The following is a 144,179-nucleotide window of genomic DNA, read 5'->3' on the forward strand; positions in this document are numbered from 1 at the left end:
AACTCAGGTTTCCAAACTGATCAGAATTTCATGTTTGGAATAAATTGTAAGAAAATCAAAACATCCAACCGCTCAACCCTCCCCAAGGTATCAAGCCTGTAATTAGGATGTTGCTTATGCAAGGCACAGATGCACATAACATAATAGCCTGTGAAAAACATGATCATGAAACTCATCTTGTACAATGGAAAATAAATAATGAAGAAAATCAATGCCCAACTTCATCCTTTCACATAAAAACGACCCATGGGTGTCGATTCAGCACAGTCTTTGGACTTCGCAATCGCGATGCTGACGAGTTCCACAACATCTCTAGCACCTTTCTTGTGCCTTTTCAAGGCGGTCAGAAGCCAGGCATCCAAAGAGAACAAAAAAACATTCCATGGTGAGACTGTTGTACCGCTGCGACTTTCACGACAGTTCAATTCTTAAATTGTTTCCAAACTTTCGCATCAGTTTCTGGTGGTTGTGGTCGACTGACCACCGCTGGGGTAGGTGCTTGGGCTGCATTGTGTCCAAGAAGTGCTGGCGCCATCGCTTCTCCAGCTCCATGAGGGCAGGCAGGGCACCCTTGGCACAGACCTGCACCACTTTCAGTCCATGTGGCACATAGCTTTCATTACAGATTCTATAAAAGAGGAAACAGAACATCATTAGCAACACAAGAAACAATGATGGCGTTATGTTCTATAATAATCAGAAATAAAGGTGTAATGACTAGCAAGGCATAACATGCAATTACTCATCTCAAGGAGAGACAAGAAAAGCTCTTAACAGTCAAGGACAGCCTCGATGGGTTCCAATGACTGAGAGAAAGACGCCTTGGCCAAGTTCCTTCACGCTCGGCCACATCATGGACAAATGTGAGGGCTGCAGATTGGGACCACCCCAGGATCTATAGGATGAAGAAAATAGCTTGCTGGGCGATGCATTAAACCGAATTATGACAAAATTAGCGGTCATCAGAGGAGATGGGGAACTGGATGTAAAGATGGCTGTGCCCAACTGCAGAGCGAAGAAGAAGTTCAAAAAGTGTTGTCCTCAAACTCACATACGTAAAAAAATTGATCCAATTTTGGGATGTCACAGAACAGTATTTAGAATAAATTACTCAAAATGTCAGAATACTTGCGGGCAGTTCTGATGGGGCTTTTATGAGCTACTGCAGTACCTTTATGGTGTGCCAATCAGCCACTGCGCCCCTAGGAAACCTTTGAAAACTAGGAGCAACTGTGCATTTCCATTGTAATTGTTCTAAAAAATTGCTAAACATCATATGTTTGTGGAAGCTCGAACAATATGGACGCAGAACTACAGAAATCCCGTTATTTTCCAAACTGCTTCTTCCTGTAAGAACTGTTACCAAAAGTAATGCCAATACTGCCACTTAAATTCACAGTCCTAAACTCTGCACAAGATCCAAACTCTGCATCAAGGAATCCAATCACAGCCTTAATCCATTTCAATTTGCATTTTATTTGCAATATTCTTCTTTTTGTATTTTTTCAAAACATTTTTCTGTTTTCTCAAAATCTTTTTTGAAGCACACAAGGAATTACACAATACAAACAATAAACATGTCTCTATTTGCTTTTATACACCATTCATACCGAAAGACATTGCAATCACACTATACACACAATCACACTGCTAACAATCTGAAAAGGGGTACATTTTTATACAAATATATACATTTCATGAGGGAGAAACCATAGATATACGTTTTTTAAATCAGAATAAATTTGATCACACAGATAGTTCAATTCTCTTATGGTTTCCACGTAAGAAACGTTATATACACAAGGGTCTACGCGTTTCAAACTCCTCAAATTTGGAGTTCTCGTCAGGACCGAAAGCTCTCTAAGTAGAGTTAGATGTGCCTCAAACAATTCAACAAGTTCATGGAGCGGGACCACTGCTTGCGTGTTCTATTTCACTCCAGTTCATTTGTTATGGTGGAGGGCGCCGTAATAGCGGTCTGTTCTGAGTCGTGCTCACAGGGCATCGGTGTCAGTTTGTAGAACGCCGGAGATTATGGTCAATCAGGCGGGGGCTTCAGGACGCGTCATTAGTTCGCGTGTTGCTCCATTGCGGTCCCGGCTGCAATGGAGCAACAAATTTATTTTTAAAAAAACGTATATCTATGATTTAAAAAAACGTATATCTATGGTTTCTCCCTCATGAAATGTATATATTTGTATAAAAATGTACCCCTTTTCAGATTGTTAGCAGTGTGATTGTGTGTATAGTGTGATTGCAATGTCTTTCGGTATGAATGGTGTATAAAAGCAAATAGAGACATGTTTATTGTTTGTATTGTGTAATTCCTTGTGTGCTTCAAAAAAGATTTTGAGAAAACAGAAAAAAAAATTGAAAAAATACAAAAAGAAGAATATTGCAAATAAAATGCAAATTGAAATGGATTAAGGCTGTGATTAGATTCCTTGATGCAGAGTTTGGATCTTGTGCAGAGTTTAGGACTGTGAATTTAAGTGGCAGTATTGGCATTACTTTTGGTAACAGTTTAGGCAGGGTTTGGCCTTACTGCCTGGAAACCCATACCCAGTGTTGATCTTCCTGTAAGAAAGCAACCTTGCATTTGCCTTCATTTTGTTCAACATGCCCCTCAAAATAGATCCAGTAACAAGATTTAAAATGTAGCCAAGGGACACAGAATTTGAATATTCTTGTTTAACAGATCTAGCAGTCTCAGGTCGTAGACATAAAAGTTGCCTTTCAAGTTAGACACGTTTTGCAAGCTCAGACAGCAGAGCTACCCCACAAAATACAGAGGCCTTACATGCTCAGAAGCATGCATAGCCTTGAGCTACATCATGTTACAGACTTAAATCTCAGATACCAGTATGGATAATGGTGCCTTAAAGAGTTAACTATCTGAAGGATGAAATGCTACCACCTGAATTTTGCAGTAACAGCCAAAGTATCAAATGCCCAATGACACTAAAAACATATCACCAATAGCAGTTTCCATCTAGATAAAAATTAGGGCTACCATATCTGAGTTAAATATTTAGAGAATATTTTTGACCCCCATAACTGGCATATCGTTTTCGGAAAATGCGATGTGCTTGTCCTTAAACACCAGTTTTTCATTCATGGAAAATAAAGTAATTCTCAAGACATTAGGCTGTAATTTTCTGAACACGCAGAAACTGTCCTCAATTACTAGCTTATTTCTAAACATGGACTCATTTTGCTCACTTTAATTTCTTAGCAAATATATTAATTTGATTCTGAAAATGTCAGCGACATCAATTTCTCACATGTACTACTGTCCCATATGCCAGTTTGTAGCCACTACATGCTAAGGGCCCATCTTACGCCAGAGGTGCAACCAGAAGTCCACACATACCCAGACACAATTCTCCTTGTATCACCTCTGGCAGGCACAGGAAGAGTGGGAGGAAAAAACATAGGAGCAGGGATGGCCTCTTGCAGTGCTCATGTATATATTTGTTTTCCCATGGGAGGCCTCCCCACTATGAAGTGGACTTGCCATGGCGTCAAGGTCAGACTCAAAGCACTAGAATGAACAACCAGCACATTGTAAAGCACCAGGACACGCCCACTCTGACCGCCTCACCTGGGTCAGGTACAGGTTTGCGGAGCAAAATGTTTGCACAACATTTCAAAGTGAAAGCTTTGCAGCAGGACATAGGTCCTTCCAGCCTGTTCCAAGACCCATGTTTCATTGGAAACAAAAGAAAGGCATTCTTTCTAAATATTACATTTTGAGTAAGGTGGCAGCATAAATTATGAAAATCAAATCCAATGGTTTAACTGGAAACAAAAGATGTATTTGTTTATAGGTTTTATATAGCGCTAGCTAGACCCGAAAGTATCAGCAAACCTGTAATCTGATTTAAGTTAACATTTTCGTTCTGGTACTTCAGGAATAGTTCTGGTACTTAAAGAATGTGGAATATTGTGTGCGAGTCGGCTTAAGTGAACTAAAAGTATTCACACTAGTGTGGAGGACAGCAAAGCTCCTAAACCTGCCCAAGCCACCTGCCAGACCAGGGCTTCAAAGGGAGAATACAAAATATACTCAGGAGGGAGTAGGGAGTAGGGCGGACTGATCCATCTTTCTACCATGGTGGGACCGGACTAGACCAGCTTCCTGCCGTGGTAGCGCCGGACTGACCCAGCTTCCTGCCATGGTGGGTACGGACTGACCAGACTTCCTGCCATGGTAGGGCCAGACTGACCAGACTTCCTGCCATGTCATTTTCTAGTGACTGGGTCCATTCCAGACCCTGTCTCCTCTGCCCAGTGGGGAATCCTGGGGAAAGTGCCAGCAAAAGGCGCTGGAACATGCATAAAGTGAAATGGGCAGTGGTGGGTGCACCTGGAGGGCGGAAGATGGCTGCCAAGCTACATAGATGCCCTTAGAGTGGAACTACATAAAACCATATAAGTGGGAATGTGCATTTTGGGCAATATTTAGGGAATGGGCTTGTACTACCAACCAGTGCCATGGCAGATCTCCTATTAGAATTTGCAGTCCATGCTTGGTCCACTTGCCATTTAGAACCAGCCTGTAAGATGAAGAAGAAAGACTGTTGTGCCATTTGTGATGGAAGAATCCATGCCAGGAACAGGAGTCTGCTGCCTGAATCCTGCTCTTCTAGGAACAGAGTCCAACAAGAAACAGGTTTCTGTTAGTTAAATAGAGATAGCTTATGTTTGTTAAACAGAGATAGTCCATTTTTTTTCTGCAGGGTGACCTTAATCAGCGCAGATAGGGCGTCCAAACCTACTTATTATGGCTTGACTTCAGTCTTAGTTGAGCGAGGTGGTTGTCCCTCTGATTACTTCACACCTTCATTAACTGATGGGGAAGACTACATCTGCATGGGCGTCCGCAGGGGGGGGGGGCAAGGAGGGGCACTTGCCCCCCCCCTGGAGCACTCCTCCTTGCCCCCCCCTGCGGATGCCCATGGTGCCGAAGTCTGGAGGCCTGCACCTGGGAGCTGGCGCCATGATCCTGGGACCCCCTTACTTCTTTTAGTACCTTACTCCTTTCTCAATACCTCTACTCCTTTTCCTCTTCAGTAACATCTCTCTGACACATCTCTGCACTTCCTTTATATCAACGCACCCCTCTACCTCACCTGTCTACCTCAGTCTTTATTATTCCCTCTTCCTCAGCTGTCTCGGACACACCTCACCCTCTCTCTACCTGGCCCTCTCACGTTCTACGACTGCGTTATTCTCTCCTCTCCATCTTTGATTTACCTGTGTCTGCTCCGGTCTTTTTCTTCTACACCTCACTTCTTTGTCTACCCTTCACCCCTCGCTACCTTCTGTTTGCCTCACTACGGTCTTTTACTCGACCGACATTTCAGTACCTCTTCCCATTTTGCCTCCCTCCCTCACCACGCTCTCCTAGCATGCATCGGTTTCTCCCCTCACCACAATGCCTGCCTCCACCCCTCCTTAACTTTCTAACCAGCCTAACTTTCTACCTTCCTGTTATTCCTGGTAGTGAACCTTTCAATTCACGCCTCCGGTTGTATTACCTACGCATTCAAATTGAGTAGGTCATTGCTGTGCTCCCAACCCGACATCGAGACCCAATCCCCTAGCCTCTCAACATGCCCAGATATAACAACAAGCATTGGCATAGCCAATAGATCTCGCCCTTGGGACCTGCTGCATAACTAAATACTTATAAGGTCCCAAAGCCGAGACCTATTGGCTATGCCAATGCTTGTTTTTCTCAGCTTGGCCTGAGCATTACCCGAACCAAATTGTCTGCCATTTTATCCCCGCCCCTATTGATTAACATTAGCCACGCCCCTTCATTTGCCAGGTTAGCCCCCCCTAGAAAGATTTCTGCGGACGCCCATGTACACCTGCAGGAGGCCATCAAACAACGCCTTTACTTAAATAAGCAGTGGGCATAATAAAACCTATACAATACTGATTTCCCAAAATATAGAAAGTGGTAGGTGAGGAAAAATATAAGTGGGCACAGATGGAAAGAAAAGGTTGGATATTGGGGGACAAACAGGCAATTTCATGGACTGTCTTTCCAGGTAGAATCAGGGATCTGGAAGAGTGACCCACTGCAAACAGGACCCACTTCCTATACAAGTACAATCACAGGGAAATTAATGTCATCAAGTCAGCCTTCAGGGAAGAGGGCAGCTAAAACTGCACAATAAACGTGGTGTGTTATGACTTTTCCCTACTCATAACATTGTCACTTTCCCTATTAAGTAACATACCGTGTTTCCAAGGCAGATGCTTCCTGCAGTAACTCCGTTGTCACCTCCTCTGTGTTGTAAAACTCCTTGACCCCCGCAAGCAGCTCTTCTTTCCTCTGCTCGGGCAGGCCCTCGGCATGCAGCAGGGCCCTGGCCCCCGAGCGCACCTGCCGGCGTGCCACGTCCTCGAAAAGGCGCACGCCTTCCTCGCAGCCAATGGGAGCATTAAACTCCTTAGCCAATAGCTGCTTCAGGATGTTGTCATAATAGTTAGAAACAGCATGGCACGCGGTGCAGAGGAGCAGCACGTCATGGGAATTGTGGTCCTTCATCTGGATAGGGAAGTGCTTCCTGTACTCGTGGGGGACAATATTCTTCCTGTAAAATAAAAAAGAAACTTCTAGTAATGTTCATTCACAAACGTTCACGTGAAAACCACAGATGTCGTCAGGATACCCTTGAAGGCGATAGGGCGCTTAACAAATACACACAAGACAAGTAGAGGCTTCCAGTCCTAGGCTTTTTCTGTTAGAAATCATTGTTCATTAGGTCTATTACTTGAATTGGTTTAAGAGAAGCAAAGCAAGAAGTGATCCCTTCTTTCCCTTTCAAATAGAGTCACAATTCGAAATCATAGCACACTGGCAGCTACGAAAAGTTTCAAAATGCAGCTATCAAAATTATTCACACAAATTACAGTCCTTGTGTAATATTATGAAGAAAGTGCGCATGAAAGAGCGAATAACCAACTAAACCAGGAGACACAGAGGACACCTTAGAGAATCGCAAAGACAACTACAAGTTATTTGCAGCATAAACGCCTGTCTGCAGTATGCACCAAAACCTGCTGATATATCTTGAAGGATGGCTGTGGTATCTTCCTTTTCATACCCCCCGGCGCCTTCGCGTGTGTTGGTGCTGCTCGCGGTGACATCATTTAGAATGTCACCGCGACCAGCGTTCGAAGGCGAGCGCCGCGGGCCTGTGTGAAGAGGCTCCTTAAACGGCAGGCTGTGGCTGAGGTCGCTGTATCTAAGTCTTGTGAATAAAGACTCTTGTTCATTCGTCATCTTGTCTTTTGGTCTACTTTGGTGAATTCCACACTGGCGACGAGGGACCTTCTGCGACCTCAACACGCCCAGAACATTAAGAGGTGAACAGCTGGTTTATTGTAATGGAAGCGGACATCTGTTGACAGCACCCGGCAGCACCGCGGAAAGGAACAGTCACGGTCCTGAAGTGTAGTGAGTAACGGCGCAGCTGTGGAAAAAAAAAACTTTATGATGGTGACTGAGTGTCAGGGAGAGCTCGCCATCGTCTGTTTCTGATTTTAAGTAAGGTGATCCTTGCCGGTAACTACTGTGCGCATTACAGTAGTGCCTTGAACCTTTTGTCCTACGCCAGCGCTGTCATTTGTAAATCGTTAGTGGTGTGAGAGGCTGGGCTGTCCCTCAGCTTGGCAAGCAGAAGAAGCCGTCCACCGAACAAATTGATTTGAAGGCGCAAGCTCATCTCAGGCACAACGCGGAAGTTGGTGACAGGCAGTCACGAGTGAAGTAATTGCAGCTTTTGCCGCGGCGTCTAATAACGCGCACCAGGGCAGCATTGAGAGTAACATCACAGGAGCGTGTGATTCATGGCCCGCCCACCCTCTCCATAGACGTTTGCTCCGTGCGTGACAGTAATTCCGAATATTTTCAGGGAGGTGCGCACAGGGCAGCTTGTGGGAAATGCACGCCTGGCACTAAAACTTGAGCAATTCGCCCTCATCTTGGCCGATGTCTGTGGTACATGTGTGATGTGGACATCTCAGCTGGAGTGAAGCGCGAGTGGCGCAGGCAGTAGCCTTCTTGACTCGTCAGAGTGTGTTCTACGCATAACTTTACCGTCACCCAGTCCATCTCGGAGGAGTACAAGTGTTGCCAGCATGTGGAAATCGTATTTGCCAGTGTTCTACCTATGACTTATGCACAGAAGGGCCAGTGATTTTTTTTTTGTTTTGTTTTTCTCTGCCTCTCCGCCACAGTCGTGGTTAAAGTCAGACTTGACTGGCACTAATAATAGTGGTGTGTGGTGTAGTATATCAGGAGAACTCATCAGTGGCATTCTGAAGGAGGAAGGCCCATTACCTATGTGTCAGCGCTGTTCTATATTCAAAGTTTTATATACTGAATCCTCTTCTAAAAGGAGGGTGGACCGTGCAATCATATCCCTTTTTCATTGTTCCTTTTTTGTTATTGAAGTTGGTTTGGGAACTTGTATTGAATGAATGTATGCTCCTTCTAGTATATGCTACTGACTTCTCTTTTCAAGTGTCACTGGGACTAGTGGGTGTGTGCATTCCTCGGGGTGCAAGTACAGGTATATATATATAGCATCCAAATATGCAAAGTGTGACTCCTCCACCTTTTTTCTTAACCACCCCAGGTGACCCGAATATCCAGTGGAAAAAATGGAAAAAAGTGTTTTTAAATTACGCCACTGTTTGTGGGCCAAACCTGGGTTTAGAAAGTTGCATTATTGGCCTATTATCTAGGTGCAGAAGGTGAAGAAGTTCTGGATCACCTCCCAGATTTAGGGGCACAGGAGGCAAGGGGTCTGAACGAGTTCGAAGTAAGCCTAAAGAAATTAGATTTACACTATCTCCCCAAGACTAGCACAATTATGGAGAGGTACCACTTTGGGAAAAGAACACAAAAAGAGGGAGAATCGATAGAAGATTTCGTGTCCGACTTGAGGAAATTGGCCGCCACTTGCAAGTTTGGTGGTGCAAGCGAGGAAAGAATTAGGGACCAATTTGTTTTGGCTTGTAGGATGGAGCGAGTGTGTGAGGAGTTATGGCTCAAGGACGACCCGCCGCTGAGGGAGGTGCTCATTATAGCCAAGCAGGTGGAGCATATGCTTCAGTGTGTCAAAGAAATAAAGCAAGACGCAGGGGAAAAGAAAATTGATGAAAAGGCTAATGTCAGTGAAGTGGTGACAGAGTGTGAGGCAGTGTCTGTAGTAAAAGTCCAGAAGTTTGCGGGCAAAGAACAGAAAGAGGGCAGGTTGGGGGGATCGTTCAAAGGCACCTGCTATAGGTGTGGCAAGCAGGGGCACCTAGCCAACGACAGAGAAAGCCCCGCTCTCAGATTCACGTGTAACAAGTGTGGGAAGAAAGGACATTTCAAGCAATACTGCAAGAGTGGACAGGGAGTCAGTTAAATTCACTGGCAATAAACAGACAGTAAAAACGCAAAATCACAGAAGTGGATGCCTGCTTGTACCCCAGGGGAACTGCAGGACAGCTGATCTGAATAAAAACAGAGAAGTGGATGCCTGCTTGTGCCCCGGGGGAACTGACATTAAAAAAAAACAAAGCACACGAAAAGCGGCATTTTTGTTGCTATGGCAACAAAATGGCGCTGGACTGTCCACAGTCCCTACGGACACGCGCATGCTGTCTGCTATGGACAAATGGCAAGAGCCATGTTTGTCCATGCAGGCGCGTGCATGACGGCAGAATCGATTACAAATGGTACTCGCAATAGCGAGAGCCGCGCATGCGCTGCGTTCGCCTGGCGAGACCTAAAAAGTGTTAATGGACTGGAAAAAGCTCCTGTCAGCTGAAATAAAAATACTATCCAGGTGGGTGAAAAAGTAATCTGTAAATGAGAAGATAACATTTGCCTGTTCTGGTCAGAGGGCAAAGCATTCATTGATCATACTTTAAACGCAAAGGTAGCATTTTTTCATGTATTATGGTATGACTGGTTGCGTGAATGGGTAATACTACTTACCTTTTTTTTTTTAAACTCCCAAATAAGTCTGCTTCCAAAGTTATTGATTCCGGGTTGCATGGCTTGGGTCCTGCAACTGAAAGGCTTGTCACTTTCGTTGTTGCTTTCTCTTGTTATGGTGTGTGTCTTGTTGTCTTTTGATTGCACATATGTATGCGTGGTTTTATTCTCTTGTATGCAAAAAGGTGCACGATTCTCTGTATGATCGTAGCCTTCCTAAATATTGCGCATGTTGTTCACTAGAGGCGCTGTCCCTGTACTGTGTTTTTTAAAATTTTATATCGTTCCTGTATCAGCACATCACGGTCGTGATAAGTAGTCTTGTTACTCCCGAGTAAACAGGAAGCTGGTTACTTCCTGGCTAGGTTGGTGTTCTGAATGAGTCCCCTTTGTCTAAGCCATTGAGTCTTTAAAGATTAAAACTTTTTGTGTTATGATTTGTTGAGGCTGTGCGGAAACTATTGTATTCGAGGATATCTAAGATGGCCCAAAAAGATGAACACTTTGTGTGCACTTTATAAATCTGTTGAAATGTCTTGAATTTTAATTGAAAGCGCTAGATTTAGGTACTGGCGATAGTGGGCAGTTTTAGTTCACTGCATTTGTGAGCTACGTTTGAGTTGGAATCTTTTTAGGCATTTAGAACTTTTCATATATCAATCACTTCACATTTTCCCTAAATGTAGTGTAGTTCTCTTCCTTGAGACCATTTTAAAACGTACTGCGTCCAATGTATCTCATATGTTTTGTTGAGGCATCTGAACAAGTGAGGGTTGCTTATAAAACAAGCATTTGCACTGCAGTAGGTCTCGTATTTGCGAGAGTTTGAGCAATTGGCATTGTAAATGACAACCATCACTTTGACGCGCCGGCGGTGCAAGAGGTCTGTAAATAATCCCCTATAAGTACAAGTTGTGTGCTTATGCACCTTTTGTAGGTTTTCAAAACACATAAATAAAAGGCATTGTCATTTACAATGCCAATAGCTCAAACCCTCGCAAATGTGAGACCTATTGCATTGCAAATGCTTGTTAATATTTACCAATGCTTGCCACATAAAGTCCCCAGGCATAAATAAATCACCAAGTAACGATCTGAGAAGGCATTTACACATGGCCTAAAGGTCCCTTCTACCCATCTTCAACTCTCCACTCTTAAGCACAACAAAGGACCCGTGTCCATGTACAGAACACAAAATGATTTTATTCAAATAGATGTAACAACCACAATAGACTGTTATCAAAGGAGCTCCATGATTTTGAGAACTAGAAAAAAAAGGGATCCACTTGTCTTTTTGGAGTAAAAATTAGATTTTTTTTTTAATTAGACTTATCCGTACATCTTAATTGATTATTTTGGTACAGGAAAGAGTAGATTACAGAGATCTTTTTTTAACTATTAAATGTGGCCGAGACACAACTTTTGTAGGGATATTACTTATATGTCAATACGGTTTCAAGAATTAATAATACGTCCAGTTCGTACTCAGGCCATTTCCAGGAACACTGTAAAGAACATGTTTTAATCATACAGCAGCCAATGAGGCCTCAAAAGCTCAGCTCTTAGAAAATAATGGTTCTCCAAAACCACATGACTGCGGATGACATCCTCCATGTCCAGAGCACTGAGGCCAAAAGTCTCAATCAATGGGCAGCCGTATATTTGAGGACTAGGGAAGGGGTGTGAGGACGGGAGGGTTTTTTGGGTGACAATGGCTTGTTATTGGAAATATTGTTTTCAAACAAACAAACCTTCAATATTTTAATAATTGCACTTAGTGCAAATGTTACTAACAAGTACAAGTAAACCACAAGTTCATGAGCACCACAGCCAGGCCAACATTTCTGACCATATGATATTATTAATATTTTATGTTGTTATCGGGGCAAAAGACCCGAAAGGAGCTGGTGGAAAGTGATTTTTTTTTAAGTGATCACCAGATTCTCAAAGGTAAGGCACCACTAGAAAAGAAAGCCCAAATGACACTTGTGAGCAAATACCTGCTTGGGGGGTTGGGGGAGGGAGTATAACATGGACTTCCCTTACTGAGCCCCACTATTCCTGCTCAAACAATTCACAAGGGGAATGCAGTAAGGGAATGGAAACCACATTGGTCCAATACTACTTAGCAGCATGTCTCAGACAAGGAAAGTGGTCGCTAAACTACATAAGATGAGACCGGGCAAGCCTGTTTGTGAATGGATGCTAGAAGGCGTGACACTGGGACGGAATCATTCTTTAGAATGCCAGCCAAAGACTCCTGAACATCAAACAAACCTCTCCTGCAACAGCTAACTTGCCCATCTAAATAAAACTGCAAACTTAAATAGTCTGTAGCCCATAGAGCGAAATGCCCATCCCCCTCCTCCACTCACACTAGTCCAAAGTTAATGCCCTCCAAACCACATGTAAACAAAGGAGTAAAACATATCGGGAACCCTACTTTTCTTATACAAAAAAATACTACGTGCCAATTATCCACTCTCTGAACTGTTTTTACTCACTCTATGCTATATAACTTTAGCTTATATTTGAATACTCTGTCTTACTGTTTCTCTTATCTACAATAATCGAGACATTTTCTAAAGTATTATTATATTCAGACGGATCATGAAAAAACAGGTTTTATGGGTAACACCCAACAATGGCTCTGGGTCCCACCCATGACTCTGGTGTGGAGATTAGTGTTATTGTTGCAGGAGGCTGGATATCTGAGATTCTTTGCTCGTCACACAAACTGCTTGATTGGAGGACCAACCTAAGACAGACCCAGCCCTTGCAGGGACTAGTACTTATGCTCACGCCTGGAAACGCCAACCTTTGCCTCCGGTACTGGTTGTCAGCGACGGCCAACTTGCGATCAGGGCATCTAGTGGCATCACAAGGTGGCCTCGAGGACATACTGGATTATTTCACAGCCAATACGGACACGTTTAACCATAAAAATAATATTGCTTTATTTTTTGAGTGTTGTTCTCCCTTATTTGAGCCAGGCTGCGGCCTCTGCCATTTCAAAGTCTAGGTAGTATTTAGTATCTTGTCTGGCTCTCAGCCATCACCAACAGGTGCTGGAACAAGGAATCCGTGCACTTGGATAGTCAGTGGCTAAAGCAGCCACCAGTAGCCCTGTGATGGACTGCTATACACCAGGCAAAGGCACAGAGCGTTTTGGAAGGGAGAAAGTATGCAAGTTGTTGTAATGCTCGGAACCTTGTGCTCCAACTCAAGACTAACAAGTCTACATAAATAGTTGAACCTGCAACTCAGGTTTCCAAACGGATCAGAATTTCATGTTTGGAATAAATTGTAAGAAAATCAAAACATCCAACCGCTCAACCCTCCCCAAGGTATCAAGCCTGTAATTAGGATGTTGCTTCTGCAAAGGCACAGATGCACATAACAGAATAGCCTGTGAAAAACATGATCATGAAACTCATCTTGTACAATGGAAAATAAATAATGAAGAAAATCAATGCCCAACTTCATCCTTTCACATAAAAACGACCCATGGGTGTCGATTCAGCACAGTCTTTGGACTTCGCAATCGCAATGCTGACGAGTTCCACAACATCTCTAGCACCTTTCTTGTGCCTTTTCAAGGCGGTCAGAAGCCAGGCATCCAAAGAGAACAAAAAAACATTCCATGGTGAGACTGTTGTACCGCTGCGACTTTCACGACAGTTCAATTCTTAAATTGTTTCCAAACTTTCGCATCAGTTTCTGGTGGTTGTGGTCGACTGACCACCGCTGGGGTAGGTGCTTGGGCTGCATTGTGTCCAAGAAGTGCTGGCGCCATCGCTTCTCCAGCTCCATGAGGGCAGGCAGGGCACCCTTGGCACAGACCTGCACCACTTTCAGTCCATGGGGCACATAGCTTTCATTACAGATTCTATAAAAGAGGAAACGGAACACCATTAGCAACACAAGTATCAATGATTGCGTTATGTTCTATAATATTCAGAAATAAAGGTGTAATGACTAGCAAGGCATAACATGCCATTACTCATCTCAAGGAGAGACAAGAAAAGAACAGCCAAGGACAGCCTCAAAGGGTTCCAATGACTGAGAGAAAGACGCCTTGGCCAAGTTCCTTCACGCTCGGCCACATCATGGACAAATGTGAGGGCTGCAGATTGGGACCACCCCAGGCTCTATAGGATGAATAAAAGAGCTTGCTGGACGATGCATTAAACCGCATTATGACAAAATTAGCGGTCATCAGAGGAGATGGGGAACTGGAGGTAAAGATGGCTGTGCCCAACTGCAGAGCGAAGAAGAAGTTCAAAAAGGGTTGTCCTCAAACTCACATATGTAAAAAAATTGATCCAATTTTGGGATGTCACAGAACAGTATTTACAATAAATTACTCAAAATGTCAGAATACTTGCAGGCAGTACTGATGGGGCTTTTGTGAGCTACTGCAGTACCTTTATGGTGTACCAATCGGCCACTGCGCCCCTAGGAAACCTTTGAAAACTAGGAGCAACTGTGCATGTCCATTGTAATTTTCCTAAAAAATTGCGAAACATCATACGTATTTGGAAGGTCAAACAATATGGACGTACAACTACAGAGTCCCCTTTTTTTCCAAACTGCGTCTTCCTTTAAGAAAGCAACCTTGCATTTCCTTTCATTTTTTTCAACATGCCCCTCAAAATAGATCCAGTAACAAGATTTAAAATGTAGCCAAGGGACACAGATTTTGAATATTCTTGTTAAACAGATCTAGCAGTCTCAGGTTGTAGACATAAACGTTGCCTTTCAAGTTAGACAAGTTTTGCAAGCTCAGACAGCAGAGCTACCGCGCGGGATACAGAGGCCTTCCATGCTCAGAAGCAGGCATAGCCTTGAGCTACATCATGTTAGAGACTTAAATCTCAGATACCAGTATGAATAATGGTGCCTTAAAAAGTTAACTATCTGGAGTATGAAATGCTGCCACCTGAATTTTGAAATAACAGACAAAGTATCAAATGCCCAATGACACTAAAAACATTATATCACCAATAGCAGTTTCCATCTAGGTAAACATTAGGGCTACCATATCTGAGTTAAATATTTAGAGAATATTTTGTCCCCCATAACTGGCATATCGTTTTCGGAAAATGCGATGTGCTTGTCCTTAAACACCAGTTTTTCATTCATGGAAAATAAAGTAATTCTCAAGACATTAGGCTGCAATTTTCTGAACACGCACAAACTGTTTGTCTTCAATTACTAGCTTATTTCTAAACATGGACTCATTTTGCTCACTTTAATTTCATAGCAAATATATTAATTTGATTCTGAAAATGTCAGCGACATCAAGTTCTCACATGTACTACTGTCCCATATGCCAGTTTGTCGCCACCACATGCTAAGGGCCCATCTTACACCAGAGGTGTCACCAGAAGTCCACACATAGCCCCACACACTTCTTCTTGTATCGCAGGCACAGGAAGAGTGGGAGGAAGAACATAGGAGCAGGGATGGCCTCTTGCAGTGCTCATGTATATATTTGTTTTCCCATGGGAGGCCTCCCCACTATGAAGTGGACTTGCCACTGACCCGACTTCCTGCCATGGGGAGGGGGGGGGGGGTTGGGGGGGTTGGGGTCCAGGCTGACCCGACTTACTGCCATGGTAGGGCCGGACTGACCCAGCTTCCTGCCATGTCATTTTCTAGTGACTGGGTCCATTCCAGACCCTGTCGCCTCTGCCCAGTGGGGAATCCTGGGGAAAGTGCCAGCAAAAGGCGCTGGAACACGCATAAAGTGAAATGGGCAGTGGGGGGTGCACCTGGAGGGCGGAAGATGGCTGCCAAGCCACATAGATGCCCTTAGAGTGAAACTACATAAAACCATATAAGTGGGAATGTGCATTGTGGGGAATATTTAGCGAATGGGCTTGTACTACCAACAAGTGCCATGGCAGATCTCCTATTAGAGTTTGCAGTCCATGCTTGGTCCACTTGCCATTTAGAACCAGCCTGTAAGATGAAGAAGGAAGCCTGTTGTGCCATTTGTGATGGAAGAATCCATGCCAGGAAAAGGAGTTACTGGTGCTGCCTGAATCCTGCTCTTGTAGGGACAGAGTCCAACAAGAAACAGGTTTCCGTTCGTTAAATAGAGATAGCTTCTGTTTGTTGTTAAACAGAGATAGTACATTTATTTTCTGCAGGGTGACCTTAATCAGCGCAGATAGGGCGTCCAAACCTACTTATTATGGTTTGACTTCAGTCTTAGTTGAGCGAGGCGGTTGTCCCTCTGATTACTTCACAACATCATTAACTGATGGGGAAGACTACACCTGCATGGGCGTCCTCGGGGGGGGGGGTCAAGGAGGGGCACTTGCCCCCCCCCCTCCATACCCCCTCCGGAGACCTCCTTCTTGCCCCCCATGCGGATGCCCATGGTGCAGAAGTCTGGAGGCCTGCGCCTGGGAGCTGGCGCCATGATCCTGAGACCCACTGGAGCACGGTGACCGGGACAGCGCTGCAGGATTACAATGGAGGTTAGAACCAGGAGGGGGACTCACCAATGGTGTGGTGAGCTCACTGACTGGAGCATATGGCTCTACGGCACCAGAGTACTAGGGCTGGAGCTGAACCTGGAGGTGTGCAGCCTGTTCTGTGCCTATCGTGGTTTGGGTCGCACCGAGAGCAGACTGTTGGCGATAAAGAATGAAAGCTAAAGCTTAATATAAATTACCCACACCAACGTCTCCATTGCTAACTAGCACACAGGGCTGCACCCAGTTTTGAATCTGTGCTTTCCCTTTCCACCGTGGGTGTTGTGGTGGATGCCTCCTGGCTTATACTGGTCCCTTATTGAAACGGACTTGCACATGTGAGAGACCTGATGCAAGGGGCAGAGGCATAAGCTGTGCAGCGTTTTAACCCCCACAATACCATTATCGGAGTGGATGGCCATCACTGCGATATTTCGTGAAGTTGCATGCCGGAGGAAATTCAGCAGAAATATTGTGCTGTACCATTTACAGATGCCTTTTGTCTGTAATTCTGGGCCCTGCAGGGAGCAGAGCTGTTCCCTGCCAGAGGCCTCAACTCCCTGATGGGGCACCTTGCACGCCTCCATGCAGCCCCTCCCGCCCATTGTCATTCTGTCTGTGGCTGATTATCACATGATTATCGCATACAGAATGACAATGGCCAGTTTGAGCTGCTAAAGCATACATCCCACCCTGAACCAATGAGGCAGCTCAGCGGATTGGGTATGTGCTGCAGAGACCAGCGGACACAGAGCAGTGTTCTGTGTGCCATGATCGGGTTTTTCTCCCTAAGGCCATGAAACGGAACAGGCTCTGCCTCGAGTGCCACTTGACATCACCACTGCTAGAGGTGGTGTGGAAATACACCCACCCCTTTAACACTCTTGCTCAATTGCATTCTGGCTCGTGCAGTCCTTTCCTTAATCAGCCATCAGTGAAAGTGCAGGCTGCATCCTAAGGGGAAGTGGCAAACTAGGTCTGGATGGCAGGACCTCCTATTAACACTGTGTGTGTGTGTGTGTGGGGGGGGTCGATGCAGTATCCTCCGAAGTCAACATTTGAGGTTGCAGCAAAGCCCGGATTTCAGATCCCACTAAAACGTACACAGTCTCATGTCAATAACATATCTATCTGCCAGTACGCACCCTATCATGTCTGGCAGGACATCCCTGTGTTTCACTGCCTTATATTACTCCGTATCCCACTCCCCGCGCTCACTGCCTAAAATCCCCTGTACCCAGCACCTCTCGCTCACTGCCTTATATACCTCTATATCCCTCTGTACCCTACACCTTGCACTCACTGCCTTATATCCCTCTGTACCCCACACCTTGCGCTCACTGCCTTATATCCCTCTGTACTCCATACCTCGTACTCACTGCCACAACATATCCCTCTGTACCCCACTCCCCGCACTCACTGCCTAAAATCCCTCTGTACCCCACACCTCTTGCTCACTGCCTTATATCCCTCTGTACCCCACACCTTGCGCTCACTGCCATGTATCCCTCTGTACCCCACACCTCGCGCTCACTGCCACAACATATCCCTCTATACCCCACTCCCCGCACTCACTGCCTAAAATACCTCTGTACCCCACACCTCTCGCTCACTGCCTTATATCGCTCTGTACCCCACACCTTACGCTCACTGCCATATGAACAAGTTACTTACCTTTGGTAACGATATATCTGTAAGAAACAGTAGTTAGTATTAGATTCCTTACCTTAGAATATCCCCAGGCGTTAGACTGGATCCGGAAATTTTTGCGTAGCAGTACCCTTGCGCGTCGGCAGGCGTCGTCTGCGGCTCCGCGTCAGTCGTCGGCGCCGTGATGACGTCGGAGTACTTAGACGCCGCCTCCGCGCGCTGACGTCAGTTCTTAGACACAGCTTTTTCACGCCAGAAACGCAGAGCCATGTTAAAAACCAACACTGGTACCATTGAAACTAGGGCCCTGAAAGGGGATGACCTTAACCCTAGATATCGGTTCGCAGAATGGGGAGGATGGGTGGGGCGGTAAGGAATCTAATACTAACTACTGTTTCTTACAGATATATCGTTACCGAAGGTAAGTAACTTGTTCATCTGAAAGAAACAGGTTAGTATTAGATTCCTTACCTTAGAATAGATACCCCAGCAATACCAACCCCGGAGGTGGGTCTGCGAACCAATAATCACACCAGAAAGTCTTGGAGGACGGAACGGCCAAAGAAGCCATCCCTCCGGACTCGACTGTCCAGGCAGCAGTGTCTTGCGAACGTGTGCAGCGAGGCCCACGTAGCTGCCTGACAAATGTCCTGCAAGGGGACTCCCCAACCCAGGGCAGTAGTATCTGCTGTGGCCCGAGTGGAATGGGCCCTCAGCCCAACAGGAGGTTCCTTCTTAGCCAAGGAGTAGCATGCCTTGATACACAACACGACCCACCGAGAGATGGTCCACTTGTGTACCGCCCGTCCCTTCTTAGCGCCCACGTAACCAACAAAGAGTTGATCATCCACCCGGAACTGGCGTGTGCGATCCAGATAGAATGAAAGCGCATGTTTTGAGTCCAAACTGTGGAGCCGCTCTTCCTCTTTATAGGAATGCGGAGGCGGAAAGAAGGTGGGCAAGGTGATGGACTGCCCGATGTGGAAGGCCGTGACAACCTTGGGCAGGAAAGAGGGTCTAGTCCGCAACACAACCTTGTCGGGATGGACAGAAAGGAAAGGAGTTTTGGAGGAAAGAGACTGGAGCTCACTCACTCTCCTGGCAGAGGGGATGGCAACCAAGAAAGCAGTCTTCAGAGTAAGAAGGCGGAGAGGACAGTTGTGAAGTGGCTCAAAGGGTGCGCACATCAGATAAGTAAGAACCATGTTCAAGTCCCACTGAGGCATAACGAATGGAACAGGTGGAAACGTGTGTGTGATGCCCTTCAGAAAACGAGTTACAATAGGGGACTTGAACAAAGATGGTTGATCAGGCAGCCTTAGAAAGGCTGAAAGGGCAGAAAGGTAGCCCTTGATAGTGCCCAGAGCAGAGCCCTGCTGGGCATGAGAAAGAAGGAAGAGAAGAACCTCAGAAAGAGAGGCAGAGAGAGGACCCACAGCCTTTGCTGTGCACCAGGCCTCAAATCTGTTCCACCTGCAGGTGTATACTGACTTTGTGGAGGGCCGCCTGGCTGCCAGAATGATATTACAGACTTCAGGAGGCAAGTCAAATGGCCTCAACTGTCGCCGCTCAATCTCCAAGCATGGAGGTGGAGACTGGACAGGTTCGGGTGGAGGACCGTTCCCTGCTGCTGCGACAGAAGGTCCTCCTGAAGAGGCAGACAAACCGGGGGATCGACTGGCATACTGAGTAGCTCGGGATACCAGTACCTTTGTGCCCAGTCCTGAACCACAAGGATGACTTCGGCCCGGTCGCGTTTGATCTTCTTCAGCACTCTGGGCAGAAGTGGTATAGGCGGAAAGGCGTACAACAGACAACAACTTCACTTGCGGCGAAAAGCGTCTCCGAGCGAGTGCCGCCTTGGAAATTCCAACGCGCAGAACTGATGACCTTGCGCGTTCTCTTCGGAGACGAATAGATCTAACCAAGGCTCTCCCCACTGCAGAAAGAGACCTTGCACCACGTCAGAGTTCAGATGCCATTCGTGATCCATCATGCACCAGCGGCTGAGTTAGTCCGCCCTGGCGTTCAGAGAACCTGCCAGGTGTTGAACCACCAGGGTCACGCCCTGATGTTCCAGCCACTGCCAGAGGCGCAGAGCCTCCTGGCAGAGGGTCCACGACCCCACCCGCCCTGTTTGTTGCAGTACCACATGGCGGTGGTGTTGTCCGTGAACACCTACACTACACTCCCCCGGACAGAGGGGAGGAATGCCTTCAGTGCAAGACTAATCGCCCGCAGCTCCAAAAGGTTGATATGGAGCCGGGACTCCGCCGGAGACCAGAGGCCTCTGATCTCCGCCTCTCACATGTGGCCTCCCCAGCCCTGGAGGGACGCGTCCGTCACAACTACGTGCTCCGGTTGGGGAAGGGAGAGGGATCTGCCGCTGGCCCAATCGCGGTCCGTGAGCCACCACTGCAGCTGTCTCTCAGTGTCCTCCGAGATCAGGACATGGTCGGACAGGTTGCCCTGATGCTGGGCCCACTGAAACTTCAGGTCCCACTGCAGAGCCCGCATCCGCCAACGGGCGTGATGCACCAGAAGGATGCAGGAAGCCATCAGACCCAGAAGCCGCAGCGTCAGCCTGACCTAGACTCGGGATAAAGGCTGAAAGATCTGCTCCCAGCAGAAGCGTCCTGCTCCCAGCAGAAGCGGTCGCTCCACAAGCTGTTCCATGCCATCACCTGGTACAGTAGCGATCTCGCACTGCACTGCTTGAGCCTGCACAATTTATTTAATGTAAATCGATTGCCTGCATAATTATCGGATCTTAATTGATAGCCTGCATAATTATTTACTTTTCGCTAAGGTAGACCTGATAGCAGCGCTTATTGCCAAGGTGCGCTAGTCCAACTTTTAATTGTGCTGCCTGCTGATTTAATCTGCCTGATTGTGCCGACGCCACTGCCATTTGCCTCGTGCATTTGACTATCGTGCCCCAGTCCTGTTTCATTATTGGCTTGCAGCCATCTTGTTTGTTGTTGTTTGAGCCTCCCTGCCCTGGTCTCCACCCCGCTCCCGCCTCCCAGCTGACCCTCCCTCGCCCCTCCCCTCCAACCAACCAACCACTTATGACAGATGCATTTGCGTGCAGCGGTCACGCGCAGCGGTTGCGCCCCATGCGCGCCGAAGGTGCGCCAAAGGTAAGCCCGTCTACGCCCGTCCACGCCTGGACCGCGCCCAGCGCCAGACCCCCGCAAAACCCTCTCCTCCCGCTTATTGTACGACGCCACTTCCCTCCTTGCCCTCAACCCCGGACGCACTGCACAATGCTTCACAGCTACCCCAGGAAACACCCACGGACCATTCGCCTGCCACTACTGCAAGTACACCTGCATCAGAACCCACACCAAAGCCACTCCCTCTAAACACAGATCCAACCCCAACCATCTGAAGTGCATCCTGCGGAACACCCGCTCGGTGCATAGACACGCCACTGAACTCTGGGATCTACTCGACACTACATCGCCGGACGTCGCCTTCCTTACTGAAACATGGATGATCGCCATAGCCATCCCGGACAATTACAAGATCATCCGAAAAGGCCGCACCATCCAAACAGGAGGAGGCATCGCTATCGTGCATAAGAACACCATCCGAATCACGACCAGCTCCGACGACAACCTCCCGACCACCGAACACCTTCACTTCCAGATTCACACCGACCCCAGGACCACTCTTAGAGGCACCCTCATCTACAGACTAACAGGATCCCGCACACAATTTAATGAAGACATCACTGACTTCATCAGCCCACATGCCCTCACCTCTGAGAACTACATTCTACTGGGAGACCTCAACTTCCACCTGGAAAAGAATAACGATAACAACACCACCACCCTTCTGGACAACCTGGCTAATCTCGGACTCAAACAACTTGTTGACACCCCCACCCACCTTGCCGGACACACGCTCGACCCTATCTTCACCTCCAGCAAACATCTCCTTCGATCACACCACAGCTCTCCATTGGACGGACCACAGCTGCGTTCACTTAAGCTACAAAAAGACCACGACCCACATCCCACCACAACCTATTCCTCGAAGAAACTGGAACAAAATCACCACCGACCAACTCTTCACTTCGCTTAACCAAAACCCCCCCACCATATCATCGGACCCAAACCAAGCTGCCACCAAACTCACACAATGGATCACCCACAGCGCTACGAATTTGCACCCTTGAAAAACCACCAAAACAAACAAGGTAGCAAAAAGGCCCCTTGGTTCAACGATGACCTTAAGAAATCCAAGAAGCAATGTCGTACCCTCGAGAAAACCTGGAGAAAAAACCCAACCCCTAACAACCTGACCACCTTCAAGGACGCCACCCGCAAACAACACCAACTGATCCGATCCACCAAGAAATCAGCATTCAAGGATCGCCTCGACAACAACACCCACAACAGCAAAGAATTATTCAACATCGTCAGAGAATTTACCAACCCCACCGCCGACACCAACGACATCACTCCCTCCCAAGACCTCTGCGACTCCCTATCCTCCTTCTTCCACAACAAAATCGCCGACATTCATAACAGCTTTGGAAACCTGTCCGAAGAACAACCCACTCCACCCACCGCCGAACCAAAACAACACTCTCACAACCTTTGCGCCTGGAACCCAATCACGACTGAAGACACCATCCGCCTGATGAACTCCATCCACTCAGGATCGCCAACCGACCCATGTCCCCACCACATTTTCAACAAAGCAGACTCCATCATCGCACCCCATCTCCGCGATGTCATCAACTGCTCCTTCAACTCCGCTACCTTCCCAGAAAGCTGGAAACATGCCGAACTCAGCGCCCTTCTGAAGAAATCCACAGCGGACCCCTCCGAACTTAAGAACTACCGCCCCATCTCACTCCTCCCCTTCCCGGCCAAAGTCATCGAGAAAGCCGTCAATAGTCAGCTCGCCGCATTCCTTGAATCCAACAATTCACTTGACCCCTCACAGTCCGGCTTCCAAACCAAACAGCACCGAAACCGCCCTCATCGCTGCTACAGACGACATACGAACGCTACTGGACAACAGAGAAACAGTTGCCCAAATCCTACTTGACCTCTCCGCGGCCTTCAAGACAGTCTGTCACAACACCCTCATAGAACGCCTCAGCAACATCGGAATACAAGGAAAAGCGTTGGACTGGATCATCTCGTTCCTCGCCGGAAGAACCCAGAGAATCCGCCTCCCCCATTCAAATCAGAGGCAACCGAAGTCATCTGCGGCGTACCACAAGGATCATCACTCAGTCCCACCCTCTTCAATGTGTACATGAGTCCTCTCGCACCCATCGCGCGTCAACACAACCTCAACATCATCTCCTACGCTGACGACACCCAGCTAATCCTCTCCCTCACCAAAGATCCTAACACCGCCAAAACCAATCTACACGAAGGAATGAAAGAAGTAGCTGAATGGATGAAGAACAGTCGTTTAAAACTGAACTCGGACAAAATGGAAGTCCTCATCTTAGGATCTTCCCCCTCTGCATGGGACGACTCATGGTGGCCACCGGCTCTAGGCACAGCACCCACACCTACAGATCACGCACGTAACCTAGGCTTCATCCTAGACTCCTCCCTATCGATGAGCAGACAAGTCAACGCCGTCTCTTCATCATGTTTCAACATCCTACGCATGCTCAAAAAAGTCTTCCGCTGGATCCCCACCGAAACAAGAAAGACAGTCACCCAAGCACTAGTCACCAGCCGACTAGATTATGGAAACACCCTCTACGCCGGAACCACAGCCAAACTACAGAAAAAACTACAGCGCATCCAAAACGCCTCAGCCAGACTCATACTGGACATCCCCCGTCAAGCTCACATCTCCGGTCATCTGAAAGATCTCCACTGGCTTCCTGTCAACAAAAGAATAACGTTTCGCCTGCTCACCCACGCACACAAGGCCCTCTACGTCCTAGGACCCGAATGCCTCAACAAACGACTATCCTTCTACACACCCACCCGCCAACTACGTTCATCCAATCAAGCCCTCGCCACTATCCCGCGCATCAATAGATCCACCATGGGAGGAAGATCTTTCTCCTATTTAGCGGCCAAAACCTGGAATTCCCTCCCCACCCACCTCCGCTTCACACAGAACCACCCCTCCTTCAAAAAGCAGCTACAAACCTGGCTATTCGATAAATGATGCACTAAAAGCACCCACTCTCACTCAAGCGCCTTGAGACCCTCTGGGTGAGTAGCGCGCTATAAAAATTACTGAACTTGAACTTGAATATCCCCAACCCGCTGCTCGGGGGATAAACCCGAAACTGCGCCGAGTCGAGAACCGCTCCGATGAAGAGGAGCTTTTGAGAGTGACACAGGTGTGACTTCGGCACGTTGATGGAGAACCCCAGCAGGTGCAGGAGGTCCGCCGTCGTCTGGAGGTGGCCGACGACTGTCTGGGGCGAGCCCGCCTTCAAAACCAGTCGTCGAGGTAGGGGAAGACTGAAACCCCTACCCTGCGCAGATGAGCTGCGACCACCGCCATCACTTTCGTGAACACCCGTGGGGCGCTGGTAAGGCCGAAGGGGAGCACGTGCTCATGGCCTACCGTGAACCGCAGGTAGCGCCGGTGGGCCGGCAAGATGGGGATGTGGAAATAAGCGTCCTGCAAGTCCAACGCTACCATCCAGTCTCCTGGGTCCAGGGCAGCCAAGACCTGAGCCAGTGTCAGCATTTTGAACTTCTCCTTCCGGAGGAAGCCGTTGACGTTTCGTAGGTCCAAGATAGGGCGTAGGCCCCTTTGCCCTTCTTGGGTACCAGGAAGTAGTGGGAGTAGCAACCACGCCCTACTTCTGGCCCAGGAACGCGCTTGATGGCCCCCTTGGCCAAGAGGGCCGTAACTTCATCCTGCAGAAGCCGCAAATGATCCCCCGATACACGGTGGTATTTTGGTGGCATGGCTGGAGGGGTCGTCTCGAAGGGGAGGGAGTAGCCCCTTCGGACGATTTGCAGCACCCACCTGTCCGATGTGACAGTGTGCCAGTGGGAGTGGTGATGGCGAACCCTGCCCCCCACTGGCGTCACTTGGGCCTGAAAGCACGGACTAGGAAGGTTTTGAGGCGGATGCTGCGGGGGAAGGTGTAGACTGGCCTCGCCGTTGTCCCCGACTGCCTCCACGGCGGTTTCCACGGCCGCCACCGCGTTGGATGTTAGTCTGCGGTGCGTGGCTAGCAGCACGTGTGGGAGCGCCCCTTCCTTGGCCACGAAAGGAGCTAAAGGCACCCATTTGCTGGCACGGGGCCGAGAGGCCCAAGGACTTGGCCGTAGCCCTGGAGTCCTTAAAGCGCTCAAGCGCATGGTCTGCCTTGTCGCTGAAAAGGCGACGGCCATCAAACGGCATGTCCATGAGTGTATTCTGGACATCCGCAGAAAAGTTGGCAGACCTCAACCAGGTGTGGCGACGAGTCGCCACAGTTGTTGCCATCGCTCTGCCCAGTGAGTCGGTGGTATCCAGTCCACAACGGATGGAAAAACGTGCCGCATCTTGACCTCCGCCGGGCATTGTGGCAGCACGTCCGCGACAGTGTCCCACAGGGAGTGGGTGTAGCGGCCCAAGAGGCATAGCCGCTTGCGGGACCGCTCCCGCCTAGCTTTCGAAGTCAGGGCCTGGCAGTCGGAGCAGGTCTTGTCGTCGTGATCGACGCCGAGACAGTGGAGGCACCTGCGGTGAGGGTCGGTGATCAACATCAGTGGGTCGCAGTCCCCACAGGGCTTGAAACCTGGCATCCCTACCGGCACCGTTCAGAGTCGAAGACTCGAAAAAGGATCAAAAGAGATCACAAAAAAATTTAGTCAAAAAGTGACTAAGGTACCACTGTTTCCGGATCGGCGCTGCTGGCGCGGAAAAAAGAAGAACTGACGTCAGCGCGCGGAGGCGGCGTCTAAGTACTCCGACGATGTCATCATGGCACCCACGACGGACGCGGAGCCGCAGACGACGCGCAAGGGTACTGCTACGCAAAAATTTCCGGATCCAGTCTGACGCCTGGGGATATTCGAAGGTAAGGAATCTAATACTAACCTGTTTCTGTCAGATATCCCTCTGTACTCCACACCTCACGCCACAACATATCCCTTTGTACCCCACACCTCGTGCTCACTGCCTTATATCCTTCTGTACCCCACACCTTGCGGTCACTGCCTTATATCCCTCTGTACCCCACACCTCCCGCTCACTGCCACAACATATCCCTCTGTACCCCACTCCGCACTCACTGCCTAAAATCCCTCTGTACCCCACACCTCGCGCTCACTGCCACATATCCCTCTGTATCACACTCCTCACACTCACTGCCTGATCGCTCACTTTATTCTGCCATTCATTTTCAACGTGTTCTCTTCCCTTCCACTCGTTCTACCTCTGTTCACCCCCTTACTTCTTTTAGTACCTTACTCCTTTCAAAATACCTCTACTTCTTTTCCTCTTCAGTAACATCTCTCTGACACATCTCTGCACTTCCTTTATATCAACGCACCCCTCTACCTCAGTCTTTATTATTCCCTCTTCCTCAGCTGTCTCGACCTGTCTCCGACACACCTCACCCTCTCTCTACCTGGCCTTCTCACGTTCTACGACTGCGTTATTCTCCCCTCTCCATCTTTGATTTACATGTCTCTGCTCCAGAATCTTTTTCTTCTACAACTCACTTCTTGGTCTACCCTTCACCCCCGCTACCCTTTTGTTTGCCTCACTACGGTCTTTACCTGACCCACCTTTCAGTGCCTCTTCCCATTTCGCCTCCCTCCCTGACAGCGCTCTCCTAACATGCATCTGTTTCTCCCCTCACCACCATGCCTGCCTCTACCCCCCTTACCTTTCTAACTAGCCTAACTTTCTACCTTCCTGTTATTCCTGGTAGTGAACCTTTCAATTCACGCCTCCGGTTGTATTACCTACGCATTCAAATTGAGTAGGTCATTGCTGTGCTCCCAACCAGACATCGAGACCCAATCCCCTAGCCTCTCAACATGCCCAGATATAACAACAAGCATTGGCATAGCCAATAGATCTCGCCTTTGGGACCTGCTGCATAACTAAATACTTATAAGGTCCCAAAGCCGAGACCTATTGGCTATGCCAATGCTTGTTTTTCTCAGCTTGGCCTGAGCATTACCCGATCCTGATTGTCTGCCATTTTAGCCCCGCCCCTATTGATTAACATTAGCCACGCCCCTTCATTTGCCAGGTTAGCCCCCCTGGAAAAATTTCTGCGGACGCCCATGTACACCTGCGGGAGGCCATCAAACAACGCCTTTACTTAAATAAGCACGGGGCATAATAAAACCTATACAATACTGATTTTCCAAAATATAGAAAGTGGCAGGTCAGGAAAAATATTAGCGGGCACAGACGGAAAGAAAAGGTTGGATATTAGGAGACAAACTGGCAATTTCATGCACTGTCTTTCCAGATAAAATCAGAGATCTGGAAGAGTGACCCACTGCAAACATGACCCACTTCCTATACAAGTACAATCACAGGGAAATTAATGTCATCAAGTCAGCCTTCAGGGGAGAGGGCAGATAAAACGGCACAATAAATGTGGTGTTTTAAGACTTTTCCCTTCTCATAACATTGTCACTTTGCCTATTAAGTAACATACCGTGTTTCCAAGGCAGATGCTTCCTGCAGTAACTCCGTTGTCACCTCCTCTGTCTTGTAAAACTCCTTGACCCCCGCCAGCAGCTCCACTTTCCTCTGCTCGGGCAGGCCCTCGGCATGCAGCAGGGCCCTGGCCCCCGATCGCACCTGCCGGCGTGCCACGTCCTCGAAAAGGCGCACGCCTTCCTCGCAGCCAATGGGAGCATTAAACTCCTTAGCCAATAGCTGCTTTAGAATGTTGTCGTAATAGTTAGAAACAGCGTGGCACGCAGTGCAGAGTAGCAGCACGTCATGGGAATTGTGGTCCTTCATCTGGATAGGGAAGTGCTTCCTGTACTCATGGGGCACAATATTCTTCCTGTACAATACAAAAGAAACTTCTAGCAATGTTCATTCACTAATGTTCACGTGAAAACCACAGATTAACATTTCTCCTTCACCTAGTTTGCTACCTCACTCCAGGTCGTCAGGATACCCTTGAAGGCGATGGGGCACTACACAACTACACACAACATAACAACTAGAGGCTTCCAGTCCGAGGCTTTTTCTGTTACAAATCATTGTTCGTTAGGTCTATTACTCAAATTGGTTTAAAAGAAGCAAAGCAAATAGTGATCAAAATTAATAACACAAAATTAATCACACAAATTACAGTCCTTGTGTAATATTATATTGTGTAATATTAAGAAACGGCGCAGGAAATACAGTGGATAACCAACTAAACCAGGAGACACAGAGGACACCTTATAGGATCGCAAAGACAACTACAAGTTATTTGCAGCATAAAAGTCTGTCTGCAGTATGCACCAAAAGGAGTCGATTCTTACCTGTAACTCAGGTTCTGTAGTAGTGGTATCTCTGGGAGTCATAATCTATGAACAGTCCCGCCCATGTGCGGGGACCCCGAACCAATCAAAATAGTCTCTTAAGTCGTCTTCTTCTGCAGTTCTGCTTAGACACTTAAGAGAAAATGAAAGACAAATAATGCAGCCTGACATTAACAAGGCTACATTGGCCAGCACTTCATCCTGAAGTGAAAAGGATAGCCAAATAATAATATTACATTTTACAGAGTTTCACCACACATAGAGAAACTCCCCTTCACAAAAATCCTTTGCATGATAGAGAGGAAAGGTTGGACAGACAAGTCTCATAGGCTGCCATTGTGTGTCTGGAAAAGGGATACCGTGCCTTTAAGGAACCCTCCAGAGACCCTCGGTATCCCATGATGCACAGCCAAAGGCAAGTTACTTTCACTTCTTTTTGAAGGTCTCGTAAAGCCAGGCCTGTAGCATCCAGTAAAAAACATTTACTTCCACCGGGGAGGAGGGCGGGTCGCTTATGACTTTCACAGAGATACCCCTACTACAGAACTGGAGTTACAGGTAAGAAACTACTCCTTCTGTAGTAGGGGATCTCTGTGTATAGTCATAATCTGTGAATAGAATGGCAAGCCCATCCCAATAACCAAATCCAGCGGTGGAAGCAAACTAGAAGAAAAATCCTTACTGAGCAAATAAATTCCTCAGCGATGCCTGCCCAACTAGTGCATCTGTCCTGGCATCAGAATCCAGGCAGTAATGTTTAGCAAAGGTGTGGACAGACTTCCACGTAGCCGCCCTACAGATGTCTGCAATGGGAACGTTACGTAGCAAAACCGCTGTAGCCGCTTTGCCTCTCATGGAATGAGCCATAGGCTTACCCCCTAGAGTCTTGTTAGCCTTCTGGTAACACAGTTGCATACAGGCAGACCCCCCAGCATTTCGCGATTTCGTGATTTGCAAAAAAATCGCGAAATCGGCAGTTTTGTAAAAATGCCGCGATTTTTACAAAACTGCCCGCGAAATTTAGAAAATGTGCCCAAAACACTGAAGGCATGCATATTTTACCCACCGTGGCAGTCTCAAAGGGCTTCAGCCCCCCTCCCTCCCCCGGAGTGTTTGTCAGCCCGAGACAGCCCCGGGCTGGCAGCCGTCTTGTCTTAAAGCAGCTGCACCTGAGTACTTAACAAGTGAATGGTCTTTTAAAGACCTGTTAACTAGGCTTTGTTCTGTTATCTGTTTTCACCCCTTCAAGCCCCCTGCCCCTCCACTCTGCCTATGCTGTAGGAATTTGACACCCCCTCCTCCCCCCCCTGCAGATGCCTTAAGACAAGAGGCCCCCAGCCCGGGGCTGTCTCAGCCCGGGCTGACAAACACTCGGGGGAGGGAGGGGGTCTGAAGCCCTTTGAGCCTGCCACTGTTTTGAATATGCCATAAATAATAGTGGCAAATGCACGCACCAATTATTTATCTGACATGTGGAAAGGGGGTAATGGCAAATAAATAACCATGCCTATTGTGCCAGCAGCCTTCACCTGCCGCAAAGGTTGATGAAAGCGAGAGATTCCCACCGTTGACAAATCATTTGAGAAATGCCCGGATAGTTTTCCTGATAAGCTATTTGACTCATTATTTTTTTACATTTTTTTTTATTGAGATTATATAAGTCATTCCATTTAGAGAAAGTACTTTTAGGCAAAAGAAACGTTTGTATTTTGTTTCTAATTAATGACTTCACTGTAGTCAGTAATCTGTATGAAAGATCTGTAATAGACCTACAAGCCGTGTAGGTTGCCTTACGCTGCCATTATTGTGCTTTAAATATTGCCAACTGAGCCACTCTTTCTGTTATCAGCCTCAGAAGGTTGAAAGTCAGAGTCAACAATGTATTTTTTTTTCAACAATGTATTTTAACTTCTTGACCCCTCTGGTTACTTAGAGATCTTGTTCTCAGGTACATTAACCCAATGAGATGATGCTTTGTCACACTCTGAACAATTCCATGTTTTTACTCTAAATTATCGTTGTAACACAAGTACAAAGACAGTGTAATATGCTGTCAATGTAATCCTGTTTCAGCAGGCATATCACTTCTGGAAGCATGAATGCAGTGTTGTGAGGACTAGCCTTGAAATCCAAAAATACAGTTCCATCACACAGACGAATGGGCAGTACAACCTGAGAAGAAGGGGTTCATTTTGTGTAGTAAAATGAAGTCTTGTTGCATAAAAGAGTTTGAAGGCGCTGCCAGCCTCCGGGGACAGGAGATGTACATGCATATGGTATGCACATCTCCTGTACACTCGTGCCTTCTCTTGTCTCCCTTCGGGACAGAAAGCAGCAGCAATAGAGTCTTATAGCTTCATGTTGCTAAATAACTCAAAAACAAAGATATCTGTGTTTGTTGTAGGAAAAATGGCCAAAAAAATGCCGCAAAATTGCCGCTAAATTTCCATATTTGTGCCGCTAAATTTCCTTTTTTGTGCCGCTAAATTTGCTAATCCATGCCGCTATATCCTGGGGGGTCTGTACAGGACACAATCCACCTAGAAATGGACTGTTTGGAGGTGGTAAGGCCAGTCCTGACTGAACCATAATTCACAAACAACTGATCTGACCTACGAATGCCCTTGGTCTTATCTAAGTAAAACTTCAACACCCTCCTCACATCAAGTGAATGAAGGGCCCTCTCTGCCGGAGAGGAGGGATGTTGAAAAAATGTAGGTAACGTGATCGTTTGGTTGACATGGAAATCAGATATCACCTTAGGGAGAAATTTAGGGCGAGTCCTCACAACAACCTTGGAAGCATGAAATACCGTATAGGGCTCTTGACAACACAGAGCCTGAATCTCACTCACCCTGCGAGCCGATGTTATAGCCACAAGGAAAGCCGCCTTCCAGGACAAATGATGTAGAGAAGCCTTATGAATAGGCTCAAAAGGCTCCTTCATCAACCTGGACAGCACCACATTCAGCTCCTATGAAGGCGAAGGACGCCTAATGGGGGGGGAAACACCTTCTTCAAACCCTCCAAAAAATCTTTAATTACAGGTATCTGTAAAAAAGATGTTTGTGAAGGGCATTTCCTATACGCAGTTAATGCTGAATGGAATGGAAATTAAGGCCAAATTGAGCCAAATGCAAGAGGTATGGAAGGATGACATCTTCCTTGCAGGAGGTAGGATCAGCATTCTTGGACGTGCACCAGATGCAGAACCTTTTTCACTTGTAGGCATAGGAAATCCTGGTGAATGGTCTTTTAGCCTCCTTAAGTATTTCCGTGCAGTTGTCAGGTAAGTTCAAGTGTCCATATTGTACTATATCAGGAGCCATGCCGCCAAACTCAACGAGAGGTTGGGGTGCACCATCTGACCCCGGAACTTTGTTAGAAGGTCCAGCCGACATGGAAGCCGCATATGAGGTTGGAGAGACCCGTGGAGCAGGTCCGTGAACCACCACTGTCAAGGCCACTCCAGAGCAATTAGGATCATTCGCGCTCTGGACTGAAACAGCTTGATGAGCACTGCCGGAATCAGGGGAATGGGTGGAAAAGCGTACAGAAAGCTGTTCGGCGGTGGCGAACAGATCTATTTCTGGAGTGCCCCATCTTTCAAAAATGTTTCCTAGCACCTCGTCGTTAAGACCCACTCGTTGTACCTGGTATGCCTGGACCGCGACCTCTCTCTACGATGACGATGTCGTGATCTGGTTGAAGATCTATGCTCACTGAGAGAGCGACGTCTCCCCCGTGATCGGGACCTGAGTTTCCTGGGTCTCGCCGGAACCACCGGCACAGGCGGCTGCGGAAGAGAAGGCGGCTAAGCCAGAATCAAAGGCCTTGGTTGTAGAGGCTGAGGTGGTGGTGGAGGAGGAGGAGGAGGAGGCGGCGGCGGCAGCGGAGGAGGTAGTTGCGGAAGAGTAGGAGGAGGAGGAGGCATAGGCGTCCTAGGCCTTAAGGGTGAGTAGGTCCTGGAGCATTCAGAGTCCGGAGACCGAAGTACTCTCCTCTTCTTACGAGCAGGCCTCGGGGAGGATGCTCTGGAGGTAGACTTTTCTGAGGAAGAGCACGGGCGCCAACGCGACCGGGGACTCGCTGATGAGGAGACGCTAACCACAGAGGCACTAAACACTGTTCGGGGCGTCGACTTCCTCTTCAACGTCGACTTTTCCTTCCTGGCCGTCGACCTTCTCCTAGACGTCGCTCTCCTCGACGTCGCTCTCCTCGAAGTAGCTCTCCTGGACGTCAACGATCTCCTTGACGTCGACGATCTCCTTGACGTCGATTTCCTTCTCCTCGACGTCGATCTCCCTCTCTATTCGATGTCGACCTTCGTGTTGATGGCGAACGGCGGTGTCGCCTCGACGGAGAGTGCCTGCCTCTTCGGGACTCAGCACAACGACGATGGTGTGTCGACGCCGGTGAAGTCCTCGACGTCGACCTCGTCCGAGGTCTCGACGTCCTACCCCTCGACGCACAGCGTCGACGTCGCTTCAACCCAGAGCCCTGGGTCGACGGGAACATATAGTAGTCATGCCTCTTGACACCGAAGCCATCGACAAGGACCGGTGCAGTTTCCGGGCCTGTTCTTGATTGGGGAGCCCCCCAGAGGCCGATGCACGGGCAGAGGACATTAAAAGAGTCCCTCCATGCCCAGAGGTCCCACCTGTTTCTTGAGGTCTCCTCTGCTCCAGGCCTTGGAGACGAATCTTCTCCCTGTCACGCAGGGTCCTCCTGGAGAAAGAATGGCAAATATCACAGGAGTCAGGTACATGGGGAGAAGGAAGACAGAGTATGCATACTCTGTGGGGGTCTGACTTGGCCTTCTTCCTTCCTACCACACTCAGGGCACTTGTCGAATAAAGCTGGCATTTCGACAAGATAGAGGTGGCAAAACTGGTCAAAAAAGACAGCAACTCAAAGAGGAAGACCCCAGACGTCGAGTGAACCACTAATATCAGTGAAAAAGCTCCAAAAATTGAAGATATACCAAAAAAGGTAGAGCTCAATGCTCCAGGGTCCTGTTAGCAGGAGCCGGAAAAAGAACTGAAAGTAACTTGCCTTTGGCTGTGCATCATGGGATACAGAGAGTCTCTGGAGGATTCCTTAAAGGCACAGTATCCCTTTTCCAGACACATATTGGCAGCCTATGAGGCTTGTCTGTCCAACCCTTCCTCTCTATCATGCAAAGGATTTTTGTGAAGGGGAGTTTCTCTATGTGTGGTGAAACTCTGTAAAATGTGTAAAATTGAATAATATTATTTGGCTATCCTTTTCACTTCAGGATGAAGTGCTGGCCAATGTAGCCTTGTTCATGTCAGGCTGCATTATTGGTCTTTCATTTTCTCTTAAGTGTCTAGGGAGGACTGCAGGAGAACACAACTTAAGAGACTATTTTGATTGCTCCGGGGTCCCCGCACATGGGCGGGACTATTCGCAGATTAGGACTATACACAGAGATCCCCTACTACAGAACCTGCTGATCTAGCTAGAAGGATGGTTCACAGTGCTCCAACACCCATCGCAGGCATACACATCTAGGGTGTTATAGAGATGATCAAACACACAAGGTGCATCAAAAGTGTCTACTTTAAAAGTAAAGGGACACTCGCACCACTAGAGTGAACAAAAACCTCTTGTTGGGCTATATTAGGTTAGTCCAAATTAATAACAACTAGTAAAGACATAAATGAGCCACCCTGGCATGAAGCAAAGTGAAATGTTCCATGTTGGAAATCTTCATTTCACACCATGAGCTCGTGCCTTCAGTCTGGGATGGAATCTCACCCCAGATACCTGCGCGGTTGCTGAAGGGTGTTTAGATCACTATAGTGACATGATATGTGTCTAGTACTGTGGGTATTTTCCTACTGAAAGTAAAGACTTGAGATTTTCTGGTACATGCACTATTTCAAAACTTACATTTAATTTCAAAAATTTGTTTTACAATATGGTATTCACCTGGAGTAGTCCTAGGCCTCTCGGATGACACACAAGCTCCGTAACTCAATCAGCTCAACAGGTTCTTAACTCTTGGGAACAAAGTTCCCATATTCAATGCTGGTGAAATTGCCTAAAATGTAATCGTGCAAAGACCAGAAATGGGAACTGCCTCCGCTGTTAACATTGTCCACAAAGATGACAATGCTGATAGATCAAAATTGATTCAAAGGGACATTGGAAGGTAGAAGAATGCCAGAGGGTGTTAGGTGTTGGACTGACAGGTGTTCACCCTTATGATATAAACCCATACCGTTGCGCACATCACTCTCACCCAAAAGAGCATCTCAGTTCTTTTTAAGTCTGGAAGAGGGAGGAACTGAAACCAGCCATGACCTTATTATATTATATTCAATGGTTAGATAACACTTCCTATATCTGAACTACCTAAAAGGCTCAACATTGCTCGACTTCAACTGGATGGAACTGTTCACCATATGTACCCACCTGATGTAGGACTCTCTCGCGCCGCACACCACGCAGAGGTTCTCCTTGACTGTCAGGTAATAGTCTATCTGGGACTCCGGCCGCCCAGACGGCTCGAAGCGCAGTTTCACGATGAACGGCTCGCTGCTAATCAGCTCTGTAGGGTGCAAATGAAGAAAGAAGTCATGTATTTGATCATTTACCGCTTGGCTCTTTTCCTTCGGATTTTCCAATTATCAACAACTAGAATAGATTGAAAATCCGTAACAAATTAAATGAAAAAAAAGACACAAAATGGAATGACACTGAAACACAATTTTTACGTTTCTGAGGAAATGTCATGAAATTTGGTGGACAAGAGGCGCACTCGGAACAGTGCAAGACTGAGATTCAAACAGAAGTAGGTACACATCACTATGAGCAGAGAGAAGGGGAGGCGGAAAGCATAAGACAACCACCAGAAAAGCACCAATCAAAGGCAGAGGAAGGAGAATAAGCCAGAAGATACCAAAGACAACCAAGAGACAGGCCACAGGCAACCCAGAGGCTGGCCGGATGCATCACAATGGGAGCTAATGGTTTGCGAAATAGCAAATAAGGGTTGTAGAGGGGCAGAACCCCACTGAAGGGGGGGGCTGCAGGGGGGCACTGACAGGACATGCACTGGATGCTAAAGGCACACGTGTGGGCTGCAGACACAAAACAAGGTGGAACACTACACACAGAGGCTGCAAAGAGTTCAGAGAGGCACAAAGAGGAACACCAGGGGAAGGAAAGGCCAGAGCACTGGGGTTGCAGAGGAGGGGGTACACAGAGGTAGTAGAGAGGAAGAGGAAATGGGGGATGTAGGATAGGAGGTGGGTACACAGAGGAGGTATGGTATCACAGAGAGGCTGCAAGGGACAGGCAAGGCAGGCAACCGGAAACCAGGCATAAAGGCAGGGCGCACACCCGAACCATAGCCTACCCATCCAACATCATACACCAACACACCTACCATCATATTCCACACAAACTACAACATATTACAAAACACGCACAAACATACATTGAAAAAACAGTATCACACATCCACTCACATACTTCATTTATGCACACAGCCACCATCATAGGTCAATACACCCACCACCATGCAAACATCAGCACCACCACACCAACCATCATAAATCCCTAAAAGCTACATCCTATACTAGCACACACACACTGTCCTGTGCCAGCAAACCCACTGTCCTATGCCAACCCACATAATGTCCTATGTCCACACATCCATCATACACAAACACATCCACCATCAGGTGTCAAAACAAGAATTGTACTATATAGTACCACACACCCACCTCATATCAAACAACCGCCATCATTGGCCACTACACATACCACCATACACCTACAAAGCGATAATCATATGCCAACACACCAACCATTGCACATCCACCCAGTATACAGCACATGACAGCACACCCATCACCATACTCCAATACACCAGCTTTCATAAGCTTATAAAGTCAATGTCACAAATACTGGCTTACAGCAAAATACCCACCATCAGACGTCAAAACAATCGACATCCACCATCATATGCAAATTATCTGCTTGGCCTCCAGACCTAACTGATTGTCAACTGACTGACAATCAACATTCAAAACACTACACTCGCAAATCACCACTTAAGCAAGCGGATCAGTAACATGTAGAATAGGGAGTAGACAGAAGACAAATCTTCCCTAGTTTTTTTTTTTTTTTTTTTTTTAGATGAAGTGACAGATCTTTGGCAGAACAAAGCACTTTATGCTGACAACCAGTAATCTCTTTCAAAGGAAATTAAAAGAGGCTGACAATGATGCAAGTAAAAATATGTTAATATAATTAAATGCAATTTTTGTTTCCCCGAAACCTAGTAGCTTTTCTTGCATAGGCTGCTTAGATGCAGACGAAGCCTGAATTCATGATACATGCAACCAAGAAAGGATGAAGTGGACGGACATTTTCTACCTGGCAAGTAAAGGGAATGTTTCAAGCCAAATACATTATGTGTATTGATCATAATATTGGTAAGCAACTGAGGTGGGTGGTTTTAATGGAGCAGAAATGTCCATCTAGTTTAATAAACCAACGAAACTGATATTTGACTCATTGATACCAAATAATATTTGCATTGCATAGTATTTACCCATTTGCTTTGGCTACCACTGAAGCTGAACGCACTAAACTATGCCTATGATGATGAGGATATTCAACCCAAGTGCCGCAACAGAAGAAAGAAAGAAAACTGCTGGGCTAATTTAACACAAGAGAACACTTGTGATCATTAGAACTCTAAAACAAGAAGATTCATTCCAGAAACCAGAAAATACCCTAGAAAGAGAGAGACCTTACACATAAACTGCTGCTTCACTTCCCGGTGAATAGCACTTGAGGGTGAATGAGCAATGGTCCAGATGTACGAAGCCATTTCATTTCTTAATGGGCCAAATCATTATTCAGACAGTTAAAAAATGCTAAAGGCCTTTTCAGATGGCCAAAAACTATTGCTATTTACGATTTCTATACAGCAGAAATAGCAAATTGCAACCGAGATTTAGGAACCGCAAATAGGGATTACCTATTTGCGATTCCTAAAGCACATGTACAAAGCATTTCCTAAATGCAAATTGGGCATTTAGGAAATACAAAAATGCATTTTTTTTATTGTGACATGAAGCGCACATGTGCACTGGGAAATTCTGAGTTCCTCCAGGGGGGCCTTAAGCCCAGAGGCACCCTGGGTTTTGCATTTCTCAATTTGCTATTTCCTGTTAGGAATTCGCAATTTAGGAAATGCAAACCATTTCCTATTTCGCCCATAGGTGGGAATGCCCTGGTATTTTCTATTCGCGATTCCCTAATAGCGATTCCTAATCTGTGAATTTTGTTCATATCGTTTTGCATTTCTTATATACTGATTCCTACTGAGTCGCTATTTAAGATATGTAAACAGGAAACTTAGTACATCGCGCTCAATATCCCTAGACTCACTGGACATCCAAGACTATGAAGGGCTAAGAAGCCAGGTGAAAGGAGGGAGAGGGCAGCAATGAACCTGGACTTCCTGCCTAGAAGAAGAACCCTAAGGCTATGGGCTGACTCTATTTAGACCTCAGCCCTTAATGAATTTTGCAGATGTTTGGGGGAAAAGTACGAGAAAGTGTCACTGGGCACCAGAGTAAAGATCTCAGATAGTTTTTACCGAAGATACTTCATGGTTAACTCCAGGGCTTTAAGTGGGATGAAAAAACTGGGGGGTCTCTCAAAGGGGCGTGGTCAGTGTACTTGGGGGCGTGGCTTTAAATCACTTACGCAAAAAATCTGTGCTTAGCATAGTGTGCCGCCCGACTTTTATTTTGCTGTTTCCGTCTTTGCATCCAGATATTTGATACAAGTAACATCATACCTACAATAAGTAAGTAATATTGGTTTTGTCAATGGTTATTACTTGCAGAAGATAAATAAGCTGCAACTATATCTTGTATATAATATTGACAAAGCTTCCAATTAAATCCTTGGTGTCCCTACCACAATGTTACTGCTCCTCAGTTTCAGAAAGAGAAGGGAAATCCAGAAAGAAAATGACTCTTAAAGGATTTCCCTTCCCCCACAACGCTCCCCTGGCATGACGTCATGCTGTAACTTCTCTACTACTGAGAAGTGAGCAGTGTGAGCAGAGCACATCCATGTGCCTGGTGCTGTCTCCAAACGGGTCTCTATCGGGCTTTGTTTTGAGCCATGGCACTTTTTTCCGGATTGCAGTGACAGCAAACAGCGGTCAATGCAGTCCGGGAAAAAAAACGGGCTGCCTGTGTCAGGGCTCAAAACAGAGCCCGATAGAGACCCGTTTCGAGGCCCCCTGAAAAAAACTGCCGGTGCTCAGACCCCTTGAGACCCGGCCCACTTAAAGCCCTGGTTAACTCAGAAGTTCCAGCGAAATTGTCCGATGCAAATTCACAGAAACGGTCCACATATATTTTCTCAGCAACCCGGCACTCCAAAAATCATTCAGAGGGAAGAAAAACTGGTAAGTGCCATTTTTGGAAGGGGCCACCATGTCTCCAAAGTCACGCGGCAGCAAGAGGATGGGAAGGGGGGTAAAAGCTATTAATGGGATAGATTCAACAACCGCACTAGTGAGTGAGTTAGCTAATCAGGCCCCGAAACCTTGTTATGGCATGATGTGAAAAGGGGGTAGGAAGAAGAGAGGTATGGTGCCAAAATATTGCCTGAAAATATACTGCGTCCTAAACATTGTTTTCAAAAACATCACCTCGCTGAAGGTAGCAGCAAATCTATATTTTTGTAAACATTATTTATACAGTGATATTTTTGGTAATGATATTCTAACACACAACGAAATCCTATAAAAGGAGGACGCTGAGGAGCTGCTGAGATACTCACAGGATCCTTCTTTCTTTTTCACAGGCAACTGCGGCTGTTCAGATACCTGGGAAGGAGAAGCTAAGGAGCAGGCTGGCAGGCTGCTCACAGGATTTCCCATTCTCACTAAGTGGACGGCAGGAAACCCTAGGGCAGAACTGAGTGCATCAGGCGCGCAACACCCATTGGACTCACCGGGCTTCAGCCCTCCCCTCCTCCTCCCCCCCCCCCCCCCCCCCCCCTCGTGTGTGGCAGCCCGGGGTGACAGATCCCGGGCACACACACAGCCGCACCCGAACGTTTCACAGGTCTTTAAAAAAACATATGAATGTTAATTAGGCCCAGCTGTTGTTTCACCCCTTGTTGGAGGCCCTGCAGCTCCACTCTGATTAAAGGTTCAGCCCCCCCCCCCGAAATTTTTTCTTAGCCCCCCCCCTCGCCCCCCCCCCCCCCCCCCCCCCGAAATTTGGCTCTAGTTGCGCCTCTGTTGTGCATATACCGCTCTCCCTCCTCTCCATGGACGTCTTGAAGACTCAAGCAAAATTAAGAATTTAGAGAGTGGGAATTACTATTGTGCAATTTAGAGCCTTAAGTGATGCTGAAATGCTGCAATGAAAAAGGAATAAAATTATCAGCAGAAACCCAACAAAAAGTCCGTCCTCCTTTGCAATCACCAATGAAAAGTGTCGCAGGAGGTAATGGAAATAGTGTGGGGGGGGGGGAGAGAGGGGGGGGGGGGAAGTATCACCAGATAATAGCAGGGGTATCCAGCATAGGTCTAGGAGGACCAGAGCCATCCGCACTCTCAGGATATTCAAAAGAGATCAAACTGTATGCCCTGAAATAACGGGAACCTTACATATTAATTTGTTAACCTGAAAATCTGACATGGGTCCAGCCCTAGTGGGCCTGCCCTGGAAAAAAAAAAAACTTGATTTACAGATTAAATGTGGGTTCATTAACATTAAAGTAATACCAGCTGAAGAAAACTGATCAAGAAACCCCACCCTGATCTGTGCCAAGTCCATACTTTAAATCTGAAACTTGGACTTGAAGCTACAACCCAGAAAACAAATGAACCCCGATTCGTGCACCCCTTTCTAGGTTTTACCAACTGTATTCTAGAGCACAAGTACCCATTCTCGCCGTCTTGGACAGTCACATCGACCTAATGGAAAGAAAACCAAGGAATGCGCAGGTACTTACCTCCAATGCCCTTGTCCACGTACCACTGGGCTTTCTTGCGATCGCAGGTGCACAAGGGCTCCCCATCCGGAGCATGCAGGAAACAGTTGTCATACAAGGGGGCTTTTCTGTGGGAGACAGTGCAGCATTAGACTCAGGACAGAGGGTAACATTATTCAGAAGACTTGCATCAAAATAAATACAAAAATAATGATGACATTGAACAAAGCAGGATGGGGTGCAGGGCAGAGGGACACAAAACAGATTAAAATCCTTACAGAGGGAATGAGACGTTAGGTCTCCGGCGATCACCTAATTGCACCAGACAGGGCTGCCAGCAGTAATGTAAACAATACATTTGGAATGCCTCTATCAGGGAAAAACATAACATCCAGAGCTGAAATGTACCAGGGGAATAACAAGTCCCCCACCACCACATGATTTTATATAACAGAACATTATGTGTATTTCTAAAGTGCTTGTTCACTCGAAAGAAATAACATAGGTTTATTGTTACCCAGCTCAGTGGAATGGTTGAGTTGGAAATTAAACTGGAAATTCAACCATTTTTCTCCAAACAGCAGCATCGGAGTTCTGAAAATACACACATTTTCGTCTCGAATACACGCTTCCAGCTTTAGTATACATATATTAATTTAAATAGGCAAAACCTCATGAACATCTTCCACATACTCACAAATTCACACACTTTCACCCGCAGGAATGCATACAACATACATTTAACAGTATTTTTTACTTACCTTAGCTTCCAGATAGTGTCCTATTCCAGCTAATGTGCTCCATTTTTTAATTACACTAGTAGTGAATAATATTCACTATTTGTATGATGGAAAATTGACAGAACACAGGCAAGTGGAGCTCCAACCAGCGTCCATTAGAAGAGCCACCCCTGTGTTTCAGGCACAGATTTTGTGACCTCTGAGGCCAGGGGTCATAAAAGTTGTGCTAGGGGTAGCAAGGGGCAAGCCAGGGGTCACAGCTGCGACCCGTGGCAATCCCTAAATGGCGTCGATGCAACATAGTAATCTGATATACCTATTGCTCTGTCCTTGCGGACTTGGATATGTTGGAGAGACAGGCAGAAAAATCAGATTGAGACTTCTCGAACATAGGTCGGCACTGAAGACCAGAAAAGTCAATGCTCCACTAGTCGATCATTTTGTAAAATTAAACCACACTCGCACTGAATTTTCTTGGTACGTGATTGAAAAAATTATGTATCCAAGAAGAGGTGGCAATGTTGAAATCAAAGAGAAAGAATAGAGAGCAGTGGTATATTTCAACATTAGATACAGTTAATAAGGGTCTAAACACGAAGGAGGATTGGATGAGAATCGTGCCCCAATAATGTGTGAATAGATTAGACTGAGTATTATCATATGGACAAATATATTTTTTTAGAAGCGATAATCAATCTAATCTGTTCAACAACAAGAGCTGTAATTCATGTATAGAGGTTATATTTGACCTACTATATATATATATATATATATATATATATATATACACACTTTTTAATTACATGTGCATGAATATTTTCATCCCTTCACTATTCAACCACACTTATGTTCTATATGTAGAAACTTGTCACACTAACATATTGGTTTGATTCACTAACTAAATGAAAAACCAAAACATTTTTTCACCATCTATGCATAGAAATTTGTGCGCCTATTTTTGGCACCAGAGGTGTGGTGTTGTAGTCTCCATCTCACAATTTTATTAAGACTGATCGGTATTATTTTTTTACATAAATAATCACGATCGTACACAGCACACTGAGTTGGGACCGTAATCCTTAGTAAAACTATATGAACCCATTACGTGAACCACCGACAACGCTGTTATGGAAATCTTTATGTGGATAATAACGGCATTTTGAAAGCCTGGTCTCACGCTTAGTTCGGCGTGGTGGCGGGTATGACATCACACATGACGCGGATAAAAGGAGACTCTAGGTGCGGGCGCGTTCTCTTTGATCGCACTGCTACGAGAGCTCCCGGGCAGCCGATAAGTTTGATATAAAGTATGTCGCTTCAGCAATAGGTCTACATAGAGAGTAACGATCCTTCTTCTCTCTCTTTTTGTTTTGTTTTTTTCTTATGCACCGGTCATGATGGATGTAGCCATAACCATATCTCACTTCGGGCCCAGAATCAAAAAATAAACCGCGATAAAACCAGTGTGATTTTTATAAGGCGAGATAGCGTCTGCATGTCTGACACTAACAGGTTCTAACGTTGTGATGTTAGTTTAGTTAATTTAGGAAATTGAAATTAATTCTAAAAATGGCGTTAATATGTCGATCTATATAGGTGAACTCCCAGAAAATATCGGAGACACAAATATCCCTTCCGGTGGACAACAATATATAACCACCAGATATCCAAAAAGAAGGTAATGAGAGATTTCAGTGAAGTCAGTTTCTGAACTCATTTGATCAAAATGTATAACTAAGTTAGCGAGCCCGATATCACAATTCTGTGTACCTGTGCTTTATTTGACAGAACCAACCCCTAAGTGGCCTGATAAACCGCCCAAGGGAATCGATTTAAGGAATAACTATTTTATTCAAAGAACAACTATTTTACTAAGTAAAGGTAATGCCCTTTTTTACAATTTGTTAAAGCATATTTGCTGATTGGCAGACTAACATTTTCATAGTAGGAGTATTAATATTGAATTCACTATACTCCACAGATTTTATATATTTAATATCCCAGTGTCCTACCTCTTTTTACCAACCCGAGGTGGAGTCCTTCACTTATGTGCGTCTGCACGGGTGAGTCTCAAGATCTTTGGAATACAAATGATTGGTGTGGAAGGATGAAGGAATGTGGTATGATATCAAGAAATAGAGCACTTACAAAGATCAATGAATAGTATTGTTCTCAGTGTTACAAGTATTGGATTGTAAAGTGTAGGAAACTACTTTTGATCAAATTTGTGGTTAAGAGCATGTCAGCCTTACTGTTAATACAGTGAATGTATACTGAATGAACATATTTGATCATATTGGTATGTTTTTACAAAATACTTTCTTACTATTGTGGATATGTTTTTGTCTGTATGTAGTTAAGATAAATGAATGTTTTGTTTTACTTTGAAATAGGTGACACCAATCAAAAGGAGATATATTATATTTGTCCTGAAGAAGGTGGCACAATTGATTTAATACCACCGAAACACGTTGACGCCTTAGCTTTTGTTTAATTCGGAAAGACCAACATTGTCACGGTGACAGGGAATTAGAACCCTTGCTCTCTGTTGTCCGCAGTGTATCCGAAGTAACACTATCAAGACAAAGCAAATTGTCTGAATGTCTCCTGTCTTTTTATGAAGTGATACTCTTTTAGTTTGAGGTTTTTACCTAATGTCTTTTGTGTAGGTTTTATGAATTTGTGGAGTAGAGATTATTGTGTATCAATGATTAATACATGCTGTGACATTTTTTAATATAGGTATAATTTTCTTTGTAAGTGCTTTACTGAACCATCTGTTTGATTTGTGATATGAGGTTTACGTGAGTTGAATGGTGTGGTGTGACTGGCTTTTAAGTTAAACAATCCTAAAGGGAAACCTTTCTGTTTTACTACTTAGTCCATGCAAAAGTGTCTAATGTACTAGGGTGGCCTGCACACACGCAAGTTACTTGAAGATGGCTGAAGAGCTACTAGTAGCGCACAAGTTATGCGTTGGAGATGCCAAACTGTTTACCTAATCTAAAATTAGGAGAGGAGTGGGATGGCGGCCCGGTGAGATGCCTTGGCAAGGAGCTTCCGGACAGGGATTGCCGTTTTGACCTAAATCCCCCTTTTCCCCCGCTATTCTGCCTGTACCTTGACTACGGACATCCAGACGACATGTGCCGATGCCCAGTGGAGCCGCTTGGTTTGGCTATAGAGGAGTCTGACCTGGGTTTCTCCAGTGGCCGTCTCCTACCCAGCCGGACTTCAGGCATGGCATTCCTCGTCCCGCTGCTGTGCTTTCCTCCCCCTTCTGCCTCCTTCGGAACGATTCACTGCGGATTGCTGTGAATTGGACCTACCTTGGCGCAGCTCTGTTTTCATCGGAAAACCCTGGATGGCGGCAAATTGATCTGAGACATGATTACTCTCTTCCTGAACGTCCCCATGGCCTCCGAGCAGGGAGCAGCTGTCTGCCCAGACGAAGGATCACCTGCAGCGATGAACTCTAAATGAGGGCGAGTACCACAGCGCTGTTGGTCCGGGAGACCCAAATTTCCCGCCTGCAATTCTACCATTCTAAGAACGGCTCACTCTCCCAGTCCCCGCTGCTGCCTCGCTGCCGCTACCTCCAACATACTGGCTTTTTGCTCAGATGTGTGCCTTCCAGGTAGGGGGGTGCAGGAGCTACGTCCTGCGGTCTCTTCATCATCGATGCCTCCGAATTCCAGAGCCTCTACACGCCTTCTACAGCCAGCCTTCCACCTTTGGTTTTGTTGTTTCGTACCCCCTCTGACTCTCGGCACTTAATCCTGCGCTCTTATTCTTCCTTATGGAATTTTGAGTTTTGGACATCCCACCTTTTCGCTGTTGGACTCAGTTGATACCCACGACTCAGACCCACCATCTTGCCTGACCTCAATAATTTCTCCCTTCCCTCCGGTCTCGCCCTGATGATACTCTATTATTTTTCTCCTTCTTTCTAGTTTGCTAAACCCCATCCCACCTCTGGTTCCCTCCTCCCTCCTCACCCTCTCTCACAACAATACTCTCGTCCCCCTCTACCTTCTCCCCCCCACCATTTTCCCACTCACTCTGTTATGATTGTGCAACTAATTGTTTAATGTATCGTACCTATAACTCGCTACTTGTTCTTCTTATGTAAAACGCTCTGATACCCTGACTCTTGTGACTTATGTTCATCCCTCCATTTCTTTGTGGAGATGGTCTCCGTCGATTCCCATGATCTGGACCCGCCATCTTGTATGACCCCTGTCCCGCCCTTCCTATCTCCCTCCTGACTCCTTCTGATGACTCTCAAACGTTTTTCTCTTTTTTGCTGGTTGCCCTTACCCCATCTCCCCTCAGGTGCCTTTCTCCCCTCTTAGCTATCCCCTGACTACTATTCTTGTCCCCCTTTTCCTTCTTCTGCCTTTTATTACTTGTCTTTTCTTTGTAAATTGCTGTGAAAAATGTTTAAATTATTGTACCTTGTAACTCGCTGTGTTGGTTCCTTATGTAAAGCACTCGGATACCTCTGGGTCTAGCCAGCGCTATATAAAACTCAATAAATAAATAAAAGCTGCGTTCAGGGGTGTTTGGATACTGCATTTCGTACAACCATGTGTGGAGTGCACTACAGGCCATACATGTAATTCTAGTCTTACACACTCATTTATATGGTATTTTTTCATGTTTACTCTGTGTTGAAAGGTGCTGTAGTGAATGAGCCACTTTAGTGGTCTGATGATCTGTGATGACCCTCGATCACCACCATTGTGTACTGACTTTAGTGTGCTATGTTACCTTAGCCTTAATGTAGGATGGTCTTGCATTACAATAATCTTGCCAAAGAATAGAAGGTATGGGATGTCGCGGTGCAGTGTTGTGGATGATGGTGCACACATGTGCTCCATAGTGGATACTGAGGGATTAAGTGCATAGTGTTATTTGAGTTAGGTGAATTATGACTTTAGCCTATTGGCTTTGACGTGGTCTAATATCATTCTGCTTTCCAAGTATTAAAGGCCTATGCTTGAGCAACTCCATATTCTAAACTGCAGCCATCTTCTGAGCCTCTGTAGATGAGAGGTTATATTTGAGATTACATGTGTTGTTCACCGGCAGTGAACCAGAGCAGACCAGTTCTTATCAGGAGGAATGTGCCTTCTTCACATTGGCGTCATAACAAAACGCTTGGCCAGCTGCTGTTGGGTGCCTGGTGTGGAAAGGTACAGGAATCTTGTGAGAAAGGTAGGCGGGTTCTCCCAGAAGCTTCGATAGAGGATAGAGTTCTATATGAGAGAAAGGGGGTCCGAGAGAGGGAGAGATGCTGAGATGCTTGTCTGGCGGTCTGGTGATACATCACGGTGCAGACGTGCAGTCGTGTTTGTGCAACAGACAGTCCTGACCCAACCAAAGAGGGAAAGAGAGACGGACCCTTCTTCACATGACAAGACGCCTAAGATCATGGTGAGGTGTTCCATGTGTACTTATTGTATCTAACTATGTCTTTTATTTTCAGGCTCTATGTATATGTATGTGTTGGTGATTGCTACAAATGTCTATTGTGATGTCTAGTTATTTCTTTCTTTTGTCATCCTATTATCATGTAATAAAGTACCCTTGGAGAATATAATTTGTCTTTATTCCTTGTGAGGGAAGCTCGGGACCCTTTTTTACCAAGTACTTACAGAGGGATGGGCGATTCCCCTCTAATGGGTAATTGTTGATACAGGAGGGAAATCGGCTCCCATCAGGGATGTCTAAATTCTTATTATTATATCCAATACATTGCAAGGAGGAGCATGCGTTGTGTACCCTCTCAGATGGGGAGGTGTTGTGAATTGCTGCATACCCTCTCGGATGGGGAGGTGTTGTGAATTGCTATTTGCAAGTTCCTCTGCAATGGTCTTATATGTTGTCAGTGTTTATTCCTTTCTTGGGTAAGTATTGTGAAATGTGGTGTCTTTCTGGATCCTGAGAAAGGATGTGGTAAGTAATGGCCTGGTGACTGACAGAAGCACCAAAACATACAGAGACGTAGGTCATTACAGGTGCTTGTGTACTGAACAACTCGTGCTACCTTTCCTGTTACCTAGTTTGCCAGTAAAAGAAATATTTTCAATACATATTTGTTTATGCCCCAATTAGGTCATCAACCTCTGCATAAATAACTGTGTGTGAGGGGGTGATTGACAGCTCTGTGAAAGATAACATGTAGTCTAACAGACCATGACATTCAAAGGAGGAGAAATAGTGTTCACTAGTCAAAACATTCAGAAGGAAACCACATCAATAGAAATTTCTTTGAACAAAGTCACATAACTAGATATTGAGATCTTTGGATTCACAGACAGACACCTCACACAGATTACCTGGCTGAGTAGCCCACGCCCAGTGGCTTTCGCTTTTGTTTCCTTGGGTCCTTGCTTTGTTGTCCCGGAGCATCCTGGCTGCTTGTCCCACACTTTTTAGACCGCCCTTTTTGCTGGTGGTCGGTTTCAACACTGGGGTCCCTAGTGGATCTGCAACCTTTGAAAGGCACATCCACCAAGCCTTGGCACTTCTGCAACAACCTAGCCCTGGGTGATTCTTTGCCGTCGGGGGATGCTGACGTGGGCAAAGGTGGCAGCAGGTGGAGGAACAGGGCCAGGGAGATCTGGGCATCTTTGGCAGCATAAGAGATCTGCAGAAATGGGGGTGATTAAGAAACTATTATTGAAAAACAGGCTACATCACCATCCCCCGCCCCCTTTAAGTGTCCGTCAACATCCTGAAGAGCAAGTCTGCCGCTGGAGAAGCAAAGCTGCATACCAAGGAACGCCAATGATTCAGCATCACTCTGGTTAATGGAATACACACATGGTCAGCTGTAAACCAAATTCACCCATTGGTACTTATGGAAATCCAAACCTATGGGCTTCAGTTAGATCCCTACCCCCTAGTCTGATGTATCCTCTATTCAATTCCCCGAGGACCACTGCAGCAGAATGACTCTGCTAGATACATAGCAAATCTACACTCTAGAGGTAATCCAGATGCATACTCAAACCGATAACTCGAAAGGCACCCATGAAACTTATCGTTCGGCTCTCTGATTCACCACACTGACTTCCTGTCAAACTACACCACTTCAAGACCCTCTGCTAAACCCACAATCATCTTCAACTTTATCCATGATTACTCTGAGCTACTCTTCTAGTCTGTGCATCTACACAGTAGTGTAATAAATTTGAGCACTATATTATCACTACGTATTTACCATAATGCAAGCTCTGCTCAGTCAAAGCGGTTAGAAATTGTTTCTAAGGCAGCGACACTCGGAAAGCTGCTTATTCATTTTTTCGAAACTAGTAAGACCTTCTTTCTTAGTCTACCATAGAATTCCTTAGTGGACTGTAACGCCAACACCTCTTCAGTGTTAATCTGGGTGTATCAGATTTAGCTGTTAGAATTGATAAGTGCTATCAAACGTTTGGTGACGGAAGAGAGATATTAAAACTGGTCTTGCTGCTACTCAAAGTCAAAAGGGACAATGAGTGCACATACTCAAGAATTTGTTTTATTCCTTCGACAGAAAGTCTCACCCTCCTTTAACATTAGCAGATGGAGGCAGTGGCGCAACAAGATCAAGTGGCACCCATTAAAAATGTAATCAGTGACCTCTCTTTGTCACCATCTCACAGATATACGAAGGCTGTAAACTTGGGTGTGGGCAGATTCTCCACACCAGAGTCTTTAAATGCCTACAGTGCACCCTCACTTCGGAAATGTTAAAGAATTTGTGAAATTTCATTTGAATCTCCTACAGTCTGAGCAGCAGAGAGGGTTCGGAAGCATTGATTTTTAGGAACAGATAGGACATCTCACGTAAGAGTGGAGTGGTTCCAGTAGTGTTGGGAACAAGAAGAAGGTTCACCCTAACATACATAGCATTTAGTTGTAGGGGTTTTCATGTTTTCTAGTTTCAGTAATTTTTATAGGTCCATTCCTTGAGAATCCCTTTGCTGTTGCTCTGGTTTTTCCTCTCCCGTGCTCTCATTGAAGAACCCCTTTGGAAAACTGCTTGTATTCGGACCATGACACTTCAGGGAAGCCTAATGAACAAGTTACTTACCTTCGGTAACGCTTTTTCTGGTAGATACAATATCTGCCTGTGGATTCCTCACCTTGTGAATATCCCCCTTGCGTCAGCAACATTCGGAAAATTCTTTTGTAGCCTCGCGCCGACGTGGACTCGGACGTCACAGAGACACGACATCGCTCGCGACTCCGCTGACGTCACCGACGCCTACAATAGGCCCACGCCGGCGTGATGACATCAGTTCCGCCCTTTTTTCCGTGCCATCGAGGCACACGGACGGACCAATGACAGTAGATATATACAAAGTATACACAGTATACAATAGTCAAGGCAAAACACACAGTGTAAAGCAAATGCAGGAAAGCAATACATTTCCTTGACAACAAAATAAATATACATTACAGTACAATTACTCTGGCATAGAAGAGTGGACAACGGGGAGGCGGGTGGGTCAGTGAGGAATCCACAGGCAGATATTGTATCTACCAGAAAAAGCGTTACCGAAGGTAAGTAACTTGTTCTTCTGATAGATACATCTGCTGTGTGGATTCCTCACCTTGTGAATAGAGTCCCACAGCAGTCCCCACTCCCGGAGGAGGGTGTCCACTCTTCTAAACCAGGAAATCCTGAAGGACAGAGCGCGCAAAATGGCCGTCCCTCCTGACTTCGGTATCCAAGCAGTAATGCTTCGCGAAAGTGTGGAGGGAAGACCAAGTTGCCGCTCTACAAATATCTTCAACAGGCACACCTCTAGCCAACGCAGAGGTCGAAGACTTAGCTCTTATAGAATGAGCCCTTATACCCTCTGGAGGTTCCTTACCGGCCAAAGAGTAGCAGATCTTAATGCAGAGAACGATCCATCTTGATAAGGTTCTTTTATGGACCTCTCTTCCCTTCTTGCAACCAGCAAACCCAACGAAGAGCTGGTCCTCCAAACGAAAATCCTTGGATCTGTCCAAGTAAAAGGAAACCGCCCTCTTAGGGTCCAGGCGGTGCAGTCTCTCTTCCTCCTTAGAAGGGTGAGGGGGAGGATAAAAGGAAGGTAGGGGAGGATAAAAGGAAGGTAGGGTAATGGACTGACTCAAATGAAAGGGAGTCACCACCTTAGGCAGAAAAGCAGCCCTGGTCCTGAGAACCATTCGATCAGCATGAATGGCCAGGAAAGGGGGCTTAGAGCTCAGAGCTTGAAGCTCACTTACCCTCCTTGCCGAGGTTATTGCAACGAGGAAGACTGTTTTAAAGGTAAGAAGCCTCATGGGACATTTGTGAAGAGGCTCAAAGGGAGCACCCATCAGAAAGGTTAAAACAAGATTTAAATCCCACTGAGGCACAATAAAAGGTGAAGGAGGGAACTTATACGTGAGGCCCTTCAAAAATCTCAAGACCACGGGAGACTTAAAAAGAGAGGGCTGGTCAGGCAAGCAGAGAAAAGCTGACAGCGCCGAAAGGTAGCCCTTCACAGTAGCAACAGCAAGCCCCTGTTGCGCCAGAGAAAGAGCAAACTGTAGTATATCAGATAAATGGGCTCTCACAGGGTCAATAGACTTCCCCCTACACCACTCAACAAATTCCGACCATCTATAAGAATAGATGGACTTAGTGGAGTCACGCCTGGCGGATAAGATGACATCCACAACGTCAGGCGGGAGGGAAAAGGAATTCAGGTTGCCCCGCTCAATCTCCAGGCATGAAGGTGTAATGTCTGGAGGTGGGGGTGTAGAACCTGCCCCTCCATCTGAGAGAGGAGGTCTGCCCTGAAAGGGAGACGGAGCGGCCGGTGAGAGGAGAGGTGGAGAAGATCTGAATACCACACCCTTCTTGGCCAATCCGGGGCGACCAATATAACTTGGGCCCGGTCTTGGCGAATCTTCCTCAGAACCCGAGGAATCAAGGGTATGGGAGGGAACGCGTAAAGGAGCTGACCTCCCCAGCTCAACTGAAACGCATCCCCCAAGGCTCCTTGCATCGGATACTGGAGACTTTAGAATGACGGGCAGTGAGCATTCTCGCGAGTGGCAAACAGGTCCACCCGAGGAGTCCCCCACATCTGAAAGATGCTGTGAACCACCTCCGGGTGAAGCCTCCACTCGTGGTCGGCAGAGAACTGCCGACTGAGACCGTCTGCCCGAACGTTCAGAACCCCGGCCAGATGATTTGCCATCAGACAAATCTGATGGTCCTGAACCCAGGACCAGAGACGCAGTGCCTCTCTGCAGAGACACTGCGACCCTACTCCTCCCTGTTTGCTGATGTACCACATCGCGGTCGTGTTGTCCGTCAGGACTTGAACTGACTGACCGCGAAGGGAAGGGAGGAATGCCTTGAGCGCTAAACGAATCGCCCGCAATTCTAGAAGGTTGATGTGAAGCAACCTTTCCTCTGGAGACCAAAGACCCTTGACCTCCAGATCCCCCAGATGAGCACCCCACCCTAGAGTAGATGCATCCGAAATTACCGTGGCCACCGGAGGAGGCAGATGAAAAGGCTTCCCATGAGACAGGTTGCCTTCCACGCCCCACCAAGACAGATCCGCTGCAGCTTCTCTGGAGATCCTCACCGACTCCCTGAGATCTCCGTTGTGCTGATACCACTGCCTGCGGAGGAACCACTGGAGTGCCCTCATGTGCCAGCGTGTATGGTTGACCAGGAGAATGCAAGAAGCCATCAGACCGAGCAGGCGAAGGACCTTCAGGACCGGAACAACCGCTCCATTGTAGAATAAAGGAATCATATCCTGTATGTCGCGAATCCTTTGAGGCGGAGGGAATGCACGACATACAGTTGTGTCCAGTACAGCACCTATGAACAGGTTGCGCTGGGAGGGCACCAGGTGAGATTTGGGTACATTTATCGAGAAACCTAATCTGTACAACAACTGGGTTGTCTCCTGCAGATGATGAAGCACAATCTCCGACGACTCCGCCTTGATCAGCCAGTCGTCCAGATAGGGGAATACAGGAATCCCCGATCTTCTGAGATGCGCCGCCACCACTGCCATCACCTTGGTGAAGACCCGAGGTGCAGTAGTAAGTCCAAACGGAAGGACCGCAAACTGATAGTGCTGCGATCCCACCGTAAAACGGAGATACTTCCTGTGCGACTTCAGGATGGGGATGTGGAAATACGCATCCTGCAAGTCGAGCGACACCATCCAGTCCTCTTCAGCAGAGCCTGAAGAACCTGTGCAAGGTTGAGCATCTTGAATTTCTCCTGCTTCAGGTAAAAATTCAAGATCCTGAGATCCAGGATAGGACGAAGCCTGCCATCCTTCTTGGGAATCAGGAAATACCGGGAGTAGCATCCCTGACCCCTTTCCCGCTCTGGGACCACCTCTATCGCACCTTTCTTCAATAAAGTTTGGACTTCCTCCTGAAGGAGAAACAGATGTTCCTCTGAGCAATACCCTTGGCAAGGAGGGTAATTGGGAGGGAATTCCCGAAAGGGAAGGGCATACCCATTTTCCACGAGATTGAGAACCCAAAGATCTGATGTAACCGATTCCCAATCTCGTAGAAAGTGGGTAAGCCGGCCCCCCACCGGGCCTACATGATCCTGAATGGCGGATCTAGGGCTGCTTATCTGTGGCTGGGGGGTTGGTGGAGGTAGAGGAGGAATTGGGCTGACGCCCCCGAGGACGTGCTCTCTGCTTCCCCCTGTATGATCTATACCGGGTATTCTGCTGCTGCTGCTGCTGTTGTTGCTGCTGCTGCTGCTGCCCTTGTCTATATGTACGAAAGGAACGGCCAAAACCTCTAAATTTCCTGGTCATAGAGCCTCTGACCTGAAGACCAAGAGATCTAGCCGTCGCCCTGCTGTCCTTGAATCTTTCCAAGGCCGCATCTGCTTTCCTTCCAAAGAGCCCCTCACCATCGAAAGGCAAATCCAATAAAGCAGACTGCACATCAGTTGAAAAATCGGATGACTTCAACCAAGCCGAACGCCTAGTGGCAACCGCTGTGCCCATGATCCTCGCCACAGAATCCGCAGAATCAAGCTCGCTTTGGATGACTTGACGGGCAGCAGCTTGAGAATCAGACAATGCTTCCTCAAAGTCTTTTCTGCTATCCTCTGGAACCTTAGGGATCAATGTGCGCATAGAGTCCATTAGAGCATGAATGTATCTACCCATAAGGCAAGTGGCATTCGTAGATTTCAGTGCCATACTAGCCGAAGAAAAGTTCTTTTTAGCTATTTGGTCCTGTTTCTTGGCCTCTTTGTCGCCAGGCACCTGCGGAAAAGCCCCAATCGATTTTTTAGAACATGCAGCCTGAATCACCAAGCTCTCAGGAGAAGGGTGTGATGACAAGAATGCAGGGTCCTCAGGAGCCACCCTATACCTCTGAGCCACGTTCTTGGAAACTGCAGGAGCAGAGAAAGGCTTTTTCCAAACCTCCATAATGGGTTCCTTTAAGGCTTCATTAAATGGAAGCAAAGGCTCCACAGCCTGACTAGGAGAATGAAGAACTTCAGTCAGCAAATTCGACAGTAGGCAAAGACAAACCCAAAAGTCCAGCTGCCTTCCTCATGACAACATGATACGGTTGAATATCCCTGGAGGGAGTATCAGATCCCGAAGGCAAAGACCACTCCGGGGAAAACTCGAGACCACTTTCCTCTGCCAGGTCGTCGAAACTGCCAGCATCCAGCTCGCCTTCCTCCATATCTGAAGAAGACTCATCAACCCTCTGTTGTTCAAGCAGATGTTGAGCTTCTCTTCGAGACCTGAATTTGACTCGAAGTGCAGCCGAATCCAAAGTCGAATCCGACGGCGCCGGAGCCGACTTCGGAACCGAATCCGAGGGCTTGGAAGGAGGATCCATGGACTTGCTTGGAGCCGGTGACGTCGGAGCCGGAGTCGTCGACTTCGGGCGAGCCGGCGTCGATACCGGCGTCGACCCTGGTGGAACTTGGTACTGCCACAGCGGAGTCGGGGTTGGCATAAACGGCATGAATGGTGCCGGAGCATATGAGTGAGGAACACCCAAATTAAAGGCCATAGGACCCATGGGGCCCGAAGGCGCACCAGAGGGGAACCATGATCTTGAGAAAACACCATACATCGCGTTTAAAAACGCGGAAGGGTCCTGACCTGGAGTCGGGAATGGTGGATGCTCAGGATGACTTTGAGGAAGGTTTGAATCTGCCTCTTCAACAGGATTCGAGGATTCCCCCTCAACAGGAACTCCATCAGCGTCATCCGGAGTCGGAGAATGAGCCGGAGACGGAGCCGGAGCCGGAACCGGAGTCGGAGAATGGGCCACCGACTCCGAAAGCGAAGCCTCACCTTCATGATCCGACACATGTGGAGGAATCACCTTCGACTTCACCCTCCTGGGAGACCTTGATCTTGAACCAGACTTATCCCCTGAATGATGACGGGATTCATGCCTCCTCTTCTTATGTTTTTTCCGAGAACCGGAAGCACGGTCAGACGAGGACTTCGAGGCCGACGCCTCACGAGACCTCGACCTGGATCTCGACTTCGATCTCTTCGAGCGCTTCGAAGACTTCCTAACCTTACTTGCTTTAAGCTTGGCCACCAGGAGCTTCGATTCCCGCTCTCGAAGAGCCTTCGGATTCATCTTCTGGCACGATGAACAACCTTCAACGTCGTGATCCGAGCTCAAGCACCATATGCAGTCTTGGTGAGGGTCCGTAACGGACATCATCTTCCCACATTCTCCACAAGGCTTAAACCCAGTCTTCTTTGTCGACATGACAAACGAGCAACAAGGTCAGAGAAAGGAGAATCGAGGAAACAAAGTAATAGGATACTAGAAGCTACAGAGTAACCCGTTAAACCGTTAGCGTCGATGACGCGGAAAAAAGGGAACTGATGTCATCACGCCGGCGTGGGCCTATTGTAGGCGTCGGTGACGTCAGCGGAGTCGCGAGCGATGTCGTGTCTCTGTGACGTCCGAGTCCACGTCGGCGCGAGGCTACAAAAGAATTTTCCGAATGTTGCTGACGCAAGGGGGATATTCACAAGGTGAGGAATCCACACGGCAGATGTATCTATCAGAACTGCTGCCTCTCTGCTGGAAACATGGTACTACTTACATTGCCCATAGAAGTTCGGCATACTCCCCTGGATGTTTTATTTGTGTTCACATTAGTCTTTTTCTGGCTTGTCGAGGCACCAGTGTTTCATTGTTCCCTCTCTACCCCTTTCCTTATTTTTCTCTGACCCTGCACATTGGTACAGACGGATCACTCAGGTGGGTTTGGTGTTACGGTCTTCGGAGATATTTGGTGAGTACTGCACCATTTAGGAGTCAAACCTGTGCAGCCCTTGCCTTCACTATGCTATTTGGATGGAAACAAGCACAGGAAGAGGTCTTAGGAGTTAAAGCCCTGATTTCAAATGTCAGTGCTAGAGGTCTTGTGCAGTGAATAATCATGCTGTTTAGCAGCTCTTGTAGAGACCCATAAACTTTTTAAGAGGTCATGTTGCATGATCACGCCAACCAACATCTTGGATACAACCGCTCTCCACAGTCCATCAGTCTGAGGCTTCCTTGAAGATTATAGTCAGTGCATTGTAAACCCTTCAAGAAAAGAACGTCATAATGAGAAATCAGACGCCAGATACCCCAGGTTCTCGGCACTCTGCTACAATGTGTTTGCAACACGTCCCTGTGACGTGATCACGACCTGCATATGCTGAAGCCCATTTGCCGGCTCTTAATGGTATAACTGCACTAGGTCACATGGATTGGCATGGGTCCATAAAACACATATGGAACAGACCAAGCTGGGTGTTTTCTCTGGGTTGTCCCTGCTGAACATGACCTGCTCCTAATCTTCAACAGTCTCTTTGTGTTTAAGAGTTTATTGAATGGTCCCACTGTTCTTAGTTAATGACCAAGTAAACACGAAAAGGTGCCTGTCTTTATTTCACAACATTAACTGTGGAAGAATAGGACTGAATCTTGACAGATGAGCAAAACACTTGTGTTCCCATGGATCCTTCTCTATACATAACTAGACTGTGGTGTTGTTCGGTCTTCAGATGGGAGGTATACGCTTGCGGAGCTTCCATCGATAACCCTCAACATGTTTGACAAAGGAAGAAAAAGTGCTAGCTCTCCAGGATGTTTACAAAGTGTTGTAGCCAACAGGTGCCACACTGTGCCTAAGCAGTAACAATGGGTTTCAAGCTGAGTTACCCTGGAGGTCATGTGTGACGGCATTAAGACCAGGTTGCAAGGACAAATTCTACTTCATCGAGCTTGTGTTAAGAGCATGCCTGTGTGTTCAGTGTGACGCTGCCTTTAACAATGTACTAGGACTTGGGCAGAAGACTGGCACATGATGCCACATATGCCTATACTTCAAACTATGGGTAGTAAGCACCCTCCCCTATTTATGCAGTAGAGTGCGGACCACCGACATAAAGGCCTTGCCTCATGGCACTAACCACCCCCACAAACAGGGCTCCAAGATGAACTTTCCATTTAAATGCACTGGACTGCAAAATGCTTTGAAGGGTGAAAGTAAACTTGTTCCGATAAACTGTGCTCATGTAAGAACTAGGACGCCCTCTGAAAAGGCCTGCCCACCAACATAATCACCAAAAAAAGGAAGGATAAGGATACAGTTGGCCCTTGAGGAGGCACCATTTGCCTCCATCGCACCACACACTCAGGATTTGATGCACGTGTCGCAACCTGATCAATGAGCAGGCTGACTGGAAATCACTGCCCGACTGGAAACCGAAGCTAACAGTGCTCAAACTAGCACCTCTCCTTCACTCCTCTTATCTATTTCTCTCTTCGCTTCCACCCATCCATTCTCTCTCCATCCTTCGGTCTCGTTCCCCACTCAGATCACTCGCTCACTCTCCCGCCCCTGTGCCTGCTGCAGTTAATCCTGGGAGATGAAGAAAGAGGCACATTAAAAGGAAAAGCCCTTGGCTTTCACAACCGGCCCCCACTGGCTACAGCCCACCAGGGAAAGGACCAACTGAACAAAAGACCAGTTTGGCTCTGTTGCAAATGCTTACTTGCTCCCTGGTTAGCTCTTCTGCCTCCCAGTCACTGCATCGCAGCCAGACAGACTTGTCAAGCGTATAGTTCAGGATACACTCCGACAGGGACTTCAGACTGAGTCCGTTGTGAAACATGTCCTTCCTTTGAATAAAAACAAATATTATTAATTATTCCCATCACAAGGCGGCAAATCAAATGGAACGGAGTGGGAGAATTTCGTTTTTTTTTCACGTTTTAAGTTGTTTTAGAATGAAAGGGTCAATAGTAAAAGGTGTTGTAAATGGGCAACTTGGCCAGACAAAAACATTCGTGGCAATATTAAAATACTCTGCCGGTCTATTCACTTTTTTACAAGAAAATGTGTAAAAAACGCATTTCGAAAAACAAAAACATCTGAATCGCATGACATTAGGGGTGATCCAAAATTCAAAGTAGCACAAATAACCTTCATTAAAACTCAAGACTCTTAGGTACATTTAAAAATAAGTATCTTTCTTTCATACGATTTCTCTCGAAAGGTCTTCTCTCCCAGGCAATAATATCCCACTGCAAAAAAGAGCTCAAAGCAGAATCCCTGAAGAAATATTTTACTTATGAAATTTAACAAACTAAATATATTGCCAAGATAAGCTTTTCCGTCATAGCCATTGCTTTACGTGCATCTCACATAGGTGGCTTCACTGGAGAGAAACATTTGCCCCTCACAGGTTTCTGATTATCTGCCCTTTTTTCACATGATCGAGCCAGTAATGCTTGTGGTAAACAATTGATAACTATCTCATTTAGTTAATGTGCAAAGTGCATATATGATTCCCAGTAGAAAGACAAACACATAACGTATACATTAGATAAATCATTTTTACTCAACGAACAGTACGAATATTTCTATTAGCTGGCTACTATTTAACTCTTAACAATACAAATCAACAAGAAACGTCACACAAACATATCCTACAAAATGACATTAGACAGAACACTTCCCATACATCCGACATATCTTCCATATGCGATATAGCTGGCACACCATTACAATCAACCCCACTACAAACCTACAGTAAAGGCAGATTACACAAATACAGAACAAAACAACTGAGCAGATATATAATGTGAACAGGCTCCCACTAAAAAGAGAACATTACATTTCCAAATGTGCATGCTTCCTCATCACTGTAGACAGCATTTCTAAAAAGATTAGAAAACCTACCAATGGCAGCTCCCATATGTATGCAGGTGATAAGTTTAACTCCGCCATTGGTTCAGAGAATGATCCGCCAGCAGGTACAGCTCTCAAGTTTCCAAGGTCTGCCTGCGAGTAGCTCAACCCGTCTATGCTTTTGCTTTGTATTCTGAGACTTGTAGCCCTGGTTTATCCCACAGGACTATCAAAACATTAAGTCCCAGAATGCAAACCAAAATCCTGGACTAGATGATGAGCTTCTACAGCGTGCACCATGGAAAATTAAGAGCTCTGCGCAAGCACCACCTCACATGAGGGATTCCTCACTTAACAAGCACTGTATGCCAATGGACTGGTGCTGAGACATACAGAAGGACCACTGTGGGAATTCTTTGTTTCAGCCACACAAATGGCACTGTTTGACCTATGAGAGTGGTATATCAAAATATCAGCCACAGTATACGATCCAAAAGAAAGTCTTGCACAATATTGCCAAAGTGATTCTACATAGGCGAGTGCAGCTTCCCTCTTCTCATTTCACATTTACGGACCTTCGCGATAATGCTGTGGGCAGGTACTTTGGGCATCAAAGATGATGGAGGGGGATGCCACCCCAAGCGATTACCAATGGCCGAGATTAATTTGAGCATTCCGTCCATCCCCTTATTGTTCTTCCTGTGGCCTCCCCATGTGCGATAGGTATGCCCAGACATGGGTCCTATGCTCACTGTGCCACTGCAATCAAGCTAGACCTGGCGATGAGTCGTAATCAGAGTGAAACCTCTCCTAGATGGCTTGTATTCCAGTTCAGGGAGGACCTGGCCTGGCAGTTTGGGCTGGACTGTTCCTACTGGAACAGGGGCAAGACAGGTTTGCATATGGCTAGGTGCAAACCGAGATGGAATGTTGGATGAAAAATACAAACGCTGCAAAGCTTTCTCATCCCTCTAAGATTCAAAAACAGCATCTCATGAAGCATGAACCTGTTTAGAACAGTGACTGAAACATAGCCTACAACTACATCAGGCTATAAGACCTTCCTGTAGCTCTGGAGGGACAATAGGGAGCAGGAAGAGTTGGATACCTATAGGTAGTTCTCAATGCCATGAGGATCCCTCTCTCTCTGATGGCAATATCACACCAGTGATCCATCTGTTGCCTCTTCACCCCACACTCTTTTACCCCAAAAGGTTGAAAAAATTAGGAGTGTAGCAGTGGTACAGAGGAGAAACACCCTCCCTAACTAACAACAACAACAAAAGACAACAAAGAGAGAAGGGCCGAAATATGGATCCAGGTCTCAGAACCTAAACCTGGTTTTGTTTCTGCATGGAAGTCAGCCTTTTTACCTACACAAGACTACCTCCCAACCCATGTCCATGTTGCCTGCTGTCATTGCCACAAACATATAAGATTCACCCGAAGGACAGCGGAGGGTTTAAAAACAATGTGAAACAAAGCATAAGCACTGATAGGGATTACACTGCGGGAAATGCATACATGTACTTCATGCATGTTGGATTTTTGCCCTTTCTGCAGGGGCACCCCATTTTGTTTTTGTCTTTTCGCTGAATCCCATTTTGCTGGCTATAAAACTCTGCGCTATACCCTGCTACCCAGTAGTCAAGTGCTTGTGCTCCTCCTTTCAACATGGTAAAATTTGTATTCGCCTGATTGGCATATTTACCTTTTTAACAAGTCCCTCGCATATGGTGCCAAGGTGTATAAGGGCCTGTAAGTTAAATGTCACAAGTGGAGTGCAGCACCTTTTGTGCCATCAACAACAGTGACAAATGCAAGCATGACTGCAGGCCTGCCAACGGTAGCCTGGCTGGGCAGGTTTTGACTGCTAATGCGACCTATCAAAATAATCCCTTTTGACAGGCCTAATCCTTCCTTTTCAGTATTTATTATTAACCCCTAAGAAGGCCTTACAGCTCATACAGCAGGGTGTATGGCATTTAAAAGTAGGGCACGTAAAAATATATGTTAAACATGTACTTACGGTGAAAAAGCCCTTAAAGGTAATTTCACTGTAGCAGGGCTGGCTGTTCCATGGCAAAGCACTAGGACACAATATTAAGTTTAATAAATGTTATCTTTGCAGGTAAACAGCAGCAGTTTGGATTTTCTGATATTTTTATTATAAGCCCAATATAATGGTGAAGTTAGATTTGTAAGAACTATTTTGGAAAGATGAACTTTAAAAAATTACCTTTTCTCTGCCCGAGATCCCCGGAAGCTAAATATGCATTTTGTTCTCCTACTTCTGCCAGCCAGTAATTAGCATTTCACTATTTGAGAATGAGGTGTGGAATTGCTCGCAGGAGAGGGACAAAAGGCTGTGGGTGTGAGAATGTGTTGTTGTGCCCTTGACAGGATGGCCTATAGGCCAGGCCCAAGGACTTAACTTCAGAGTTCTACCCTGTCACAAGCAGATGTAGCTAACACCCAGGCTAGTACCCTTGTTGGGTCTTCCCTGCCAGACTGGCCTCCATCACTATGAGCCTCTTGCGGAGATCATTGTGTGGCATCTCCAACCACCAACGTCAGAATACTTCTAGACCTATGTAAGGGGACCGAATCTGCTGCCTGAGACAAGCCTAGATTACTAGACCTGCTCTTCCTCTTGTACCCAGGATAAAGAAGTGAACTCAAAGGGTCATAAGGCTGACGTCTTGTTAAAGTCACCACGACAAAACAAGCTACAAGAAGCCATTTCTTGCAATTGCCTAGCTGGCAAGTGGTAACTGGACCTTGACTGGACCCTCGCATTGGCCTCTGCCTGCCATCCTGCGAGTCTCTAAGTGCCTCCCCTGAGATCCTGGTTTTGATCTAGAAACATACACCTGTGGTGGATTGGGACTTAGAGGACGAAAGTAAAAAAAGTTGTAAATAACTTTGATCTGGATGAACTTCGTTAGTGTATCTGACCCGCTCCATTGCGGTCAGCGTCAAATTGCACCTAGGTCCTGTTCTACCTCGATCGTGGACTATCATTAGTACTTTGTGTTTCTTGCCACTGTTTCATTCAATTTTTCCAATTTGTTTTGGGATTTTCATTGTTTTGCATTTCAACTTTAATTATTGTTTCAGTACTGCATGAATACTCTACACATTACCTCTAAGTTTACCCCGCTGCACTGGTCCAAAGCTACCACAGAGTTGTACTCAAGTTAATTTATTGACTTTAAGGGTTCACCCTGACAAGGTTTGTGATTACTTGATTTGAGTATTTACCCCCTCAACCTTTCTGAGTTGTTCCCTCTCATGTGTTTCTTACAAACTAGCCTGTTTCTAGCTATTAGCATGTATCGGACAATATATTGATCTTATCGACCCACCATCCAGTTTAAATTTATGCTTGGTCACAGTTTCATATTCACTCCATTTGATTCCACTATGCTAAACCCGAGCACTGAAAAGTTGAAACCAGTTTCCCGGCCTTGCACTTTGTGACTGTTTCTGTAGATGGTACAAACACAAACCTGTGCCTCATAGCCAGATACCGAAGGTCTACTGTCCCATTGACTGAGAGGCCATAGTCGTGAAGCAGTTTACACGCATCCTCACGGCATCCAACTCCGACTTTCAAGACACTGCCATCTGCCAAAAGATTCAATAAAGTTTTTGGGATGGGTGCGGTGCCGGAGGTCAGTTGGGGCAAGCGAATAAGGACACAGCGCCCACTATGGGAGGCCATTTGGAGTAGCGAGACGGGGCTTGATCTTCCTTCAGCAGACACCTACAAGCAAAGCAAAGATTAGATTAATAAAGGGGTTAAACAAGGTTAATCTTTTAGCTTTCAATTAATCACCAACTGAGACAAGGAATATGCAATTCAAACGCAATTGCAGGGCATCACATCAAAAATGTAGTTAAGGTCAACACAACCTTAACTGGGAAATGAACCTCTGGACAAGTACAAGTATATGACAATTTGTAGCAGGGCCATGGTGGACCAGTTATAGCTTCCAGAGAACTACTGTGCGAAGTACTCTCGGCGTAACTAAAGCACCTGTGAGCTTGCCTGGCATTGCAGACTGAAGATAGTCAAACATCAGGAGTTTGATTTCCTTTTACAGTGATAAGATTTGAATATTAATGTTCAAATACTAATGCCAGCAAATCGTCTGTTCACGAGTTCCCTTTGCATGCCTCCACCCACGTAGATTACAGACATACAGCATAAGCCATCCTCACCCCCATGCAACATGCTACTGTCTCTTAATCCTTACCAATCAATAAGTTTGCCATCCAATTAATTTATCACTCCAACCCCACACAGCTCTCCCACTCGGGTGTTGGATCCCTTAATAATAGGGACTTCTGCCCCAGGAACGTAAATTGCAATAAAGGTGAGAGAGGTGCTGAAGTGCAAGGACTGTCACATATCTGCATTACCCCAAACATCCCAACACCTCAGGCACAATTAGCATTTTCATTGTTGTAACATCACGTTTTACTCAAAGCGATAGGTGAAGATTGTGGAGCACCCATGTAGAAGTGAGATGCCGGTAAGAGGAAGCATACCATCCCTACCAATATACAACCCTAAGTTCTCCAGCTTACAAACTGATCTCTCCACAGGAAATGGATTACCTAGATGGACAGCACTGCTAATAAATCTAAAATACATAAATAGGGTTGGTTATTGAAGACATCCTTGCAGCTCCAACTGTTTTATAACGGTGAACAATTTACAAAATGAGTCGTCGCATACCTTGGAAACAGTCGTTTTTATGTTTTTGTAATGCCAATTGATTGCGTTGTTGGATGATTTTCTAACGGTCGGCTGCCTTTGTTTTTTATATTATAAAACCTAAACATAGTAACTCACCCATTAATACGAACTTTGAAACAGTTATTTAAAATAACGTTCCTATAACTGATTTCTAGGCCTCACGTACCTTATCGGACCTCACTTGTGTCGCTCCAGTCTTGGTATTAGTTTTACACTAATACATTGTTTTAAGGTTTTTTTGCTCAGCTTTTTCCTGTGCATAGGTACAATATATGCTTTGATGATATATAATAGGTTGTTATGAATTGTTAATTTTATGTCTATACTTTTTAACAGCAAACACTACAAAACTTTTTTTTTTTAAATAAAAATATTTTTCAACATTACATTTTATATTTAGTCTGGTTATATTTAGAATTAGGTAGATTTCAACGTATGGGCTGATATTTTATGATATTTCTCACTGTTGATAATTTTACAATTCAGGATTTGCATTAACTGTCCACCAAGGGAAAATCTTATCTCTACCTGCAAGTAGTACTCTACTCCCCTGGTTGGTGAAAGGGGTCTCTCTCATCTTCTTCAAATATAAGCACTTGCAAAGCCAATATGCCTTGCCTTATGGACATCTTAGCTTCGTCAATGCAGTCTGCCAATGCTGTGCAGCACAAGCAAAACAAAAATGAAGAAAGAAAAAGCTGCGTCCATCCATGGTCATGCCTACAGCATGGTGTGGGGTGCCATTTTCCATTTACCCATCCAAGATCATGGACGCCACTTCAATCAAAAAAACAAAAAAGAAAATTACACCTTTCAAAATAAACATAAAAAAAGAACCACAGTGGTGGAGGTGCAAAGGAGGAGAAGGTGGGGAGAGCAGATCAGAGGAGAAGGGGAAAAATATCACATGAGATAGCAACAAGGCTCTGGGGAGAAGCGCACAAGAGAGAACAAAACGGACCATGATGGAGTTTGGGAGGAGAAGCACGCAAGAGAGAAAGTGAGCTGCACGTGAATATAAGAGCAGGGCGGGTATTTGGCAGAGGGAGGAGCACACGAGAGAGAGAGAGAGAGAGAGAGAGAGAGAGAGAGAGAGAGACTGACAACAAATGCGCTCTTATGGCTTGCTTAACCAAAAAGAAAATAGCTTCCTAAAATTGAGCAGTGGATTGATCTATATTAACCAATCAAAACAATGGTAAGGAGGCTATGCTCCATGAGAGGATCAAACACAAGAAGAAGAATGTAAGCCATCGAATAAGAAGTAAGCTAATGAGAGTGACAATAACGCCAACCAATGGTAAGCAACCAAGTTTTGTAAGACCACTATAAGTTCACATTAGATCTTTCGCAACCAAAAAGCTAGCGCCGTCTGGTAGGCAAGACCAAAAAATCATCTATGCTCAATTCCAGGATCACTTAATGGTAACCATCTCCTGCTTGACGACCAATCTGACATCCGATCGCACTGCCAGCAAGGAGACAGCTATCTTACTCATCTTAGAATATACCCTTCTGACCACAAATGAAGATGACCCTGACAGGTAATATTGCTGGACTTCAATACAGAACCATTCAACGTTTTCTTTCCCCAAACTGTGTTCTCAAATGAGATTCACCAGCATTGTCCTTGACTGGTTCTCTTCCTACCTTTCCAATAGAAAGTTTGTTCACATGGACACCAATCACCTGCGGAGTCTAAAGGGTTCCATATGGTCTTCTGTCATCTTTAACCTTTACGTGAGCTTCTTGGGGCTCTACTCACAGATTATAGCATCAAAAGTCCCCAATATTTCAATGATACACAATATATTTGAATATTTTAAGGTCTCCTCTGGTCCAGACATACAATGCCTCAAATACTACCTGCACTTTATCTAGAACTGCATATCCAGCACCACCAAGACAGAATCCCTGTTATTTACTAAGAACAAAAGCAAGAAACAGTACACACAGGCTCAATGACCTGAACCTTGACGACTTGGAACCCCAATGTTTACTGAATGCCAAGTTACTTTAAATGACCATGGACACCAACTTCCCCTTCAAGGAACACAGTGCCAATAAAACAACAAAGCCTGCTACCAGCTTTCTTAAAAAAAAAAGAAAGAAAGAAAATGAAATAATTTCTTCCAGACAGATTTCAAAACTTTTGTTCAGGCCCTCCCCTACTCTATCAGGACAGTGGTAACGCCCTGCTCTCTGGTCTCCCAGACTTCACACGGGCATTCTACAGGCTACAGCAGATCTCATCCTGGACCGGAAGAAATAAGATCACATTACTCCCAGGCTGATGAAACTCCATTGGCTCCACATGCCTTTTTAGCGCCGTATTCCCTGCTGCTGCTCTATTTCCTCAGCTGTCAATTTTCCAGCCGCAACCCGCGTACGCGCACTTATATACCAGTGCAGGAATGGGTCTACACTGACCACACATCGTTGTCCGTTTAGTGTATGCCTGCTTGGAAATTCTTCAGGCTGAGGACGACACGACACTGATGAAACTAAGGTCTTTCTTTGTACCCTGAGGACCTTGAAATATTGATCTGTGGGAAGATTCTAATAGAGAATCTAAATGAATTTTGTCTATAGAATACAGAAATAGATCCACACACACAGTATTACTGAAAAGGGATATGATTTCACTGTTGTCGTAAGAGGATAGGAGACTTGGTGGAACAAATACATGGAGTGAGGAGCCCTGAAGAAGTCCTTAAAAAAGACGTAACGCGTTGGCTACTGCGAAGTGTAATAAGAAAATAAAGATTGAAGGAATATACATCAATGTGAATCATCATTGAATGAACAGGCTGTCTTTAATTGTGTGTGCGGGCCACATATACTTTTACAATTGTCTGTTGTGGAAGGTTCTTTCACAACAAAGAGAATCAAAAGGGTCTGGTTCCCTGTTGGTCGACGCACAAATGTAAATATTTTTCCCATTAGTTAGATAAGTGCGGTATCGTATCCTAGATCCTTTTGTGCTAATCCTTTACATCCTACTCGGAGACTTGAATTTCCACCTCGACAATCACAGCGACCCAGACTACACCGCCCTCCTTCACAACCTCTCCAACCTTGGACTGAAGCAGCTAGTCACCACCCCCACTCTCAGATCAGGACACACCCTTGACCCCTTCTTCGCAGGATGAAAAGACATCCGCTTCAGCTATACCATCTCTGGTCAGACCACCACTGCGTTCACTTCACCTTCAACACCACCACCACACTCAAACCCCCGTGCCCGCCACAAAGGAACTGGAGCAAGATCACAGAGGAACACCTCAACACCACCCTCCTCCTAGACCCCCTCAGCGCCACGACCGATGCCAACTCTGCAGTCAAAGAACTCCACCGCTGGTTCTCCAGCTGCGCTGACAAACCTGCATCCTTCCGCCACCCCGCCAAACAACGCCCCTGAAGGCCGCCTGGTTCACCACTGAACTCCAATAAGCCAGGCACTCCTGCAGACACCTCGAGAAAAGCATGGCAAAACCGTAAAACCACAGAACACTTGAACAACCACAAAAACGCCCAGAAGGAATACCACCGGAAAATAAGGGACAACAAGCGGACTTTCATCAAGAACAAGATCAACACCAACACAACTAACGCCAAAGAACTTTTCAACGTTATACAGCAATTCACCAAACCCCCCAGCCAAGCCACAGACGTCACTCCCTCCCAGGAACTCTGCAACAAGCTCAGCTCCTACTTCCATCTGAAAATCAAGGCCCTCTATGACAATTTCAGCAAACAGATGCCGGGTACCACCCCCCTCCCCACCACAGACAACAAGCCGACCGGCACTCCCTGGAATCCTGCCACTGTGGAAACATCACCGCGACCATGAACAACACCCACTCTGGAGTCCCCACGGACCCCTGCCCTCCGCACATCTACCACAGGGTCACCGCAGCTTTCGCACCCGAACGAGGAAGGACCATCCACACCTCCCTCGAATCCAGCATCTTCCCAGATGACTGGAAGCGGGCGGAAGTCAAGCCCCTCCTCAAGAAACACACGGCTGACCCGACGGACCTGAAAGACTACCGGCCCATCTCCCTGCTCCCCTTCGCTGCCAAGGTGACTGAGAGGCTTGTAAACACACAGATGACCGCCTTCATCGAGGAGAACTCCAACCTAGACTCCTCCAAGTCCAGATTCGGTAGCAACCACAGCACAGACACTGCCCTCCTCACCGCCACGGATGACATCCGCATGCTACTCGACCAGGGACACACTGCGGCCTTCATCCTACTAGACCTCTCCGCAGCCTTCGACACAGTCTCGCTTCGCACGCTCGCAGCCAGACTTCACGACGCTGGTATACGAGGACCCGCCCTCAACTGGATCCGATCCTTCCTCTCCAGCAGAACCTAGAGGATCAGACTCCCTCCCTTCCTCTCCGAACCAAAAGATATCAACTGCGGAGTACCCCAAGGATCATCGTTCAGCCCCAGGCTCTTCAACATCTACATGGCCCCAGTCGCCGCCATTGTCAGACAGCATTGGCTCAGCATAGTCTCATATGCCGACGACACCCAGCTCATCCTCTCCCTCACGAAGAACCCCGAAGACATCAGACTCAGCTTCCAGGAAGGAATGAAGGACGTTGTGTCATGGATGAAAGATAGCTGCCTGAAGCTCAACTCGGAGAAGACTGAGGTCCTCATCCTAGGACCCTCCAACTCTGCCTGGGACAACACCAGGTGGCGCTCCGCCCTCTGGAGTCCACCCACCCCTACAGACCATACAAGGAACCTCAGCATCACCCTGGACTCCTCCCTCAACATGGCCCGCCAGATCAACTCCGTCGCCTCCACCAACTGCCTTCGCATCCTCCGAAAGACCTTCAATGGATACCCCCCGAATGCAGAAAGAGCATCACCCATACACTCATAACCAGCAGATTAGACTACGGCAACACCCTCTACGCTGGAATCAACAGAACTCTGCTACACAAACTCCACACCATCCAGAACGCCGCAGCCAGACTCGTCCTTGGGACACCATGACACGAACACATGACCCAACACCTACGAGACCTCCACTGGCTCCACGTCGAGAAAGGAGTAACCTTTAAACTTCTCACCCATGCCTACAAATCCCTCCAAAACATCGGACCCAAATACCTCAACAAGAGAGTCTCCTTCCACATACCCAATAGGAACCTCCACTACACCGAACTCGCCCGGGCAGAGACCCCTCCGCATCCACAGAAACAGAGCTGATGGACGTCCCTTCACCTACAATGCAGCCAAGACGTGGAACGAGCTCCCAGCAAACATCAGACGATCCCCGAACCTGCACACCTTCAGGAAGAACCTCAAGACCTGGCTCTTCGACTGAGCTGGAGCTGCACCCCCCCCCCCCCTCTATCCCCAGCACCTTGAAACCCTCACGGGTGAGTAGCGCCCTTTATAAACCCCTGATTGATAGATTGATGCCTGCCCCCACCACCATCTTCAAAATTATCTGCATCGTTTACAAAGTCACCATCACCAGCACCCACGATTATCTCGAGTACAATCTCAGTCTAGAGGAAGAAATTACTTAGGGTAATAATTGAGATCGTAAAGACACAGTTATAAGTTACAAGTGTGAAAATTCTTGGCCTCAACATACTCCAGATGGATTAACAAGCATTTACAATGCAATGGTCTCGTCTTTGTTAAAGTTAGAGCTATTGGCATTGCAAATGGCATTCTTTTCATTTTTTTTTTTTAAACATAAATAAATGGTATTGTCATTTACAATGGCAATAGGTGAGCATTAGAGAGTAGTCGAGTGTATTAGCAGACACAGAGCCCCACACACACAGAGCCCACACACACACAGAGCCCAACACACACACACACACACACATAGCCCCACACACACACAGAGCCCCCCACACACAGAGCCCCACACACACATAGCCCCACACACACAGAGCCCCACACACACAGAGCCCCACACACACAGAGCCATACACACACACACACACACAGAGCCCCCCACACACACACACACACACACAGAGACACACACACACACACACAGAGACACACACACACAGAGCCACACACACACAGAGCCACACACACACAGAGCCACACACACACAGAGCCACACACACACACAGAGCCACAAACACACACAGAGCCACACACACACACAGAGACACAGACACACACAGAGACACATACACACACACAGAGCCACACACAGAGCCACACACACAGAGCCACACACACACAGAGCCACACACACACAGAGCCACACACACACACAGAGCCACATACACACAGAGCCACACACACACACACAGACACACACACACAGAGCCACACACACACACACACAGAGCCACAGGTCAGCCGGTGCCCTGGCGTCCGTGCCCTCGGCACCCACTGCCCCTCACCACACGCCCACCTCTGCCCAGTAAACCGAGGCAAGAAAAAACGATCACAACCAGGGAAGAGAGGCAAGAAAAACGATCACAACCAGGGAAGAGAGGCAAGAAAAAACGATCACAACCAGGGAAGAGAGGCTAGAAAAGCAAGCACAACCAGGGAACATAGGCAAGAAAAACTATCACAACCAGGGAACATAGGCAAGAAAATACGTAGGCCATGTATACAGCAAATGTCAAATATATGCTAGCCAGGAAGAACGTGCAGCACAAGGTAGATATACACTAGCCAGGCAGAATGTGCAGCGGGAAGTAAAAATACACTAGCCAGGCAGAATGTGCAGCAGGAAGTAAAAATACAATAGCGAGACAGACTGTGCAGCAAGAGGTATAATTACACTAGCCAAGCAAAATGTGAAGCAAATTATAGATATACACTAGATAGACAGGATGTGCAGCAGGAGGTAAACATACACTGACCAGGCTGAATGTTCAGAAAATGGAAGCTATGCACTAACCAGGCAGGATGTGCAGCAAGGGATACAATTACACTAGCCAGGCGGAATAGGCAGCAAATGGCAATATACACTAACCAGGAAGAATACACATCAAATGATACATATACATTAGCCAGGCAGAATGTGCAGCAGGAGGTAAAAACACACTAGCCAGGAAGACTGTGTAGCAAGGTTAATAATACAATAGGTGTGTAGACAGTGAAGCATAGAGAAAAAATACAGTAGCCAAGCAAAATAAGCAGGTAGTGGTAAAAATACACTCGCCGGGCACATTAGGGAACAAGAGGTAAAAATACACATCAGGCAGAACGTAGTGCAAATGATAAATACACACTGGCCAGGCAGACTGCAACAAGAGTTAAACTAGGCGCACAGACTGTGCAACAAAGAGAAAGAAGTTTCAGGTTACAGCTTAATAAAACACATATAGCCATCCTCTGCAATTCTCGAAGATGGTGGCTACAACAAGGGTGGGGGCACATATAAAAAGGAGCGAGAACTTCAGCACTGGTGTTGAATAGCCTCGTGTTATCTAACTTCGAAAGACAGACAAATAGGGCAGACTCAACGAATCTCCTTACCTTGGCGCCACCGCTCCGAATGAGAAGCCCCCTCCACCTGTGGAGGTGCCTCCTGTGGTCGCCCCCAGGGTGGCGGTGGCGGTACCGGCCCCGAACAAGAAGCCGGTGGCCATTCTCCTGACTCAGCCAATGTACCACGCGGGGCAATCCAGGCTCATGCGGGCCACGAAAAGACAGGGGCAGCTGATGACTAGTCGCAGTGCCAGGGCGCGTTTACATCCTAGCCTCGTAAGCTAGAGAGGTGAGGACTCTAAGAACAGTGCACAGCTTCGCAGCGAATAGGCGAGAGAGAGCAACGCTAGTCAAAGAAAGTGAAAGTAAAAACACAAGTTTTCATAGGCGTGGCGTCCTCGCTGTCACTGGCCCGACTTGAGACCGGCATGCATTGCGCGAAGCTGTGCACTATTCTTAAACAAGGAGAGCAATCCTGTTCATTATTCAGTACAGGTGTTCCGAGGAGCGCTGTACCCCCATAGAGCTCTGTACCCCCTACTGGTATTTTTTTTTTATTTTCACTATGCAAAGTTTCTTGTTAAGTGTACTAGCTATTGGAAAATATATTCACAAATGTATTTTTGAAAGGGATCTATTATTTATATACTTCACTACCTCTGTGAGGAGGTGCAACATAACTATTTATTATGGTCAGTGCTTCTAAAAAAATTGTGATTCCACTCAGTGCTTAGTTTATAAATGAATGAGTGCACATGTCTAAAGCTCGCCTTGGAAGCCCAAGTCCAGCCCTATTAAACGTTGGCCTTTCAAATACCAAGGCTGCATTGTCTGGAATCCACCTCAGGCCTCTTTAATCCACCACCAGACACCATCTGCCTCTTTATCTCACTCATGCAGGTTAATGCTTTCTCCATTGTTGACGTTTTTTTGACTTTTTCTTCCTCCTTCCTTTACTTTTGTGCGTTTTTTTCTTTTTTACGGTCAGTAAATGTTTGATGAGTGAACATACGTGCTTGGTCCCCAAAAATGGGTGCCTGGTGGGGCCCATCAACTAAAATGATGCACTGATTCCACTGTCATTGCAATTTCTCCGTAAATGTGAACTCGCTGCGTCTGTCACATAATCTACAATCTGCTGCACAATTTGCAGAGTTTAATCACAGGTGCTTGTTGCTTACACAAGTTATTAAAATTGCTACGTGTGAGACACAAATCCACCTCCTGTCGTTTTATAACTGTAATATATCATGCTTACTAGCGCTGACGAGGCATTGAAGCACTTTACGCCAGGCAGCACACTGCTCCGGAACCCAAGGTTGGAGGTCAGTCTAGTATGATTGGTTATTGTTAACTGGTCATCTTTCTGCCATTTGGTCTAGTCATCTTCTGTCTGCTATTGAAGAATTTGTACGAGAATAATTTTGTCTTGGTAGTGTTAATACCCCCAAAGCATTGACTGGCGGAAGAACTTTTGTCTGCTGCACAAAAGATGAGTGTGTAAACGGTTAGTCAAACAGGACGGAATCACTACTTAATTGAAAATGTTTGTTTACTTGTCACAGAAATGTACGTTTACATTACAGACACTGTGCTCAAACTAGCAGTAATGCTAAGAGGACTTAGACTGTGCAATAACGACAGACCAAGTGATAATTGTGCTACGCCTTTTGTTGTAAGAACTGTGCACACATAGGCTTGCTTTCTACTGAGCGCACAGTTGTAGAACAGTTGGTTTACACTTCCAGTATGTTTATCTTGGGAGGTAAAATAGAAACGACAACGCAACAACATTAACAGATCGTATGTGCTGGGAGAACGTGCTCTTGCTGTCTAGCATTTACATCTACTCTGCTGAGGTTGCAGCTTGCTTTCTTGCTTATGCAGCCATCGCGCGCAGTAAATACTGTACTCCCAAGGAGCTGCCTCTGAAACGAAGCAGGTCACATGCCGGTGCTGGAGTCGGGCGCTGCCCAACGAGGCCTGAGGTTGTCTAGTGCTTGAGGGGGACGAGGGTGATAATGGTTGGTGAGCATGAACGATACTGCCATGCGAGCCTCTATGCTGCTGGGTGTCTGTCTGTCTGTCTGAGCCCTCCTGAAAGCAGCAGCAACAGAGCAGGCAGCAGCGACGAGGACCGCCAGAGCGTCCCCAGGGCAGCCGCTGCCGCACTGCATATTGGGCGACACTGGAGCCTTCTCCCCGGAGGACAAATTGTATAAAAAGAGGATAGGGACTGGCGTCACCGCCGCCCCAGGCCACGCACTGCCCCTGGTGATTCGCTCTCTTGGCTCGGTTCGCGAAGCCCCTTCCTTCCTGCTCGTCCACGCCCTCCGCCTCAAGCGCCACTTTCCATCGGGCACGAGGCGAGCTCTGCAGAACTGCGGCGCAGCAGCACCCGCAGCGCACAATGCCAGGGCATGGTACACGAAATGATGGTGGGCGTGGTGCTACGTCATATCGTAATGTGCGCATGCGCACCATTCTTGCGCATGCGCAAAACAGGGGGGGGGGGTACAGCGCTCCATAGGGTACAGTGCTCGATAGCACACCGGCAGCTCGAGTGTCCCTACTTCCAGGAACAAATGGTGTCTTTGTTGTAGAGGAGGGAGACGTAGTTTCGATCCACCTGGAGGTGGTGGATTCGCCGAACATCAGAGTCGGAGGGCTCTAGCCTGCTGAAGAACGGAGAGGCAGTCGAGGTAATGGACGTCGGAACTTAGGAGTTTGATTCCGGCCGGTAAGACACTAGGAAATAGACTTTAGTGGTTTGGGGGTGGATGTTGGGGTAAATAGGGGGATATCCCCAACCCGGGAGCTCCTCACTCGGCAGCCGCCAGTGCGACTACTTAGTTGTAGGGGGGTGTGTGTGCATGCGCGTGTATGTGTGTGTGTGTGCATGCATGAGTGTGGCTGTATGAGTGTGCGCACGATTGCGAGAAGCTGACTTGTTGTGAATGTGTTTAGGAGATGTGCACGGCGCCGGGCTGGACGTGCGCGTCCTCAGACCCCAATCGCCGCGCGTGCCCCGATCTGTCTCCCTTGAGAGGCATTTCAACGACAATAGGTCTCAAGGAAGAGACCTAAAAAAGAAATTGTCAATAATTAAGCCATTAGATGACATGTTTTGAGAGGGTGCTGTCAGCAGACTTAGGAACTGACACACTAGCAACGATTCAAAAACAGGGCCTACAGACGTATGCATACCTTAATCACTCAACATCACTGCTGAAATCCTGGTGAAAATAATAACCAATTATGTCAAGTAAAGAAATAACAGAGCGAGGAGCAGAATACTGTGGCGTCATTGGACACCAATAAAGCATTTGTTCCATAGAATGGCCATTCCTGATCCTGAATGAAATTCCAGGCCTGAGGTATATTGCTCTACAAAACAAACTATGGCTAGGGTATGGATCAATGGGACTCAGGCGAGGAACATACCAATATCCTGAGGGAATCATCAAAGATGCCCTATTATCCCTGAAACGGTTCGCCATCACCACAGAACTCCTAGCCAAAGCGATACGAAAAAGACCCTCATGGGTCTGCGATGAAAGAAATTCATTATATGAAGATGACATTGTATATATCTAGCAGACCCAGAATGGTGGTATATAGCCACAGCCTGGGACACTATGTTTATCCAATTCAAGGAATTAGCTGAAGAGAACTCCCCACCCTCACCATCCCAAACTTCACGGCTCCTAGGTTCCGGATACCTCCGGGGACCTACAGCCACACTAGCCATTGTCTTCATACTGAACTATACCTTCTTGGCTGCTAACTCAACCTCACTCCTAATACCCTGACATTACCCTCTTCCCCCTTGTTGCATTGAAATATGCCAGAGGTCATACTGCTCCCCTACCAGTGGCTGTTCCCATGCCCGGGGCCCGCCCCCCGTGACATTCTCCGTGCCATAAAAACCCCAATTGTGTTTAGCATCATTCTACCACCATCCCTCATGTCCACCCACACCCTCCCTCCTTCCTGCCCCCGCTTACTCCTTCCCCATTTTATAACGCAATCCCATTCTCAGCCTTCCACGTTTGTTGCAGACACTCTGTACGTTACCACCTATTGGGCTTCTCTTATCCTACTGAGACAAGCAGGGAGACAGTAAGCCGCAGGGACACTGTAAGCAGCAGCAGATAACAGAATGATTGTGACAACTTAATATGAGCTAGTACACACCCCTTTGCAGCCTACAGAACGAAGCACAAGCCGAAACCGACAATCTTAGGGTACCAGTTAGTTCCCTTTCAAATGGATGGTAAGCTACAGTATCTTGTATACTTGTGCTTCATGTACCAAAATTGCAATGTATCAGAGAGATATGCTGCTTGTTCTTGTCGCCAGCCTGCTATGTCTACTAATGTCAAAGCTTAAAAAATATAGCAGACCAAGAAAACGTTTTGGCCAGGCTAAAGCAATTATTCGATATAAGAACTACTCAGAAGAAATCATTAATATTCCAAAAGGGAGGATGGATCCCAGAGAACTAGGGGCCAGATGTATGCCCCTTTTTTGCGGCTGCAAATGGGAGAACCTCCCGTTTGCGGCCACCAAAACGGGTAATAGCATGTACAAATGCTATTTTGCAAGTCAGTGACACGCAAAATAGCATGCTATGTACTAGTATTTTGCAACCACATTTGACTTCAAGTACTACTTCAAGTAGGTGGTAAACCACTCGCAAAGGGGAAGGGATCCCCAGGGGACCCCTTCCCCTTTGTGAGTATTTTGGAAAATATTTTTAAGAGCAGGCAGTGGTCCCTAAGACCACTGCCTGCACTTAAAAAATTAAACTGAAAAGTAAAATTTTTCTTTTTTAAATGCATTGCATTTTACTTTAAGGAAAACGGGCTCCATTTAAAAAAGAAACTGCTTTATTAAAAACTAGTCCCAGACATGGTGGTCTGCTGAGCCCAGCAGGCCACCATCCCTGGGAGGGCCTGTCATTCCCAATGGGCTCGCAAATGGCGAGAGGCTCATTAATATTCATGAGCCTCGCAATTTGCAAGCCCATTGGGAATCGCAAACAGTGTTAAACATACTTTTGTACATGCAAAATAGCGCCTCGCAAACTGCGAGTCGCAAATGGCTCGCAATTTGCGATGCGCTATTTTGCAGGTCGTACATCTGGCCCTAAGTTCCAATGTCCCTTAAAGTAAAATATAGCCATTTCAAATACATGGGGAAATGGGCTATATAAGAGGATCACACACAGCCAGATAATCGGGACCTCTTATGAAAGAAGTTGGAAACAAGCATCTTCTTCAGCATCGTGACAGAACTCTCCAACCCCAGATCCAACACCAATGACATCCCACCTTCACAGGACCTATGCGACTCACTGGCTACCTTCTTTCACCACAAGATCATCGACATCCATGATAGCTTCAACTCCGACACCATCAACTCCGACATCCCCACACCCACCGGCGAGACAAACAGCCCTGTGACCTCAACCCGCACCAGCCGCCCGACCACCTGGACCAACGTCAGCGACGAAGACACCATCAAGACCATGAACTCCATACACTCCGGATCCCCATCTGACCCATGCCCCCACCACGTCTTCAACAAAGCCAGCACAACCAGCGCACTTCAGCTCCGGAAAATAATCAACTCCTCCTTCGAGACAGCAACCTTCCCGGAGAGCTGGAAGCATGCCGAGATCAACGCCCTACTAAAGAAACCCAAGGCGGACCCCAAGGACATCAAGAACTTACGGCTCATCTCCCTGTTCCCCTTCTTGGCGAAAGTCACGGAGAAGATAGTCAGACAGCTCACCCGCTACCTCTAAGACAACAATTTACTGGACCTATCTCAGTCAGGCTTCCGCAGCAACCACAGCACCGAGACCTCCCTCATCGCCGCCACCGACGACATCAGGATCCTGATGGACAAAAGAGAAACAGCCGCCCTCATCCTTCTAGACTTATCAGCAGCCTTTGACATGGTCTGCCACCGCACTCTAGCAGCACGCCTCGATGACGCCGGAATCCAAGAGAAGGCCCTGGCCTGGACCGCATCCTTCCTCACCGGCAGAACCCAGAGCGTCCGCCTCCATCCCTTTCGCTCCAAAACCACCGAGATCATCTGCGGCGTCCCACAGGGATCCTCCGACAGCCCGACGCTGTTCAACATCTACATGGCACCACTCGCCCACGTCGCACGACAACACAGCCTCAACATCATCTCCTACGCCGACGACACCCAGCTGATCATATCCCTCACCGGAGACCCCCACACCGCCAAAGCCAACCTTCACAGAGGAATGAAGGCCGTCGCCGAATGGATGAAGCACAGCAGACTGAAGCTGAACTCAGACAAAACGGAGGTCCTCATCATCGGCTCCACCCCCTCCGCCTGGGACGACTCCTGGTGGCCTACCTCACTAGGAGCAGCCCCAAGACCCACCAACAACGCACGCAACCTGGGGATCATCCTAGACTCCACCCTCTCCATGACCAAGCAAGTCAACGCAGTTTCCGCATCCTGCTTCAACACCCTCCGTATGCTCCGCAGAATCTTCAAATGGATCCCCCCCCCCCCGTCACCAGAAAGACCGTCACTCATGCCCTCATCACCAGCAGACTGGACTACGGGAACGCCCTCTATGCAGGAACAAAAACCAAGCTCCTGAAGCGGCTGAAACACATCCAGAACGCCTCGGCACGGCTGATCCTCGACATCCCGCGACGCAACCACATCACAACACACCTGAGAGACCTGCACTGGCTCCCCGTCAACAAGAGGATCACCTTCAAATTCCTCATCCACGCACACAAGGCCCTCCACAACGCCGGACCAGTCTACCTCAACCGCCGACTCAACTTCCACACCCCCACCCGCAACCTCTGCTCCGCCAACCTCGCCAACGCCACAGTACCTCGCACACGAAAAACCACCGCCGGCGGCAGATCGTTCGCCTTCCTCGCCGCCAAGACCTGGAACGCTATCCCCACCAACCTACGACAGACCCAGGACCTCTCAGCCTTCAGAAGACTCCTCAAGACCTGGCTCTTCGATCAGTAGCAGCCCCCTCCCCTCCCACCCCCAGCGCCTTGAGACCCTCACGGGTATGTAGCGCGCTTTATAAATGCATCTGTATTGTATTGGGGAGCCTCAAGTTGTTGCCAATGGTAAGAGTGGCAATATACAAAATCACTGCATTACCCCTGCCTATGAGGAGTCGTATTAGGTCCAGAAGAGGAATATTTAGCATTCCTTTAATTTTCCTGCCTTTATAACAGATGGGAACCAGTTTTACGTTCTTAAGGAGTATTTTCCCTACTCGAGACTTTTCACAGAAAAAGACCTAAATTATTTTGAATTTCCAATTATTTATGTTTTGGAATCTAAGTGGCTCGGTGCTTGCTTATTGTGATTTTTTATTTGATGTAGCAGTATGTAGTTTGAACGAACTACTCTAAATTAGATGCATTGCATCAAATGTTTATTTCTAGTGATAGGCAATAACAATCTGTCGGAATAGAGAACCATGATAGTGTTTCCTCTTCTACAGTTACGTAAGTTCAGTCAACAAATCTATTCCTCTGTGTGAGGCTTTAGACCCCGAAAGACAAAAGAATCCTTTACAAAGGCCAGCTACACAATAGCAAATCGTTTTGTCCTAGCTAACCCTAAATGGTTCTCCCCGATTGGATGGGTGGGATTGCATGAATTAATGTGACCCACCCCTAATTATTCTGGTCATATGCCGTTGTTGTATTGTTTGTTGCCTGTGTCTGCCATTGTATACAAGACTTTACTATATAAATATAGTTTGCCTCGTCCGGTTCTGGAAAAATCACAGTTCACCCTCATCTGCTGCGAAGCCCATGTTTCCTCTGAATGTATCACAGGAAACAGCTTACACGTTTTGACTTTTTGGGCCTCGGCTATGAGCTGCAGCTGTGGTCCATACAGCTTGGAGATCTCGATATTCATGCCGCCTGTGTAGCCTGATGGCACGAGTGATGATGGAAAGGCAAAAACAATGGCATGGAATGTACCCAGAGACCTTACCAGTGGTTTACATTGACTTAAACATTTATATCTATCAGTTGTGTGCTCTCCTTGTATAATTGTACCTATTGCACCCTTATAAGGGTTTAGCAATGCACAGTTGTGCAAGGCAAGGAGCAATGCATGGTCAAGCAACTTGACCCATGACTTTATGAGGGCATGATTCGTGATGTCATTTCTTCCATGCATATCGATTTTTGTGAGTTTCATTTAGGTGTACACCATACTGCAGAAGCGTGATGGTACCATCTGCTGGATTCTTGTGTCCACTGACTTTGGTCCATATGAAGTGGTAGCTCAGACTGCAGATTGCCTGCCTATTACATGAGGGGCAATTGTTTGTTCTAAGCACATCGGACATACTATAGTATCGGTTATTATTCTTGTACATGATTATTGAATTTACTCCCCCAAGTCATTATGCTCCATCGTCTAGCCCATTCTTCGTTCACCTAGGTGTATAAATGACCTGTTAGATGTTCAACATTTGATTCAATGCCTATTAGACTCCCCATCTGACTCATGTTTTGATTATTCTGGTAGTGGTTATTATTATACCTGTATATGATTATTGTACGTACTCCCCTTATGTCTCTATGCTCCATCGTATAGCCCATTCCTACTCGTTCACTTCAGGTTTATAAATGAGCTGCTATGTGTGTACTATTTGATTCAATGCCTATTAGATTCCCCATGTTAGACTCATGTTTTGATTTGCTACCTTTGCTTCAAATTGTAAAGCGCTCTGATATCCTTTGGGATCAAGTTCGCGCTATATAAAACTTTATAAATAAATAAATAAATATATTCATATATTACAGAATACCCCATCAAATCCAAAGCTTTTCATTTACAGAAACGTTGCCCAAATAACTTGAACACAGATACTGGCAGGCCTAGCACCACACATTGTGCTGAGAACATTACAAAGATCAAACTTCGAAGGTGGCATGGCACCCTCCAACACCCCTAACAACCCCTAAGGTTTCATAATCTGAAGAATACTTATGACACATGTGTATGTAATTTGCGAGTACTTAAAGGCTTGGTTATCACGGTATGCACTCAATGACACACCTTCAGAACTACACTATTCCATCGTCATAATTGCGATGCACTGTTCCAACACCTTTTTGGTACGGACTGTCATCGAGTGCACGTTTGAAAGAACTAAAAGAAAAATCAAGAAGGCATTTACAGTAGACAACCAGCAGACTTGCAAAACTGTATATAGTCCAACTTACCCACTCACAGTCCATACCGAGGACAGCGACCTCCTCCAGTTCCTGCTGCAGAAAAGGCCAGACCTGCTCCCATTGCGCCTCCTGAGAAACGATGACGGGCTGAAAACCGAGAATCCTCTCCAGTAAGGAAACTGCTGAGAGGTCTTCTGCTGCAATCTGTTTCCCGTCGTCCGGCCCTTGAACCGTGACCCGATGGTTAGTATTGTGGCTAATCCGCTCTTTTCGGCGCTTGGATACCTTCCACAAGACAACGCAACCAACAGCAACTCCAACCAAAGTAGCAGCGGTCAATGTAACTGTTGCTTGCTTGGGCATTTCCTTACACCGCTACCTAAACACTGGAGAAGAACATTTGAAATTATGTAAAGTTAGACCTATTGCACTTCAATAACACCTAATGTCATTTTATTGTAATTAATAAAAAACTATATATGCCACAAGAGAGCTCTAAAAAGTAAGTGCCAAAGCCCAATCTCCTTCAGAGTCTTGACAAATTGTATCTGATCTTACATTGTAACCAATGCTTCCCACTTTCCTGCCCCAGATATTTTCAAGTTTAACGTTGACCCCTTTTTTGGTCTGTGCCACACTTGCTGCAAAGTCAGTTCTTTCATTAAGAACCTTTTCTGTACAAAAATGTGTGTTCCATCGATAGTTCTGAAGCATCTCCCCATAACATGTCTCTCATTACTTTATTACCGCGAGTACACTTCTACTGAGTAGGTAGCCTGTTGTATATAACAATTCGGTACAAAAGGGGGTGGTGATGGACGGAGCATCTGAACCAATCAAACACTCACACCCAGTCAAAAGATCTGGGTTTGATCCATCACCGTTCTTTAGCCCACTCTGCCACCCCAATTCAGACATGGCTATATGCAAATCAGTCTGACCCTGTGCCTCATGGGAACAGTCCAGCCCGAACTGCCAAGCCATGCCTTCCCTGGACCGGAAACAAGCTTCCGAGGACCGGTTTCTGGCATTCCAGCCGTCTTCAGCCAGGCTTGCTTAAATCCAGTGGCAAAGTGAGCAAGGGACTCACGTCTGAGCATACCCTGCCACACTTATGGCGGCCAAAGCGGTACAAAAGGGGGTGGTGATGGACGGAGCATCTGAACCAATCAAACACTCACACCCAGTCAAAAGATCTGGGTTTGATCCATCACCGTTCTTTAGCCCACTCCACCACCCCAGTTCAGACATGGCTACATGCAAATCAGTCTGACCCTGTGCCTCATGGGAACAGTCCAGCCCGAACTGCCAAGCCATGCCTTCCCTGGACCGGAAACAAGCTTCCGAGGACCGGTTTCTGGCATTCCAGCCGTCTTCAGCCAATGATTTGCATATAGCCATGTCTGAACTGGGGTGGCAGAGTGGGCTAAAGAACGGTGATGGATTAAACCCAGATCTTTTGACTGAGTGTGAGTGTTTGATTGATTCAGATGCTCCGTCCATCACCACCCCCTTTTGTACCGTATATAACAATTCGGAACATGGATCTTGATTAAATTGTCATCCTTGTGCTATTATCATTCTCCAAATCCCAAAATTCATTAACACCCCTACCCAAAATACATTTCTTTTAGCTTAATCAATTTGTGAGAGGTCAGAACAAGGTTTAAGCTAGAGAAATTCAAGGCATAAGAATGAAATGTGTTCTCTTGCCTTAAAGAGCTCACTGGACGTCTACAGCATCTTCCCTGCCGGGGTATTTTCAGCCACACACTCGTCATCACACACAGATTCTTGTGAGGATTTCAAGAGCATGGATTTCCTCCTTGCTGTTGGTAAGGACAACCATAGGGAATACTGTTGCTAAATGCTAGAACTAAAATGTGCTTAGTTCAGGCTCTTCCCACCCCTGCAGCTTCATACTTGCGGTCTAAAATTAATTTCTTAATTGTGTTAGATCACCAATTGCATTAACTGCTTTTTTCGGAGACAATTGAGCCATAACAAAATCTACCCTCAAATCATTCAGAATCGACAACAAATTCTCAAAGATCAGAAATGTGAATGCATCGCTTATTAACCATTCCTCATTATAATGCCGGCAAAAATTGTATTTAGAGTGACTTTCATTAAGCAAAATCAGATAGCAGCTTGCAAATCATTCTGTACCAACTACGGATACTTCTGCTCACCTTGGTTGAGCAAATTTTGACTTCCTCAGAAATAGTGTCAGCATTCTAGCATTTTGTCTCTCTTGAGAAGTCTGATCGTTTCGACTAGTAATTGCCTCTAAGACTACACAATTTACATACAGTGCAATTCACTCCCTGGCTGTAAAGCAAGGGCATGATATCTGCATTTAAACCTACTGAAACAATGAAGTAAGACAATCTATGTAGAAACAGGCAACGCATGCCCACCCCAAAATGAACAATTACCTTAATTCTTCCACATCAAACCCACATGCTTGTCAAACGCATCTTCTAGAACACTAGTTTTTGAATAGTTTATTTTAGGATTATTTAACAGTGGCTGAATATAAGGATGTGATGCATCTTGTAACCTTACTGCTGTCAAATCAATTTTACACAGGTAATTTTTAAAACAGGCAGATGTGTTCTGTAAGAGAAAAGTACCAGGCGTAGCAAATATACAATTTAAAAAGAAGGAACACTAGAATGCCCCTTTCTTTAGTCCATTATGAAGCCACATATCATAACAGAGCAAGCGTTAATAGGCCCCTTTATTAATTTCTGCTCAAGATCTTACCACTAACTGATTGAATTTTTTTCTCCCATATTCACTAAAAAACAACCTCTCAACTCTAATGAAAGTCTCATGAATCCAATTCGTTATGACTGAAGTCTCCGCTTATGGAGGATGCTTGCATCAAGCTTCTGAGAAACGGATCAATGGTATTTATGTTTCAACATTTTTATAAATGATTCAAAACGGACTTAGGGCCAGATGTAGGTAATCCCAATGTACCTATTCTTAAATACCGAATTTTACCGATTCGGTATTTAAGAATAGGTAAATGGGATGTAGATAAATTTTCGGTAAAAATTACCGAATCGGTAAGATTCGGTATTTACTGATTCGGTAATTGCCATCCATAGGAATGAATGGCAATTACTGAATCGGTAAATACTGATTCAGTAAAATGGGGAGACATTCAAGGGTGCCAGGGTGTCACTTTGACACCCTGTTGCACTCCTGAATCATGCTTGGGGGCAGATGTGGCACACATACATGCCCTAAGGGCATGCATGTCTGCCACATGGCACAGTTGAAAATGCACAGATTCGCATTTTCAAAGGTATTCCTTATTTACCACCAACTTATAGTTGGTGGTATATAACGAATCCTAATATGGGAAAAGCACTCATTCGAGTGCTCCCTACATTGCAAATTTGGTAATTTACCGATTCGGTATTTTAAGGAATCGGTAAATTACAGATTCCTTAAAATACCGAATCGGTTAATTACCAAATATGCAATTTAGGCCACCTACATCCCAAATGCCCAATACCGGTCGGTAACGGCCGAAATTCGGTAATTTCGGCCGTTACCGACCCTTATTGGGCCACCTACATCTGGCCCCTAGTGAATAATATTTTAGTCAGCACTACAAATGGTCAAAGAAAGCTTAATTGTCAAGACAAATCCATAAATCGTCACACAATTTCTGTTCAGTTTTGAAAAAGACAATATGCATAACACCCCTGGCGAGGAGATCTTGGAAAATTGGTGGGCCAGATTATATGTTTCATTCCTCTGAGCGTAGACCCAGCCATTTTGACTGATGCCCGGTGGAGCTACCTCGCGAGCTAAAGGGGAGATGAACTATGGATTCCCTCCTTGACAATCACCTACCCAGCCGGTCCTTGGGCAAACTCTCCTGCGTCTCTCCTGACCTTATCTCACTCTTCCCCCTTCACTTTACCCCCTACAGCTCTACTCTTCTCTTCTTTCCAGCTATTGATCCCTACCCTCACCCGTCCTTTCTCCTAGTTCCCACCCCGTTTATCCACTGGACTTTCTTATGTGATCTTTCCCTCGTCAGTGAAGACTTAGCTATTTGACTGATGCCCGACGGAGCTACCTGTTTAGCTAAAGGGAAGACGGGCTGTGGATTCCCTCCTCGGTCGTCACCTACCCAGACGGTCTTTGGGCAGACTTCCCTTCGTCTCTCCTGCAGTCTTTTCCCTCATCCTCCCCCTTCACACTCCTCCCCCCTCCTCCCTACTTCTCTCACCTTTCTTTCCTCTATTAATGTGTTGTTTATTTTTTACGTAATGTGCAATTGTTAGCATTTTCTGTAACATTGTGTAACCGAACGTAAAGCGCTCTGATACCTACGGGTCTAGCCAGCGCTATATAAAACTCATTAAATAAATAAATTCCTTAATATTGAGCTTCCAATTAATCTGATCATTACTAACATAACACATATTGGGCATTTCTTCTGCAGATTACGCAAGTAAATTCTATTCTCAGGTGACATCAAACACCATCTGCTATTATCCCAGAATCAATGTCAATGAATGTCAGTGTTGGTCCAGCCCTGGTCAACTACTCGAACCAGACAAAAAACAACCCCTACCCTCCTGGAGACAAGACAACATGAAGGACCAGCTGCATGTCTGCCATAGGAATGGAGAGCCTCCACAGACACACAAGAGAACTCCCACTTTTCACAGGATGATATGGCGAGGGTAGCTGGAGTCGATGTAGAGCTACCCTTCCAGGTGTTGTAGGATTGTGGACTTATCCTCAGCTGTGCTGCAGAACCTTAAAAAATATTTCTTTTTTTAAAAGGCCATTATCCTGACCCATGGCTCTCTAGCTTGTTTACCCTTTATTCCTCCTTTATTGTTCCCATCTACAGATGGAGGGCACAGCAAAACCCTATATTGGCCCGTAATGGCTCAAAACACAGGAGCTAGTGTGCACCACTTGTTGGCAGCGCACGTGGTGCTAAAAATAACAGCTACTGGTTAGAACAACAACATTGTGGCATCCAGTGACTCTGAAAAGCGCTGCTACCTCAAGAAACAAGTGGAAATGGAAAAGGAAAGTCATAGGAGAGAGCAAATGAGTGATGATATCTTTGTAGAGGGTAAGCTTCGACTGAGGGAGGAGGGTTCTCTCCAATTAATGACCTCAGTGGCGCAATGAATGAATCTGAACTGCCTAAAACTAAATGCCAAGAAAACGGAGGTTCTGTTGGCAAACATTCTCTATGTTCGGGACCTCATTGGTGGCCTCAAGTATTAGGACAACGTACGGTACTAAAGCTGCTGACAAGAGTCTGGGTAAGTAATAATAAGCTGTCATTTGCACCTCAAATAAAGGCGGTGACTACCTGCTGCTTTGGTTTGCTCTGAAGCTTGAAGAAAATCCTCTGGAACTTTTCCCGTTCGATTCAGATGACGATTTTTCAAGCTCTGATCACTACATGCTTAGACTATTGCAAAATCATGTATCTTGGTATTACCAAGTATGCTAGGAATAGATTGCAATTATCCAAAATACTGCTGCGAGGCTTCTAGGGCATCTGCTTGGATTTCATTCTGTCTCCAACTCTGCACTGGCTCCCTGTGGAGAAGCGCATTCAATTTAAGGAGTGTGTTTTTCAGCACGCTCTGAATAATTCCATCCTCCTGGTCTCAATTCTATCCTCCAGCCCTATCGTCCCACCAGATGTGTGAGATCGTCTGAGCTTAACTTGGCAGCTATACCATGCTTTAAGTTAGTTAGGCATGGAGGTAGCTCCTTCTGTTTTCAGTGGCCTAGTTTATGGAATAAACTTTCGGTAAGGCTTCGTAACAACACAAATGACATCCATTTGAGAAACAGTTTAAAACCTGGCTGTTTTAGAGCTGGAAGTCTTGGTTCTCCCTCTTGCTGTCTCTGTTAGGTGTGCTAGGAAGCCCTAATCAAGGACAGCCAAGGGCGCTAATAATTCGCCTTACATAACAACCACTGGGGTCCAAAATGCACCACTCCACACTAGGTCAGGTGGACGCCACCCAATGTAATGAAACGAAAACGAGCAGCAGGCCCAGCCCAAGCCACCCTATAGGCAAAAGCCATCAGCCACCATAGGATTCCAATTCATCATGAGGGGGCATGCCTCGAAAAATCAGAACAATGTTCCCAGACCTGCAGGCCTGGTGATTTGAAAAATCTAGTCAACCTAGTTAATGCGCTTGACTCAAAAAATTGTCTCAAATTGTGTGATCCTAGGCAAATATTTTAATTCCCAGTCACCTTTTTGAATATTATCACATACGAGAACATCTTCAAATACGTGAGTTCAGCATGTCTGCTGTACAAAAAACTTCTGTTTGATTTAACCGCTACCGCGTTTTCCCACTGTGTGCTGGAATTTGAAAAATGCACTGTTTGTGACAAAGCCAGCTCGTCATCCGCGTAGCGCAGGTAACGCCCATGACGAGCTGGCTTGGTCACCAGCGCTGAAGGGGTTAATAGAACTTTTGCTCCAAGTAAACGAAAAATCTAGCCAACATAGAGAGTACCGATGACCCCCGACTTGTCTCTTTAGTTCACTAATAACATTGTCATCAGAGAAGGGGCAGGAATGTTTCTAAGTTCATATTTAAAAACTCTCACTTTTAATAAATATATTGGAGTAAGCCAATCACTGGTCTTAAACTATGCAAGGAAAGAGATATTCAAGACTTTTCAGAACCTCCACAACACAAGCAGAGATGACTACAAAAGAGCAGCGTACAGAAAACAGTGGTCCTGGACCTATCCACATAAATACCTAATATGTACAGTTATTATTCAGTATCAATTTCGAGCATACATATTGTCAGCTCACGGTTACCAAGAATCCAAACTAGTTAAAAATATTTTAGATATGCAGCAACCATTAGTTTTCAAAAAAGGCATATATTTATTAATCACAAAATTTGCAAATGGTAAACATATAATTCGGTTATCATTTGGAAGAGAAAAGAAGGTTGCTCCAAGGGAACGTGAAAGGCAAGTGCTCTGGTGTGAGGTGAGTGAGAATAGCAGGAATGGAAAAGGTCCCAACGCGGAATCATGAAGCAATTTTGATAATTGTATAATTATGATTGATGACAAATACTCAAACTTTGAGGCCTGGCCAGTGATGGTTAGTTATGCAATTAATTTGTACAACATGTTTCACAAACATTAGAGAAATATATAATATTATGAAAGGTAGGGGAAGGAAAGGACGTAGCTCTCCTTCTGAGGCCACATACAGCGCAAAACATGTTGACCATTATATATGTCCATTAGAGACATATGCCCAGCTACAGAGGGACATAATATCCCCTAGAGCAGCACTACACATTTTGTTTTAACAAAGACAGAGGGATCACCCTAATAAATAGTACCCACTCTCCCTCCAGTCATTTTTTAACACACCACTTTAGACTTCACTGCCACTTACATCCACGCACCCAAACGGCTTCTCATCAAAAGATCTCCGATAAAGAGATCCCTCGGGGACCCGTAGGGCATTGCAACGCCAGCCCTACGTGGAGCAAAGCACAATTGATGAAGCAGGACATCCTTTGGGGAGTGTGACGGCATTATGATGAGGACACACTGTCCCCCACAGATAGAGTAGCACATGAAAAAACGTTTCTTCCTCTTTCATCCTCTACAAGGAACAGTGACCCCCTTTGTGTACTGGGAAATTACTTATGCAAGAAGGTGTGGTGCACTACCAGGCCAGTCACACCCCTAAGGTGGGCTGCCTGATGTGCTTCACGAAAGAAGCATTCCACCATTTTGACTTTGGTGGAATTTGGAATTCTGAAAGAGGGTTATGCCCACTCCCCACAGGAAGTGGTCATATAGGGGTGTAGTGACCCCAAGGGTAAGTAGCCCATTGGCTACTACCCTTCACTTCCTGTGACGCCCTGAAATTGAGTTGACACCAGAAACTCAAAGGACAAAGAAGAGCGGAATAAGTGAGAACTGCGGACTGCTGGTGGACTTTGGCGCCAAACCCTGCCTGGCTACCTGCTCCTGTACCGCCAATTGCGACAACCCAACTCGTTCTGCAGCTGTGCATCCTCCAAAAGCTTCGGAGAGCCTCCAGCACTTCGTCCAGCCATCAGCACCTACCTTGAACTGGAGGAGTCACTTTCCTGCATCCTACAGGCAACGACCGCAGCGTACGTTTCACCGTTCTGCTGACCACCAGGTCCACCAACGCAGCAGCCACCCAAAAGGAGGTCTCTGTGCTCCAAGAGGTCAGATCTGTTTCCCCACCAAGTGAGAAGATGCCAGGACTGAGCAGAGCTGCCCTGCACCAATACCCGGGTTAAAGGACCCCTTTCAGCAACCAAAGCTTGTTTGACTCCAATACGGACTCCAATGCCGCAAAGACCGAGCAGCCGACGAGAGATGTCAGCATCGCAGAGCCCAGCGCTGAGAGTGGCTCAGTTGTCCTGTTTTGTGCCCCATGGCAGGTCTAACCGAGAACTGTGGGTGCCTTTGACACACGGGCACCAGCCAACCAAAACCCTCTGCACCGAGCTCCCTGGGTTCAAGACAACGATGGTACTCCCCTGCTCACAGGACCCCAACGAACTGAGCTCTCCTTCCCCCCGTTGAGAGCTCCCGGACTTGTCCCCAAGTCCCCCTCTACAGTCTGTTTCTAGGTGGCCCCCATCTTTTCCGATGGTGTAGCGCACAAGGCTACCAACCAGTCCAGGGAAGGTAAACTCGAACTGCTGGTTGCACTTTGGACCTTGGCCCCCTAGCACCTTGAGACCTAAAGGGGTCCATTGAGAATTGTTTGCAAATATCCGTATGCAGTATAGGGCTTTTATTTTTACACAGGAAATCATTACCACGTAACAACGCATTTAAGGGTACATTTTTACTCACCTGCAAAAATTGCTATTACGAAAAGTACTTACCTAATTACGAAGTTCTTGGTGCTAAAATAAATATAACAATACAAATTTATTTTCTAAATGTGTCTTGTGTTTTTTCTTGAGCGCGTCTTATTTATTGACTCTTTCTGTTTTCAACAAATCCATTAACTCTACCCTCTGATAAGCCTAAACTGCTCGCCCACACTACCACTAAACAAAGCATTTGGGATTATTAATTTAAGCCCTGTAAACTAATAAGGGTTGTCTGGACTTCCTACATAGTATACCTTGTTTTGGTATACTACATAAAAAGCCAGCTTCCTAAACCATCACTTTAAAATCAGCACAATAAAAATAGAATTTCTACTTCCTATTCAAAAGTCATAGTAATCATTCTCTGCACTTAACTGCAAACTAGGTATTATGGAAAACCACAATTGTCTGGAACCATGACACCAGTCTTCGTCTTCAGGGGCAAATTTCAGCCATGGTCAAGAGCATCTGCCACAGGCCCCAATTGCTCTGGGTCATCAGGCAGCTCATTCCTGAGCAGAACTTGGAGTCTGTAGTGCAGGTCCTGGTACTTTGAAGACTGGCCTATGGAATTCTCTCCTCCCCCAACTCCCTAAAAACCAACTGGCAACCCTGAGAGTAGTGCATCATGCAGCTATCCACTTTGTCAAAGTGCGCAAGAACTGTGACCCACCTCACACCATCCTTCGTACCATAAAATGGCTTTACATCAAAGCAAGAGTCAATTTTAAGAGAGCATGCGTCACGTATAAAGCTTGTTACAACACTTCAACCTCCTACCTTGCTGAAAACAGATCAAGGAATGCTGAATCCCTTCTTATGGAACCTCCGGCATTCAAGGAAGAACACTACATGAAACATGCCTTCTCTAACAGTGCAACAAGGATCTGGAATCCCCTCCCTCCAGCCTTGCCATATTTAACAAGCGTTGACGAAGCTAACCGGTCTTGCTTGTGCCCCCTACTGGCTTTTACAACAGTCGATGGCCATGCTGTACAACATCGACGATGCTGTGCAGTATATCTCAATTTTTAAAAAGTGGATATGATGTGGTGGTCACGCCACTTTGTAGGCACACGCAACAAACGTGGGCACCCACAAAATAAACAACTTTTTTTAATGCTGAGCAGTGGTGGTGAGGCAACTGGGTGGGGGAAGCAACACAAAGGGGTGGTGAAGCAACACAAGGGGGTGGGAAAGCACCCTGGGGAGGGGAACCAAAGGGTGAGAGAAAGAGGATGCAGGTGGCGGGAAGCAACATGGAGGGTGGGGAAGGAGAGAGGGCACAAAAGTTGAGAAAGAAATGTAGAATAGACAGAGGAGTTACACACAGACGTCCAAGTAAAGTGGAGACAAGCAATATAGATGTGGGAAGACGCAACAGGCAAGGGAAGTTCAGGGAAAGGTAATCACACAAGGGAAAGAGCTGGAAAGACATTCACTCTCATGGACTGCTTACAAAAAAACAGAACCGATTTTAAACAGGCAATGCTCCATGTGAGGGTCAAACAAGTTTGATGGAAAAGCCTTCAAATAAGAAGCAGGAAAATGAGGGTGACAGTAAAGTCAACCAATGGTAAGCAATGCACGAGCTCCAAGCCACTGTATGTTCTCGATAAGCCCACAACTAGGCCTGGACGGAGTACGTAGAGTTTTACTCCGCAGAACTCTGTGAAGTGCTGGAAAAACTCTGCCGCGCTTCGTGGAGTTCCACCAGCTGCACAGTCTGTTAAGTCACGCTGCTCGCACTGATTTTTAGAGTCAGGAGTTTGTCCTGTGCTGTAAAATCAGCACCAACAGCACTACGCGTCACGCCAGAGGGCGCTGCTGCTTTCTGCTGCTCAAGCAGACATTCTACCCGAGTGGCAGCTTCCTCAACGCGAGTGGCAGATTTCTCAAATCGAGCGGCCGAGACCTGCCACTACCACCCACCTTGAGAAATCTCGTCGGGAGGAGGTGTTGCGCGCTATTTTTTCTCGCGAGTGCTTGCCAACTTAACGCCGCTTTGCGGATTTTTCCGGAGCTCCGCACAGAGTAGGCAAAACTCCGCTGATGGAGCGGAATTCTTCACCAACCCCGACCCACAACATGTATTGCAAAAACAGCGCATGCACAGTCCGGTCAGCTCGACCTAAATAAGTCAAATCCTTTTATTTCGTACATCCTTTGGGGTAAACAATGTTTGCCCCTTCGTTGACTTGTAATGTTGGCCCTTGTGAGCTCTCTGATCTGGCTGTTCTTTTTAATGCTTAATTGTTACTTACTTATTTATTTATTTATGCATTTTTATATAGCACGGACTTTACCCGAAGGCGTCAGAGCGCTTCACAATAGGAACAGAAATGAAACATAATGAGAAACATTACAAATGAACAGATTACAAAAGCATACGTTACGTTACATAAGGTAATAGTGACAATTGTGAGCAAACAAAATACATGAGGTAGTAAAAATTGTGAGCAACCAAAAATACATGAGGTAGTAAAGGTAATAGTGACAATTGTGAGCAAACAAAATACATGAGGTAGTAAAAATTGTGAGCAACCAAAAATACATGAGGTAGTAAAAAGTGCACAAGAGGAAAAAGTGACAAGTGTGCAGTTACAAGAGAAAACAAAGTATAATTTGAGGTATAATACTGCAATAAGTGCTAGACACTCAGGCACAAGAACAAGCGTTACGTAGGCAAAGGTGGCACTTGTGCAAGTATCAAAGGTAAAAACATGTGAGAGGTAGCAAACCGTGTGTTACAAGGGCAAAGTGGTGTGTGCATGTTACAAAAGGGCACCGAACACAACACTTATGATAATTTGACTGTTCTCTTGTGAAGAGCACTAATGCTCATTTCCCAATTTCGAACTATAGAAAAACACCAAAATAAATAAAAGGCGATGCGTGCACGCAAGAGAGATGTTGCAAGTAAACAGACCCTGCAGGTGTGCACATGTATGCATTTTTACATATATATAGCGCTTACTACGCCTGTCGAGACGTATAATTATATATTTTACCTGTCCCCTCTTGCACCGTCGCTCTGACCGACTGCCTGTCCAAAAACGCAAAGCGCCGTTCGATACTTAACGTTTTAAATCCGCTATTGTTTCCTTTGACAGGGGTTTCTCGGTCTCGTATATACAGCAAGCACAGCTGCGGGGTCGGAAGCTCATGGCTCACAGCCAATCAGGAAGGAGGAGAGATAGTCTACGGGTTGCGGAAAACGTGGTAGGTTAGAGATGATAGGTGAAACGCTGTTCGTTATGGTATTGGCTATACTAGTTCCTGTCAACTGTTGATTGGCTCCTGGCCTCATAGGCGGTACCGTGGTTCGGGATTGGCAGAGGAAGCATTTGTCAGAGTGTGTGTTGATCCCGGGAGTGCACGTGCTTATGGTTTGCCTTACGTCCGTCAGTCACCAGAATTACACCTGACTTATACTCCCTCTTCAAGGTTTGCGTAATGCAAGTCCTCAAAGCGATCGGGAGAGCCCATCCTAGAGCTGAGCCGAGGCATGGAAATAATTAACACGTAAATCATGCACCAAAAAAGTCGTATTTTGTTATAAAAAGAACACCTTTCGCTGCAGTAGATTACATGATTTCACTTAGCGATTGGCATTTAATAGCAGCGATAGTTTCTAAACATAAACCTAAAAAAACATTTATATATTTAATGCGATTTTATATAGCGCGAACATTACCCTAAGGTGTCAGAGCGCTTTACATAAGAACCAGTTGCGATACATAAGTGTGGTAAATTAATTTTACCGTATCATTTTTCCATATAATTATCAATAAAAGACAGCTCATTCAAATGAGAGGCAGAGTCCGTGGGATCTGAGTCATACGGGCTTTAATAGAAAATCCTCGAGGATTGGATATCATGTTCCATCACCTCTAAGGTTCAGGAAGGGACATTCAACGTTTTATTAGCATTACACATTATATATAGTAAAATGGTACAATTGAAACCAATACAGTAGGCGTAACAGGTGAAAGAGAGAGATAAGAACACATGTGCGTAACAGGAGGCGTGTAAAAAGGCGTACACATGGGCGTGCACTGGACATGTCAGAGAAACGTCATAAGAAACGTCACATGTGGGTGGAGGCATAGAGAAAGTTTGCAGGATTAGCAGAAACCTATGACCTGAATGCGCGCGCAACTAAGCATGACGTGAAACTGGGGAGAACTGGGGGCTTTGACTTTAGCACTAGTGGAGGAGACTGGTGTCTGGGATGTCAGGGCAACCTGTACCTATAACATATCTGGTATCTCATGTTTGGAAGATGTAGTGTCTGAAGTAAAAGGTCTCTCGGGCAGAGGCCGTTCAATACTGAATGCTAGTGCGTACATACGTGTCTTTGGTGCAATGTGCGGAGCCATGGGCCTACCATGGTAACGGGTTCAGTAAATCACTTGCAAGGAGGACAGGAAAGCCGGGCCCTTTGCTCTGCAGCCGGGTGGATGTTTATCTATTTCACTAGACTGGAATGTGTTTTCGAGGAGGCTGAGCAGATAACTGTAGGCAAAATATGATTTTGGCAGGCAGTCCAGGCCGAGCCGGGCACCGCTTCGCTGGCATGAAGTAAGGCAGGGGTCAGGGATGCATACAGCTTTCGGAGACAAGAGAGATGAGGCTCGGGGCCTCGTTTAAGGGCCTAGCTCGACTGGGCCAGAAAACATGGAGAAAACGTGTGCGAGATTCAAAAGTGCACCATGTAAAGACGTTGACACCATGTGCCTAGAAACCTAATTAACGGGATTTCTTTGCATGACTGGATAGCTGACATGTTAAGGATGGACGCAAATGCATTTGCGTCTTTCCAGCATGTACGGAACAGAAGTTACACAACATACAAGGAACATGGGTGCATGGATAGGGTGCGAGTGGGGGACACATTAGCTACCTGAAAATTTCTATTACCTCATTCCCTCCTTGGACCCTACTACACCCTTTAGGATATATCTATATTCATGAGACCATCTATCTGTTCGTAAAGCATCATTTGTTCTTCTTTCTTTATTCGGGAACGGGAACGTGTACTTGGACCGGGAATACAAGCTGTGGCGCACAAGCCGCAAATCGCTGGCCCACATTGCAGACAGAGATAACAACTGAATACTATGACCAATATTATTCCTAGGAATGATAATAATTTCCATCCCCAGGCGGATATTACACTCCAGAACCAACCGGACCAAGTCCAGGAGCCTGGATTCTGGTGTATCAGGTGAGCAATCTCATGAAGCCGAGTTATGGCCTTATACACGGATGGCGCGTTATTAGGAATAAACACGCAACAACTGGATCCGATGACTCTACAAGCCCCGCCCCTATCTGCCAGGATGACGTCAAGGACAAGGCGATTTTGAAGAACAACAAGTCTCATAGCAGACTGTTCCTCGGTCAGGTTACCTAAGGCAGAAGTAGTCTCGTTCACTACTGCTTCTAAAGTTCTAGTTAATTTGCGTATCAATTTACTATTCTGGACAGGACCTACAAAGAAAAAGAATCCTTTATTGAAATCTGTATATTGCTCCCATGTTGTTTCAGTCTGGTCGACAATCGGGGTCTTGATCTCCCTTCTATGTCTTACATGCACAAGATGTGGATTTCTATGATAATCAGGCGGGGCTAGGAAAACAGGTGGCAATAGGAACGCAATATAGCACGTCCCATCCCAATCCAATGGCAGACGTACATAGGCTGTCTGACCACATATAAAATAAGAATGGCGGGAAGCTTTGAAAGTAGACTTTCCTTTATCACTGAATTCGACAACAGTATTACAATCACTGTGTCCTAGATGAACGGAACCATTCTTTCTGACGCATAATTCACCTTTCACTGGCAAAACTGTAATAAACGGCAAGTCCGAATTAGTCTCAGACTGCACATTCAGGATCATAAGGTTAAGTGTAAAATTACCTAATCCATACACTTCATTTTCTAGATCGGTCCCTGTCCTTTGGGGAAGAGATTCTTGGTCTGGAAAACATATTTTATTCATGACTGTATTCAGGTTCCCCCATATCCAATTGCCTTGGGAAACCTTGGACTTACTATCTAGGGAAGACATTAAAGTAAACCATGCACCACACGAACCATTATGTGTGAACGGATAAGGAAAGAGGGGCAGAGCTCCCTTGTATTTCTGATAGGGAGGGAGTCGGCCACATACCCAGCAATTTGTGGCATTGCTGGTCTGGTGAGAATGGTGTAACATACGGATGAATGTATTGTTGCGCATTGCTAAACGATAAGACAATTCATGGGGAGGCAGGTCACTAAAAGTGTGCTCTATAGTGTCATTAGAGGAAGCATGTACATGTGAATCAAGAGGAAAGAAGACGTGTAGCATTAAACTTATGCATATAATCATAAGACTCAGAAGAAACATAGAAATTAATGTGATAATGCATCTGCTGTGCAAAACTTTACAGTACTGTTTTCTCTTTTCGCTACGCCTATCTCTCTGACTACTTGGGTCTATCTTATTCATGTCAGAAACCTGTCTAACCGCTTCACCCGAGGGGGACTTAAACAATTAAACGCTGTCTGACTTACTAGACCTCAACTTGGAACGATATTCCTCTTGGGGAGTTTTCTCTAGCAGGGGGAGTTTAGAGTCAGTCTCTGAAAGTGGGCAGTCCTTAATCGGGATTTCTGGACACAGTCCGTGAGATTTTTTAACGTGGCTTGAGTGCAGCCACCCCTTGCGTCCTTCCAGCTTGACTGCAGTTCTCGTTGACATCAATACCAGCTTTGGCTGCTTCCATCTGGGTTCCAGCGGACTTTTCCTATCAAAGTTCCTCACGTAGACATAATCGCCAGGGATGACTTCATGCGGTTTTACTTGGGTGTTGTCCGGAAAGGCAGCCGCGACCTGTGAACGACAAGATTGTAGTGCAGACATCAAGGAAGCCAAGTAATCTGTCAGCATAGTACTATCAACATCAGTTATGCGTCTGGGCATAGGCGTACCCCACATGTTCGGGGGACAACCAAAAACAATTTCATACGGAGACAATCCTGTTCTAGAATGGCCTACCATTCGCATGTAAAAGAGTGCGACTGGCAAGGCAACTATCCAATCAACGCCTTTTTCTGCACAGATTTTTGCTAGGCGTGTTTTCAGGGTTTGATTATGTCTCTCTACGAGACCTGCGGCTTCGGGATGTCGGACGCAGTGGAACTTCCACTGGTAACCTAACAGGAGTGATACCTGTTTCATAAGCTCGGACGAGAATGGCTGTCCATTATCAGAATACACGACACGGGGCAAACCATATCGTGGGAAAAACTCACGTACCAGCTGTTTGGCAGTGGTTGCAGCAGTGTAATCGGGGACTGGATATGCTTCGGTCCATCGGGAAAGGGCACATACAACTACGAGGACATACTTGAACCCTCGGCATCTGTCCATCTGGATATAATCCATCTGGAGGACTTCAAAAGGATGGTCAGGAGGATGAAATCCACCTTGTTCCACGGGAACACCTTTTCCTGGATTGAACTGACAACAGATCATGCAAGTACGCACTTTTTGTTTTGCTGCTGCTCGTAAATGTTTGTTGAACCAGAGATTCTGTAAACTGTCTAACATGGCTTTCTCTCCTAAGTGTGCTGGACTATGTGCTGTATTAATGATGATTTGAACCATAGAGTCGGGGAGGAACCATGTGGCTCTTCCCTTCGTCATCCATCCCTGATCTGTCTGGATCCCTCCTTGTTCAGTCCATTTCTTGATTTCATCTGGGGTTGCATGTGTCTGTATGTCGAGTACGTCTAGAGTGGGATCCTTAACTGTCAGGCAATGTGTCAGTGTAGGTACTTCAGTCTTTGTCATATCAGTCGGAATGTCTGTCTGAGCTGTAAGTTTGGCTGTTCGATCTGCCAGGTCGTTACACTGGGAAATAGTGTCGGTGACTTTAGTATGTGCTTTGCACTTCATAATGGCTATGGCTGTAGGCAAGTGTATTGCTTCTAACAGAGCTTGAATGAGGGGACCATGTTGGATCTTGGTACCGTGAGAAGTTAAAAAACCTCTCTCTTCCCAAAGAACTCCGAAGTCGTGAACGACTCCGAATGCATACTGTGAATCTGTGTATATGTTAACTTTCTTATTCTTGGCTAGTATGCAGGCTTGGGTCAGAGCAATAAGCTCTGCAGCTTGAGCAGATAGTGTGTCAATACAGTGTGTTTCTATGACTTCAGTTCAGTGGTCACTGCATAGGCGGCCACTAACTCTCCTGTGCTTGTTCTCATACATGAACCATCCACGTAAAGTGTCAGGTCTGGGTCGGTCAATGCAATGTCTGTCAAGTCTTGTCGGGGCTTTGCCACTGTATTAATGACTTCTACACAGTCATGTGGTGTTGGATTGATTGTACTCGAGGGTAACAATGTGGCAGGGTTGAGTATGTTGCAGCGTCTGATTTCTATGTGTGGCTGGAAAAGTGTCATAACCTGTCAGTCGTGCTATGGTCAAGTGTTGAGTCTGGGTACGGTTCAGAAGAACTTCCACGGAGTGTGGAACCTGTACTGTCAAGGGATGCCCTAACACTATTGAATCGCTTTGTCTGATAGCTAGAGCTGTTGCTGCAACTGATTTCAAGCACGCAGGCAGAGCCTGGGCTACTGGATCCAATGTACTAGAAAAATAAGCACAAGGCTTATGGTGTCCTGCTTGATCTTGTGTGAGAACAGATAATGCTGTGCCATCGCGTTCTGTGACAAAAAGTGTAAAAGGTTTACTGTAACATGGTGTCGCTAAAACTGGTGCTTGACATAAAGCTTTCTTCAAGTCATTAAAAGCTTGTGTATGTTCCTGAGTCCAAGGGAGGACAGTCGAAGTCGCTGCCTCCTGTGTTGTCAACTGTATGAGTGGCTTGGCTAGAAATGCATACTGGGAAATCCATTGTCTGCAGTACGAAGTGAGGCCAATAAAAGCCCGTACTTCCTTTTGTGTCTTGGGTTGTGGCAGATGTGCAATTAACTCAAGATTACGTGCGCTGCATAAAAGATACAAACGGAAAAAAATTGCAAATGTACAGGTTATAGTCACACAAGGAGGAGCACTCAAGGAAGGGATACGAATGGATAAACTCTAAGAGTCACATAGGAGTGGTAGATAGGTCAAAGGTCTACTGCATATACTAGTGATTAGAGTTATCTCTATATACATAGGGAAGGGCTACGAATGGATATACTCTAAGAGTCACATAGGAATGGTAGAGAGTACACAGGTCTACTGCATATACTAGTGATTAGAGTTATCTCTATATACATAGGGAAGGGATACGAATGGATATACTCTAAGAGTCACATAGGAATGGTAGAGAGTACAAAGGTCTACTGCATATACTAGTGATTAGAGTTATCTCTATATACATAGGGAGGGGATACGAATGGATATACTCTAAGAGTCACATAGGAATGGTAGAGAGTACAAAGGTCTAGTGCATATACTAGTAATTAGAGTTATCTATATACATAGGGAAGGGATACAAATGGATATACTCTAAGAGTAACTAAATCAATGTGGACGGGCCCACTATGTGTATGTGAATACTTGTTGTCACTGTTAGTGGCATGAGTTTAGACCCATTGGGTTTTTAAAAAGACCCCTCACACACCAACCTGGTTGGTGTCATGCTTCATCATTGGGGTCCCAACCGGGTGGTTGTTTCAGCCCCTCTGCGTGGTTGTATGGAGGCCAGCCGGGACCGAGGGGACCAGATAGAGGTTACTCAGCAGACGATTGATCGTCTCCAAATCGGATTCAGGCAAACCTCTCCCCCGAACCCCGATTCATGCTGCAACGAAAATGGCATTGAATTTTTTCGCCATTTTATAGTGTCCGTAAGTAAACCAACACTTTTTTCACTTCTTTTAAACCACACACCTTAGCGAGTGTGTAGGCTTCACGGTGTTTTCACCACGTGGCTTTAACCTTTTTCGCCACTCACCTTTCACTAGCCCGGTCCTGAAGAAAGCCCCATACAACCACGCAGAGGGGCTGAAACATGTAGACCGTACTCATAGTCAACTGACGGGTAAATTAATCCTTACCAGTTGCACACACAGATTTTATATGCATATCATGAGCCGCCAGTAATAAAGTCCAGGCAAGGATTCTCAGAGGTATTTTTAACAGAGGCGGATCCTCCATGGGGGCGTTTGGGCGCCGCCCCACTGCTTTCTCGCCGTGCGAGAAGGCAGAAACAAATAGTAAAGAACTACCATTTGTTTCTGCCTTCTCGCACGGCGAGAAAGCAGAAGTTCCTGCTCGAGACAGTGGGAGGGGTTACTCGAGGGCAGGGGGGAGTGGTTTTCCCCAATGTTGTTAATACTGTCTGTTTGGCAGCCTGAGAGGCTGTCCAAACAGACAGTATTAACTGTATTAATAACAGCGGGGAAAGCCGCTCCCCCCTGCCCTCGGGTAACCCCTCCCACTCTCCTTGTTCTCTGTATGCTGCAGCATACAGAGAAATGACATGGTGTTGGGGCAGCCGGCCGAACCAATCACAGCGCTGTGCTGTGGTGGAGCCGGAGGGGAGGGAGGCTGCCTGGCTTCCTGCGTGACGAGTCTGATGACGAATTCAAGAACAGAACGGCGGCGGGAGTCGGAGCTGACTTGAAGGCAGGAAGCCGGAAGGTTAAGGTAAGTAGTTAAGTTTATTGACTTATGACTGTTGTTTTATTATGGATTGGGCTCTGAAATGTCTTCCGACCTTTCCACATGAAGCGGGAGGCCCCTCTCCGTTTCCTGCCCTTTGATGCTCACTTTCCCTCCGTGTCCCTTCGAGTCAAACCGACATTCTCTGTGCCTCTTGAATGACTTTGTGTTTGTGCTGCACTAAATAGGCCCTGCTGGAATGTGTCACTGTTACCGGGCAGTGGTTGCCTGTCAGATGCCAATATGCTTTTCCCACCCTGGACTCAGAGGTCACGCGATTGAAACTGAGCTCCGGTGGACGCTTCTGTTGGGAGGCCGGGAGCTGAGCGTAGTGACTTGGGTTGTGGCGCGGGGGCCAGCAGTGAACCAGTATTGCATCGGGCTGGTCTGCAACGTCCCTGAGCCATGCAGTGGGAATAGATACTGCCATCACGCCCCGCCACTTTCAAATGTCACCAGCCGCGACCGATTTTTAACAGTAGTGCTTCACATCACACTATTGCACCAACACCCGCTCCGCTGTAATCAGGTGTCGTAGCACAACCGGGCAGCATTCGGCCACCCGGTTGGGACCCCGATGATGTAGCATGACACCAACCAGGTTGGTGTGTGAGGGGTCTTTTTAAAAACCCAATGGGTCTCAACTCATGCCACTAACAGTGACAACAAGTATTCACATACACATAGTGGGCCCGTCCACATTGATTTAGTTACATTAGATCCAGGGGACTAGGACGTGCCCCTTCAAAGCCTTGCTCTCCCTTTGATTTTGACTATACTCTAAGAGTCACATAGGAATGGTAGAGAGTACAAAGGTCTACTGCATATACTAGTGATTAGAGATATCTCTATATACATAGGGAAGGGATACGAATGGATATACTCTAAGAGTCACTAACAGATATTTCACCATCCTGATACCGGGAGTTTAATTGCAGACTTTTGACCCCACGCCTCGCGGCCCCCGCTTCGCGGGAGCCGCTCGAGCCTCTTACAGTCCTGGTTGCCGACTGCCTGCCTACAACAGAGGTATCGCCGAGGGATTAGCACATCAACAGGGACTGCGAGGACCAGCGGGCGCTGCGTGCAAACTCGCCACAGCTGGTCCTCTTCCCGCCCCCTCCCCGCTGGACTCAAAATATGGAGGGCAGAGCTCACTCCGTGTGCTCACTAACAGATATTTCACCGTCCTGATACCGGGAGTTTAATTGCAGACTTTTGACCCCACGCCTCGCGGCCCCCGCTTCGCGGGCGCCACTCGAGGCTCTTACAGTCCTGGTTGCCGACTGCCTGCCTACAACAGAGGTATCGCCGAGGGATTAGCACGTCAACAGGGACTGCGAGGACCAGCGGGCGCTGCGTGCAAACTCGCCACAGCTGGTCCTCTTCCCGCCCCCTCCCCGCTGTACTTAAAGTAAGGAGGGCAGAGCTCACTCCGTGTGCTCACTAACAGATATTTCACCGTCCTGATACCGGGAGTTTAATTGCAGACTTTTGACCCCACGCCTCGCGGCCCCCGCTTCACGGGTGCTGCTCGAGGCTCTTACAGTCCTGGTTGCCGACTGCCTGCCTACAACAGAGGTATCGCCGAGGGATTAGCACGTCAACAGGGACTGCGAGGACCAGCGGGCGCTGCGTGCTAACTCGCCACAGCTGGTCCTCTTCCCGTCCCCTCCCTCTATGTAACTTCAACCAACGACGCGCTAGCGGGACGCGCGCAGGGCAAAGCGCGGAGCAAAGCCCGGGCAAAGGGTGGGCCCTCTGTGGCCCTCAGGGGCCTGAAGTGGCCGGGTCGGGCCACCTCCCCAAGATCGCACGTCAGGAGCTCTAAGCTAAGTCACCACAAAGTACTTTTGGCGTGTGGACAATTAAATACTGCATAAGGATGACTAAAACACAGAAAACTCCGATGGCAACAAGATCTACCACCAGACTGAAAACCGTGAGTACACCATTACCCACCATAACTGCCATAGACATTATGCTGCAAAAAACTATTAGTGTTGTGGCGGATGCCATTCAGGACACAGAGAGGCGACTCTCTTTGACACCAGACCTATGCTTTCCAAACTTGTCCTTGCACACCACAAACAACTCCCAAAATATGGACGATACAGTCACATCACAGGAATCTCTATTGATGCAATCATTTTCAGACCTACCAAGGTCGCATGTTAAAGAGAACACACCTAAATCTTTGTTTACCGACTCAACAGTGAATAACTTGGACAGTAGTCTTTTGATTCTAACTAATCGTGTAAACAATAAACATCACGAACATGCTACGTCTTCAGACCCGGATGTCCATCTAGTGGAGAGCCACTCACTGGTTACGCATTTAACAGAAACCCAAATCTCCAAACAATCCAGTCTTCCTAAGTGTACCCGAAAAAAACGAAAAAAACTCAAAATAAAACATCCTATGAGAAAAACCCACTGCCTATTAGGCAAACCCAAACGTTCTATTAAAGATATGTGGCAGAAAATAATCCTGGGGAAACCTACTGAACCTACCTGTGCGGGGCTCTTACTGACATCTCCTCAGGCTCAAGTCGCACACGGAAACAACAAGAACAATTTAGGGAGGACTCTGGTTAATGAGCAGACAGGCCATATAGATAAGAAACTCACTATGAATACACCATTTATGAGTGAGGTTGAAACCCTGATTAAATCACTATTACAACCTATTAGCCAACAGATTGCTAACATCGAAAAGGCTCTGAGTAAATTTGAGAGGGCACAAAATGATATATCATCCAGCATTCTTAAACTACTAAAAATGCCCAATACACTCCCTACCTTTGTCCCAGCCACTACAACCCTTAATGTTAAAAATCCAAAAACTGTAAAAAAAATCAAGTGACCCATCAATGAACACAGGTAAAAAGAAAAAGTCACAGCAACAGGGTCCTTCCACAAATGACGTCGTCAAACCCACAAACAGTACATCTCTCAGAAAAGATTGCAGTTACACCCACAAATAACACGCAAAATATTCAGACATGTGAGGATGACGATGAAAGTGAGTGGGCAGCAGAGGGTTACCCTTCTAACACAAATACAGTTACCGCTGAGCCTTCAAGACACCTAGCTCCACCAAACGCAAACATACCTACTAAAGTATCCGTAGTACAGCAACCTAGACCCACCACAACACGAATACCCTCCCACATAAACTTACCACCACAGTCTAATCCCTACATAATAGTCATGATTGGGGTCCCTAAAATAGACGAAAACAGGGGGGAAACCTATGTGGAATTAAAGAATAAAGTGATGCAATGGCTAACTACACACAGGCCACTTCCCTCCAATATAATAGGAACCATCTCTCATGTTAAGAGAGTAGATTGGGTGGGCACGCGATTTAAATCTACAGAGGGTGATTGCATCGTGGTCACTTTTAAAAACAAAGGAGCGGCTAAATTTATTGCAAATTGGAGGAGCTCTGTGACAAATAGTCTGATTCGGACAATGGGTCTAAGTTACTTTTATCCCGTTCATTCAGATAGCCAAAGGAATAAATATAAACACCCTTATGTCCAAGAAGGACCCCTTGCTCTGCAACCTTATCTTCAACCTTGGCCCGCCCCCTTTGTTTCTTCCCAAGGCATGCCAGTGGACCCTGAACCACACTCATATGATCATCCTTGGGAAGGCAAAATGTATAATTATCAACCTCCAGCAACATTTGAGAGATTAGGGCCCACTCAACATCGAGACTATAATCACTTTAACTTACAACATAATAACATTGGGGTCCCAATATCAAATAGATATGACGTTCTATACACCTATGATCAACTGGATGAGGTGCATTGACTGCCATCCGATTTTCCCCCCGTTCCCCCCCCTGACTGGGTGGATACCCATGGCCACTCTAACGCGGTATGTAAGGTCAGCCCATCAGTAACCTCCAACCTCTCAGATGTTAACTTACCTAATGGTGTAATAACGACGAGAACCCCTTATTTAGATAGCCCTTCCTCAGACCACGCCTCTACCCCTTCTTTACTTGAAGCACGTAGCTCCTCTACCTCTATAGTTTTTCACTCCTCATTTACTACTAGAAATCAAGTGATAAACTCAGCTAATAACTTTAACCCACAACTGTACTGTTCACCCAACACGACCTTAGTATCATCAATAGAGAACAATGATTTCAACCCTATCAAAATTCAGTCATGGAACGTCGCAGGACTGGCTGCCAAAACAAACGACCCGATGTGGGTATCTTTTGTAAAAAATTACACTATTTTGTGCTTCCAGGAAACCTGGCTAGTAGATAACAATGTTTTTATTGAGGGATACCAAAGCTTCTTTGTTCACGCATCCCCTACACCCAGTGGCAGGGCAAAGGGGGGCTTAGCAACATTTATTAGTCTTTCCCTCATATCCAAGATAAATAATATACAGCTGGATAGTGGGAATATCCAGATACTGGACCTTAGAAAGGGAAAGAAAGGATTAACCCTGGTCAATTTTTACAACTCTATCACATCACCAGGCGAATGTAACATCGACACACTTCAAAATTATCTATGTGAAAACCTGACAAAATTGTCCCAGGATAAAATAATTGTTGGTGATTTTAACACGCACATTTGTGGAAACCCTTCCACGACACCTCTGGGTTCTCTGGGATGTGGAAACAGATCAGGTGCTCACTTTGCACATTGCCACCGTGGAACAAGTATGAACACTTTAATAGATGCCCTGAACTTGAGTATGGCACTATCTCTGAAAGTTGACTCTTTTACCTTTAAAACTCCAACTTATAAAGGATCAGAGTCAGGCTCTTTTATAGATCACATGCTTCTTTCAGCTGGTGTGGTAAGCCAGTTTTTAAACTTTGATATACTTGAAAGCACTTATAGTGATCATAACCCACTTTATCTTGAGCTACAACGTGGCCCCTTTGTACTTCGGAAAAATATCAAGGACCCGGGAGTGCTAAAACCGGTCAATAACAATCGCCGCCTAAAATGGACCTCGATAAATAGTGACATTTTGCACGAGTCTGTTATAAAGCACTGTGAATTTGAACTCAACCTTTGTGGCTCGAACTCCACCCCCCCGGAATCCATCTTATCCGCCTTTGTCGTGGTGACAAAAAGGATTGAACAATTGCTCTCTGTATCTACAAAAGGAACAATCGCCCAACAACCACGATGGTTTGATCACACTTGTTCTTCAGCTAATCGAAAACTGAAAATCGCCCTCAAGAACAAACCAAGAGACTTCGCACTCATCAAGGCCCTACGTTCAGAATATAAAATAGCTCTGGCATCTCGCAAAAAGACTATAAAAACTAAAATCTGGGAGACTCTGCTTGATCCCTCAACTTTGGGTAACAGCTCGAAGTTCTGGAGCCACTTTTTGACGCCCCGAATGCTGTCAGCCTCGGAACTGTTATATCCGAGAACGATTGGATCTCCCACTTCAGTTCAATTTTTATGAGTGACGCCCCACAGACAATGCAAACCCTTAAACTTCCTGAAAGCACACCTTTGCACTTTACTACTAAAGAAGTTGAAATAGGGATCCATGGTCTAACTAGTAACAAAGCCCCGGGCCCAGATGGTCTTCCCCCGGACTTATTTAAATCAAATATTCCCTTTTGGGCCCCAATTCTTACAGCAGTTATCAATGCTGGGGCCGAAATCGGGGCTCCAAAGTCCTGGGGAGCTTCCACCATCGTCCCTGTATATAAGAAGGGTGACAGAACAAAAGCAGCTTGTTACAGACCAATTTCCCTGATAAATTCAGTTGCAAAGGTAGTGGGAGGGATCCTCTTAAATCGGCTGACCACGTGGGCCAAACAAAACAACATAATGGCTCCTGTTCAATACGGCTTTAGACCGGGGCATTCAACAACAACCCAATGCCTGAACTTATACTTAATCAGTGGCAAGTATACCCAGGCCAGAAAAGGAACATTGCATATGGCCTTTATGGACCTTTCATCGGCCTTTGATTGTGTTGATAGGAATAAACCCCTGAAAGTCTTGCAGCATATGGGTGTTGAAAATAACCTGATCAATTTTCTGGCTGACCTCCATAATGATACACGTGCAAATGTTCGTTACACTAAAGACCTGAAAGTAACGAGAGACTTCAAAATCATCCGGGGGGTTAGGCAGGGCTGTATTTTAGCACCTTTTCTTTTTAACCTATATATAAATGGTCTCGAGGAACATCTTTTAAAAACTGACACGGACTACCCTCGCATTGGAAAAAAGGGCGTCCCTGTTCTGCTCTACGCAGATGACGCTGTCCTTATATCCAGAACTGCACTTGGACTCCAAAAACTATTAGATTCCTTTCTTCAATTTATGACCTTACGTGGCCTGAGTATCAACAACTCCAAATCATTTGTTATGAAGATAGGCTCAGGATCAAAAAAGCTTTACCCCTTTTCAGTTAATGGGGAAAAAATACCATCAACAAAAACCTTCTCATATCTTGGAGTATTGTTTGATCATAAACTCTCATGGGGTCCTGCTATAAACAAAAAGAAAGGTGAAGTAATAAGGACTAACGCTGGAATAATGAACTTTGCACGCAAAATGGGCAACACACCAGTGATTGCCGTGAGGAAATTATATCAAGCGAAAAGCATCGCGGTTGCTTGTTATGGAAGTGAACTCTGGGGCTTTGCCACAGTGGACGCCCTTACAACTCTTGAAAATAACTTCTTGAAACAGGTCCTGTGTCTACCAAAAAGCATTGCTAACTTCTCCACTCATGAGGAACTCGGCACACCACATTTAGGAGATAAAATTGCTGTAAACCCTCTGCTCTGCTGGTTAAATTGCTGGTTGAATGACGCAATACCACTAACCCATAATATCCTCCTTGAAGCCCTCACCTGGGAAGGGCAATTCAAGATACCCTGGCTGAAATACATCAGACACTGTCTTCAAGACCTGGGCAGGTTGGATCTCTATCTAACACCTCAGCATGTATCCAAGCAAGATGTAAACTATGTAAAGGATACTTTTTTACTAAATCGACAGCTCGCTAGGGAAGAAATTGAATTGAAGATGGGTAGTGTAATGAGTCATATTTTAACTAAAACTTGCATACGATCTGAACCATACCTATCCTGGCCCATCTCAAGATATGAGCGCTTCTTGCTGAGCAGATTTCGTCTTGGTTTATATCACCTGTTGTTAGCCGTACCGAGTGGAGCACATAGAGGGCAAGTGTTGCAACCTTGCGGCTGCGACAATAAGTCTCCGCAAGATCTGGCTCACTTTTTATTTCTATGCACATTTTACTCGAGACCTCGGAACATATATTTAAAACCTTTGCTTAAGAAACTGAACTTTGTGCAAATCAAGCCAGCACTACTATATCTTCAAATGCTGCACTGTGATAGCACTTTCTTTACCTGCAACTTTTTAAAAACAGCCCTGAAATTCTGAAAAAGCATGGAAGGATAACCCCCAGTTGAACTGTATTACCCCAGTAATCATGTCTCCAATAAGTATGCCCACATTTGACCGTGTTGTCATTTACTTTTTCTGTGATTATCTGTTTTTACCGCACTTTTTATTCTTTGAATATGAAATGTATGTATATGTATTTCTCTGTACTTTTATGACTGTATTTCAGACAGTCGAATAAAGAACTTTGAATTTGATTTTTGGATATACTCTAAGAGTCACATAGGAATGGTAGAGAGTACACAGGTCTAGTGCATATACTAGTGATTAGAGTTATCTCTATATACATAGGGAAGGGATACAAATGGATATACTCTAAGAGTCACATAGGAATGGTAGAGAGTACAAAGGTCTACTGCATATACTAGTGATTAGAGTTACCTCTATATACATAGGGAAGGGATACGAATGGATATACTCTAAGTAAATGTAAATGTAGTTGAGCTTATAAAGCGCACAGCTACCCGCAGTGGGTTTCCCGGCGCTTGCTTAGGGAACCCGTCCTGGTATTCCCCTGTGAGATATCAGGCTATCCACAAGGTGAAAGTCAGGCATCCCGCCGCGAGGGGCCGTTGTGGAGATTAAGCAAGCTGTTGCCCAGAGTCACAGAGTGTGAACCCGTGAGTCGAGAAGGCACCGGGGCGAGAATTATCGAGTCCATGGAATTTTTAGCCCAAGACCCGCCGAGGCGGGGAATTGAACCCTGGTCCAGGACCGATCTCAGCTTCCGGGTCTGCCGCCTCTAACCCCTGAGCCACACTTGTCCACATAAGAGTCACATAGGAATGGTAGAGTGTACAAAGGTCTACTGCATATACTAGTGATTAGAGTTATCTCTATATACATAGGGAAGGGATACGAATGGATATACTCTAAGAGTCACATAGGAAGGTAGAGCGTACACAGGTCTACTGCATATACTAGTGATTAGAGTTATCTCTATATACATGTCGAAGGGATACGAATGGATATACTCTAAGAGTCACATAGGAATGGTAGAGAGTACAAAGGTCTTCTGCATATACTAGTGATTAGAGTTATCTCTATATACATAGGGAAGGGATACGAATGGATATACTCTAAAAGTCACATAGGAAGGTAGAGCGTACACAGGTCTACTGCATATACTAGTGATTAGAGTTATATCTATATACATAGGGAAGGGATACGAATGGATATACTCTAAGAGTCACATAGGAAGGTAGAGCGTACACAGGTCTACTGCATATACTAGTTTTTAGAGTTATCTCTATATACATGTCGAAGGGATACGAATGGATATACTCTAAGAGTCACATAGGAATGGTAGAGAGTACAAAGGTCTTCTGCATATACTAGTGATTAGAGTTATCTCTATATACATAGGGAAGGGATACGAATGGATATACTCTAAAAGTCACATAGGAAGGTAGAGCGTACGCAGGTCTACTGCATATACTAGTGATTAGAGTTATCTCTATATACATGGGGAAGGGATACGAATGGATATACTCTAAGAGTCACATAGGAATGGTAGAGAGTACAAAGGTCTACTGCATATACTAGTGATTAGAGTTATCTCTATATACATAGGGAAGGGATACAAATGGATATACTCTAAGAGTCACATAGGAATGGCAGATAGTACAAAGGTCTACTGCATATACTAGTGATTAGAGTTATCGCTATATACATAGGGAGGGGATACAAATGGATATACTCTAAGAGTCACATAGGAATGGTAGATAGTACACAGGTCTACTACATATACTAGTGATTAGAGTTATCTCTATATACATAGGGAAGGGATACAAATGGATATACTCTAAGAGTCACATAGGAATGGTAGAGAGTACAAAGGTCTACTGCATATACTAGAGATTAGAGTTATCTCTATATACAAATATATACAAATAGTTGATTTTCTCAGGTCAAGACCCAAAAAAACAGGAGAGCAGAGTTCCATTAAGTGGGGTCGGAGGGGGGACACAGTCACAACACCAAGGGAGGATGGGAGGGATACAAGGGTATGGAGAAAAGGCAAATCAGAAAAAGGAAGAAACATTTAAGGATCGTCAAGGGGGAAACGACGGAAAAGGGTAAAGGACGAGGGAATGGACAGGATGGCGGGTCAGGGTCCAAAGAAAAGCGGCTGTGAACAGCAACAAAATGGTGGCCAGGACAAAAGAAAAAACGTAAAGAAGTCCATGAGGGTGACCCCAGTGAGTATGGATTAGAGTGCCAGGAGAAGTCCAGGGGGGGGTACATAGTTCAGAAATCAAAGTCAGGAAGCGCTCTCCCGAGTACAGGCTCATGGCCTGCATGTTGCAGTGGTAGCTCCCTGCGCTGGAACTGCTGTTCTGGCTGCAGGGCGAGCTGTAGACGGAGCCCTTTCCGGGCGAGTACATCCTTCTGTAGTGTAGTTCCTATATTCCCAATAGGCTCTGCGCATTGGAATAATATACTCAGCAGTGTAGACGTAGGACTGAGGTAGACTAGGTCTCTACTCACTATATTAGACTTAAGGTTTGCCAGCTAGCTCAGAGGTCACTAGAAACTTTCTCGAATAAACGAGGAGGAGTTTAACCTCCCTGGATAGACAAGAAGGGATTAGCTTCTGACAACCATATAACATGACAACTTTGCTCACTCAGAATAAGAGTGTATCTCTAGAGTCGTGTGAAAACAATAGACAGCTATTTCACTCAGTCAATTGTGCGTGCTTCGTTTCACCAGAGTGCAGAGAAGAGAGAGACGGGCGTTTTCAATAAAAAGGTGTAATTTATTGAACAGTCTTCTTTGTTATTCAAGAGAAATGAATTGCCATTATTGCAATACTTAATGTAAAGTAAAGTGCGTACTGTAAAATACTGTAAAAGCATTAATATGGTTTCTTAGCCATAAGATACTTTAAAATGGATAAAATATATGCATACATATATACATTGACTAACGTACTCAACTGGTGCTTTTAAATACGCCTACCCCGGTGTACCTGACCTAAGCCTAATACGTGGGAAGGAGTAAGTAAGTAGCAGTTTAAGTTAAGTGGGTTTTGCCAAGAATCTGAGTCAAGAATTCTCTTTAAGGGTTTAGTCAGCTCCGTACCTGGGTAATAGAATGCAGGAGGTCTGGTATCTCTCTGTCAGGACTCGATATTCCAGCAACCCGCAAGGGTAGGCTGGAAACGCCGGAGCTGGATTTTCTCGGCTGGAGAAAAAGACAGCGTCTTTCTCACGCTTCAAGAGGGAGGGGCAGCGTCCATGGGCTTTCGCATCAGCTGGGCTCTCGGGCAAGTAGATAGCTGCTCTGCTCCAAAACCACCACCGTGTGTTTGCTTAAGGCAACGTTGGTATATTTATACCTGAAAGGTGCCGGGTTTGACGTAAGGTTTGGACATAAGACGTCAATAAAGATGTCACTAAGAACTGGCCGTTCTTGCCGTTCTTGCAGTGCTTCGCAGGAGTTCTAGGATGAAATCAGAACAAAAGCAAACAGGGATTTCCCAGGTTGCTGGAGGTTTGGTTTGTTTAGAGAACTCGTTTTGCTTTCTAGGAGTCCGGTGAAGTAGCTTTGCTCAATGTTACTGCATGGGCTACAACTTAATATGGATTTGATTCCTATGCATTTATGGGGATATTATTGATTATAACCGCACAAAGGCATAAAATAGAAATATTGAGTTAGGTTCCTAGATAAAAACACAATACCCACTCCACGATCTAATGTCCATCATTACTAAACTAAGCAATAGTAAACATTTAAAGGTGCATGTGTATTCCAACCCACCCCAAAATACTTTTTTTTTTTTTCCATTCGAAATGGTGTATGCGAAATACACGAAATTGATTAATGGTACTGTACGCTTTTCTAGCAGTGTAATCATTCAAAAAAAGGTGCATAGATATCGGCTGAATTATTTGCGAAATTGACACATGAAATGGCTCTTAATACAGAAAAAAAAGGTCGAGACCATTCCATCACATATAAATGCAATTGCTGTAAATGTGCTAGAGGTTGAGATATTATATTGTCTCTATAGTTCCTAAAAATAGAAGCTCTGTTCTTTAAGAATAGTTCTACTTTAAGCAGAGTACGCCAGGAAAATGGTAAATATTTTGGAAGTGCCGAAAAAATAATTTCGCTTTCAGGGGAGAAAATAGTTCCAAATGTTTTCAGTGGCTTTTGTTTATCAAAGCTGAAGGCCGAATTCAGAGTTCAGGGAACGCTGTGTGCTCGTTGCTTAAAAGTTATTCTTTTTGTTCAGGGGAGAACATCATTTCAGACAGATGTGCAAAAAAGCAGTTTACTGCTTCAGGTGAAAGTTCGACCAAGTTCGAAAACGCCGAAACAGTGCAGTTTTCCGCGTGATTGCTATCATCGATGTTTGGATCAGCAATGCTCACAAAAGGTTGTACCTGGGTGATGTTGCTCTCATCTCGTACTTCACTCCCACCTAATCGTAGTGGTTAAGTCTCAACGAATGCCGTCATCAGAATCGGTAACCGCTGGGGAACACACGATGCATGAGCCGTTACAGGATTTAGCAAAGTATCGATATCCATTGGTACTGCTGATTGTAGTGTAAGACAGGTGTCCAACACGCATTCTTCTCCGCATAGCAGACATCGAAGCACAGGTAAGATGCAATTTTGCCAGATAGGTCTGAATGAAAGAAACCAGGTCATATTCAGATCTCTTAGCCGGGCTAATTCAAGGACTTTAGTTATGCGGTCCCGGTAGCGTATAGCTAAGATTGTTTCTTCCATCGTTGCCGGAGTTTTGTCTGTGACTTGGCTTGCCATGTCGGAGCAGAAGGGTCAAAAATAGAATACCTGCTACGAGTCCCAAAAGTAGTGGTAGGCCGCCAAAGACAGAATGGACAAAATTGGGAAAGATGCCCAGAACTGCTTCGAAGGGTGTTAAGAGTCCTGAAAAAATTGTCTTAAATACATGTGCGATGCCACTGCTATCTGACATGTTTAGGATTTGGCTTAGCATTTCTACGAAATGCACAGGGCAATTTGTTGATAAAAGTGCATGTATCTCTGCCGTTGTCCTTGCAACTTGCAGATCATACGTTTCTTTTGATGACGTAAGGGGCACGGTTGTCTGTAAAAGAACAGACTTCATTCTGCTTAAAGTATCAATTCGAATAGAAGAGATATTCAAACGAGGCCAAATTGTTGCCTCCGTATCTGTAGAGCTGTTTGGATACAATACTTGCATACAGCAAGTGACCATGGAACTAACACTTACGAGATAGGCTTTCCCTGGCACCATGCCACAACAGCTGTGGTCCGTTATTAGAATGTAACTCCCGTTAGAAAGTCCCCTCACAGGCCCAATGCAAGTTAATACCTTGGCACAGAAGTATACCGCTTAGTGACCATTTGCAATTTTTACCACTAAGAAATATATTCTGTTTCTTTTCACTATAACATGTGTGTGTGTAAGGCAATTTCCATGATGACTTAGTGTACCCTTTACCCAACCTTTCATACTGGCCCGCTGGTATATACTCTTGACAGTATTTAAATTGGAAAGTTGTTATCGGAATTGTAATTATTCCATGTATTATCCATTCAATGACAGGTCTTTCTGACATTGTCAATGGTAATCTCTCAAGTTTTTCAATGCTCAGAATCGTATAGTCTGCTCCTTTCTGTGCAAACTGATTTGTTTATCAGTAAGGTTAAAGATAGAGAATAATGACGTTGTGTTGATTAAACGCCATGGCACATAGCCTGAACGCAGATTTTGCAACGTCCAGCCAAGTTGTACAATAGAACGTAATTGGGACTGACCGTGTTGTAACATTAGCTGGTATGCATGTCATGTGGAATGTTGGATGATTCGAATGTTGCTGTGCTGTGAATGTCAGTTGAGTGAGGGCTGAGCAGCAGGACAGCTGCTCCTGATGGGGTTTCCTTTCTATCTTAACCAATTAACTTTAATAAAGTAACTTAATCAATCCTACTTGAAGTATCCATCTTCTCTTTGAGTACAACATTTTGGCGACATTTGGGGACCATTCTGTAAAGAATCAACACATGCAACTTAAAGGAAGAAGACTATATAATGAAAACTTCATTGTGACCAAGGAGAGAAGGAAAAGGATAAAGAACCGGTAGCACACAAGTACTGTTGAAGAGGAGAAAAGAAAACTAGAGGTAAAACACTTTAAGTTTGGCTGTAAAGTGTGTGTGTAACGTTGTCTGGCAAACAAACCCCATCAGTGACCCCTACATCGGTCGCCCTGAAACCAAGATTTGCCAGAGTGAAAAGACAAAATCTAGTTTAAACTACCAGCAGCAGTGTGGAGTATCACTGTGGTCTGCATGGTTGCCTGTTTAAAGCTACTTGGCAAAGCAGAAAGGACTAGTGCTGTAACTGTTGGAAAAAAACTTTAGCAAAGAAGAAGAGATTAGCGCTGTTACTGTCAAAAAGGTAAATAATACTTTGACAAGCCAGAAGAGATTAGCGTTGTGACTGTTGAAAAGGGAAATAAAACTTTGACAAGGCAGAAGAGACTAGCGCTGTGACAGTTAAAAAAATGAAAATAAAACTTTGGCATGGCAGAAATAATTAGCGCTGTGACTGTTAAAAGGAAAATGAAACTTTGGCAAGGCAGAAGAGATTAGTGATGTAACTGACAAAAAAGGAAAGTGTGCCCCAAGCAAAGAATGGACTGAAACGGTGTGTAAATGAAAATATTGTTTGGAGATGTTTGAGCAGAAGTAACGGGGACAGTCAGATAAAGCGTCTTTTTAAAAGTTAGAGAAGAGTCCTGCTCGAGCAGTGAGACGCGAGCCTAAGCATCTTTTGAAATTAAAATAAAAGCCTGGCTCGAGCAGTGAGGCGCGAGCCAACTCCTTACTCACTGTTAGAGTCTTCTGGACAGCATCTTTCGAATCGACGCTGGTGAGGCTTGTTGCTTAAAGCTTCCTTGGAATTTGACTGCGGAAGAAGTAATTGACATGGCAGGAAGCGGCAGTGACGTAACCACGCTACGTGGCGGCCATCTTAGGACAATTTTGTGTATTGGGTTACTAAGCAACGCGTCTTGAAGGAGCAGCGCGTCTTGAGAAGCATCGTATTTCAAACAAGAAAACACCTTTGATCGAAGGAACGCGATATTTTACCAAAAAATGCTGTTTACCTGTTTGTTTTTTTAAAAAAAGAGAAAGTTGTGTGCACAACATTGTGATGAGTGCAAGACTGATTTACATTAATAGGAAGGAAGTACCTCATTGCAAAAGGTGTACGACAGAGGTGTGTGATAGAACATTGAATTCTCAGCTTAAAAAGTGAGTTGGAGGAAATATTAGACTCTGCCTGTGAAGGCAAAAAAAACAATTAAGAGTAATCTGCGATGGAGAACCATAATGTCCTAGTAATGAAGAGGATCCACGCTGGGGACACCGTGATGAGTCAATTGTTGCTGAATTTGACAAACAACAGTATGGACAGATTTTGGTTGCAGTGTTTTAGATGCTTGTCTGAGAACTTATTTGGTGCAATGCTAAGGGAGCATGAGGATGGGTGTATGCAATAAGATTTGTTTCTCATTACTGTTGTGTGAGGTGGTGTCAAAATGCTAAGCCATTCATTAGTCTCACTGGTGTGTGTATTATTTGAGGGTTTGTAGTGGCTATGTTGTATGTGGTCACATGGTTATTAGAGGGCTGTGCTGTATATGGTCGCTCATTGGTTATCTTGTTTTGGTGTTGGTGATTGTTTCACCAAGAGTTGTTACACAACTAGTGTTGTGTGTGGGTCGTGTTTAGATGTTAGGCGACTCATTAACTCATGTTGGTAGTGGCTATGTGGTATGTGGTCACATGGTTATTTGAGGGCTATGCTGTATATGGTCGCTCATTGGTTATTTTGTTTTGGTGTTGGTGATTGTTTCACCAAGAGTTGTTCCACAACTGGTGTTGTGTGTGTGCGTGTCTAGATGTTAGGCGACTCATTAACTCATGTTGGTAGTGGCTATGTGGTATGTGGTCACATGGTTATTTGAGGACTATGCTGTATATGGTCGCTCATTGGTTATTTTGTTGTGGTGTTGGTGATTGTTTCACCCTTTGGTTGTGTTTGGGTGTTGTTGCTAATTTAACAAGAGTTGTTACATAACTAGTGTTGTGTGTGAGTGTGCCTAGATGTTAGGCGACTCATTAGCTCATGTTTGTGGGGGCTATGTGGTATATGGTCACCCCTTGGGTGTGTTGTTCCCAATTGGTGTTGTGTGTGAGTATGCGTCAGGTTGTTGAGCCACTTTTTTTAACTTGTGTAAAAGTTGTTTGCTGCATATGTCCAGCTTGTTGTGTGCACGTGTGGTGCTGAGGTGTGCTTCAAGTGTGCGTGGTTTCCCGCGGTATGGATGTGCGAGCGTTTGTTCTTAGTCTATGGTGTGCGTGTTGTTTCCTGATATTTGCTGCGTTAAGTTAGTTCCTTTGTGTCTTCCTTGTTATACTGGTCTGGCCAACCTGTATAATTAGTGGCATAAGGATATAGGATGAAGATAGTTATTCATTTCAGGAAGTAATGCGTAATCCTTCTTGGACTGTAGTGTGCGGGATGTGTTAAATATTTTATTGTGTTGTCAATTTGTACTTTGGTGCATTGTTTTAATATCTTTGACTATGTGTACTAGAGTGCACTTTATTGACAACTATTTTATTGCTTTTTGCAATTGTACCCATAACGAAGGGAGATATGTTATAACTTGTGTTTCCCTGCTGCTCAGCTGGTATGCATGTCATGTGGAATGTTGGATGATTAGAATGTTGCTGTGCTGTGAATGTCAGTTGAGTGAGGGCTGAGCAGCAGGACAGCTGCTCCTGATGGGGTTTCCTTTCTATCTTAACCAATTAACTTAACCACTTGGCTGCTAAGGCATTATTCTGCTTCTCATATAATTTCCATTGAAATCAATGGAAAGTCCATGACGAGTTACCCTTGTCATTAGCGGCGAAGAGGTTAAATAAAGTAACTTGATCAATCCTACATGAAGTATCCATCTTCTCTTTGAGTACAACAGTCCTGCTCTATTATATCAATGGCAGATGATACAATACTGTCCAGTGAATATATTCTGGAGGATAGAGTCATTAACCCATTGTCCACAACAGAAAGTGATTTTTCCAAATTTATACGATCAATTTCTCGTATTTTTTCTGCTGTCTCAATTTGAGTTGCTTTCCAAGCCTCATTGTACGCAGAGCATATACTGGCCGCTATGAAACGTTTTTGACGCTGTTTGCGTGGTCCCATTATGAAATCACGCAAGTCAGCACCGTCTTTAAGTAAAGTCAAGTGTTGCTTAATTTCAGCCAGTGTGGATTTTTCTAGCCACTCAAGGCATAGTTTCCCTACACTGTATGTTGTAACTATCCCTGGATGTTGTCTCTGGGAGTATCTAGGGTCTGGCCTGTTCATTTTGAATCTCTGTTTTTTGTTCAGGAATCTATCTTGACAGTTATTTGTGTCTGTGGGCCAGATCAACCATTGTTTCCAATCAGGATGTGTTCTGTTTTGGTGTAAAATATGTGATACGTCTATCTCTACATCTGTAGTGCTATTATAGTCAAGTGTTGGCTTAGGAATAGACGGTTTGTTTAAGTCTTTAATTTTGGCTAGGCCAAGACAGGTAGTCTGTTGAATTGTGTCATTCAAGAATATAATTTGTTCTGGGATCATGCAGGCTCTAAATAATGATTCTAAACTTTGGACCTGCCAATCTTTGGTACCCCAGATTGTTTTTGTTGCAATGTTGTTTTTTCAAAAATCAAAACCAAATGTAGTCATTTTTTCATAAAATGTTTCTGAATAGATAAATTTAGTATTTGTCAGCATTGTTTTTACCCCAGTCTTATTTAACAGTTTGAAGTAAAACGTTCCTGCATCACTTGTGTTAAACCCTGAGAAGTATGGGAATTTCTCATAAAATGTTTTCGAACTGCTTTTGGGTGGAGTTGCACAATGTTCCCATTGATTATAATTAAAAACATTTCTAGGTTGTGCAGATTTATGGAAGTAGTGATATGCAAAGTGATTATAGCAGTACATCTGTTCATAATTTGATAAACCCTGTAAGTAATCATGTTCTGTAAATTTTGCTGACATTACTAAATCTGACATCATATTATTTATGCTTCCCAATCATCAGAGAATGTACTTAGTTTTAAAAAGTCACTTAATGAAACCTTGAACTGATGTGGATATTTCAAGAGCTCAACCGGGCCATATATTTCGTAATCCGTTCTGTCCCAAGCTACCCCGCCGGGTATTGGAATGGCTGTGACATTCACTGATGAAAGTTCTCTTTTCTCGATGTGAGATGATTTGTGTGGTTTCAGGACCAAGTTGATGTTCTGACTTGCTGTGTCCATTGTACTGTATTTTCCCTCAATTAATTTTCCCAAGCAAAGGATCATGATGAGCCAAATCATGAGAAAAGTACACCTAACCCAACCCAAAATTCAATCCATGGAGAAATCAGATAGGTTTCTTTGAGCTGATGAAAGAGTTCTTTTACTTTGTCTGTAAACGTTTTGTTTGCTGGCGTTTCTTCAGGTTCGCTTGGATTTTCAGAAAAGTTATCGAAATTGATGAAGTAGCCAGATGCAGTTCTGTCAATTGTTGGAATTGTTTTCGAATTTTCCTTTGCTTTCTCATTTTTTCCCTGATTAGGATTAGGATAGTCTGAGGCTACATCGTTGTAGACAGGTGTTTCTTGACGAACTGTTGTAATTTGGGTTTCAAGAGGCACAAGTTCCATGGCATTGTTGCATAGTCCTTCTTTTTTCACTGCAGGTTTATCAAATGTGATTAGTCTCTCCGTTTGAACCTCTTGGATTGTAGCAAATTTAGGTACTCTGCTATTTCTTGGGAGTCCACTGGGCCTACTACTTATTATTGGCCACATGATTGTTGTTTAACCAGGTCGATTGATACAACTCGGTTCTCCTTTTTACCAGCAAGGGGCAGTAGTACAACTGATCTTGTTCCGTTGACAGCTAAGACAGGTACTGTTTTTCTGTAAGAAGGCCCAAATTCCTTCTTCACCGCGATCTTCTCTCTGACCATATCCCCAATCTTTGGAATCCAGACAGGCCTTGCTGGGACAGGTGGTGTATCTTCAGTGGCTGTTGGCTGTTGCTTTAACTTTATGTTGCTCAGGGCTTTTCTTGTTTCATTTAAGTCCTGTAAAAAAGCCAAACGGTCTTTGATATCAAAGTATTTTTCTTTTACCACTGAAGTTTGACTATCTAAGTCCTGAATATGCATTCTAGTACCGAACAATAGTTCGTACGGACTGAAACCTTTTAGAGAATTTCTTGGCAGATTGTTAAGACTACGATGGACACTTGTTAAATGTTGGACCCACCCAGCACCCAAACCTAATACCCTTGCCGTTATAGATTGCTTTAAGTCCCGGTTTTTTCTTTCCACAATCCCATTTCCCTCAGGATGGAAGGGACAAGAGTACCGCAATGCAATGCCCATGCTGGTCATGGCCTCCTTATAAGCTTGAGAGCTAAAAGCAGGACCCTGGTCAGAATGTAGCATGCCAATTGCGTATGTGCCGATAAGGACTCGCAAATCTTTTATAACAGTTCTGGCGTCAGCCGAGAGCTGGGGTCTGTATTTTTAAGTGAATCTAGTCTTTAAAAGGAAATTAATGGGACGCTGTATTTTATGCGTAGTTAGCCTTACGCTAACTACATAAAGGGGCATGGCAATACTCGGGTCGGTTCGCCACTGCGATCTCTGTTGCAGTCTTGACAGCCCATTTCAAATTTGCGATGTTGCAGGCTCATCCCCGGCCACCAGTATTCTGATTGTAATTCTTTCAGAGATTCCTTGATCCCTTGGTGCCTTAGACCCAATCCCATATGTGCGTCCGTTATTAAGAAGATTCTCCTGTTCGTGTTTGGAATTACCCTATCCCCCACTCCAGGGATTCGAGCAAAAGGAACGGAGTTTGCATCGATTATGTATGTATAATTGAGTGGATAGTTCAGAGGTAATGCTGCATAGTCGCCTTTTAAAGACGCTTTTACCACCAGCATGGTTTCTCCGTCTATGTATTTTTCTGAATGCTTTTTTGTGGCTACGGAAGCCGGTTTAGTTGCTTCCGATTTGGCTGTGTCAGCCAATGAATTCCCTGCAGCGTTAATGCCATCACGCTGATGACTCAGTGCGTGTATCACGTGAGTCTTTTGTAGTTCTTTCTGCAAAAGAACTATTTGTTCCCAAAGCGTTTTATGCTTGATTGTGGCACCTGTGTCATCTTTGTAGTCATTTTGAACCCAGTTCTGCAAGTCATTATTGTAAGATTTGACGCAGTAATGCGAATCGCACACTATTAGTGTCGGGAATTCACGATCGGCAATATCGAGCGCCATCTTTAAAGCTAGTAGTTCAGTTCATTGAGCTGAACTATCTTCTATTGATTGAGACATAGTTACCAGTGGTCTCAATTTACCTCCGTGCCACCGGCATTTAACAACCGCGCACGCAGCACTGTAAGCTTGCTTACCACCAACTGCGGGTTGTGCTGATCCGTCTGTATATTATACACAGGCGTAAAGTTGTAGAGGCAGAATTTCGATTGGCAAAGGATATTCTCTTTCGTATTCTAGATCTTTCAGTTTTTTTATGTTCGGGTCAAAATAGTATTTCACGTCTTCTGCAGCAATAGAATTTTCCCATTGTATCCATTTTGGATTTAATGCCACTGTTTTTAGATTGACAGGGCTTGTTAACGCCTCAAAGGCAGATTCTGCTGTATAAACAGTTATTCTTCTGCCTTGGGCTAGGGCACTTTCTTTTGCTACAGCAGTTTGAACCGAATTTACAATATTTTCCGCAAGACTGAATGTTTTTTCAGCTTGTGTGTATAAATGTGATTTGTAAGCTATTGGTACCGTTTCTCCCTCATTAGAGGTCAGGTACGTGAATCCGTATCTTCCTGGGATGACTCGGATTACAAGGTTGCGTGTGTTGTCGCGAGTTTCCAAATTTGTTTTAGCTAACATGTCTGTTTGCAATGATCTCAACATTTCTGTGTGTTTCTGAGTCCAATTAATTGGTTTAAAATCAGGTTTTATTAATTCATAGAGAGGTTTAACCCTCTCTGCATAATTTAGAATGTAAGTTCTTCCGAAATTCAGGAAACCTAGTACTGATTGTAAGTTTTTCAGCGTTTTTGGTGCTTGGAGTACAGCGCTTTTCTCTAAGAAGTTGTCTGCTAGGCTTTTGCCTTCACTTGATAATTCATATCCTAAAAACAGGACAGTTAGATGGGCAATTCGTGACTTTTTAAAGTTGAATTTGTAACCCTCTGCTGCGAACCCAAGTATTATGGTGTTCACTCTTTTCAAGTGAGTATCCAGGTCATCATCTGTGAGATAGATGTCATCGACATAAGATAATGCCTCATCATCATATATTTGTAGTAACTCTGTTACCCTTGCTGAGAATAATTCTGGGCTATTCTTGAATCCCTGTGGAAGTCGAATACCTGCTTTCAGGTGCAATGTTTTGACAAAAGAATCCATTAGAGATGTCTAATGTTGTTTTGTATTTTTTGCGCACGATGTTATTCATTAGTGCTGCACTGTGTGAGTTTTGTACTGCAAATGTCTTGCAACATGAGTTAAGGTGTCTGTAGTCCAAGACTAGACGATATGAATCGTCTGGTTTGGAGACAGGAAACAAAGGATTGTTCATTTGAGAGGTGCATGTTTCAATCACCCCTTGGTATTCAAGTTGATCTCCTTGACTTGTTTTTTAGCTTCTTGCTTAATTGGGTACTGCCTTTGTGCAGTGGGTTGACATTTTAACTGGATTTTGTGAGGAAGGGAGTCTTCATCCCATCCTACATGATTTTTATATAATGCAGGAGCTTGGGCTACTGCCCATTTTCTTGCATATGTGTATTTTCTATGAATTGGAATATGATTTGAGAAGGCAGGCATAATTATTTCTTCGCCATGAGGGCACTCCCTGACAAACTCTGGTGGCCAGTCTTTCTCAGCTAACAGAATGTCATAGCCTTTTGAAAGTTTTTCCCAAAAAATACTTTTTAGTTCCTTGTTTTATCTCCCTCTATACGTAATGTTATTTCATATAGTTTATGGGGCGCACTAACTCGTGTGTCTGCAGTTTCCACTTGAATGTACTCATTCGTGTCCACTGTCTCCAGAAGATTCATCAGGGTCTTGTGAGCTATGGTCACTTCTGCTCCGCTGTCTAGCATTGTCTGTGCCCACTCTCCGTTTTTCAGCTGTGTCCTCAGTATCATCGGCATGTTTGATTATTTTAATACTGGCTACATTCTTTCTTGGAAATTGTGATTTTTTATTTTGATGAGCAGGTTCCTTGTCTTTGGACTTGACGTGCTCTTCCCTGTGTTCTGACCGTCCTCTTCTTTCCGATTTCTGCGATGAAGTCTGACAAGAACAAGAGGGACGTGTATCAATATCTTGATATCTATCAGGTTTTCTTATTTTCTCCCTATCTCTAAGGTTATATCTTTTTTCAGAGGGTTCCCTTTGGGGAGACTTGTCTTCTCGGCCTGGAGATCTCTCTCTACGCTGAGGAGACCTTCCTCTGGACTGGAATCTTTTTCCTTTGGGAGTGGATTGTTTGTTTCCATCCCAGCTCTTTTTGGAGTGTTTAGATTATTTTTAATAAATATCTTTTTAGGATTTTCAGTTAGTTGGGGTTTTACCGGTTTCCCACCCAAACTATCTCTACCTAGCTCTTCATAGGATTTTTCTATGATTCTAGCAAGTTCAAATGGTTGGTCTGTTATATCTGTTTCTTTTAATTTCTGGCGGATCGCCACAGATGCTGCTTCTCCTTTTATGTTGGCTAATAATATAGCCGAGACCTGCTTGAAGTCTTTCAGTAATTTCATACCCAGAGTTAAAGCAGGTTCTGGACCGTATTCATTTTGAATCTGTCTTAGTACATCTGGTATTACCGCCATAGACGGAACACCATGTGTTTTTGTGTAAATGGAAGCAAAGACTGTGCCCCAAGTGTCACAGTCCTCCACATGTGGTGCGATCCCCATTGGAAGACAGATAGTCAGAATTCTGTGTTTCTCAGTTGGAGTAGTATCAGGAAATACTGCCTCTATTTGAGTTATTTTTTGTGCTAACCAGAATGGGATTTGTTCCCGTTTTATGGGTACTTTACCAAGACATGATTGTATGTTCTGTGGTGTGATTTTGTTTGTGTTCCCCTGGTGAGGGGTCAGCTGTGGAATGTTAATAGCTGGTTGGACTGTTGAAGTCCGCATTACATATTGGACTAATTGTCTATGTATTTTAATTAGTACTTTTAGCTGGGCTAAAAGTTCAGGAACTGACATTTTTTCGATGTCGGGATGTGGTGTGTAGCCGGCTAGAACCGGCCACGTTGCTCCTGGTCGACCTAGTGGACCGAGGCTGGTGATGTGATCATTATGGTGTAGGGCGCCTTTGAACCAGAGCAGGTGCTCTTGGTAATTTAATGGGATTTCAACGTCCTCGAAAGGAGTGTATACATCCGGAGGTTCCTCTATTTTGTAATAGTGGAAGTCGTGTGTGACAGCGTTTGCTGCTGGAAAGTTTATCCATGTGTAGAATACCTCTGTCTGTCGATATTCATGGGCCTCTACCACAAATATGACTGTACCACCTTGTGATGTCAGTCCATTTTTTATAAGTTTAAGAGTTATAGATCTTCTTACGTTGCCCTGAAAGAGTATAGCATTCGGGTCATTCTGCAGGAGACTTGTGTCCTCCACTAGGAGTGAGCTGCTATTGTAGCTGTCTCCCTTTCTTCATCTCTGTCAGGCATTTTTACTGACAGAAAGTTTTTTGTTTGCAGATCAAGTTTCAAGGAAACAAAGATTAGGTGCACAATATTTTTGGAACACTGTATCCTTCAACGTTGACTAAACCAAAAACTTATACATAGGAATCTCTTCCTACTAAGTTCCGGCGGATTTTAACCTCTCACCCACTCCAGACGTCTTTTGGAGTATTTACGGGAAAGAGGGTCTGTGTGAAAAGCACGACTGAGTTACTCTAACGTCTTGCGTTAGATTTATCGCCTTACCAAACGTTGGGCGCCATGTAGTGTAGTTCCTATATTCCCAATAGGCTCTGCGCATTGGAATAATATACTCAGCAGTGTAGACGTAGGACTGAGGTCGACTAGGTCTCTACTGACTATATTAGACTTAAGGTTTGCCAACTAGCTCAGAGGTCACTAGAAACTTTCTCGAATAAACGAGGAGGAGTTTAACCTCCCTGGATAGACAAGAAGGGATTAGCTTCTGACAACCATAGAACATGACAACTTTGCTCCCTCAGAATAAGAGTGTATCTCTAGAGTTGTGTGAAAACAATAGACAGCTATTTCACTCAGTCAATTGTGCGCGCTTCGTTTCACCAGAGTGCAGAGAAGAGAGAGACGGGCGTTTTCAATAAAAAGGTGTAATTTATTGAACAGTCTTCTTTCTCATGCAAGAGAAATGAATTGCCATTATTGCAATACTTAATGTAAAGTAAAGTGCGTACAGTAAAAGGAGTATGATGAAATAATACTGTAAAAGCATTGATATGGTTTCTTAGCCATAAGATCCTTTAAATTGGATGAAATATATACATAAATATATACGTAGACTAACGTACTCAACTGGTGCTTCTAAAAACGCCTACCCCGGTGTACCTGACCTAAGCCTAATACGTGGGAAGGAGTAAGTAAGTAGCAGTTTAAGTTAAGTGGGTTTTGCCAAGAATCTGAGTCAAGAATTCTCTTTAAGGGTTTAGTCAGCTCCGTACCTGGGTAATAGAATGCAGGCGGTCTGGTATCTCTCTGTCAGGACTCGATATTCCAGCAACCCGCAAGGGTAGGCTGGAAACGCCGGAGCTGGATTTTCTGGGCTGAAGAAAAAGACAGCGTCTTTCTCAGCGCGTCAAGAGGGAGGCGCAGCGTCCATGGGCTTTCGCATCAGCTGGGCTCTCGGGCAAGTAGATAGCTACTCTGCTCCAAAACCACCACCGTGTGTTTGCTTAAGGCAACGTTGGTATATTTATACCTGAAAGGTGCCGGGTTTGACGTAAGGTTTGGACATAAGACGTCAATAAAGATGTCACTAAGAACTGGCCGTTCTTGCCGTTCTTGCAGTGCTTCGCAGGAGTTCTAGGATGAAATCAAAACAAAAGCAAACGGGGATTTCCCAGGTTGCTGGAGGTTTGGTTTGTTTAGAGAACTCGTTGTGCTTTCTAGGAGTCTGGAGAAGTAGCTTTGCTCAATGTGACTGCATGGGCTACAACTTAATATGGATTTGATTCCTATGCATTTATGGGGATATTATTGATTATAACCGCACAAAGGCATAAATAGAAATATTGAGTTAGGTTCCTAGATAAAAACACAATACTTCCTGCAATGGGGCGTGGAGGTAGGCGACTCGGGAGCCTCCTTCCTTCCTTCAGAGGCCCCCAGGGTTATCAGGCCAGTCTAGGGCTGGCTGAGCATTGCGCGGGTAGGAGTAAATAGGTAGATAGGAAGCTGTCTCTTTAAGGTAGGTGCTCATGCAGAGAGGCCATCAAATGTTTTTTGTAGTACTGGTCCCAACAGGGCTCGAGACGGGGTACCACGTGGGTGGACGACATCCCCCCGCTTATTTTACTGGGTGGACGCCGTCCCCCTGCCAAACAGCTGAACTTCACTCTTTGGCCGATCTGGAATGAGATCGGATTCCTATTCCCGGTTCGGGTCTCTGAACAGGTGCATTATTAATTACCGATGCAGATTTCCCGAATCAGTGCGCACATCACGCTGCACACGCGCTGGCTTCTCAGATGCAATCACATCTAAAGGGTGAGCGAGGGAAGGCAATGAGCCCGATGGTGCAAGCCACCTTTTGTGACGTCACTTCCTGCCGTGATGTCACTTCCGGTGACAGTGTCCCCCACTTCTTTTTTTAGGACTGGTGCCCTGGGTCCCAAGCTATATTTGACTGAAATTAAAACCCCAATCATGATGGAACCAGTCCTGGGTTGCTTATTTTCAGGTTTAGAAAGGACCTGGTCTAGCAGTTTGGGCTAGACAATTCCTAACGGAGCAGGGTCGGTTTGTACATGGCTGGGTCCAAACAGAGGTGGCATGGGGGGCACAAGAATGATAGGTTGGAGTGCTGGCCAATTGATTGCCATTGGTTAGACAAATTTCAAACATTCTTCCCATCACCCTTTGTGTTAGGTGTATGGTTGGTCAGGTATTTTACCAATGGGTAATGATAACAAGCAAAGCCAATAGATCTCCCGTATGCAAGACCTATTGGTTTTGCCAATATGTTTTAGCCATGTTGTACACCAGCGTGGCTACTGTTAAGCCTGCCTAAAATTTAGTAGGGTAAAGGAGAGTGGCTTGGAGTGGAGTGTCATAAAATGGAGCAGAAGAGAGTGTTATGGAGTGGCAAAGAGTTTTGTGGAGGAAGTAGAATGTTTTAGAGTAGAAGGGCATAGAGTGGAATAGAGTTGAGTAGAGTAGAGTGTCAGAGTGCAGTACAGTGTAGTTCCCCAGCTTCAAGTTCGGCCGTTAAGCCACACAGAGTGAAGTGGCGTGGAGTGGTGCAAAGTAGAGTAGAGAGCAGTGGTGCAGGGTAAAGTGAATTAGCAGAGAGTAGTGGCATAGCGTAGAGTGGTGAAGAGTAGAGTAGAGTGCAGTGGCATAGAGTGCAGTGGAATAGAGTGAAGTGGCACAGAGTAGAATGCAGTGGCATAGAGTAGATTGTTTTAGAGTAGGGTGACGTGCGTAGAGTGGAGTGGTGCAGGGTAGAGTGCAGTGGCATAGAATAGTGGCGTAGAGTGCATTGTATAGAGTGCAGTGTTGCAGAATAGAGTGGTGTAGAGTGGAGTGGTGCAGAGTAGAGTGGAGGGGCCTACACTGCCGTGGTGTAGAGTGCAGTGGTGCATAGTAGATTGGGGTAGAGTGCAGTGGCATAGTGTAAAGTGATGCAGAGTAGAGAAGAGAGACAAAGATTGAAGTGGCGTATAGTTCAGTGTCATAGAGTGCAGTGGTGCACAGTAAATCGGAGAGGTGTAGAGTATAGTGGTATAGAGTGCATTGGTGTAGAGTGGTGCAGAGCAGAGTGGCGGAGAGTGCAGTGTTGCAGATTAGAGTGTTGTAAAGTGCAGTGGTGTAGAGTAGAGTGTCATAGAGTGCTTCTCTGTAGAACAGCGGTTCCCAAACTGTGGTGCACAGCAGACCCCAGGGGTCCATGACACATTCCCAGGGGGTCCGCAAGTAGCAGTTTTAAAAGCACTCCAAAGTTCCTTGTATAGCCAGCAGTTTTCTGGCAATAATAAAAGTGTCAAGAGGGGGAGGAGCCTGGCTCGCAAACATGATGGCCGCCTGATTCCTCGGCTCCGCTGACCCTCTCGCCATTCTCCCGATTTCCGCTTCATCTGATCTTCGTTCTTGCATTGCTTGCCGGCAGCGGAATCGGGAGGCGGCCCTGGTCATGCCGATGTGCTTCTTGGGTTGATCCCGGCAAAGGAAGTGCCGAAACGCCCTCACCCTCCTCTCCTGCTTCCCGGATGGGATCGGGTCTTTGTTCTTTGTGAGCGTCCGACCCTGCACGGAACGACGGCGGCCATTACCGGCACTACAGAATCGGCTGGCATGGCGTGGCAGCTGTTTGCACCCTCCGCTTCCCACTCCGCCTGATTCCTAGGCTTTGGGCACTTTAGCTGGAAGGGCAACATTGTTCTCTTCGGCTTGGGAGCGGCTCTGCTGCTACATTGTTTCCCCGAGTGTCGAGGCGGGCGCCATCTTCCCGCTTGCTTTCAGCTCCTGCAATCGTCGATCCTGGGCTGCTGCATCGGACGTCACCTACTGCCCACGTCGCTTCGACACTGAGGGGAATGGAAGGGGCTGCCCTAGTACCCTTTGATTTGTTTCGCCATGCAGACCATTGGCGGAGTGCTCGGACGCCTGCAGGGGGTGACGGTGGCCGATTACCGGGGCAGCTCCACATCGAGTTGCCTTGTGTGCAGGATCATGGTGCGTCCTCTCTCCCTGAGGAGCCACTGCAGCTTAGAGACATTTTGGGCGCCCTAAACACCTTGAAAGCTGCCATGTCTACAGCTGCCTGTGACTTGGGGGATCGGCTGGATGCGATGCTGTCTGCAACTTACCTGCCCTACCAAGGATGTCCTCGAAAGCCGGACACTACGCCACACCCTGTCTCTGGCTTTTGTGGTGCCTCCGCCCTGGTTGCTACTGGTAAACTGGGGTCGCCGGACCCCAACACGGCTGCGGTGCCGGCGGGAGCACCTCCACGGAGGTCCGGCGCTTCTAGAGTCACGATGTGGCTGGAGGACCATCATTGTACAATATATCCTGTGGCTTCTTTACGGAATATTGGTGAGACTCATTCCCTTTTTCGAGAACGGCAGCCACTTGTGTATTTATTTGATCTTGGGGGGCTCTGGCCGGGTGCTGCTTTTCCTTCTACCACTGCGGACCACCTGACTATGCGCAGGATGGACTTTGATGGCCGCTCCTTCGTCTTGTTGTGGTCCCTCTGCTCCTTCACCTTCTCCAGACCGTCTGTTGTTCAGTTGGACTGTGTCGCTACACCGTATCGTAGGGGACAGGGTTGAGGGCGCCCCTTATCGAGTCAGGACTGTCCTACTTGTATTGCTGGGATGCTGATGGACTGCTGGGAATGTTTCACGTTGGTATTGTATTGGTGGCGGGGTCGGGGTACGGGCGGCCGGAGTAATACATGCCAGTAGTTTTTTAGGTATAACCGTGTAGTTGTTTTCTATCCAGTTGGACTGTGTCGCTGCATTTTACCGTAGGGGGCAGGGTTGAGGGTGTCCCTTCTCAAATCGGAACTGTCTTCCTTGTAGTGCTGGGATACTGACGGACTGCCAGGGATTTTGCAAATTGGCACTGTACTGGTAGTGGGGTTGGGGTAAGGGCGGCCGGAATAATGTATGTTGGTGGTTTTGGATATGTTCTTATGGCCCTCCACCGGTCTTATGTGATTTATATTCCTTTTCTTTCCTTTTCTTTATGGAACTCTTTCTCTTTTCTCTCTTTACTTGTTTCTACATTTCGGGTTCTCTTTTTGGGGCGACAGCCACACTGCTAGGGGGGGGTAGGCCATAGCCTCTGCATGCGTGTTGGGTGGGGGGTCTTCCTTGGTTCGATTTTGTTTCTATGGGCCTTATTTTTCTCTTTTTGTTTCTCCCTTTCTTTTTTGCTTCTTCTTGGGTCAGTGGGGTGGTTTGGTGTTAGGTGGGTAGCTGCTGGCGTGCACCACTCTTTGTGTTTCATCATCCTGTTGTGCTATCTCTGTGGCGCCATTTTGGCTATGTTTATTGCTCGTTGGATTTCACTGAAAGACGTTGCCCGCTTATTACTTAGATGGATGTTCTGTACACTGATCCTTCCTAGCTTCCGTATCTCCTTATATATAAAAATCATTTGAAAATTAACCTTAACTTCTCCTGACACTCGGTGCACGTGGAATTTAGTGTAACACATGTTGTATGCTTTCATGTACTGACGTGCTATTGAGTTGACGTATATTTTGCTACAAAGCTTACGAAGTGTCGAGGCCGGCCGGTTGGTTGTAGGCCTGTATTTGTTCTCTGAAAGTGCAAAATAAAGGTTTTAAAAAAATAAAAAAATAAATAAAAATAAAAAAATAAAAGTGTCAAGATAACTCCGGTGTTAATGTACCTGCTGGACAGAGATGTGAGTTTTGTCTAGTTGCAGTTTTGACTCATCTATGGTAGCGCAGATGGTTAATATACCTGCTGCAAAGATTGTATACCATGCATTTTGGACCAGGTTTTCAGGTTCTGCGCAGTATGCTGGAAATCTGTGTCCATCGCAAAGTGTAGCCTATATTTGGCCTTTATTGATTTAAAAACAGCGTTTGATGTAATCCCCCGTGACAAGCTCTGGAAGGTTCTGTTGGATATGGGGTTCCCATGTCACCTTTTGCAGTTTGTTGTTAGGCTCCATGAAGCCAATTATGCCAGAATCCGATGGGGGAGCCAAGGCCAGCTAACAGAGAGGGTGCCAGTCAACAGAGGGGTTCGCCAGGGCTGTGTGATGGCTCCAACATTGTTCTCCCTCTTTATCAATGGGGTGGTAGACCATTTGAGGGAGGACCCTGCGGATGCCCCAGTCCTGGCCGGGGAGAAAACACCTACCCTCCTCTTCGCAGACGACACCCTCCTGATGTCTAAAACGCCATCGGGTTTACAGAAACTGCTTGATTGCTTTCGTCTGTTTTGCGACGAGTGAGGGCTAACTGTCAACACCTCCAAAACGAAGCTTATGGTGCTATCCTCCAAAAAAAAGGCTAGGAAAGACCATCTCACTTTAAATGGGGTTGTGCTAGAGGTGGTGGAAGAATTTGACTACTTGGGAGTCAGGATGAGTAATAACATGAAATGGGACTCCCACATAGCAAAAAATGATCCTACATCTCAAAAGGGTTTCCGGAGTCATCCTGAGGAATCAGCGCTTGTCTATTAGCAGGCCAATAGCCCCGGCCCTCGCAGTTTATGAGGGAAAGGCGTTAGCTTCGGTGGTTTATGGTTCTGAATTATGGGGTGGAGAGAATACAACGGACCTGGTAAGAGTTGAGAATAAGTTTGTAAGAGACCTAGTATCGCTCCCCCACTCAACACCTCTGAAACCCCTCTTTATCGACACGGTCAAACGATCAATTGCGGATATAGTACGCCTTCGTCCTTTGCTGTTCTGGGTGCGCCTGAGAAGGGCACCAGAATTGGCAAAATATGCCCTGGTGTTGGACGAACTAATTAACCTGAATGCCTCAAAAAATATTAAGTGGCTCAATAAATTGAGGCAGTAGGTGGTGAGTATAGGAATGGCTGAATTTTGGGTCTAACAATCAAGTTATAGGACTCGCACCGCAATATATGACAAACGAAGTGTTCTAAGTGCAAAGTTGTAGCGTGCAAGGCTGGGGCTTCGCTTCCTGGGCAATCCAGCGTCAACTAGTCATCAATAAGCAACCCTCTTTGAGGGTTGTCCCTCTGAGCACCGCTTCAATGTTACCAATTAGGTATTCCAATCAATAATCCAATAAGCTCAAATAAAGTTTGTAAGAGTTTTTCTTTATGAATTTACACAAGTTCTGTATTTCTTTATGGAATTGCAAGTTTCATTCCAATAAACATTGTTTTATATTCCAATCAAAACATTTATCATTCCAAATGGTCAGTCCCAATGCATTTCGGACTGTGGTAGTCCTTCATCAGGGAAATAATCTAAACAAAATGGAAAAATATGGTCTGAATTATGGGGGCACGTCTTAATTTCATCCAAAGTTAACAAACATCTGTTGCTAAACACCTTCCAGTCTGACTAGATCAAATCACTAATCATGCACATTTCTCCAGGATAGACCGAAAATCAGAGAATCCGTGAACTAAGTGTCAGTCAAAAAGAATGAATGAACAAACCTTCACCTCAAAGTGAAAAAAACGCTAAAACGAAGTGTAGTTATATAAAGAGAGCACCCAGTGTGATGCGCAATATGTTCACTCGAACGTGATCTGGGTGACAAGCATTTAAAAATAATAACGCGCTGTGTTGAAATAATGTTTCTGAAGCAATCCTACACGAAATGATATCTAAATATGCTTCATTTATCACACGGGAAAATGGCCATAGGGTTTCATTTAAATATTAACTCACAACATGCGCACCTCGCAAGTGTTAAAATCGTGATTCTGGAGTGATAGTTCCAGCAATAGTACAACAACATGCACCAAGTAATAAAAGTTAAAGCGGCGGTTAAACTTACATTAAACCACTGCTCGCACCAAGCGAACCTCGCGTGTGTTCAAACGCCGGTCTCAATACAGAGCGACTGGAGGTTAATGAAGTTAACTAGTGGTGATGTGTGGTCATAGAAACAGGACTACGTTATCCAGTAAAATGGTGGGGGCCATCTTGGAAAATATTCCCAACCCGAGGAGTAAACAAAAAAAAGTTAATGAGCATGCATTTAAGATTAAAGCGAGAAAAAAATTAAAGGATATGTAATAATACGTCCTGATGAAACTATGGTACACACTGTGTATGCATAATGCGAAAAAGATAAAAAATATGAAAATATCAAGACCATCCAATTGTGCAAAATGTGAAATACACGAAAAAAGCATCCTGAAAGAAAAGGTAAACAAGAAATATATACATCTGGTGACATTATAGGTAGCATACGAATTCCATCCGGTCATTTAACCCTGTCGGTTGCATAGAGCACAGGTATCGAATCCAGAAATTCTCTCTTTGCAGAAGTTTGTTCTTATGATTAACCCCTTGGGTGTGTGCTACATTTTCCAGCACCGTGAACTGTAGTTGGGCTACATTGTGTCTATATTCCAGAAAGTGACTGGCTACGGTAGATTTACTGTTGTGTGTCCGAATGTTACTCTTGTGCTCCAAGATCCTAGTGCGAATTTTTCTATCTGTGTGTCCAACATAAGTAAGACCGCATGGACATTTTAGCAGGTAAATGACACTTTCAGTGTTACAGGTTGCGTTAACTTTCAATCGAATCTTATTGCCTTTCATTGGATGATACAGAATATTTCCTTTCATTACGTTATTACAGTTGCTACAGTTGTAGCAGGGCTGTAGACCTTTGAATGTCATTGTTTTGGTTTCTCCAGTAGAACGGGTCAAAAGTTCTTTGATATCAGATCCTCGCGTATACGCGAACATGGGTGGCTGCTCAAATAATCCTCTGAAGTCTGGTTCTTTACTTAGGAGGTGCCAATGTCTCATGATCATTTGTCGATATTTGTTACTCAAGGTAGAATATTTAGAGGGCGCAATAGCTCTTTAGGTTTGGAGACCAGCATGTCTTCTCTTTTCATTGAGTTACATTTGTCTTGAGCTGTCTTAATCACCTCCATAGGGTAACCGCGTTCTTGAAATCTTCGACATTCTGCTTCTAGATGATTTTTGCATTCTTCAGGGTCAGAGACAATGCGTTTAATCCTCATTAGTTGAGATAGCGGTAAGTTATTTTTCAAATTCAGTCTGTGAAAGCTGGTATACTGAAGGATACTGTTCCGATCTGTTACTTTCCGATATAAGGTCGTGATGATTTTGTTGTTCTCTAATTTCAGCTGTACATCCAAAAAAGTAACCATTTTATCATTCACATTCCAAGTGAATCCTGATCCTACTCCTGAAGCGGAAGCCGGGAGTGAGCATTTCAGCTGTTTTAAAAAAATATTTTCTATATCTTTGTTGTTCTGATATCTTTTAAACCACAACTTACTTGGGCACCTTGAGTTGAACACTCGGCACGGGGAGCGGATCCTAACGCTACCTCGCTGCCTTGACCGGGTTCACCACTCTCTACGAGCACCTCACCGCGAGGACTCAGGCCACGCCCCCTTTTAGGCCACGCCCCCAACAATTCCAGTATAAAACGCTGACTACGAGCGACTGGCATTCAGACCCTGATCCTACTCCTGAGGCGGAAGCCGGGAGTGAGCATTTCAGCTGTTTTAAAAAATATTTTCTATATCTTTGTTGTTCTGATATCTTTTAAATCACAACTTACTTGGGCACCTTGAGTTGAACACTCGGCACGGGGAGCGGATCCTAACGCTACCGCGCTGCCTTGACCGGGTTCACCACTCTCTACGAGCACCTCACAGCGAGGATTCATGCCACGCCCCCTTTTAGGCCACGCCCCCTGTCCGTTACCATCAGCAACCACCTATAAAATGTGCCTGGGCCGGAAGCGCAGCGGACAAGCGCAGCGGGAGCGCCTAAGGCAAGCCCGTCTGCGCCCGTCCGCGCCAGACTGAGCCCAGAGCCCACAATCCCTGCCTCAACCACTCAACCACACCTCAAATACTCTAAGGAAACCCTGCATAGACTTAGAGGCCTCCCAGCCACCCTATGTAACGGTACCATTGCCCTGGAGGAAGGACACTCACGATGTCCTAATTGCTCCTACAGGTTTAGTCCTCACCCCCCCCCCTCAAACCAATCTGCTTCGGCATGGCCCTGCTCAATTGCAGATCCCTACCAAAGCATCAGACAGAAATCAATTTACTCCTGAGCGACTCGGATATCGAGGTCCTCTTTCTTAGGGAAACCTGGCTCTCATCAGGCTCGGAGCCAGATATCATTCAAACACTACCACCTGGCTATCTTATAAAATGTCACAACAGACCCGTAGGTATCGGAGGGGGTTTAGCGATCATATATCGAGACTACCTGTCCTGCCAGTTCAAAGAAAGCCCTATCTTAGACTGCGAAAATGTTCATTTCTCCATCCACCGGCCACCTTCGACTACTCTATCAGGAATACTAGTATATCGTCCACCTGGACCAGTACGACGCTTCAGTGACTCCCTAATTGAAGCCATTTCCTCCCTCGCCTGTGTATCCCCGAACTTTACGATCCTTGGAGACTTAAATCTCCACTTCGACGACCACTCTAGCAAGCCAGCTGCGGATCTTAAAGCAGACCTAGGCTCCATATGTCTACATCTACAAAGTAACCTACCTACCCATATCAAAGGACATCTGTTGGACCCCATATTTTCCAACCTCACGAGACTGTCAGCACAATCCCGTATCCCTCTCCCCTGGTCAGACCATTTCTTAGTTTTTTTCAAACTTAAACTCTCAGTTAAAGCACTGGACACACACCCCCCCCCCAACCTCCCTCCCGCCCATGGAAAAACTTGGACATAAACTCCTGGGCACAAGTACTTTCCTCATCCACACCAGTACTGGACCCAGATCCCTCCAGAGCCGACGTCCAACTGCACGAATGGATCAACCATTCTCTAGATATCATCCTGCCACTCAAATACCTCCCTACTATTAGGAAATCCGCCAAATTTCCTTGGTTCACCCAGGAACTACGAAATCTAAGAAAAAGATGCAAAAGACTAGAGCGCCTATGGAGAAAAAACTGGACTTTGGAAAGTAAAAAAGAGTATAGAGCCACCATCAAGCTCTACAAAAAATCTATAAAAACAACACAAGCTATCTTCTTCGAGAAAAAGATAGCAGCAGCGGCCAATTCTGCAAAAGAAACTTACCGCATTGTACGTCTCCTGACTAAAATCCAAGACCCCTTACCCACTCCGGACCCTGAGGGCACCAGATGTAACCAGATGGCCAAGTTCTTCTCCTCAAAAATCGACAAAATTCTGACCTCGCCCCCGGCCCCCACTTTCCCACAAGCTCTCATTATTCCTTTCCCCCTCCCAGAGGCTCCTTGTCTTCGAATCTTCCCCCAGATCACCACTGAGCTGTTTCTGTCCATCTTACAAACTGTAAAAAGTGGTTCCCCGTCAGATACAGCTCCTATCAGCAAGCTAAAACTGGTCGCCCCTACGGTGGCTCCTTCTCTCACTAATCTCATTAACGGCTCCTTCAAATTAGGCTCTGTCCCAGCCAACTGGAAGAAAGCCACGGTCAGGGCTCTCCTAAAAAAACCTCATCTAGATCCCACGGACCCAACCAATTTCAGACCCATATCGCTTCTCCCTGCTATCAGCAAAATTGCCGAACGTTTTGCCAACCAGCAACTCTCTAATTTCCTGGAAGCCAACCATTTGCTACGCCAATCCCAGACCGGGTTCAGACCTGGACAAGGTACAGACACCGCACTGTTAGCCGTGGTCGAAGAGGCTAGAAGCATCATGGACGCAGGAGGATCAGTGGCAGTGATCCTCCTCGACCTGAGTGCCGCCTTCGACACGGTGGACCACGCAATCCTTGTCCACCGGCTAAGTCTGATAGGAGTCGCTGACTCCGCCTTAGCTTGAAACAAATCCTTCCTGGAAGAAAGATCCTTCCAAGTGTCGGATGGCACCGCCACATCCAAGGCCCAGCCACTCCAGTGTGGGGTTCCCCAGGGCTCCTCCCTGAGCCCCACGCTTTTTAATGTTTACATGTCCCCTCTAGAGGACATTGTGGCGCCCTTTGGCATTAAAACAATAATGTACGCCGACGACACCCAGCTGGTGGTCTCTATTAACCAATCAAGCAACAGCCTACACAACCTGGCTTTATGCCTAGACAGGGTGTATCAGTGGATGTGTGAATCTCGTCTAAAACTGAACGGAGATAAATCAGAGATACTTCTCCTTGGAAACCCACACAAGATCCCTACAACTCTCTCTTGGCCACCATGCATGGGAACACCTCCAACCCCCAAGACCGAGGTCAAAAGTCTTGGCATTTGGCTGGACCAGGACCTCAGCTTTAAAACTCAGGCCAGAAAAACTTCAGGCACCTGTTTTGGCCTCATCCGTATGTCCCGAAAGATCCTCCACCTGATCCCCTCACAATCAAGAAAACTACTGCTGCAGGGGCTGGTGAACTCCAGACTAGACTTCGGCAACGTCTTGTATCTGGGGGCTCCAGCATCAGTGGTTCACAGACTACAGTGCGCTCAGAACGCGGCTGCCAGAATCCTAACTGGAACTAAAGCGAGATGCTCGGCCAAACCAGCTCTCAGAAGCCTTCACTGGCTCCCAGTGAAAGAACGAATTACCTTCAAGACCCTGTGCATCTCCCACAGAATAATGCACGATAAAGGCCCCCCCATTCTGAGACTCCTGATGAAACCTCATCAGTCCAACAAACAATTAAGATCCGACTCTCTCTCTCTCGCCAGCGTCCCAAGAATAAAAAAGGCCAGATCCGGCAGCCGCCTGTTCTCATACAACGCCCCAAAACTGTGGAACTCCCTCCCACTTGCCTTGAGGAAAGAACATAACCCCCTCACCTTTCGGAGACAACTAAAAACCTGGCTCTTCCCCTAAACCTCTAATCTCCTCTCCCTTCCTCCTCTCTGGATCTAAGGTCATACCAGCGCTGGGATGCCCCAGGGTAGCTACGCGCTCTATAAATCTCAACTCAACTCAGCTCAACTCAACTCAACTCAATTGTATTCGGTCATTGATGGTGTTAAGATAAGATAGGAAGTTCGACAATTTATTAAGAGAACCTGACCACAAGATAAAAATGTCATCAATATAGCGGGTGTATAATTTCCCACAGTCCATCCAATCTGATTGGTTGAGTATGTTTTGTTGCTCAAAGTAATGCATAAATAAATTTGCATATGCTGGGGCAGCACAATTGCCCATTGATGTTCCATTGAGCTGGAGATAGCAGGTGTCATCCCAAACAAAATAGCTCTGATACAGTGTGAAAACCAATAGTTCCATCAAAAAGGTTTGAAAGTTCATATCCATTTCAGAGTTAAGCAGAGAGTTTTCGATGGCTTCCAAGCCAAGGTCATGTGGAATGGAAGTGTATAGTGACTTTACGTCCACTGTACACAGCCAATATTCCTCGTTTTCTGTTGTCAAGGTGTCGTTGAGTATGGTCAGAAAGTGAGTGGTATCTCGGATATATGATGGAGTTTTCACGACCAACGGTTGCAAGTGTTTATCCAGTAGTTTTCCCACGGGTTCGTGGATGCTGCCTCTGGTGGACACGATCGGTCTAAACGGTGGTTTATGAAGATCTTTATGCACCTTCGGTAGCATATACAGCAATGGAGTTTTCGGGTTTAATTGAGTCAAAAACTTCTTGGCTCTCTCAGTGATGATATTAACCTCCAAAGCTTTGGATAGGATGTTGTCCAGTATTTGACTGAATTCTTCAGTGGGATCTGTTTTTAGGGCAGCATATGTGGTGGTGTCAGACACATGTAATAGAACTTGCTCCTCATAAAACGTTCTGTCCATAATTACCAGGGCTCCGCCCTTGTCCGCATTCTGACAAATTATCTGTTTGTTCTCTGCCATTTTCATTAAGATATTTCTTTCTGTCATGGTCAAGTTGCTATGTTTGAATTTAGGTTGGAATTGTGTTTTAGAGGGTTCGGTTTGTATTGCCAGCACGTTCTCAAAGTAATGCCGAAGGCGTAAGTTGCGGGTCAATTTGAATAGACTAATTTCCAGTTCCAAGGTGTTTGAATTGGTAGTCGGAACAAAAGACTGTCCCTTTTGTAATGTTCTTGTTTCCAGTTCAGACAGAGTATACAATGAGATGTTAATGACTAGATTGTTAGTGTCATTTATATCTTCCTGCCTTTCTTGGGTTGTTCTTTTGTTTTTTCGACTGTTTTTTCCCCGCCTGGGTCTTCTGGGGCCTCTGGGCCTGCCTCTAAAAAAGGCACAGCTGCTGTAGATGATGGACCTACTTGAGGTTGGCTGGTAGAACGACCTTTGTCCTTCTGCGGCTGAGTATCGCTTTCGGAAGATGATGTTTCCGTGGCGGAATACGGGTTATACGCTTTGGGTTGGCGTCTGCGGGCATACACTTCTGCCCAAGTGTACACCTCGCCTAACTTATAGTCAATAGTATCTCGTTTGTATTTGCGTATTTTCCGCTCTTGAATATCTTGAGTATATTTATCTAGTTGTAGGTTTAGTTCTTCAAGCATTTTAGTATAGTCAGTTGATTCCATCATCTCCGTTAGTTCTGAATTGGTGGTTGCGATTTCAGAACCCAATTCCTCCAATGTCTTAGAAAGTTCTTCCACGATCAATAAGATCAAATCAAGCGAGCATTTGTTAAGGGTAGCAAACCATCTCTCGACGAAACGAGAGTTGTTCTTACATAGGAGCGGTTTAAGGGGGACCCGAAGGCCCCTTGGGATTTGTTGTGCTCAGTGGTACCGTACCAGGGTACTGGCGTGTAGTCTTTGGTTAGTTTCTTTTTTCAGCAGGTACAAAAGTTGTTTAATATTGTTCTCTTTGCTTTTCTTGGTGGTGAAAGGAGACTTGTTCTCTCTAATCAGGCCATAAATTTTAGTAGCATCTTTACCCGTAAATGCTAGTGTATCCGCTTTGAGGTCGGTTAAGTAGGTAATATTATCGTAATTCATGGTGGCGTGCTGGGTCCTGAGTCAGGAAAAAGTCAAACAATAAAGTTATAGGACTCGCACCGCAATATATGACAAACGTGTTCTAAGTGCAAAGTTGTAGCGTGCAAGGCTGGGGCTTCGCTTCCTGGGCAATCCAGCGTCAACTAGTCATCAATAAGCAACCCTCATTGAGGGTTGTCCCCCTGCGCACCGCTTCAATGTTACCAATTAGGTATTCCAATCAATAATCCAATAAGATCAAATAAAGTTTGTAAGAGTTTTTCTTTATGAATTTACACAAGTTCTGTATTTCTTCATGGAATTGCAAGTTTCGTTCCAATAAACATTGTTTTATATTCCAATCAAAACATTTATCATTCCAAATGGTCAGTCCCAATGCATTTCGGACTGTGGTAGTCCTTCATCAGGGAAATAATCTAAACAAAATGGAAAAATATGGTCTGAATTATGGGGGCACGTCTTAATTTCATCCAAAGTTAACAAACATCTGTTGCTAAACACCTTCCAGTCTGACTAGATCAAATCACTAATCATGCACATTTCTCCAGGATAGACCGAAAATCAGAGAATCCGTGAACTAAGTGTCAGTCAAAAAGAATGAATGAACAAACCTTCACCTCAAAGTGAAAAAAACGCTAAAACGAAGTGTAGTTATATAAAGAGAGCACCCAGTGTGATGCGCAATATGTTCACTCGAACGTGATCTGGGTGACAAGCATTTAAAAATAATAACGCGCTGTGTTGAAATAATGTTTCTGAAGCAATCCTACATGAAATGATATCTAAATATGCTTCATTTATCACACGGGAAAATGGTGATGTGTGGTCATAGAAACAGGACTACGTTATCCAGTAAAATGGTGGGGGCCATCTTGGAAAATATTCCCAACCCGAGGAGTAAACAAAAAAGTGAATGAGCATGCATTTAAGATTAAAGCGAGAAAAAAATTAAAGGATATGTAATAATACGTCCTGATGAAACTGTGGTACACACTGTGTATGCGTAATGCGAAAAAGATAAAAAAATATGAAAATATCAAGACCATCCAATAGTGCAAAATGTGAAATACACGAAAAAAGCATCCTGAAAGAAAAGGTAAACAAGAAATATATACATCTGGCACACACCCAAGGGTTCAATCATAAGAACAAACTTCTGCAAAGAGAGAATTTTTGGATTCGATACCTGTGCTCTATGCAACCGACAGGGTTAAATGACTGGATGGAATTCGTATGCTACCTATAATGTCACCAGATGTATATATGTCTTGTTTACCTTTTCTTTCAGGATGCTTTTTTCGTGTATTTCTCATTTTGCACAATTGGATGGTCTTGATATTTTCATATTTTTTATCTTTTTCGCATTACGCATACAAAGTGTGTACCACAGTTTCATCAGGACGTATTATTACATATCCTTTAATTTTTTTCTCGCTTTAATCTTAAATGCATGCTCATTCACTTTTTTGTTTACTCCTCGGGTTGGGAATATTTTCCAAGATGGCGCCCACCATTTTACTGGATAACGTAGTCCTGTTTCTATGACCACACATCACCACTAGTTAACTTCATTAACCTTCAGCCGCTCTGGATTGAGACCGGCGTTTGAACACACGCGAGGTTCGCGTGGTGCGAGCAGCGGTTTAATGTAAGTTTAACCGCCGCTTTAACTTTTATTACTTGGTGCATGTTGTTGTACTATTGCTGGAACTATCACTCCAGAATCACGATTTTAACACTTGCGAGGTGCGCATGTTGTGAGTTAATATTTAAATGAAACCCTATGGCCATTTTCCCGTGTGATAAATGAAGCATATTTAGATATCATTTCGTGTAGGATTGCTTCAGAAACATTATTTCAACACAGCGCGTTATTATTTTTAAATGCTTGTCACCCAGATCACGTTCGAATGAACATATTGCGCATCACACTGGGTGCTCTCTTTATATAACTACACTTCGTTTTAGCGTTTTTTTCCCTTTGAGGTGAAGGTTTGTTCATTCATTCTTTTTGACTGACACTTAGTTCACGGATTCTCTGATTTTCGGTCTATCCTGGAGAAATGTGCATGATTAGTGATTTGATCTAGTCAGACTGGAAGGTGTTTAGCAACAGATGTTTGTTAACTTCGGATGAAATTAAGACGTGCCCCCATAATTCAGACCATATTTTTCCATTTTGTTTAGATTATTTCCCTGATGAAGGACTACCACAGTCCGAAATGCATTGGGACTGACCATTTGTAATGATAAATGTTTTGATTGGAATATAAAACAATGTTTATTGGAATGAAACTTGCAATTCCATGAAGAAATACAGAACTTGTGTAAATTCATAAAGAAAAACTCTTACAAACTTTATTTGAGCTTATTGGATTATTGATTGGAATACCTAATTGGTAACATTGAAGCGGTGCGCAGGGGGACAACCCTCAATGAGGGTTGCTTATTGATGACTAGTTGACTCTGGATTGCCCAGGAAGCGAAGCCCCAGCCTTGCACGCTACAACTTTGCACTTAGAACACTTCGTTTGTCATATATTGTGGTGCGAGTCCTATAACTTGATTGTTTGACTTTTTCCTGACTCAAGACCCAGCACGCCACCATGAATTACGATAATATTACCAACTTAACCGACCTCAAAGCGGATACACTAGCATTTACAGGTGAAGATGCTACTAAAATTTATGGCCTGATTACAGAGGACACGTCTCCTTTCACCACAAAGAAAAGCAAAGAGAACAATATTAAACAACTTTTGTACCTGCTGAAAAAAGAAACTAACCAAAGACTACACGCCCGTACCCTGGTACGGTACCACCGAGCACAACAAATCCCAAGGGGCCTTCGGGTCCCCCCTTAAACCGCTCCTATGTAAGAACAACTCTCGTTTCGTCGAGAGATGGTTTGCTATCCTTAACAAATGCTCGCTTGATTTGATCTTATTGTTCGTGGAAGAACTTTCTAAGACATTGGTGGAATTGGGTTCTGAAATCGCAGCCACCAAATCAGAACTAACGGAGATGATGGAATCAACTGACTATACTAAAATGCTTGAAGAACTAAACCTACAACTAGATAAATATACTCAAGATATTCAAGAGTGGAAAATACGCAAATACAAACGAGATACTATTGACTATAAGTTAGGCGAGGTGTACACTTGGGCAGAAGTGTATGCCCGCCAACGCCAACCCAAAGCGTATAACCTGTATTCCGACACCGAAACATCATCTTCCGAAAGCGATACTCAGCCGCAGAAGGACAAAGGTCGTTCTACCAGCCAACCTCGAGCAGGTCCATCATCTACAGCAGCCGTGCCTTTTTTAGAGGCAGGCCCAGAGGCCCCAGAAGACCCAGGCGGGGAAAAACAGTCGAAAAAACAAAAGAACAACCCAAGAAAGGCAGGAAGAAATAAATGACACTAACAATCTAGTCATTAACATCTCATCGTATACTCTGTCTGAACTGGAAACAAGAACATTACAAAAGGGACAGTCTTTTGTTCCGACTACCAATTCAAACACCTTGGAACTGGATATTAGTTTATTCAAATTGACCCGCAACTTACGCCTTCGGCATTACTTTGAGAACGTGCTGGCAATACAAACCGAACCCGACACAATCTTGCAGGACTTACGTCCGAAGAGTACCTTTTTAGCTCCTTTGTCTCACAAGATCATTGACACCTTTGAAAGCCTTGTTAAGAACGAGATCTCTAAAACACAATTCCAACCTAAATTCAAACATAGCAACTTGACCATGACAGAAAGAAATATCTTAATGAAAATGGCAGAGAACAAACAGATAATTTGTCAGAATGCGGACAAGGGCGGAGCCCTGGTAATTATGGACAGAACATTTTATGAGGAGCAAGTTCTATTACATGTGTCTGACACCACCACGTAGGCTGCCCTAAAAACAGATCCTACTGAAGAATTCAGTCAAATACTGGACAACATCCTATCCAAAGCTTTGGAGGTTAATATCATCACTGAGAGAGCCAAGAAGTTTTTGACTCAATTGAACCCGAAAACTCCATCGCTATATATGCTACCGAAGGTGCATAAAGATCTTCATAAACCACCGTTTAGACCGATCGTGTCCACCAGAGGCAGCATCCACGAACCCGTGGGAAAACTACTGGATAAACACTTGCAACCGTTGGTCGTGAAAACTCCATCATATATCCGAAATACCACTCACTTTCTGACCATACTCAACGACACCTTGACAACAGAAAACGAGGAATATTGGCTGTGTACAGTGGACGTAAAGTCACTATACACTTCCATTCCACATGACCTTGGCTTGGAAGCCATCGAAAACTCTCTGCTTAACTCTGAAATGGATATGAACTTTCAAACCTTTTTGATGGAACTATTGGTTTTTACACTGTTTCAGAGATATTTTGTTTGGGATGACACCTGCTATCTCCAGCTCAATGGAACATCAATGGGCAATTGTGCTGCCCCAGCATATGCAAAATTATTTATGCATTACTTTGAGCAACAAAACATACTCAACCAATCAGATTGGATGGACTGTGGGAAATTATACACCCGCTATATTGATGACATTTTTATCTTGTGGTCAGGTTCTCTTAATAAATTGTCGAACTTCCTATCTTACCTTAACACCATCAATGACCGAATACAATTCACTTGGAATGTGAATGATAAAATGGTTACTTTTTTGGATGTACAGGTGAAATTAGAGAACAACAAAATCATCACGACCTGATATCGGAAAGAAACAGATCGGAACAGTATCCTTCAGTATACCAGCTTTCACAGACTGAATTTGAAAAATAACTTACCGCTATTTGACACCGTGAGTCACCAGGTGCTCCTCCAACGCCTGTCAGAGGTAGGTGTCTCAGGGACGGCCTTGAAATGGTTGGGATCTTTTCTCTCCAACCGTTTCTACCAAGTCTGGGAAGGGTCAGAGCAGTCTTCCCTATTCCCCCTTCAATGTGGAGTCCCTCAGGGCTCATCGTTGAGCCCTACTTTGTTCAATGCATATATGACTCCACTTGAAAGAGTGGTAGCCCCTTCGGGACTGAAGATCATCAGCTATGCTGATGATACTCAGCTGGTGGTAGGCCTCACTCAGCTGGCGGAACAACCCAACTTGTTGCATGACTGCCTGGCTAATGTCTATCAATGGATGTCCAACTCAGCTCTAAAGCTCAATGGAGGAAAAACTGAGCTGATGCTTTTGGGCAACTCCAGTCCCTCCATCATTGCCAGCTGTTGGCCCCGGTCTCTTGGCGACCCTCCATCTCCCAAGAAGGAGATCAAGTCCTTGGGAGTATGGTTGGAGGAAGATCGGTCCTTTAGGACCCACGCCAGAAAGACCGCGGGGGTTTGCTTCGGTCTACTGAAGTCCGCCCGAAAGGTACTCCCACTGCTTCCGGATCCAGCTAAGAAGCTTTTGATGCGTGGTCTAATCCTTTCAAGGCTTGACTTTGGTAATGCCCTGTTTCTTGGTGCCCCTGAAGCCACTTTTAAAACCCTCCAACAGGTGCAAAATGCAGCTGCCAGAGTTTTGATGGAGATCCCTAGAAGGCAGTCTGCTGCCCCGGCCCTGAAAGCACTTCACTGGCTCCCTGTTAAGGAGCGGGTGAAATTCAAGGCGTTGTGTACGGCCCATAAAATTCTTCATGTCAAACGCCCCCCCATCCTTTTTAATATGGCCCGTCCTTATAAACCTCCCCGCCTTTTGCGCTCAGACCAGCAACATCTTTTGCAATCTGCGAGAGTCAGGAGAGCTCGGACTGGGGGCAGGCGCTTCTCGGTACAGGTGGCATCTCTGTGGAATTCTCTGCCCCTTAAGATTCGCTCAGAGCACAAGATCCTAGTATTTAGGAAACTTCTGAAAACCTACTTGTTTCCACAGTAGTGAGCTATCGAGTTCCTCCCTCTTTGGTCTGTTGCGCCGGGATGCCCCCGGGTAAGCTGAGCGCATTACAAATTTCATATAATAATAATAATCTCAACTAATGAGGATTAAACGCATTGTCTCTGACCCTGAAGATTGCAAAAAACATCTAGAAGCAGAATGTCGAAGATTTCAAGAACGCGGTTACCCTATGGAGGTGATTAAGACAGCTCAAGACAAATGTAACTCAATGAAAAGAGAAGACATGCTGGTCTC

The 144,179-nt window shown here is 45.5% G+C and overlaps 1 protein-coding gene across 2 annotated transcripts; it reads right to left on the reverse strand.

Moving 5' to 3' along the window:
* Positions 1-281: 281 nt before the first annotated feature.
* LOC147689618 (exonuclease 3'-5' domain-containing protein 2-like) lies at positions 282-92,137 on the reverse strand. Of its 2 annotated transcripts, none has more exons than XM_086937045.1 (9): positions 91,944-92,078; positions 80,051-80,388; positions 62,063-62,319; positions 57,412-57,538; positions 47,698-48,008; positions 40,635-40,741; positions 35,043-35,178; positions 6,255-6,611; positions 282-628 (listed from the first exon to the last, which is right to left on the reverse strand). In XM_086937045.1, the coding sequence occupies exons 2-9, from the start codon at positions 80,363-80,365 to the stop codon at positions 412-414; spliced, it is 1,827 nt and encodes a 608-aa protein (XP_086793171.1). In that variant the 5' UTR covers positions 80,366-80,388; positions 91,944-92,078; the 3' UTR covers positions 282-411. The 2 variants fall into 2 exon arrangements, with proteins under 2 accessions (XP_086793171.1, XP_086793170.1); XM_086937044.1 differs by lacking the exons at positions 282-628; positions 6,255-6,611 and adding exons at positions 11,324-13,901; positions 27,776-28,132 and having other exon boundaries at positions 91,944-92,137.
* Positions 92,138-144,179: the final 52,042 nt, after the last annotated feature.

This window comes from Lissotriton vulgaris, chromosome 9 (genome assembly GCF_964263255.1).
Source record: "Lissotriton vulgaris chromosome 9, aLisVul1.2, whole genome shotgun sequence".
NCBI lineage: Eukaryota > Metazoa > Chordata > Amphibia > Caudata > Salamandridae > Lissotriton > Lissotriton vulgaris.

Excerpts from the sequence above, each read along its gene's own strand:
- LOC147689618 (XM_086937045.1), bottom strand. The coding sequence starts at position 80,365 with ATGCCCAAGCAAGCAACAGTTACATTGACCGCTGCTACTTTGGTTGGA. Across the intron at positions 62,320-80,050 it reads TCGGTATGGACTGTGAGTGG|GTGTCTGCTGAAGGAAGATC; the intron begins GTAAGTTGGACT and ends CTTTGCTTGTAG. Across the intron at positions 35,179-40,634 it reads CGTGGACAAGGGCATTGGAG|AGCTGATTAGCAGCGAGCCG; the intron begins GTAAGTACCTGC and ends TGCACCCTACAG.